The sequence below is a fragment of the Halichoerus grypus genome, chromosome 4, assembly GCF_964656455.1.
Source record: "Halichoerus grypus chromosome 4, mHalGry1.hap1.1, whole genome shotgun sequence".
In the NCBI taxonomy this organism is placed as follows: domain Eukaryota; kingdom Metazoa; phylum Chordata; class Mammalia; order Carnivora; family Phocidae; genus Halichoerus; species Halichoerus grypus.
In genome coordinates, this window is record NC_135715.1 from 137781839 (window position 1) to 137926017 (window position 144179).

At 41.9% G+C, this 144179-nt stretch overlaps 1 protein-coding gene across 1 annotated transcript; it reads right to left on the bottom strand.

Annotated features, from left to right (window-relative positions):
• Window positions 1–35149: 35149 nt before the first annotated feature.
• Window positions 35150–106363, bottom strand: LOC144381506 (uncharacterized). Its single transcript, XM_078069986.1, has 5 exons — window positions 106264–106363; window positions 95864–96019; window positions 90534–90675; window positions 45121–45181; window positions 35150–35935 (listed from the first exon to the last, which is right to left on the bottom strand). Exons 1-4 carry the CDS (start codon window positions 106333–106335, stop codon window positions 45147–45149), a joined length of 405 nt encoding a protein of 134 aa, XP_077926112.1. The 5' UTR covers window positions 106336–106363; the 3' UTR covers window positions 35150–35935; window positions 45121–45146.
• Between the last annotated feature and the right edge of the window lie 37816 nt (window positions 106364–144179).

Below are 144179 nucleotides of genomic sequence, written 5' to 3' on the forward strand. Positions count from 1 at the left end.
TACTTCACCTTTACAAAGAATCCGTTATAGTCCCAATTAATTTGTTATTCCTGTCACAACAGGTCCTGGATACTTCAAAACTGTCATTACTGTTTCTGCCTTTCTTTTGAGGGCTTGTGTTTATTTTTAACCCATTCAGAGGTATCTGCCTATTGTGAGCTAAGGATTTCTGTGTGTATGTGAGAGAGAGAGAGAGAAAAAGAGAGAGAATAGGATTCTCAGGACAACATAAGCTGATACAGATTCTGCACTAGAAATCTTTTTCTTATTGCCAAAGTGAGGTGTGCTTCTTTATACTAACTTTAAAGACTGCTCTCAGAGGATACGGAGACCCAGTCCTGGTGTGCTAGACCAGATGGACAACAAGGACATTTGAGATGTTCTAAATGTGATAGTTATTGACATCGAGGTATTTTTTTTCTGTGTAATATTGTCCTTTATTATTTATTTCTGAACATTTTGTATATGTGGATTCTAATGAGAAAGTCTGCAGTACGTGGAGAAGAGTAGCTGTTAGCTCTCCCAGGCAAAAATCAAGTCCTGTTCATTATTCCTTGAAGGAATGAATTCGCATTTGTAAGCAATTATTATTTTTGTAATCTGAAAATATAAAAAAATACAAAAATGGGGTTTCTCAATAAGCATGACAATGGTGTGCACAAGATAATTTACATCATACAAATTTCCATCTGTACTCAAGCCAAAAATGACAAAAAAAACTAAAAGTCAATTAAGACATAGGTGTGTGAGACAACCACTTACCTCTTAGCCTGCAGTTGCCCCAGGAAGTTGACGGTATACTCCCATCACTAAACTGTGATGATCAGAATCTGCTGTGATCACTCCATGGCACGGAGCGCACCTGAGGGTAAAGGCTGCTGCGAGGCTCACAAGCGGGCACTCAAGAATCAGACTGTCTTGGTCTAAGCCTCGTTCAATTCCTGGCTTTGATTTGAACTTAGCTATGTGTCCTTGAATAGGCTACTGAATCTCTCTAAATCTCAGAATTCTCTTCAAAAATGGGAATGAGAATATTTCTGAACTCCTGGGAGTTCAGTGAGAATTAAATAACATAATGTATTGGAAGCACTTGGCACAATTCTGGGCATATGAGAAATTCATAGTATGCGTTGGTACTAATGTAACTATTATTAGTAAGAACAGTGACTGGGGGGTCTAGTTGACCTGACTAGTTGACCTGACTGAGGTCTAGTTGACCTGACTGGAAAAGGTTTGAGGATGTCTTGGGACAGAACAAACCAATAACCTCTGCTCTAAAAGACAAGCAAAGAACTAGAGAGACCTCTTAGGATGGAAGTGAGAGCTAGGACATGGAGCAGCGTTGTGGACTTAGAACAGGGGGCAGAGGCACCTTCTCTGAGGTGGGAAGGTCACTGAGGAGAGGTCAACAGGGAGAGAAGCTGCCCACTCTGAGGACCTCCTTGCCCTGGCGATGGGCCAACTTTCGCTCCAGAGACCACTCAGCTTCAGATTTTCCAGTGGCTGGGCCATAAGGCAGATGTAATGTTGTCATTACCTCTGACTGAATCAGACAGGAAGGCAAGGAACTGACACGAGAGAACTTGTTCCAGGCAAGTCCATACGCACCTCAAGCTCAGCTGAAGAGAATTTATTAATGAGAATTTACTTATGGCTCCCTTCTCTGAAAGGATTTGAGATGATGTACTATAAGCTTTAAAAGAAAAAAAAAAAAAAGGACTGAAGCAAAGAGAGAATGGAAGTGGAAGAATCCAGAGTAAACTCTAACATTTGTGACAGCTGAGTGCACAACTGGCTTTGCGCTTCCTGGTAACCGAAGTAAAAAGTAAGGCCTTTTGCCTTTTAAGAAAGTATATAGCATAGCAATTCTTCCAGGAAGCCAAAGTACTTTGACATAAAATTCTGGAAGCTATGTCATGCATAAGGAAATCTAGAGGGGCTATTTTTTCATTGACATATGATAAGAAATGTGTCCTTTATAAAGTTTCTTTTAAAAATTTCCAGTGTTATCTCAGCCAAACTAAGGAGTTAAGAGAACTATTAATCCCAAGTTCAGAAAAGTAAAGGAGGGAATGTTCCTAGAAGCAGCTAGAGAAGTCTGGGAGGTAAGGAATAAGGAACTGATGAAGATAGACTCAGGGTATTGACAGAGTTGAGGAGAACTCGGGTTGTGGACCTCTTCCCACCTGGCCTATTGCTTTCAACAGCAACGGAACTAAGAAAAGTTGAAGAAAGACATAAAGGAGTCTCAAGTATAGTAGAATGTAAACTATTCAACAATACAGCAGGAAGGGTCAATTCATATTGGCAATTGGGAGAGCTCTACATGTGAACAGCAATCTAATTATATAATTTTTGTTGATGAAAACTAGCTAAAGAGTATCATAAGCTAGTAAGGAAAGAAATTGCTTCATGTTTTCCAAGAAGTTATATTTACATGTATTCAGATAATGGGGAGCGAGTTCGGTTTTATTTTATGGCACTGAGTACCACTGGATTTACTTCGTAAATATTGATCATACATATCAAGACCGCTCTAGCTTCTCTGTCTCCACACTTGGCTCTTGAGTTCAGGCTCCCAGAATCTCTGATAACATCTACAGCAATGGACGCCTGTCTTCAATCTGGTGGTTCAACTCTCTGGTGTCCTTGTTATCATCCTTCAGAAACACAAATCTGGTCATGTTGTTCCTAGAGTTAAGGTCCCGCACGGTTTGCCAACACCTCCAGCAGGAGCATTTCTGAGAAATTCAGAGAAAGCATTGCACAGTTTGGGATTTGGCTTCTTTCCCAAATAGGAGTTTCAGTTCTATCTTGCCATGGCTCCCTAACCTGCTCCTCTCGGCGCATGACTGGAAGGCCCTTCCTGCAAGGATCGCTGGGCAACTGGCATCCATTCCAGCTGAGTACTATCTCTTCTCTGATGGTCTTTGTGACCTGTGGTCTCTCCCATCTCTTTCCCAGCTCCTAGACAACAACTTTTTATGGCAGTCATTACTTTGAATTGTAATTATTTATAAATATGTCTGGCTTCCTCACTTAAATTCTTTGAGAAGAGAAAAAGGTCTGAGTGCCTGATAGTAGTGTAGCTTCTTAAAAATATTGGTTTAATTCATAAAGGAAGTAATATTGACCTAATGGTATTACAAACAAGCGTGAGATTGTGCATTTGAATTGAACATTTGGTTCACTGCAAAGAGAGAGGGTGTAAGTATCACATATTTCCAACATAGCTCTCCTAATCATGGGTGTCAGAGCTCATTAGCTGTATAGAGTCCTCGGGGAACTTGACATAACCAAGAGGACTTATTCTATAAGAATCAGGGAAAGTATTAGTAGTGCTTCTGTCTCTTCATTTCTTGGTATACTTCATATTTCAAAGAGATTACTTATAGCCATGTGACCTTGGGCAGATTTCTTAACTTCTGTGAGCATCAATTTCCTTTCCTGTAAAATGGGGATGACTAGAGTATCCTTCTCATAGCACTGTGAGAATTAAATTATATAACGTGCAAAGTTCTCAAAACAATGCTGGCACATAGTAAAGTACCATGGACTGAATTGTGTCCCCCAAAACTCCTGTGTTGAAGCCCTAATCCCCATTGTGACTGTATTTGGAGACGGGGCCTATAAGGAGTTAAAGTTAAATGAGGTCAAACTACACTTGATCTTAGCCAAAAGGTTGAGAAGTGATAGGTTAAATGAGGTCAGGGCAGGAGGGCCCTGATGTTGATGCCTTATAAGAAGAGACACAAGAGAGTTCTGAGTTCTCTCTCTCTCTCTCCCTCTGTCTCCTTCCCCCCCACCCCTCAAGGACACAATTAAGGCAGCCATCTATAAGCCAGGGAGATAGCTCTCACCAGAAACCAAATGGGCTGGCATGATCTTGGACTTTTCTAGCCTCCAGAACTATAAGCAATACATTTCTGTTGGTTAGCTTAATCAACCGATCGGTGGTATTTTGTTATCACAAACCTAAGCAGACTAAGACAGTGAGCACTTAGTAAATGTTGGCTACTATTGTTATTATCTTTATGATTTGATATTTTAGGTCTCCCACCAAAAGTTCTCAAGCTCTTCTAATGGGTGTTTTCTTTTGCTTGGCAAACTACCAAGGTGGGGAGGCACCCAACCTTTTTTACTGCTTTGGTTTCAAAGCAGAATTTAACAATGGACTTCAAACAGTAGAAATGAGCGGTGCTGTGCCCATTTCTTCAGGTTTCCAGCTTGAGACCATCAGGCAGGTGATGAAGGTTTTGTGTTTCCTGTGCAGAGCGGAATGTCCCAGCTGACAGCAGAATATCCTTTCAACTTTGAATAAAATGAGTGGAAGATATCTGAGAAATTTCTGATCTTTCTGCTTGAGTGAATACCTGTCATGCTTCTTACATCTACTGAAGCAATTAACACACACAAAGCTATATTTGCTAAGCCAGTGCTCCCCAATGGGGGTGTTAGCTTATACCAGTGAATAGCAAAGAGCTCTGAATTTTTCAGCAAGCTAGTTTCTCCCTGAGCTCCTGTCCAGACAGCCACGGAGCAGCGCCTGCATATGTGCTCGGGACCTCTCTTCTCCTTTGTGTGACTTCCTGCACTGTCCGGACTACCCGTCCACCTGTAGGCCCAACCACATCTCAGCCCTCTCCTACCGGCTTAGATTCTGTCCTCTCCACAGAGGCTCTGAATCACTCAGGGGCTCCCCACCCTTGCTGCACTTTCGTGTCCCCTGAGGAAGCTTCTAAAAAAAGGCCCAAGCCTAGGACCAACCCCAGAAGAATTATATCAGAATCTGGGATGGAACATGGGTAGTGATGGTTTGAATGTGCTGAGCCAATCTGAGACCCCCAGAGTAAGCAGCCCTAGTTGGTAAGCTCAGCACCACCCAAATCTTGTATTCCAGTTCTGCTCCATAACTTCACCTTGTCTCCCAGTTTGAATAACTGGTTCTTGGTCTTCTATCTCTCTGCCTAGTTTATTTGCCTGATGACCAGGTTTCTACCCAAAGTTCTCCTGTGGTGGCGCCCTGCCTCATTCTTCCTATCCATCCATCCATCCATCCATCCATCCATCGGCCCCTCTCTAGGACTAGAGGTGAGGCCCTGAACCCCATTCTTAATGAAAAGATCACTTCCAGCTCCCAAACACCCTGATGCTGGCTCAGGGCATGCCTGCTGGCAGAGCCCCAGCTGCCTGCTCTGAGATGCCTGCTCCCCTCCCAACTGGCCTAACAGCCAGCGTCCCTCTTTCTGGTTGGACCCTCCTTCGTCACCTGTCCACATGTCATCTGGACATCATGCTGGTTCTGGACCAGATGGGGGTCCTTACACCAGCTATGGGTTTTCACATCACTAACCTGGTTACATTCAAAGGATTGTCTTTTACTCTGAGGTCATGCCCTTTCTCACTTTTTGGTGTTATAATGCCCTTTATTTTAAGGAATAATGGTGATAGTAAATTAGATTGACAATAGCATCTTGGCAAAAATTGTTTTAAAAAGGGCAACCTTATAACTGCTCATGTTGCTTTGGTTTTTGTTTTTCTTTTAACTTATTTTAAGTTTACTTAAAATAAGTTACTTATTTTAACTTACTGAACCAAAAAATCCCCCAGACTTGGGAACCACTGAGTTAGATGATCTCAATTTCTCTCCACCTCCAAATGGTAGTTCAACCATGATGGACATGCCTGGTTCCTGGATCTTAGGACCTCTCTCTCCGAGTGGCCCATCCCACTGCCTACCAATCATCTCGGCCCTTTTCAGACACACCCTCTTCTCAAATCATGCCTGCCTGAATTGCTCGCAATCTCTCCTATCAGTTGTCTTGGATCAAGTTCTCGTTCCAGCAAACAACCCAAGAGAAAAATACTATTAGTGATACTTGGTAGGGCCAGAGGTTTTACAGCTAAGAGGCACTTGAGATCATCTAGCTCAGTGGCTCCCAAGTCTGGGGATTTCATGGTCCAATAAGTTAAAAAAACAACACCACCACACACACACACACCAGTAACTTTGGGGCACTTACGAGGTTGCCCATTTTTTATATTTTGCCAAGATGTAGTCACCATCTACTATCACCATCGTTTCTCAAAAGAAAGGGTATTATAACATCAAAAAGTCAGGGCACTCATAATTTCAGATTAAAGGCAATCCTTTGAAGGTAATCCATTTAGTGTTGTGAAAAACTACCGAGAGTGTCCTTTTTTTTTTCCTTAGGTCAATGCATACCGGTGAGAACTTAGTTACGGACTAGCAGTCATTCCCAGACAGGTGTTTAGGAATATTAATTAAGTTCAAATCCTACATTTTACTGGGGAAGAAACTGAGACATAGGGGGTTCCTCTACGCGCCCCCCACAGGTCACCCAGCAGCTCAGCAGCAGAAGCTGGGCTAAACCGCAGCTGCCCTGACTCCCAGACCAGGCCATTGGTCTCTCCACTGCCTCTTGACTGAATGGCCCTTATCTCTCCATGTTATCCTCCTTTTCTTTCGAGAGTGTACTTTTCCACTGGCCCTTTCTGTGCCGGTAAAGATGTTCCTCTGACACTTCTCATTCCCTGCTGCTTCAGCTAAAATGATGAACAGGGGGGCGCCTGGGTGGCTCAGTCGTTAAGCGTCTGCCTTCGGCTCAGGTCATGATCCCGGGATCCTGGGATCGAGCCCCGCATCGGGCTCCCTGCTCTGCAGAAAGCCTGCTTCTCCCTCTCCACTCTCCCTGCTTGTGTTCTCTCTCTCTCTGTCTCTCTCTCTGTCAAATAAATAAATAAAATCTTAAAAAAAAAATTACAAAATGATGAACAGGAATGAAAGGAAAATAATAACAGTTTTCATTTGTTAACTGACCACTAAGTGACGGGCGCCATGTTAGGCATTTTACAAATGTGAGTTATAATCTTTTAATAAGCCTGAAAGGCAAGTAATAGTGTCTTAATTTTTCAGGTGAGGAAACAGAGGCAGAGAGGTCCCTGGCCCCAAATTGTATGATAGGCAATGTCAGAGCCCTGATTTAAAACCAGGTCTACTTTATTCCAAAGCTTGCTTTTCTGTGCCATCTTTCCTCCCTTGGAAGCAAGCATGGGAAGCCTGAATCAATGACTCAGTTCTAGATTCTCAGTTTCTTGCTATCTTTAAAAATATCTATAGAATCACTGGCATACTTCTAGATCTTCAGTTTTTTTGGCTTTCTTTTCTTTTGTTAATATAGAGCACCCAATACCCATGCCCATAATTCTTGTCTCATCATCCCAAGTACATCCTGGACATCCAGCAGGGTACCGTTGATCATGTAAACCCAGCCCTCACCGTGCACTCAATAAATTAAAGATGTGGCTAAGGAAACTGAATCTGTGTTTGAACTTAATGATCTCGGTGATCTCTGAAGGTTCCCATGGACAGTCCCAGTACCCCTCTAATCTGCATATGTGTACACTGATTAGTACTTATTATCTGGCCTAGTCCAGCCAACACGGCCTAATCACTGCAAAATGAATGCTGGTACATGCTTTAATTCCCAGGTTATCTTATTATCTAGAGATATTTGTCCTTATTATTGTTATTCTGGGGAGTCTGTGTCAGAAAACAGGGACTAATTTGACAAGCCTGGGAAGAAAGATTGAAAACTGGGCTGGCATGAAAACCATTGAAATTCCTTGGTTCAAATTCGTACAGAAATAATTCTTTTGGATAGGGAGAGAGGCATAAAAAGAGGTCCATTTGGAATCCCAACTCCAGAGTAAACCAAAAGATGCATCTCTATGTTCTTGTGCTAATAGGCATTGGCATCTAATTTCCTGAAGGGAAAGGACTGGGTCTTATTTATCTTGGGTCTCAGCACACCTCGCATAGTGTTCAGCACCTGGTAGGTGCTCCACAAATATGAAAATTAACTGAGGTATTTCTGAAAAAAAGGTAACTAGCATAGGAAAGCAATTGAGAAATACTGCGCAGAAACCAGTCACATGGTATTTACTACTTCCTGAACACTCACGAAATCCAGAATCAAAGGAGTCTGGCTGGGAAAACCAACTTGACACGACCTCATGCAACTGTTTCTGTGGCTGCTGGGACAAATTCCCATCAGCTGGGTGGCTTAAAACAAGAGGAATTTCTCTCTCACAGTAGTCTGAAATCAAGGTGTTGATTTCCAGAGGCTCTCCGGGAGACTCATTCCTTGCCTTTTCCAGCAAGGCTGGACTTGACTTGTGGCTGCTCATTCCAGTTGAGCCTCCGTCTTCCCATGGCCTTGTCTTCTCCATGTTTTCTCTGCTCTGTTCACATGGATAATCCAGAATGATCTTATCTTGACCTCCTTAGCTTCATTTATAGCTGCACGGATCCTTTTTCCAAATAAGCTTACACTCAGAGTTTCCAGGACGCAATGTATCTTTCGGGGAGCTATCATTCAAACTGCTACCCCTCATGGGTGCCAAACTTTATAAGGATGAAGCTCGGGTTCAAACATTGACTGGGCTGTGTTTTACTGAGGTGTAGAGAAAAAGTACTGCAACAAGAGAGAAGAGAAGTGAGATGAAGAAGTACATATAAGGGGGATAATATTTCAAAAATGGTTAAGTTTGGGCTTCCTTCCTCCCTCACGTGGTAGTCTCACCCATGACTTCTCGAGTACAGGCTCCGGGAAATGCAGGGCATGACATCCTGTGAAGGAGGAGGACAGGCTAACAGAGGAGAAGTCCCATGCCTGGGATAGGAAGCAAATAGCCTTCATCTTTCAGGCCTTGAGGGCCTCCTAGGGGGAAGGAGGAGACGTGTATCTTCTGTCTCCCCCATTCTGGGCCCAAATCTTGGAGAGGAGAAGTGTGTTCGACAGGTCTAGGGAAGCCAAAAGCAGAGGCTTTCTCTACTTCTCATGTGAGGATGGGGAAGAAGATCACCTTACAGGATGCCTTCTCCACAACCAGGAGCTGTGGCAAGGCCAAGCAAGGAAAGCACCCGAGTTAGTCCTTCCTGGCTGCCAGATGTGTGGAAGAGCCTCACGCGATCTCTCCCACACCCCAAGAGGGCATGGGCCAAGACAAGGGTCCTGCCTAAGGGGCCCTCACTGTGGAGGCAGAGGAGCCTTGAAGTCCCAGTCTGTAGGGCAGCCTGCCGAGACTGGGAATAAATGGGGACAGCAGCCAGACTTCATGCATGCGCAGAACTTACAAGATGGACATGGACCCAACTCACCACACAGAGATGGAGCCACGCAAACAGACCACAAGTTCATCAGCCACAGAAGTCAGCATCTATGCCAGCAGGGCACCCAGGGACTTGAAGGACATGGGATAGCCATGTCTCAGGAACTAGAGGACAGGACAATGACCTGAGCCTGTCATTCCAAGACCCCTTCTTCCCCACCACCGGAGGTAAAGTCTTCTCCCCAGACACCCACAAAACTGTACCAGAGAAGCACAGGAAGAAGAGTAGAAAATTGGAAAAGGAACAATACCTAAACCATCTATGGAAATTGTTGCTTGGGATTGAATTTAACAGTTTGGACCTAGATGATCCCCACACCCGCTCTGTCCTGGTGATAAGGTTTGGAGTGCATAAAAAAGATTGCACTAGTCATAAAAAATGGGAAAGCTAAATTTTCTTTGCACCTTTGTGAGAACTGGTCGCCATGGGATCAAGTACAATCGTAAAGATGAGTTGAAATCTTGCCATTTGCAACGACGTGGATGGAACTGGAGGGTGTTATGCTGAGCGAAATAAGTCAATCAGAGAAAGACATGTATCATATGACCTCACTGATATGAGGAGTTCTTAATCTCAGGAAACAAACTGAGGGTTGCTGGAGTGGTGGGGGGGTGGGAGGGATGGGGTAGCTGGGTGATAGAAATTGGGGAGGGTATGTGCTGTGGTGAGCGCTGTGAATTGTGTAAGACTGTTGAATCACAGACCTGTACCTCTGAAACAAATAATACATTATATGTTAAAGAAAAAAGAAGAAGAAGAAGAAGAAGATAGCAGGAGGGGAAGAATGAAGGGGGGGAATCAGAGGGGGAGACAAACCATGAGAGACGATGGACTCTGAAAAACAAACTGGGGGTTCTGGAGGGGCGGGGGGTGGGAGGATGGGTTAGCCTGGTGATGGGTATTAAGGAGGGCACGTTCTGCATGGAGCACTGGGTGTTATACGCAAACAATGAATCGTGGAGCACTACATCAAGAACTAATGATGTAATGTATGGTGATTAACATAACATAATAAAAAAAGAGACAAGTTGAAATTACCTTAGATATTTGAAAAAATGATTTTGCAGCATGCAAACCAAACATCAGTAGTTTAAGATCATTAGTTTAGCCCCATCCTTGCCACTAGGGAGATGGAAAAATATAACCTTGCGGAGTTAGAAGAGCATCAATCCTCTTACCCCCAGAAGGTGTGTCCCCAAACCATCCTCTACTTCATTTCATTTCTATTTCATTCCATTCACTATCCAAGCTTACAGCAGACCTTCTTTACAGGAGACGCTGTCCTGGGATAGAGGATGAATAAATCAAGAGCTCTACCCAGAGCACGCAACTATTATTTACAGCTCTTCCCTAAATGCACTGTCCAAAGACTCGTTAAGCTTGTCACACCTCTGAAAAGCTGGTCATCACTCTCCTATTCATTAGATAATTGTTGTGTAATCAAATATTTAATGAAGCCCTCCGATCCTGTAGAGGTTCTGTCTGAACCCAACCTTTACACTTTTGATGATTTTCTTGACAATATTTTGTGGTCTATTTATTTACAGAGAAACCTGCCTTCATTTATAACAGACAGAATATTTAGGTCACTCCAAGCATTTTTATTTTTTCTGCTTTGTCTGATTACTAAAAAAAGGATCGCACGGAATAGGAAATAGCTAGATAGATAAATAATGCACTGAAACCTCTTAAAGGACAACCATTTTTAGAATGATTCAGGCTTCATAGTGTTACATTCTAAACAATAGGGGGTGAGGGCTCAATGCTATGCTCAATTATTATTTCTATATGAATTTCTCCATATTAGTGGGTGTTACACTGCGAAATCCACCCTTCTCATTCTGAATAATTACTACCTCCATGATGAACATATTATCAATGCTCCATTTTGATACAATTTAAATAATTCCCCCCCCCCCTTTTTTTTCCACACTGCCTCCAAGTCATGCTCAAACAAAGGGTGGACCAATCCTACAGCTGCTGCTTTCTCTGAGAAGGGAGAGAAAACTTTATTTACTATCGTTGAAGATGCTACAACAGCCCATCTAGCTTCTCCCCTGTCCTTTCTGTGTAGGAAACCCCAAGCCACCACTTTGAAAGCTTCCTTCCATAATGATGCCAATCCTTCCACACCTCCAGCCCGGAGGATGCACAAACACGCCACACGGAGTTTTGTGCGCGCGCAGTTATGCTCTATCATTATTAAATGTCCCTTGGTGGGCGGGAGGGGCTCTTCCTCCCCAACAGCCATTCATCAGCCCTCGCCGCGCCGCTCACACCTGACCTCAGAAGCAATAATGCCACATCAAGTAGGCCAACTACCCAGTTTAGCAGCCGAGCAGAGAGCACAAGCTGGCTCCAAGATTAAGTACGCTGCTGCGGGCTTGCATTCCCAGGAGCCGCTGGGGCTGATGCCGTATCGATTGAGAAACTTTGCGGGGAGGTATCAGAAACAAGAGCCGGGTCAAGGACCCGCGCTACCGGAGTAGGAATGCCCGGTGGGGCGCGGGGGGCGCCGCGGGGCGGCTCTCGGGATGTCCGGGCGCAGGTTGAATCAGGTTTCCGAGGAAGGCAAGAGTGAGACCCTGCAGTGGAAATGACATTTAAGCAAGTCCGCGTGGGAACAGAATGCGAGACAATGATGTAATTATCTATTCCCCAGCTTCCAACTGCCGCAAAGGCCTGTCATCTCCCGGTGTTTATATGTTCTCCGAGCCTTCCGCTTCTGGCTTTTAATGCTTGTTGGGGTCCACGATGTGTGAGCCCAGGATGCAAACATGGGCAGCGTTCTAGGGAAACAAAAAAATAAATATTGCCATATAAGCAAACCATTTTAATTTGAAAAAGAAAAAAGGGAACTTCCTGGCATATATTCCCTCATACCTTAAGAAACGCGTTTTATTTTACTTCTTACCAAGTGAGCACCAAATAAGAGAAAGAAACATACGTATCCCAAGCATATTTTAATATACAAATTGTATTTTTCGGCAAGGTAAGGCTTGTGAAAATGGTCCTTGGGGTTGGGAGAAGCCCTTGCACCATGGTGAGGAAAAATGCGGGATACCAACTGCAGGCAGTAAAGCTACAGACTCTGGCGGGGAAATGGTGTTGCTCCTGGTGCTGACTTGTCCTGTGCAAACACACACACATGCACACACACATGCATGCACCCTGGCACACATTCGATGTGACTATTCTAGCATTCTCCTATCACATGCATGATATGGATGGATGGGATGCTACTCTGTTCACACCCAGAGTCTATTCTCTGGGAAGAAGGTGGAGATTCTCTGTTTCTGCTAATGCTTCTCTGACCTCTTTTCTCACCCTTCCAAAGTCAGGGTCAACTACTGCCTGTTCTGAACTCTTTCTGTCCTTTATACACACTTCTCTTATCATACTTCACGGTGATTATGTGTTTGTGAATCTGTTTCCCCTTCTAGACTATGAGCTCCTCAAGAACAAATGTTTTATACTGTTAATTTTTGCTTTCCTATGGCTCAGTACAGTGCCCTGTACATAGCAGGTGCTCAATAAATCTGTTGCAAACTCAACAATCGAATTGCACATGGTAAATACAGTCATTTGTTCTTCCGATAACTAATCTGTCCTTCCCCTTACCAACAGGACCTCAGGTTTTTCAGGGTAGCAATGTGTCTAGCTAAAAAAAAAAAGATCTTCACTTCTTGTCAGACTGATAGTTTACAGTTGAGTCTATCTAGAAAGCTCTTATTTTTCTGATAAAGTGAGCATCTGACCTCGTGCCCTTCACCCTGGCTTTTTCTTCCAGCATGAACTAAAAATTTGGGACTGGGAGTGGGGTAGCCAGCCTCAATATTAACATCTAGATAAGGGTTTTGGATTATGTTAAGGCTTACCAGATATCAGCAAATTTTTAAAATTAAAAAAAAAATGACACAAGTGGGAGATTAAAACCAAGAGCCAAAAGCACTTTGCTTCTGCAGTGATTCTTGACACCTACTTTTAGTATGAAATGACAGTTCTCCACCAAATGGCTTGACAACACTGACTACATTCTGTAGTGATAGTTGCCAGTTGGATGACCAGCAACCTTTGCCCCCTCGGTTCTACGACCCTCATGTCTGTCTCACTGGACAGCAAAAGCCGTTTATTTTAGAGTCACTGAGCATCCTAGATCTCATTTCTGGCAATGACAAGAAGACAAAACTCAAAGGATCTTTGGGAGATAATCTTTCTGTCATTATTCCAATTTGATTCTCAGGTGCTGTGGCAGAGATTGCTAATGGACCCTCGATATCCATTCCTTTCCTTCTTAGTAGTAAAACCCCTCAAGCTTTAGCTAGGAACATGGCAGCCCAGCTAGAGACTATATTCCTTCATTCATGTCCTCCCTATGGCTGCTTTCGTGCTCCTACAGCGGGGTTGAGTAGTTGTCACAGAGACCATATGGCCCACAGAAGCCTAAAATATTTACTGTCTGGCCCTTTACAAAAAAAGTTTGCTGACCTCTGCTCTAGAGAATGGTGTAGCAACAACAAGGATGAAACCAGGGTCTGACTTCATGAAATGCAGCCACTTGACCTCCTGTGCTGCCTAGAAGCTTGGTGTGAAGTAGAGAGAAATAAACTTCTAGCTTGTTTAAAATACCGTTATTTGGTCTCTGTTAAAGCAGTTGAACCACAATCTTGGCTCCTACAATGACCATAAGCGACTTTTTTTTTTAAAATTTTTTTTATTGTTATGTTAATCCCCATACATTACATCATTAGTTTTAGATATAGTCTTCCATGATTCATTGTTTGTGCATAACACCCAGTGCTCCATGCAGAACATGCCCTCCTCAATACCCATCACCAGGCTAACCCATCCTCCCAACCCCCTCCCCTCTAGAACCCTCAGTTTGTTTTTCAGAGTCCATTGTCTCTCATGGTTCTTCTCCCCCTCCGATTTCCCCCCCTTCATTCTTCCCCTCCTGCTACATTCTTCTTCTTCTTTTTTTTCTTTCTTAACATATATTGCATTATTTGTTTCAGAGGTACAGATCTGAGATTCAACAGTCTTGCACAATTCACGGCGCATAAGCGACTTTTTAAGTATTGTTGAAGACAAGCTCCAGCTGAATGAGAAGAAAAGGCAAAACTGTTTCTTTCAAATATAGTGAACCCCTCACACCGCTGACATTTCCATGATTGTTTGATGGGTTATTTCCCCAAGACATGCAAAAGGGACCGCTGCACATTCTTTTCTTTTCTTTTTTTTTAGAGGGGGGGGAGGGGGGGGGCAGAGGGAGAGAGAATCTCAAGCCGACTCCACGCCCGCCAAACACAGAGCCCGACAGCGGGCTCGATCTCGCGACCCTGAGATCAGGACCTGAGCCCAAATCAAGAGTCAACACTTAACCGAGTGAGCCACCCAGGCGCCCCCCATTGCACATTCGCGAAGAGTGGAGAATGCGATGAAATGCTGCTGGTGGAAGATTATTTTAGCACTCTAGTGTAAAGAGAATTGAGGTTGAAGAGAGGTTGTCAGGGAGGCCTTCTTTCTTTCCAATCCCCCACACTCCGGCAGGAGGCTGTTGTGGGAACAAAGCTGACAGCAGCAAGGACAGTCAGAGTCACAGATAACAGTGCTTCGGTGCTTACCTTGTGCCAGGCACCATTTGAAGATCTTTACCTATGTTAACTCTTTTAATCTTCACATTTCCCATGTGCTAGGTGTGTTTGTTATCATTCTCATTTTACAGAGAAGGCAACCTTCTGAAGGCAGTGTTTGAACCCAGACCCACTCCAGAGTCTGTGTATGTAACCACTTTCTATGTCATTTCTAATCTTGACAGAGAGTAATAAGGGCCTGATTCAGGGCTCGTGTGTTGGCTAGAGAAGTGGAAAGGAAGGAGAATTGGAAATGCGAAGAACTCTGTGGAAAAAGACTCCCCAGACCAAGATGGTGGCGTCAGTGTGCGCAATGAAAGGCAATAGAGGATCTGGAAATAGTCACACTCTACGGGGTCTTAGAGGTCAGTCTAGTCTCACGGTTTCAGACCTGGCTAAGCATCAAAACCAACCAGAGACTTATTAAATACAGATTCCTAGGACCCTTTATAAGATGACCAAACCAGACCTACCCAATCAGTTCTCAAGGGCTAAGGCACTTTAACAGGGCCCTCCACACAATTCAATAGCTAGCCTGGCAAAACTTCAAAAGTCTGCCACTACCAAGCATTGAGTAATGTATAGGATTGTTGAATCAATGTACACCTGAATCTAATATAATATTGTTTGTTAATTATGCTTCAATTTAAAAAAAGGAAAAAAGTCTGAAACGACTAACTTTTGATGAAGATGTGTAACAACAGGTGCAGTGTAATTCGGGATAAATACTTTGGGGAGGGAAAGGCATATTACCCTATGTCTTAGTAACTACATTCTAGAGTATATAAGCAAGAGAAGCGCTTGCACATATGGTTAAGAAAAAAGGGCAAACAAGAATGCATAAAACAGCATTTTTTTGTGTTAGCAATAAAAATGGAAACAAATGTTCATCAACAGGGGAACAGATGAAGAAATTGTGGCATATTCATGCGGTAGGCCACCCTGCACACGAGCAAGCATCAGTAAACCATAGTGAGCCACATTCAGCATTGGTAAATCTCATCACATAGTGTACAGCGAAAAGAGCAAGTCACAGGAATATACCTATGACTTCACTGTTCAAAAATAAGCAAAACCAAACGATATGTTTAACAATATATCTACACATAGTAAAATTATAAAGAAAAGCAAAGAAATGATGAAGTTCAGGATATTGGTTACCTTTGGGGGGTATGCTATGTGTGAATAGTATATGGGAACTCTAAAGATATAATTTCTTTGAGTGGTGGGTATACATGCATTTGTTTTATTACTCTATAAACTGGGCATATTTATGACATATACTCGTTTGTATGTGTGATGGAATTAATAATTTTAAAAATGTAAGAAAACATGGCTAAAGATATACATAAAAGGATATTTACTTCAACATTTTTTTGGTAGCTAAATGGGAAATTTGAATTTTTATCAGTAGGGGACTGAGTAAATATATTATGATATATTCATATTATATTCTATAGCTATTAAAAGGAACAATTCCAATCACTATACATTGACCTGGAGGAATGTCCATATTATGTTAAGAGAAAAAATCAAGTTATAGAAAAACATATAGAAAAAGAAAATGTAATCTCATTTTAATAAACAATCACAACAGAACCACCCAATGAAACTATATATTTATGTATGTTTGTACAAGCATGAAAAATAAGTGTGGAAAGCTGCAGACTGGGGAAAGATACACAGTTTTCTCCTTTCTCTTTAGAATTGCAGTGAGTTTGTATCCAGGTATATTACCACCCAGAATGTGGGGCTACATTTCCCAGCCTCCTTTGTAATGAGTGTGACCATGTAATTTCAGCTAATAAGATGTAGACAAAACTGTATGCTTAAAGGGAGATGACTCGGGAGAGATTCCCCCACCTCTTTTTATTTCCTCTGCCTTTCCTCCTTCTTCTGCCTGCAATGTGTCTCTGTTGGCTGGAGCTCCAACAGCCATTTGGGATCATGAGGTGACTTTGAGCATGGCAGCCATGAGCTAGGATAGTGGGATGGAAAGACAGAAGCCAAGGTCCACTATACCAACCCTGGACATCCTACCTCTGGGACATGATTTAGCTGTGAGAGATATAGACTTCTATTTTGTTTAAGTTATTTTCCTCTGTATTTCAACTATACACAACACAAAGTGTAATCCTAAGTGATACCCATGCCAAATTTAATAGTGGATATCTCAGGGGAGTGAGATTGGAAGCATGTGTGATGGAAGAGGATGGATCGTTATCAAATTTCTTCTTTATATTTCATACTATTTGACATCTTAAAACAAGAACAAATGACCTGTATAGTTTAAATTAAAGACTATCTATGGGGGCTTGGGTGGCTCAGTTGGTTAAGCATCTGACTCTTGATTTCAGCTCAGGTCGTGATCTCAGTGTCATGAGATCGAGCCCTGCCACGGCTCCGCTCCATGATGGGCTGGGTGTGGAGGCTGCTTAAGATTCTCTCTCTCTCCCTCTCCCTCAGCTCCTTCCCCTTGCTCGCAGGGCATGAGCATGCTCACGCATGTGCACGCTCTCTCTCTCTCTCTCTCTCAAATAAAAAAACTAGAAAAAGACTCTCCAAACAAGTTTTAAAAAGAAGAAAAAAGAAAACTTTCCAAGTATACATGATGTATCAGATGTCAGGACTGGGAACCTGCTCTCCCATTTCATAAATGAGAAAACCGAGGCCTGGAGTTCATACAGTGAGTCAGCGGTGGGGCTAGAACTAGAGCCCAATCTTTGGACTCCCAGTCCAGTGCTCTTCCTTTCATAGCATAACAGAAAGTATTTTAAAATGTGAGACCCTGAGAAACCTGTAGTTCGGCAGAAACAAAGCAGCAATAGCCTGGTTTCCGCATGCGGTATCTAGGTGGTTAATTTAAAAAATGGTGACTAGACACAAGATGAGAAACAGGCTTGAATCCAGATGAATTAATGGTTTTGTTCTAGAGCCTTCTTAATGTAAGACTTGGCATTGTCTTAGTAGCTAAAACCTGCCTACTGATTTAGACATGTGACAAGCTTCCAAACATTAGAAACCTTTTATTTTCTGACTTGTCATGGAGAAAAAAGAACATCCCATCCAAGGCCTGAAATGAGCACTTCCTTCCCTCCTTACTAAAGGAATATTTAAAATTCTCAAGTGTGAAATTACACATAAAATTAGGTGATTAAACAGTATGACATAAATTGAACAGAATGTAATCTTAAGCACTTGCGAAAGGAAATATAGTCTTCCTTCATTTCCTAAAATGGCAGGCAGCTTAGGATCATGTTTTTGAACTGTGATTTCCTACACATTTCTGAAGTTGTGTTTTGTTCTCAGTAGATTTTAGCCTCCTAGAAAATGATTTGCATAATGCTTTTTTGCTCAACTGTGGAAACTTAAGTAAGCAAAAAGATAGGACTCTTTCAAGGTTAAAATATAGAAGTTAAGACAAAAATAATTTGAGTACACTCTGATTCAATGCCTTCATTACATGAATCCTCACTGCCTACCCTGCACAGCCCAGTGATTGGACTTGACCAATCCTTTATTCTACTTGCTCCTTTATTAACTCGGGCATCTCTCATCTGCACACCTCTTGCCCACTTCAAACAAAGTTGAGAAAGGTTTTATAGAAACTCTTTGGTGCTTTTTCAAACCATCAGCTCAAAACATGTAAAGAAATGATAGACTTATTTGCTAAACACTGACTTTTCCTAAGTTTCTTTCCCATGCACAAAAATGACAAGAGTTATATATACCTTATTAGAAGTATTTTTTAATTGTTACTTTGTTGAAACTGAGCCTCCCTCTTCTATTATCATGGAAAAAACCTCTCTCCATGATTTCTACAATTCTAGAAAATGGAACTGGCTAAATTTCATTGTCACCAATGCAAGATCAACATCATGTGTTCTATGGAATTCAGGAAAACAAGAAAACACACTGTGCTTATAGTTTTTCTCTAAAATGTATCTGACTTAATAAACGAAGAAGCTGGAACACAGAGATATAAGTGGTGGCAGCACTTCAACATTTCAGAGAACACATGTTGCTAATGGCCTTTCCACTCGTCTCCCTTCACTCACACACATACCTGTGGGACGAGCGCATATTGAACTTGAGTATCAAACACCAGAGCCAATTTATAGCAGGTGATAAGGAAACAGTCTTACCTCTAGAAGCAGTTCATTTTTCAGTGCCAAAGGCAAAGTATTTAGTAGGTATTTTATAGGTCATATATCCAATACACCACAGGACATCTGTAGTTGCTCATACTAAAAGTCCTTCGCCAGGGATGAGTTCACATTCCGTGTATGTGTGCGTGTGCGTGTGTAAATGTGTGTGCATTCATGCACACATAATGTGTTTGTGCGCAAAATGATGCCCAGTGGAGTATTCTTCAGGAATTCTATAGGCGATAGCTAGGCTGGTTGGCTCTGCATCCTTCTCTAGGAGACGCTCAGGCGAACAACACGTCAGTGCCTTGAGTGCTGAGTTGTAGGCCCGACCAGGAGTTGGCTACCTGACTATGTGATTCCAACTCATTCCCATCAACACTGGCCTTGTGTCTGTCGTCGATCATCCTGGGATGGCAACACTTCCTGCACACAGCTCTCTGGACTGTTTGGCAGTGAGAATAACTGGGAGCAAGCCCTCTGAAGACTTGTTAGCACCATGACATCGAGGGTGCCCTCATCAAGCACAGACTTAGCAAGGGCAAGTAAACTCCTCGTCCATTGCTTGACAAGATCACCATAAAACCAATTCAGAGTGATTTCTTAGGCAAGGAGGATGACTCATAAGAAAAGTTCTTGATTAAGTCTCTTTTTTTTTTTCTTTTAGGATTTTATGTATTTATTTGACAGAGAGAGAGAGCACAAGCAGGGGGAGTGGCGGGCAGAGGGGGACGGAGAAGCAGACTCCCCGCCAAGGAAGCCCAACGCGGGACTCGATCCCAGGACCCTGGGATCATGACCTGAGCTGAAGGCAGACGCTTAACCGACTGAGCCACCCAGCACCCCTCTTAATTAAGTCTCATTTGGGAAAATGAAACAGGCCCATCATTTTATAATGTCTCTAGGTGCCAACAACACGAAGAAAAAGGGCCCGTGGCTCTGGCAAGCCCTTTTGTTGCCATCCCAGTGTCCCTGGTCGGGCTGCCCCAGAGCCACGGTGGAATGCCTCACCCCTCTCCCCAGCCCACTTAGTGAATCACCGCATTGTAAAGGATTCCAACAGTTTTTACATGAATAAAATAAAAATTAAGTTTCCTGGGCGTATATGGTTTATCACAGTAAGTCTGTGTTAATATTTCCTAATCACAGTGACCTCAGCCCGCCAGAATGCACAGGCCCCTAATCCGCGCCGTAATGTTTCCTCATTAGCTACACAGCATAGCCACACCAAGTGGCAGCGACCAAGCACCGCCTCAGGCACCACTGGAATTAATTACTAGAAGAAACACTGCTGTTTTGAATTGTCATCTTGAATTTATCACTTGCCACTTAATGTAACTCATCTGACCTACTACCTCCATCGTGTCACCAGGGGCCTTGGCACGGGTTTCACCAGGGTAATAGCAGGGGGGTTCTGTATACATAATGTGGCTGAGACGCCAAACACACAGCTGCCGGAGGCCTGGTTAAAATCCTACCCTGGAGGCAAAGCATGCTAACAATGCCCCTAGCAAATTGCAGATTACCCATACGTCATGTTCTATCGGAAGCCCGGAGTGATTCCAAGGTAGGCCCGATACATCTAATATCTGCCGCTTGGAGAAGATAATCTTTCATTTCTTTGGATGTAATGGCCCTCCCCATTTGTTTCTCTCATGCTCTGCTTTTGACCATAATAATGAAACTGGCTATTCATGTATGGAAGGAAAAGTGGCTCTGGGGGGACCTGCGCTGCTAGGACTGGGGCCCTTCTCTTATAAATTCTGAAGAAATTGCTCATTAAATTACTCACACAAAGAAATGCAATTTCACCATAGGTTACGTTTCCCCAGGAAAAGGAACAGAAGCGTAACCCAAGTGGAAGTCTGTGCTGCACTGTTGCGGGCCTACCATTGACCCTGTACTTGCGAGAGGTACCCGGCGTAAGCTATTCAAAAATGCACATAGAATAAGGAGTTAATGATCTGTTTGGTTTCATTAGGCCTGAGAAATTGTTTCAGGATGAAAAATAAGCTTGTGTGCATGCTCTAAACAAAAGTCCTTTTGATCAGATTTTTCGTCTGTAAAAACCATATACTTGAAACCAACGTTTTTTGTTTTCTGCCCATTTTGGATTCACCTAAATGTCATTATTTCTATGTTAAAGTCAGTCTTTCAGTTCTGCTGCAGCTTTTATTTCAAAACATGACATACACATGTATGCAGGTGGATGTGTGCATGTGGATGTCTATAAATACTAGCCCCCGGAAGCTTATAGACATAATGACGTAATACCGTAATGTAAAACCAAAGCATGAAGATCCTACTGATGAAATAATACGTAAAATAGATTTACTTTGATAATGACAATTCCTAGCCTATTTCATAGACAAAGACATTTCCTTTGGTTATCACACTCTACACTCTGCATAGTAAACTTTGGGAGATGTATAATGCAATATAAACATTAATAGTTACACAATTGTGTTGTTTTAGAAAGACTATTTATAGAGAAAATACAAAATGCCTCCCTAAAGTATACTTAGACCTAAGCCACCATAATCTTCCTGCTCATACAGCAGGAAATCTAATACACCAGCTCAATAAACCTGTAGGAAACAAAGGTTTTATGTAGCATTAAGTGTCACAATATTAAAATGCCCACATTACTTTCAATTGCTCTTATAAGCTTCTTTTTAACAATCCAGAAACTTGAGCGCCATTATGAGAAGAATATTGTCCTACGTGGTAAAGGATAGGGAAGGAGAAACAAAACCCTGGCCCCTTCACCCGTGCTGCTCTCTGATGAATACCATTGGGGTTTTTACACAAGGGTCTCTCTCCCTCAAAGTCTCCTGTTTTACACCTCTTTGTGTTATTAGGATATGTTCTGTCAAAGGTGACATAACATTTAAAAGGGTGTCAGAAAGCCGCGACAGCAGGGCCAGCTCAACCACGTGACCTCTTCTGGAGTCGATTCCCTTTCCTGTAAATGTAACCATGTACACTATGAGCTATGGAGGCTGTAATTAGAGCCGGTAAAGCCCTTCCAAAATACTGAGTACTGCATTCTGCAAATGTTCATTACAAATGCTAATGTAACAACAACAAAGATCACCACCCCCAGAAGTATACGTCTCTCCCAAACAGGGACGGTTGCTTTGGTGTGTTCTGCAGAGCGTCTAGCACTCTGTAGCTGCTAATTAATACCTAATGACAATGATGAACCGCTGGTGATACTCAGCTAACTAATTGGGGTCTAATAGTATCTCAGAAAGTTTCAACTTAATGACCATTAAAATAGGATATCTTCTATTGCTATTGCACCTGCCAACTCCCCAAACTTTCTATAAATAGAAATTCATGAACTGAAGTTCTTTAATGAAATATTAATGGTACTACAAAAGTACTTTTTGAAGACTTAAGAAATACCCAGGGTCAATAAACCTACAGTGCCTTTTAAGCAAAAATTTCCCCCTTTTTGTTGCTTGGGCAAGCTCAGGCAAAGGACCCTGACGGTCCTGCATTGGGGTTACTGAATCCGAATCCACTGGGCAGTCATTTGCATTTGTGGGGGTGAGCTGAAGGCATTTTCAATAAATACGCAGCCTCTCAGGGTTATGGGAACTATTGGGCGATAGAGACTTCATGATATTCACACATAAGGAAGTGTAATACGTTAAAACACACTTATAAAGCACTGCGGTAGTTTGCATGCAGGTGATGGCAAAAATCCTTCCCCCTCTGTGCAGATGGTCTAAATACTGCAGCCTACAGGGAGCTCCATGGCCATGTCTTACGGAAAACCCTGCGAGCTAGATTACTTTTCCCCAACTGTCTGGAATATCCAACTTGTTACCTTTCAACAGTCCCACACCCATACGAACCCTTTTCGGGCAGGCCTCAATGCGGAAGTTCTGTGAAATCTTTTGCTGATCTTTAGATATTTTTAAATGACTTAAAATGAAATATTTTAAAATCCTGACTGTTAGCACTAAAAATGTACCAGTGCATTCTGGGAATCAATGGCATTTAGTGCTGTTGCCTTGTAAAAAACCAAATCCTAAATGGTTCATCCTAATGTTATTGGCAGATGTGGTTTTATACTTTTAAATTCCTTGGAGTTGCTGGAAAGGAAAAGAGAACATATAGATATGCCTATGCAGATGAAATGACATCATAAAATACCTGACTGTAAGGACTCTACGTGGCTGGATTACTTGTTATTGAAATAGGGACCCAGAGCAAAGGAGAAAGCGCATCATCTACAACTGAATGTTTTCAATTACTTTTTTATCGTGCTCGGTCAGTCTCACCACAACATACATATTGGGACGAAAGATTCTTTTACATTCTAAGTGAAAGAAATGCACATGCAGCATTTACTTGGCAAACAGAGACCCTGTTGCCTCTCACCACTCTGCTGAAATCTATCGCAGCACCGATACCATCACCAATATGTTATCTTTCTGTCAAATTACTCCCTTTCATCATCATATCCAATTTCATCACGATTAACTATATTAGCCCCAGAGTCCATGACCTGCACACTCCGAGGCAATACTTGGCACATTGGTATTGAACACCCAAGGTACACCATTTTATTTTCTGGACTGGAAATGCTATAATGGAAGATGGGCCGTTTTTGTTTCTTTTCTCATTTTTATTTATTTATTTATTTATTTATTTATTTATTTATTATTTTTTAAATAGGCTCCACACCCAGAGTGTAGTCCAAGGCGGGGCTTGCCCTCACGACTCTGAGACCAAGACCTGAGCTGAGATTAAGAGTTGGACTCTTAACCCACTGAGCCACCCAGGTGCCCCTTCTGTTTCTTTTTAAAAAAAATTCACAACAGTATTAAAATGCCCATATTATTATAGCTTAAGGACCAGAGACAAAGAAAATATGCCTCTAATGGAAACTAGGACCACAGTGCCAATAACCCTAATGTAATTCACTGCTCCAACCGGAACTTGCCAGGGCAGGAAGTAGGCATTGAAGGACACAAGCTCAGGACAGGCGCAGAGAAAAGCTGCTCCACTGAGCAAGGGCCGTTCGGCACGAGGATCCTTGGACACATATCCCTGGCCATGTAGCTTTGCCTTGCCATGGGTCTCCAAGGAAGAGCACAGACCCACCACCCCACCTCCCAACCTGCCCTTTGACTCACTCATATTATCCTATTTGGAGCTAGGAAGAGGGAAATTCCATACAAAATATTTTTCACCACCTGGAAAACAATCTACCCAAAAGCAAATTCCTAGGGCTCCTGACTGCGAGGCTGGGCTCATCGCAGCCATTGTCATGCAAGCACAGTTGTAAGTCATAATGTGGCCTTTAATGACGGAATGATGGACCTGCCAAACACTTGCTCCTGCCATCGACGGCCGGCATTTCCCTGCTGGAGTGCACGGAGATGCCCGTCTGGGAGTTATTAACAGAGCCTCGGCAATTCAGAACCGACTTTAACCTAATCCATATTTGTTGGAGAAAGTCCAACATCAGCTTGGGAAGAGCAGTCACGTGCTTCCGTGACACATTTCAAACAGCACACCCGGAGCATGCTTGGGCAGCTAAGCAATTCAAAAATGCAAATAGCTGAAGCACGCTCCTGACGAGATAAAAAGGACAAATCCCTTTTGGCAAAAGATGGGATGTCCTCTTAACGGCGCAGGAAAAGCACCAAAGTCAGAAAGGTACCGATTCCAGAGGCACCGGTTTGGGTTTGGTGAGGGGCCAGAGAGGTATCTCTTGTGGTCTATTCCAAGCAGGTTGGTGCAATCAATCTCAAGTCGAACCTTGGACTTCGGCTGTTGTCAGGCAGAGCTGTGTGTCTGGGATGCAGGAATACAGATGCTCTTAAACCAACGCTTGCTTGTTGACACGTGTATAAGCACAAACCTCTCCCTCGAAAAACACAACAAAGAGCTACGGGTTCCATTTTAACATCATCTCGGGTTTTTGTTCTGAAGGGGTATTTGCTATAAACACATCCCTGGAAGAAGCTTGATGGGTTATGTCCCTAAATGTGCGTCCTCAGGCTACTCACCGTATGGACACTTTTTCACACATTATATCAAAATGTCATGTAAGGGCTCTGGAAGTTATCTCCAAACGAGACACTGGTCTTTGTGGGTATAGTACCATCCCCCGCCCCCGCCCCCTCCCATACTTTTTCAATGATTTTAACATGCTGGAAAGACTGTTCATCAACCAAATTCCTTTGGTTGATAGGTATTATTAGTGGTGTCTATGCTTTATAAGGGAAATAAATTAAGGACTAAGAAGGGAAAAAAGCATTTCCTTGAGGCCACCACCCATTCCTATTGATGTGGATTTTGGTGAAACTGCAATGAAGCCCTTATTTTTAGATTATGTAAATCAAAGCCAAATGCAGATTCTTCCTTCAAACATTTAAATAGACTCACATGGCTGGGTCACTAGATAGTAGTTTTGTACCACTATTAAATTTTCTGCATTTGATAATTATGTTGTGGTTATGTGAAAGAATGCTCTTGTTCTTAATAGATACATGTTGAAGTATTTAGGGATAAAGGGTTACGATATTTGCAACTTTCTCTTAAATAACAATAATGACTATACACACCCTGAAAGAGGAAACAAATGTGGCAAAATGTACAGTCAGTGAACCTAGGTGAAGGACATATGTGTATTCCTTATACCATTTTGGCCACTTCTTGGTAGGTGTGAAATTTTTCAAAATAAAAAGTTGGAAATAAAATAAATTAGACTCACAGACACTACCTTGGAATTTTAAAAAAGAGAATCCACTGCTTGGAAACCTTTTCTTGTTTACTATTCTTTGCTTAATGATAACATTTTGTACCAGGGTAGAATGTCCTGGAAGGGGAAGAAGACAGAGAGGTAGAAAAACTGAAGGGCAATACTCTACTGAGGGATAGAAGAATGAGGTAGAAGAGACACAGAAAATGAAAGGAGTAAGATCGGAGGGAAGAGAATATTGAAAAAAGGAGAAAGAATACCTTAGTGCAGTTCTGAGCCAGAAGATCAGGAGCAGCCAAGGGCAATGGCCTGAGGCTGGGAAGAAGATGGCAGGGGTCTTTGGACAAAGATCTTACCTGCAGGGGAGAGAGAATGCAAAACTCTCATTCTTTCCCTGGAACAGAAGAGAATTGGACAGCCCAGCTGCTAATGGCACATGCCCTTCCTTCCCTGAGGAGTGGAACTCAGCCACAAGGCGCCTGGAGGCCAGCCTGAGCCTTGGGCCACAGGGCTGGACAAAGTGCTGCAAAACGTGTGCACCCCACACCCCGCCCTGGTGGGGAAACCCATCAGACCCTAGGACCCAAGGGGTAGGCCTGGGTGGGGGGTTGGTCTTTAGCATTTTGATATGTCTCTACCTTTGTGGTTTGGGGAATACTGTGAAAGCTTTGATTGTAATTATAAAAATTATAAAATAGCTAATCATTTGCCTTCATTGGAGTATGTATAGTTTTCAATTCATCCCCGTGAGCTACAGAGAGTGATGGTGGTGAAAGAGGTCACTGCAATTATTCAGCCTAGGTTAGGAGCTGAGATATGCACAGAAAAAGTGTCCATACGGTGAGTAGCCATCAGACCACGAAGAGGTACAGATATAAAAAGCAGGGGGAAGAGAAGGCAGGGACAGATAGGGAGCACACAGGCAAGGGGTCTGCTGTGTGGGAGTGATAATAGTACAGCTGTAGTCATCCCATTCTAATCACGGCTACACCCGCCTGGCTAGGCCACTCTAACAAGCCGCCCCCGTGAAGAGCAGCTTCAGGGAACTCCTTTGCCTCTGAATTCTGTGAGGGAACCCTCCACTGTTGGCTCAGCCTCAGAGCCCAGAAATTCCTATGGGCTGATCCCAACAAAGCCAAGGGAGCCAAGTCTTTTTTGGTCTTGAAATAAACTGAAGCAGGAAGAAGTTTAAAGAAGCTGCTTGCCTTTGTCTTGTTTGTCATATCCTCCCACAGTCACTAAGTAGTTTGTTCCCAGGGAAAGAAAGAACCTCAGAGTTTCTTTTTTTTAAAAAATATTTTATATATTTAATTGATAGAGAGGGAGAGAGGGTGCGCATGTGCACAAGTGGTGGGAGGGGCGGAGGGAGAGGGAGAAGCAGACCCCTGCTGAGCAGGGAGCCCAATGTGGAGCTCGATCCCAGGACCTTGGGATCATGACCTGAGCTGAAGGCAGACGCTAACCAACTGAGCCACCCAGGCGCCCCTCAAACAGAGTTTCAAAATTCACTGTCAAGGTCAACTAAGCAGTGTTGAGAAAAAGACCCCAGGAGTTCATAGACCCACAAGCAGAGAAACACTGGGTCTAAGTCACCTTCCTATAACTCACCCTGGTCCCTGCTCTGAGCATCATGATATCTTTCTGTCATCTTCTGGTTTTCTGCTCCCCTTGATATTCATTTTAATTTGATCTTCCTTATAGAAAAATATTAGGGGTTGGAGAGTAGGATTTGTTCTGGGCCCCTGCAATGTCCTGGAGATGGCCCCAGGCAGAGAGGCATGGGATTCTGAGCGAGTCTGCTCAGGGATCGGTCCCAGAGCTGTGTCATCTGTGGTTTTGTCCCGTGGAGTTCAGGACATTTGGCTTCTTTGATGCGGTGGTATTTGCACAGAGCCTTCAGTAGGACGGACACGGTGGAGTTTCCATGTGGGCTCTGAGGAAAATGCCAAATGACTAATATAAAAGCATAGTCTGAGAACTGACCAGAGCACATTAAAAGTTATATCCTAGGGAAATCATGTTTGTTCTTTTAAATATGGCAACTCTTCAGCCAAAAGCAGCAAATGAAGTGCCTGCTTCTTCACATGGTGGGAAGGGTTGCTCAGTTCACACTGTGAGGCAGATGTATATAGAATATTGCTGATTCAGGCTAAATTGCTACCTCATTAGGGTTATTTGGTATTTTATTTGAAACCTGAATTTCTCACAAAACCATAACAGAGGGGGAAATACAGTTGTCTGAAGTAAGGAGAGACGTCACTGCCATGACTTCACCACACACCAACGTTTCTGAGCTCAAACATCCTTCCCACTCCTCTCCCACACTTCACCCTGGTTTGGCTGCATTTCCCTTCATGGTCCTATGGAAGACTTATTCCTACAGACATCTCCTAGAGCCTGAGCCATGGGTGTTCATACTTTCAGACTGGTGGTATTGAAATAAAACCTACATCTAAGAGAGCAACATACCAGCAGACATCATAGTTCCCATCTATTTAATCATGGAACCTGGAAAGTGGAGACGTTGGATGGTTGGGAAAGATCTAGAATATGGAATTCTGTCTGACGGACCAAAGCAATCTGGATGATGCAGAAAGTTCTGCAAGGGGGTCAAAATGAGCACCAAAGATTGACTTTTGGGATGTGTCCATTGCTCATTTCCAGCCCTACAGAGCAACACCTTGGTATTTCTCCCCACAGGCATTACAGTGAGCCACATTTGAGAATTCAAGGGGTAATTTATCAGCCATGCTTTGGAACAAACCAGAGTGGGGTGGTAGTATCTGGGAAAGTCAGATATAGACCACAGAAGGGGTAATTTACTGTAATGTTTAAGATAATGCTGTTTTAGTGGCTTGTGTGCCCTCCAACTATAACAACAGGGTGACATAAAGTCAAAGAAGTGAGAAATCAATTTGTAAGGCATCATTCTGCTCCTGCTTCTTCAAGGACATGGGCCCAACTATCCACTTCTTGCAATAACCAATTCCCTCACTGTATTGAGGAGCTCGGATCCACAACTCCTCTAGGTGTGGTGTCTTCTCTTGGGGCTAAAGCCACACCGAAGGGCAGGGAGATGCCATTTCTTCTCTACAGCTCCTGAATCTCTCTTTTCCCTGTCCTCTCATGAGGAACTGATAGCAGCTTCTGCCCCCTGCTTCTCCCTGTAGTGACAACTAGTCCCCCGTAGCAGGCAAAATAGACCAGGTCGTGGCCTGAAACTTTAGCCACATCAGAAGCCCCTGGAGGACTTGTTAGCCCCCAGGTTGTCGGGCTCTGCCCCAGAGTTTCTAACTCAGTGGGTCTAGGGTGGGGCTGAGCATGCATTTCTCGAGTTCCCCAGCAGTGCTGATGCTGACGTGACTGTCTGGGGACTGCATGTTGAAACTGCTGGGGTAGGTTACGCTGTGGTAACAAATGGCCCCCGAATCTCAGGGGTATTTTCCACTCATGTCCCATGTCTGTCACAGGCCAGCTGCCACTCTGCTCTCTGTCACCATCCCTCCAGGACACAGTGTGATGGAACAGTCTCTGGCTAGAATGTTGCCAGTCCCATGGCAGAGGGCAAAGGACGTGGTGAACTCCTGGTTAGCTCTTAAAGCTTTGACTTATAGTTCGGTGGCTGAATTAAGTTACATGGCCAAATTTGATGTCGGTGACAAGTGAGGGGCAATTTTTGTGAATAATTACACATCCCCCAATATCAGTTATCTCCTTCTTCCATGGTCAATGAGCTCACGTTTTGACTGCACAAATGGTTGAATAAAGAGTGAATTTCTCAGATTATCCTACAGCTAGGTATTGGTCCATACCAATTAGAGTCAATGGGATATAAGCAGACAGTGGTAGAGTCGTTCCAGAAACCCTCTTAAAAGGATAGCACATATGTGTTCTTTCTGTGTGTATGTGTGTGTGTGTGTTTCATCCCTTTCTCCATCCTCTTGCCTACAGTGCATGTGCAAGCATTTTGGAGCATAAGGTCAATAGAGAAAATATTAGGTATGTGGACACCATACCAGCCCCAGACCACCTACCCACACTTCTAGATGAGAGAGGAATAAAATTCAATCTTGTTGAAACCACTGTTATCTTGGATTTTCTGTCACTTACATCTGAATGTAATCGCAACCAATGCACCTTCAGAAAGGCTTTCTTTTGGAGTCTGCTCATTCCTATCCATAGCTCCTTGTGTTCCACTCACCCATCAGCTCATTTCTAAGCTTCTGAGCGTCTTTCTTTCCTCCACACCCATTTTTCTCATTCTTAACCACGCAGTGAGAATGTCTACAGAAGGAGATCAACTATAGTTTCACTCCTTCTAGGAACATAGACTAAGACTATAGATGCATAGAGTCTGACGGGGAAAGTGATAATGAAAAGGAAGAGCTTGTCTGGCTAGATATTTCCTAAGGAACTTCCCTGATCAGCTTCATAACAGAGCAACACAGATGACAATGTTCCTCTTTCTTCCCAACCCTCCCCTGCAATTTGGGAACCTTTCTAGGTTTACGTGATTTGCATGCCACGCGTTGCCGCATCTAACCACTAGGAGAAGGGATGAGGCATAAATGTTTAAAGATCATTGTTAGGGGCCAGGTGGTCATGTTTCTCTCCTCTATCTTCATTTTTAACTCCCCATCCCCGTCCCTGTGCTCTGGCAGCCTGTTCCCACTCGGTCTGCTTTTGTCATCTGTATAGTCAATGTCTATTGTCCACATCTCCCCACAGCCAGAGGGGGCAGCTGGACAAGAGGAAAGGAGAGGTGTTAACAAAAGTCAAAAGGCTGAAAGGGAGGAAAGAGGCATCAAGTGGGAGATGACCAGCCTTGGAGCTGAAAACCGACTCAGGCATGTTCAAGGCCTCACTGGGACACAGTAATCTAGAATGTTCTATCAATGTACAGAAAGGTTACCACTTTAGTTACACAAACATGTGTTGTAAAATATAAATATATATACTTTTAAGAGGATTTCTCTTCTGATAGAGAACCATATGTTGGAGGCATTTCACATGCAGATTGCACTAGACATCATAAGTCATCTAATAAAACAGAACGTCCCAAGATGACAATGGCTATATTTCCAAAAATCAAACAAACAAAACCCAGTTTTCATTTAAAATAGGTTTGAGAGCACCACATACAACTTTCTCCTGGAAATCCATGATGTACGTTGGCACATTAAAGGCTCTAAGACTTTCTGGAGTAAAGAAGTCCATTTATTTCTTCATCTCCAAAAGTACTGAGCCATGAATCCTTTTTTTTTTTTTTTTTTGAGTATAATATCTATTAATATCTTATGAAATGTGTCCTTGGAACACAGTCTAAGAAACTGTTTCCAAAGAATAAAAACTTCATGTGCAACGTGCTGCATTATTTTTCATAAAAGGAGTTACTGCGACCTGCACTCTTGTGAATATTCATAGCCTATTGACATTTCAGTGGGACCACATGAGAATTAAACAGAACAAAGCAGTGCTCAAAATCACATGCCAGTGGCACAAAACTCACAAAATTTGGTTTATGCCATCCGCCCCAAATCCAAAACAGTACTGCGAGAGAATGCATTCAAAAGTAAAATGAATCGACTGAAAAAGAGAATGAACCATGGTTCATAGCTAATAATTAACAAGGGAACACCCATCTAAAAATGTCCACATGTGGAAGAGACCATGACGAGGAGGAATGATTTTGATCAAATTATGCAAAAGGAAAAACAGCGAGTTTGGAAGGATGTAATTCACCTTAAGTAGGACATTAGCCTAGGGCTTTAGTGGCTCAGCAACCTTCTCTGCCCAGAGGCAGCAGGAACTAGAAAGAGCTTGGGCTTTAGAGGCCACTTATCCTCATAAAGCCCTGCATTTATCGTTATTACAACATTTCCCACAGTGCATTGTAATCATTATTTTTTGGTGGTTTACCTTATTAAACTGTGTGATCCTTAAGGGCAAGTGTTATCTCTTACTGATCTCCCTATCCCCATTCTAGCCATCCCATAGTAGGCATACCGTAGGCATCCAGGAATGTTGGTTGAATGGGTACCTATGAGAATTCTGGATGCATTATTGTATGACCATACTCCGGGCTGAACCTCAGCGAGTTACTGGGATGGGGCGGGTTGACAGTTGCACAGACTATGTGCCCATGTGAATGTGGTAAAGGGAAGAAAGATGCAGCAGCCAAGGTTTCACTAGTTGAGTAATAATGGTTGTTTCTGGGAGGAGGATCTGGGTAGCTGGTTGTCACAAGTGGGTAGGAGACAGCCTTTTGTTCATTTGGATTTTATCGCATGCGAATGTATTTCCTATTCAAAAGTTAATAAATAATATTTTAAATGATCTGAGTGACCCCTGGGGCATGAGTTCTTGACCAGTAGTGATGAAAGATTCCACTTCTTAAATTTCCCCTCTGCTCGCTAAGCACCATCTAAGTATTGGAATAACAATATTTGTTGGTTGAATGGCTGACTGCTGGCATAGGTAAGAAGCAAATGCAATCCAGTCCCCCCACAGAAGACCTCAAGTCTGCTTCTCTGGCCTTGGCTCCCACCTGGCACAACCCTGCATTGATTGTAGAAACTCTTGCCATTCTCTGAGCACCTCCTACCTTGTTCTGCCTGCGTTTGCACAAAATCTGCCTGTAGAAACCCCCTGCACCCTGAGAGGGCCAGCTCAAATGCCTGGTCTTTTCATGAAGCCTCTCCTGAAACCCTCACCGACATCAGCATGAATCCCCCTTTTTCTCTACCTTACCATACATTGCACCTTATTTACTGTGCTTCATGAATGCGTAACTTAACCACAGAGCTGGCTCTCTGTGATCACCGCAGAGCAGCAGTCCCGAGCATACGCTCTGGACCTACAGAGTCGTGGCTGTGCGTGTGCGTGGGCTGTGAAGTCCCACCGCACAAGTTCAAATCCTGTTTCTGCAGTGGGACCTTCTGAGAGTTTTCCCACTGGTATAATGGTAATCTTAGTAGCCTTTGCAAAAGGGTTGTTGTGAGGATTAAAGGAGCTAGTCTAACTTTTTTTTTTTTTTTATGTGAGACCAGTTTATCTGGAAAATGAAGCAGATTGAGCAGGGTAGTAAATTTCACACTGCCGCATACCCAGGAAGTGCATGCTGAACTTCCAATTCCAGGCTCTCCTGAAGCAGGTCTGTTTCAGTGGGGCTGGGTGGGGCTGGGGAAGATGCATTTAACAAGTGTCCCACTCAACTTTGTATGATGGCTGTGTGGGACCTGAGTTTTAGAAATGTTGCACCCACTCAGTGGTTTCTAACTTCTGATCGACATGTTAGAACCACCTGGGAAGGTTTAAGAGAAAGCCCATATAAAGTCAGAGCCCCAACTCCAAGATCCTAATTTAAGTTTTCTTGGGTGGTCCTGGGATATCAGCATTTTTAAAGACCTACCATGCAGCTAGGGTTGAGAATATCTGCTCTGTCTAGTTTATTTAGATGTGTTGATTTAAGTTACCAAAATACAGTTGAAACGGACTCCCCTTGAAATAGAATATAAGGATGCTTGGGGGCTCAGCCGGCTAAGCATCTGCCTTCTGCTCAGGTCATGATCCCAGGGTCCTGGGATAGAGTCTCACGTCAGGCTCTCTGCTCATCAGGGAGCTTGCTTCTCCCTCTCCCTCTGCCTGCCGCTCCCCCTGCTTGTGCTCTCTCTCTCTAATAAATAAATAAAATCTTTAAAAAATTAAAAAAGAAATAGAATATATATAAAAATAAGGATTCTGAAAACTTGATTTTTATCTAAATGAATAAAATATCAGAAAAGATAAATGTAATTCAAGTACACAGTGATCAAATGATCATTCTTGTTGCATTAATTTGTCTTAAAAACTTACGAGACAAATGTCAATTGGTGAGCCTCACCAATCATCAGCATGCATCCATCAGGAAAGGCAAAGCAGTTGATTGGCAGTGACATTTGCAATGTACCTATTGTTTGGTGCATGCAGTTCTTAACGTGGAACATTTCTACAGTCCATGGTGTGTTAACTGCTATAAGAGTTCTAGGCATGTATTCTCATGTTTAACAATGAAAAAAGTATTTATGTTTTTAATTGAAAGGAGCAAACAAATAGATCCCACTAAAACATCAACCTTTGTATAAATTCGGCAAGTCAAATTTCTAAAGAATATCATTTTTAATTCTGTAGTCTTCCAAGAATTTCAGCCAAAACAGACTGAAGTAGAACATGAAATGAATCATCGGGATAAATGGGTGAAATTATTAAGGACAAACAGATTTTATTTTAAAGCCAATGTGACATATTCTGCTCTTTCAAAAAAACAGGACTCAAGGTAGATAGCAAGTAATTTGTATGAAGTGGACAATGTTATTCATGAAAGCAAGCCATTCTGGGTACCTAACCATAAATGTCTAATACCTAAGGAATAAGTCATCTATAGAGAGTTGTGAGAAAAGAAAAGTGGGAATGAAATTTTTCCCATCATGGGTTTCCTCTTGTGGGTTTCCCTAGAAATTTAGGTATTAAATAACATATGAGACTATCATCCATGAGATGGCAATTTGTCTCAAATCTGAGAAATTAAACACACACCCTTTCGTTCACCACATGCATGCAAGGAACTAGCCCCTGGATGGAGGATAGTAACAATTCACTACTTTGGAACCATGAATTGAATCATGCTAAACTTTAAAACCAAGCATTCTTTCTCAGAAAACTATTTTTGGATTCATTATGGGTATGCCCTGAAGTCAAACCTTGGGTGTTACACTGGTCATTTTGTCAAAAGCCCACGTGGTTATCTTCTGGATTTCTGCTGTGCTGTATTTGGAATATTCTTGGGACTTCGAAGACAGCAGAGCATCGTGGAAATACCACACTTGGGCAAGTAGGACTTCACCAAGCACTTTGATGTACAGTACCTGAGCTTCTCAACACCAAGACACCAGGTCCCCTTTTAACTCTAATCTCAATGCCATCCATCTTTAAATATCCAGTAATAACAAATTAAAAAGATGTTCCTTCTCTCTTCATACAAATCCCCTTGCCCCCATGCCAAGATAAAGAGAAGTGACTGTTGTGACTTTTGATGTTCAGATCACTAGAATTGATGACCTCTGGACGTCTCAAAGGAAAGACCCCGGTGGGTGTGCATGTGGCCTACAGCAACCACGACAGATTCCAACGGAGGCTGGCAAGCCTCAAAGGGCAAAGTGTAAACAAAAGTCTCTCATTAAACCTGAGTTTAGCATTAGTAAGATTGCCCAAAGATTACATTTAAAGATAACTGAAGTGTTACTATATTCCTTTGTGCAGCCCAGCCATGACCCTAATTAATGTGTCTAGGGTGGACATGTATTTCTTCAAGTAATGGGTGGTTTTGTTTGGACAATTAGACTGAGCTGACAAGGAAATTTTCCATCAAACTGAGTCATAAAAAGTACATTATTCGGCATTATTATGAGTTAAGCAGTATTTATTACCCGAACTTTACAATACTCTATTATCAATCATTACCTGCCATTAAGGTATGTTAACATGAGATCAAAGAGAGAAGCCAAACTAAAAAAACAGTGCGTGTCCACAAGTCGCTTTAGTGCTGTTTGTTTAAAGAGAGGCAAATGCCGTTGACCTTAGAGATGAACCATTTGCATTTAACCAGAAGATGCAAATCAGTGGTCCTGTGACCAGGCAGAAGTTATATATAAAGTCCATGCTTGTTATTCAATTGACAAGACAAAGCTGGTTTCCAGGGCATTTCTAAAAGGGAAAAATTTAGTCAAAGTAAAATGTGAGATACAAAAGTCCAGTTTTGATGGGTGCTAGTAAAGATTCATTGCTGTATCAATTCCCAGCAACAATGCCGCCTCGGAAGTCACTAAAAATGATATCAGCTGGATGGATCTAAAGAGGAGGCCAAATGTTTTTAGCAAAGTTGTAAAACCTTGGAAACCACCTCCTGAACAAACACTCTGAAAGCTCAGAAGTCTAAGATGAGCTTACAATGCTTTGACTTAAAAACATATTCTTGTCACCACTTTTCCCCTCTTACTCTGGAGCCAAGAGCACAAAAATGTTTCTGAAAGATAGCCCTTTGAAAATTACTTTCCTCCTTCTTCGATCCATTCTTTCGGAAACAAAGGTTGTTCATCAATGCCTGCTGGCTTCCTTCCCCACATCTTAGAGCTTGATGTTCAAGAGATGGCTGGTGTTCAACTTCGGCTCAAGGAAGAGCTCTTTAATATTTCTCCTAATGCAAATACAGGAAAAGGTCTTCTTGAGCATCAAACAGCCTTTCAGATCTCCATCTGCCTTTTCTAACTGATCGAAAATGGACAATCCACACCCGTGGCAAAGGAAGAGATGCAATACTCTTATTTTCTTTACATTTAACATTAGGCAATCCATCCTGCAGATTTAATGTGGAATTTCTCCTTATCGTTGAACATTAGCTGGGCAATTGTTTTCCAAATTATGTTACTTACAGGGATCTCAAAAGTGACTAACCAAGCCACTTAGAACCAACTACTAGCCATCAGCGAACAACGTTGAGCATCTCACTGCAGTGGGGGATCATGATAAGACAAAAAAACTTGGCCTCCACCTTATAACATGCAAGACTAGATACATAGGAGGAGGGCTGACACCATTGGCCAGGCTGTGGGAAGAGCAATGAGAGTGGAGGGAGGAATGGGCACCACAGGCTGGCAGGGTAAGCCACTGAGGATCTCTCTATTCAATACACAGGGGCACAGAACTGAGTTAGCCCCTGGGCAGTCAGATGCAAGTAGACTTCGGACAAGCGAACAGGGGCAAGGTGCAGCCATTCTCAGTGGCCAAAGGACTGAAGCAAAAATCTTTTATCTATATACGGGTGACACCTCCTTTTCTATCTGACAGCCAAGCTACAGGGGTACCTATGGCATAAGTAGACCCATCTGACAGGTGTAGAGTGGATCTGTGTGGACTCTGAGGAGGGATTTATAAGTTTGCAATGGATGTTGGAAGCAAACTGTGAAAGCCTTGAAGGCCAAGCTTAGCAGAAGGAAGTTGATCAGGTTAAGCTGTGCTTATCCTCTGCTGGTTTCTAAAGAGGGGCATGGCAGGAAGAAATGGAGCATTGGGAAAGATTCATTTGGTGGGAGAGTGGAGGGGACGCTGGAGTGTGGAGAAGCCAGAAGCCAAGAGTCTAGACCAGCCCTGACCATGTCAGCCATCTCAGCAGGGACATGGGGTAGGGGCCTCAGGCTGCTGTGAACGGCGATGTGCTGGAAACCTAGAAATAACAGAGCAGCAAGGGAGAGAAGCTTGGAGCCATTGTGGTGTGTGGCAAACATGGATACTGGGGTGCTGGGGTTGTGATAACTGATTATCCCCCAATTTTCATTTTCCCTTTCTTCCTTTACTGAGAGAACCCTGAATTTAGAGGCAGTGTCACAGAGTGGTTAAGATCACAAATTTCGGAACCAGCATGTGAGTGTTTGAATGTCACTCCCATCACTTACTTGATGCCCATGGGTAAGCTATTCCACCTCTCTGTGCCTCTGTTACCTTCCTGTGAAATGGGGATAATGCCAGTACTTATCTCATGGGGTAGTAAGTCATGTGTGTAAAGCTCTTAGAACAGTGCTTGGTTCCTGGAAGCACGGTGGGAACATCAGCTATTGTTACTAGCTGTGCACACAGCCCTAGCACTTCCAGCCACGGGTGGCCAGAGGGCTGCATCATGGCCATTGGGATGTGAGTGGAAGGCACGTGTACAACTTTCAGGGAACCCTTGTAGGGTTGGTGGGATGTGGACATGATGAGACCATGGGATGGAAGCTGTGTGTTAAGAAGCCAAAGTTGCCAACACAGTGAGCTGCCGTATCAGCCCGGGGCTGCTTATGCTTAGATTATTGCCTGAGAAAAACAAACCTGTATCTGATTTGAGTCACTATGATTTGGGGGTTGTGGTGATAGCAGCTGAGCTATATTCAAATGAGTCCTCATGGCTCTCATGGACCTGGAGGAAGCTTCTTGGGGGCCTCTGAGTTACTACACGGGCTGTCTCCCGGACTCATCTGCTAGAGGGGAAGGAAGAGTTTCCACCCGCCACAGCTCAGAAATGATCTGAGCTCCTGTCAGTCTGTCCACAACAATGAGACTTTTTGCTCCCCTTATCTGCAGACAGGGCTGGGCCGGCCCTGCTCCGTGGCACCCCGGCTGTGAGGCGGCAAACCTGACGTGTGTGTGCTGGCTCCGCCTCTCAGCATGTCCTCCGTGTTCATTTTAACTTAGTGCTTTCCCACATAAAAATGTTGGCGTTTGAGACTATCATGGTGACTCACCAAAGTTGTCCCCTATTCTCAGGAATGGCCGTGCCTGAATTGCTAAGAAAATGATGCCACCATAAAAAGGTGACAGGAGAGGTGACATTGAACGTGAGGTCGTGGTGCCGGGACATACCAGGGAATGGCCAGCTACTGGGTGGAGACATGGACCTGACTTTAGGAGAGAAATGGGGCCATGTGATTACAAATAAAATTTGGTCTTGGCTGGCAATTCATAGCTATGACCCTAATCCTGTGTATGAAACTTAGAGCTTTGCTTCAAGAGGAGCAATCCCGATGATTCTTTTCCCACAGCCAGAGTGCCCTGCCGGCTCCTCCCCAGCCACAGGTGCGTTCCTGAAGCTGAAGCAAATTCCCCATTCAGCCCATCCTTACTGTGGCTGCTTTTGGAAACTCTCTAATAAATGATTTGATCTGGTCTCTCCTGGCTCCAGAACCTTCACTGGCTCTATGTAGCCTTTTGAAAAAAAGTGGACACAACTTGGGTTGAAACTGAGAACTTCAAGGTCCTCTATGATCCGATGCCAACAGTTCTTACTAACTTTGGCTCACATTTCTTCCCTTACAAAATCTATAATTTGTTCAAGATACTTTTTCCTTTTTCCCGTCTCTTTACCATTCTTTACACGATTCCTTCCTTCTGGAATGACTTTCCCCCTAGTTGATTTTCATGTGGAATCTAATCCATTCTTCAGTAAACAGAATATTTCTCCTCATGAAAGAACCCTGGTCTCATTCAGATGATGTCTCATTTCCATCATTTAGACTTATTCTGTCTCAATTTCACATGCTACTTCAAATTAGGTGATATTTGTTAATGTCCTACACCTCCTACCATTTTGTTGCCATTAAGAGTCCTTTTCTGATTTCCTCATACTGCCTGACCAGTGCCTCAAACTCTGGTTGAAACAGGGGGGCTTCTTTTTTTTTTTTTTTTTTACATTAAAATTTTTTTATTGTTATGTTAATCCCCATACATTACATCATTAGTTTTAGATATAGTGTTCCATGATTCATTGTTTGTGCATAACACCCAGTGCTCCATGCAGAACGTGCCCTCCTCAATACCCATCACCAGGCTAACCCATCCCCCCACCCCCCTCCCCTCTAGAACCCTCAGTTTGTTTTTCAGAGTCCATCGTCTCTCATGGTTCTTCTCCCCCTCCGATTTCCCCCCCTTCATTCTTCCCCTCCTGCTACATTCTTCTTCTTCTTTTTTTCTTTCTTAACATGTGAATTGTGCAAGACTGTTGAATCTCAGATCTGTACCTCTGAAACAAATAATGCAATATATGTTAACAGGGGGGCTTCTAATGAGCGTATGAAACTACAGAAACAACTGGAGTTTTACTTTTAAATTATACATAAGACCCTGCAAGAAAGAAGCTCTTTTACTCCTTCAGGGAATTGTGAAACTGAATGATATAAGCCTCAAGCTGTCTAAGTGGAGAAAGGAAGTGTTGGGGATGAAGGAGAAAGCAATAAGGCTAATACTTGGAAAGAAGGAGAGGAAGGGAGAGAGGGCAAGCCAAGGACATCAGGCAGATAAGGGCAGTCACAAAGAGAGCACCAGCCTCAAGCTTCCCCAGATCTGGGACCTAGCAAGTCGCCCTTGGTTGTTCTTGCTTGTTTGAGGCAGTTTCTATTCCTTGTGAATAAAAGAGTCTTCACCATGTACATATGCCGAGAGGCTTCTTGTGTTTTGGAGCATAGAAGATAAAGTTACCTTAAATACATTCCCGCTGTGTTTCTGAAGATTGTGAGGCACAACATACGTTCTTCTAAAGCCCATCACTAATCTTGCTTCACTTAAGATGAGGGTATTTGGTAAACATATCAGGTTGCTTGAAAAGTGTTTATTTCTACCGTATCAATTATAGAAAAGGAACTAAAATTTCATAGAAATAACCCACAGACCAGTGAGGGCATCACACCACCTAGACTGCACCCTTACTCAACCCAACATTTTGCGGGGGTTTCTGAGCCTCTTGACTAATTCAAATGTAACATTTGTCATGGCCCTGTAAAGTACTCTAGTCTAGCTCTTCATGCCTCAGATACTAGGGAGTGGCTTCTAATAGATGGGCCCTCTGCCTCTTACTAAAAGAAAGTACTCATCCCCAGAACTCCTGCATATCATCACAGATAAACCAACTTCTGCTCTTCTGCTAAGGATTTCATCAGTGCTCTGCTGGCCAATTGGAATCCTTCCAATTCATAATCCTTCTGCTAAGGATTTCATCAGTGCTCTGCTTACCAGAGTGCAGATTCTCAAGGGCCGTTCATGCACTCTCCACACATATTAAAATGAAGTTGAGGAAGAGTTCCCACCACTTGGCACCATGACAGTAAAGTCTAGGAGTTATATCATTTTCAGAAGGTCAAGGGAAAACGCCTCTGGCTAATTCAAAAATAGAAACAACCATACATGCAACCACAAGTCAATTCTAAACACATATAGGTGCTTTTTTTTACAACATTATTTCAGAAGTCCTTTTTGTTGCCCAGAATTGAAACCGAGACATATTCATTGACCTTGTGCCAATATACAGCGGATGGCTCTGGCAGTCTTGTTGTGAGGTGCTCCTTCCCAGGAGGCTGTAACTTGCCAGTAGAAAGGAAAGCAAAATGTCTCCTGGGAAGAAATTGGTTCACACCTCTAGGAATCATAGCCAAAAGGATTCACACCATTAGAAGAGCCTGCGGTCTGAGAACTGCCATGTGATCTCCCTGAGCATTTTCTTAGGAAGATGGAAGAGTCATCAGGGTCTCTCCATCTGGTTTCATCCATTGCACCAAAACACTTGAAAGTCTTGCAAAAAATAAATAGTCTGAAAATCTAATCAAACTAGTCACCTAGTGGCCAGTAAGTGACCCCAGCTAGGCAGGTCCTGAAACTTAATGGTAAATTGAGATCCAGAGGTGGCTTCTGACCAAGTCACAGGAAAATCATTATCAAAGCCTATTCTTCTCCTTGTATTTCAGGGATTGTTAGGGTAATTTTTTTTTTTTTTTTTTGGAAAATTTAACCTCATTAAAGTTTACCAACAGTTGATTATTGATGGTACTCTTCAAACCTTTTCCTGATACTTCATATACAGCACGCCTCCCGAGATCCCCAAGATGCTATCATTCAGTTTTGAAGTATTCCATATCTAGAAATCAGGCAAGGAAAAGCTTGATGACGGATTTTAGATCTTGAATCACTTCAATGCATCAAATATCAAAGGAAAATAAAGAAATGTGAGATTAGACATTCCAAACTCACACCCCCTTGTTAGATAACTAGCTAAAAGTTACTTAACCTCTGAGTTCTAATTTCCTCATCTATACCATAGGAATTAAATATTTTACTCACAGAACCATAACAAGTATTTAGTAAGAAATAAAACACACCATACATGTGAACACAAATAGCCCAGTGCCTAGCAGCTGGTGAAGTTTTAGTAAATACAGTTGTCATGTGTCTGGTTTTAAACCAGACAGTCCGGTATTTGACTTTTCTTTCTGAGAAACAGATCGAGAAAGGACCAGACCTATAAATGTAAATGTGAGTAAGTGTTGTTATTACTACCGTGACCTGTCCTGTGCGTGAGTACTGGAGCTTCCTCTCTCCAGGACAGTTTGCCACAAGGAATGAGAAAGAGTGTGCCTCACTGAGACGAGTTTCAGGTCCTACAACTTTGAAGAGCTCAGCACGCACTTTGTCAAGTACCACTAGCCACAGCCGCTGTGGGCCAGTTGCACAGTGTGGACACTGTGATATTTCTCAATGTTCCCTTTAGCAAGTATGATTCCCGACAGTATGGGCCTCTGTCAGCTTCTGTTTTCCTCTCATCTCCTTGTTCTCCTCTTTAGCAAGGGATACTGGGCAGTTTTATAGTAAAGAACTGACTGCTTAAAAATTGAGAATGTTAAATTTTTAATTCAGTTCCCAAATTGCTTAAGATAAAGGCCAATATTTTTTCCATTAAGAAATTTATGTTACCAAAATTACCCAGACCAATTCTTATTAATTTATCAACGTCCTAGGTAGATGAGTACAGTAACTCCTGTGGCCGGCATTCGCTTGTTCTACCTGAAGACCCCTGCTCAGGAAAACCCAAATGGCCTCTTGTTGCCTGATCATTATCTTGGTACCCACTTGAGAAGAAGTCCAATCGTCTTTATTGGGCTGGGTGCTACTCACGCAGTCAGTATTATGCTTCACTTCCACCAAAGAGAGATGAGCATTGTTGAGCTTCTGTTATTGCCAGTTGGAAAAACTGTCCCACATTGTTGGCCCAGCCTAAAGCTGCTTTCTAGAATGTCAAATGTATGTTGCTTCCTACCCTAATTTGAACACAGACTTCAGTTTCTTTCCAAAGGCATTTCACCTGAGATAGTATTGGGCCCTTGATTATCCTTAAAATACTAGAGACACTAACTCCCCCCCCCCCACCAAGGAGAATGTGGCCTATAGAACAACACTATACCCCAACTGAAAAGTTTTTTTTTTTAAAAAGATTTCATTTATTTATTTCAGAGAGAGAGAGCACAAGCGAGCATAAGCATGAACAGGGGGAGGGGTAAAGGGAGAAACAGACACCCTGCTGAGCAGGGAGCCCGATGCGGGGCTCAATCCCAGGACCCCGGGATCATGACCTGAGCCGAAGGCAGACGCCTAACCGACTGAGCCACCCAGGTGCGCCTCAACTGAAAAGTTTTAAACACTTCCCAGAAATGGAGTTGAGATCTCCAAATGATATGGGGTTAAGCTCTTCCAGTTTGTACTGAACCTGATGATGGAAGGAGATCTCCTCTCTCAGGAAAAGCCTGTTCTCAGAGTCGTAGCCTATACATGTAGCACCCATGCCCACGACCACCTGCCTGTGCCCAAGCTTAGGAGAGTAAAGCTGAATGCAGTGCCCGGATTCTCCTGTAGCCCTGCACACTGGCAATGTCTGATGTCCCGGGATTTGACGGACTCACTTCTTTAGACTAATTTGGTTGAGCCGTTAATTGCACTGAATGCCTTGTGCATTCACGTCTTTAACTGGGATAAAGGAAGTTTCTAATAGGGCAAATATCGGAGGCATTTGAAACTTAGACAAACCATCCATAAACAGTTATCTTTCAAAAAGGACATTTTATGAAGAATTTGTTGTTCTGGAACATGGCATCATGTCATCCTTTGTTCCTCCAAAGAATTGCAGTTTTTTAGTCCGTTGGAACTGCTTTAACAATTACCACAGGCTGGGTGGCTGAAACCATAAACATTTATTTCTCACAGTTCGGGAGGCAGGGAGGTCCAACATGAAGGTGCCGGCAGATTCAGTCCCTGGTCAGGGCCCTCTTCCTGGTCTGTGGACAGCCGTCTTCTTGCTGTGTCCTCACATGACAGAGAAGGAACGCACTCTGGTCTCTCTTCCTCTTCTTATAACAACACTAACTCCATCACGGGGCCTCACCCTTATGACTCATCTAAACTTAATCACCTCCCCAAGGCCCCACCTCCAAGTACCATCACATGGGGCAGGGGGAGGGCTTCAACACAAGAATTTGGAGGGAACAGAAACATTCAGTCCGCAGCAGGTGGGGTGGAGAGGAAAGAAGCCTGGAATCTATATTTGGTGGTCCAATCTGTACTCTTATTTATTCTAATATAATTTGATTCATATTTTATGATGAAAGTAATATATGCTCATTACAGAAATGTTGAAATACAGAAAAATAGAAAAAATGGAAAATCTCCACTGAGTTATCAAAACTAAGCAGCCTTTTTGTTTATTTATTTTTTAACTTCAGGACTTCTCAGATCCTTTAATATGCAAATAAGTTTCATCAAGAATGCTTTTTCCACACATCACCTAGTCACCTGTTCACAGTCCCCAGAAACACAACTTGGAAGGTGCTGTCCTAGGGAGTGATCATAGTTCAGGATAGAATTTTACATTGTGCTAACAATTATTATGAAATTCTTTCCTGGGAATTATTTGTGGGTGAGGTACAGCTTGAGCAAAAGATGGAAAGTTATAGTTCATTGCCCTGAGTAAGAGCCTGGGGAGACCCAGAAATAAGACCAAGACAAGATTAGTTTGGGCCCGGGATGACAGACATCACTTGCTTCAGAACTTGGCCAGGCACACACTACCTTTGCGAGTAGATGTCACGTGGACACAGAATGGCACCGCCCACTGTATCCTGCCTTCCCTGGTTTATGGAGTCCTCGTCCTTCCTTTCCCTTCTAAAGCCCATTTAGGAAAACATTCTGTTAGACTCTGTGTACATTTGTTGGAAATTACATGTTAATGCTAACAGCCCCAAAGCTCAGTTTAGGATTTCCATTTCTACTCCCCTTTCCATATTGGATTTCTTGGGGGTGACTCTCTACTGTGTAATACTAAGTAGATCTCTTGTTTTTTTTTTTCTCGTTCCTAGCATATCAGAAAGTCTTACAGAATATAGCCTTATGGCCTATGTTTTACTGATTCTTGCCACCTACATCTTCTCTGACCTTCTTAACTTTCTAAGAGACTCCCCTAAGTAGGTATCTCTGCCTTAATTTTTGGGCCAGAAGTTCTGGTGACTTAGGTGTAAGGAGCAGACTCACAAGCTCCCATCTGTAAAGTCACTTCCGTGTGCCTGACACTATGCTAAGCACTTAATAGAGATTATCTCATTAATTTTCAACCAACAAACTAAAACAGACAAGATGTTTGCATCATCCCCTTTCTACAGGTGAGCAAGCCTAGGTCTGATAACGTTTCTAAAATTTCACAGTCATAAAGCAGGACTCAAATCCAGGGCTGTCTGACTCCCAAACCCATGCTGTTACCTACCATCCTTCTAATCATAGTCTAGGGCAATGGTCCCTGAAATACAGCAGCATCCCCTGAGACCTTGTTACAAATGCCCATTCTCTGGCCCCACTCCAGACCTACTGAATCAGAAACTCATGAGATGTGGTGTACACAAACACACACACACACACAATTATTCAGTCATTAAAAAAAGAAAGAAGAAAATCCTGCCATTTGTGACAACATGGATGGACCTCGAGGGCATTATGCTAAGTGAAATAAGTCAGACAGAGAAAGACAAATACCGTGTTTTCACTTACCTGCAGAATCTAAAAAAAAGCCAGAATCAGAAATAAAGAGTAGAATGGTGGTTGCCAGGAGCTGGGGAGTGGGAGAAATGAGAAGATATTGGTCAAAGGGTAAAAACCCCTAGCTCTAAAATAAATAATCTTGGGATCTAATGCACAGCATGGTGATTATGATTAACAGTATTGTATTATATACTTAAAAGTTGTTAAGAGAGTAAATCTTAAATGTTATCACCACACACACAAAGAAAAAGTCAAAATTATTTGAGGGGTTGGGGGGTGTTAACTAACTTATTGTGCTAATAATTTTGCAATATATACATGTAACTAATCATCACTTTGTACACCTTAAACTTACATATGTTACATGTCAATAATATTTCAGTAAAGCTGAAAAAAAAAGAAACTCAGGGTAAGCCCAGCAATCTGTATTTTAGCTAGCCCTCCCTGTGATTCTGATATATGCTAGTGTTTAAAAACCACTGTTCTGTTTGTGATCTTTAAAAAAAAAGATTTTATTTATTTATTTGAGAGAGAGAGAAAGAGAGAGCAAGAGCAGGGGGAGGAGGAGGGGCAGAGAGAGGGACAAGCAGACTCTCCACTGAGCAGGGAGCCTGATGTGGGGCTCGATCCCAGGACCCTGAGATCATGACCTGAGCCAGAGGCAGATGCTTAATGACTGAGACACCCAGGCATCCCTCTGTTTGTGATCTTATGTGTAGAAGCCTACTGGGATAGCCAAGGGCCTCAGTGCTTGAAACTACACTGTGTATAAATGCATCTTCCAAATAAGATCTTCTTTCATTGAGATGTAAGCTTTAGTACACTTATGTGTACAAGCCTATGGCAACAGCCCTGTGCTTAACTCATTAAAACTACAATGTGTATAAAAAAATAAGAATAAAAACCACTCTTCTGGAAACCAAACAGGAAGACTTGAGGTCAAAGGTGGGGGATAATTTTCTGGCCAAATCATTAACACTAGTGTGGGCCATCTCAAAAGGCTGGGCTCGGATCTCCCTGTTTGGTCCGATGGATGGGAGGGGGCCTGTATCTCTAGAAGGCCCTTCCATCTTCATCATTTCCCCTCTCAAGTACAGAGTATCACACCACCAAATCTTAGGGTACCAGTTAAAATTTAACCCGACAAAGAACCGGATATTATGACCCCATGAATAGGTGCTGGAAAAATAATTGGCAGGAGCAGGGAGCATGTCATCACTGATTTCTCGCCTCCCCCCCGCCGCCCCCTGCAGTGACGTGCCATATATTAGCAGGCATTTCACATGAGCTCTTCTGATTCCTCTGTCAGACAAATCCCACCTGTGAACACTGCTGTCTACACCACATAACACCACATAGATCAAGAGCGGGGAGAGGCCAAAGTCATGAACACCATAGCTTTCCATAAAAGTTAATTAACGACAGAGGCATATTGCTGGGAATGGCAACACGGCCGTTATTTATGGCTCAGGAAACCCCAAATGTAGGACTTGCCTTTTCCTTTCTCCCAGCCCCAGCTCTACCCATGAGTTTGCTCACCCCATTTTAGTCGCTTAGTGAATCATTTGCCAGGTTAGCACGAGAATGTAGCATGGAATGTATAAAAATGAGTACAGCAGCTGGACATCCAACACCCACCCCAAGAGAAACAGACCACCCAATGGAGGCTGCCCTGTTCTTTTCTATCCTTGCATCTCGACACTTTCTCACACTTCACATTTCTACTGCCGTTAACAGTTCCAACCCATCACCCTAGGAAAAGGATTTCTCCAAGGAACGCTTGTTGCTGAAAGGCTTCTAGAAACGCGCCTTTCCCCTTCCCGGCCATACGGCCACACACAGGCATGGGCTGACTTGTAGGAAAGAGCTCTACACCAACAGGTGGTTACCGCTTTCAGAGGCTGTGGAGCATAGTGGTGAAAAGTATCTGTCTGGCATCAAATTCTGGTAGGGTTCTTATCCCTGAAGTGGATCCAATAAGAATACTTGCCTTTGAAGGTTGTTGTGAGATTTAAACCCACATGACGTATGCAGGCAACACCTATTGCCCAGTAGGGGCTCAATAAACCTTCATGGTACCATGTCTTCTACCTCACTCTTCCTCCCTGAGAATTCCAGGTGCCCCCACAAGCCCAGACTAGCATTTTCCACATACCCTATACTATTGCTCAGACAGATTTTAGAAAGAGGTGACCTGGAAGTGATGCCAATTTTTACATGTGTGTCCAAGTGTGCATTTTTCTGAGCACAAGGTTAGTGCTTTCAGCTTATTCTCCGAGGCATTCGTGACCAATGCAGTGTCTCAGGAAGAGAAAGAAAACCATACTCCTGAAAAGCTCAGAAAGCAACAATGCACATTTGTGCTTGAGAAGACAGTTCCATGTGTTGGAAAGAGTACTGCATTGGGAGTCATCTTATTCAAATCTTAATCTCCCTTCTACCATACATGAACTACAGCAAATCTCTTAGTAAGAGCTCAGCTTCCATTTCTGTTTGAAATGGACATCATAATTACTCCTTTCCTTGCCTCATATAGTTGTGGGGAACGTAACAGGTAATGGACATGAAAGCATCTTTTAAAGCAGAAAACACCACCCCAATAAACACATGACAATTTAGGTTTTAGGTGCCTCATCGGGATCTTGATGGATAAACAACTTTACCAACTGGCCGGGGTAGCCCTGAAAACCAGGGGAAAATAACAATGGAGGGAGTCACATTGTTCTCTTTGTTCTGCTTATGTAAAACATTATAGTTATCCTTGGAGTAATTTATTAAAAAATAAGCAAGCAGAAATCCTTTGTAGGAAAGGGAAATCTGTAAATATTATTTGATTTCACCCAATCCTCTGGAATCCTTAGAGCTACACGGCGTCCCCCCGTGGTTTGCTTTAATTGCATGTCACTGCTAACTTCCTTGTAAAGAGACAGGCCTCTGCCATTTCTTCTAATTATCCAAATCGCCAGCCACTGTGTGTGGCCTTACCTAAGGCTTTTAACCAGAAGTCATGTCACTAAATCAAAGCAAGAGGGAAGTGTCCCTGTTGCAGTGACTCTAATAAATGCTACATGACATTCCTTTAAGACCATTTGGAAATATTCTCTTCAGGGTTACACCAATTCCAACATGATAACTCATCACGTTAAAAACAGTCAGGACCAGAAGCCCACGTGTAAGCCATACCTCTCTTGCCTCCTCTTGCTAGAGGAGCCACATTTCATCCAGCAAGGACATACATTTGGCAATCTCACTTCAGACCTAGCCCATCCTCCTGAGAAAGGACATTACATAGTTCAATACAATTATGTGCCTATTTCTAAAAGGTCCCCAAACCCAGAAGCTCTATGTGTCCATTGATATTGTCAGTGATAATAATAACAACAAAACAGCATTTATTGACGACTTCCAACGTGTAAATGTCATGTAAACCCGGTTCTGTGTATTTGCCTCATTTCATTAGCACAATCCTGTGTACAGCTACGGTTCCCAATCCACGGCTGCAGAAACTGAGGCCTCCAGGGGTTAAGTAACTCACATAAAGTATGGGAGAAGCCCTAGAGATGAATAGAGTGGGCATGGAACTGATGAGAAGACAGCTGCCCAGGAGTTGGAGAGAAATGGCTCTGAATTTTATCTGTGTGTACAGTTGGGTGATTCCTCTGATCTACTTCTTTAAAATTTTTATTTATTTTTTCAAAGATTTATTTATTTGAGAGAGAGTGAGCACAAGTGGGAGGGGCAGAGGGAGAGGGAGAGGGAATCCCAAGCAGACTCCTCACTGAGCGCAGAGCCCAACGCGGGGCTCGATCCCATGACACTGAGATCCTGACCTGAGCCGAAACCAAGAGTCAGTTGCTTAACCGACTGCACCACCCAGGCGCCCCCCGCCTCCCGAACTATTTCTGTTTAAAAATTGAGCTGAGAAGTTTAGGCAGCTAAAAACAGGAGTTTCTCCTATTTCCAACTTACAAATGTAAAAGTATAGAAAGCCTGGAAAAAATGTTTGTTATTCATGAGAAATATTGTTTTTTAAATGCATTTTACTATGTAGCTCTAGATATTAAAAATATATGTTGCACGTTCTTGATTTGTGTGCTGGTAAACATGGGTGTGTTTGGCTCATGAAAATTAAAAAGTATGTCCTTACGTGTACATGAGGTGTGTACTTATGGCCTAGACACTTTCCTATATGGATGTTATATGTTGATAAAAAGTTTCAAAACTGTATGTATGTGTATTTGTATGTTCACGTTCCATCACTATTTTTTATACTTTCCCATCAAGCTGTTAACTTACATCTTTTGATTCTCCCCCAGAATGATTTTCCTTTACAAGGAAAATCTGTTGAACAACACGTTGGCAAATCTTTGCTGGCACTAGAAAACTGGTTGCCTTATAACCATGCATCAAGCCTGGCCGTACCTGGAAGAAAGGGGGCTGGGGAGTGTGGTCATTAGCTGGACAGCTATACACTCTCCTAAACTTTGCAGGTTCTACTGCTAAAGAAAGAAGGAGAGAATGGATATTGGGAGACAAGTGAAACACGCATTCATTCATTCATCAACACTGGATGCCTACTTAATGCCAGGAACTGTGCTAGTCTTAGGAATAGACCAATAAAAACCATCCTCCAGTCCCTACGTCATGGGATTTACACTCTAGTGAGCAAATAAACTTGGAAACAAACTGTTAAAAAAGAAAACAACGCGGTTGTTCTACCAGCATTATGCACCAGGTACAACCCTCTGCCTAGGAGAACCAGGAAAGCTCAGAGAGGAGGCAGCCTCTCTGAGTGCACTGACACTGGGAAGATAGTAATAATCACACAATAATAATAGCATTTCCTTAGCAGTGATTTTGTGCCGGGCACTGCTCTGAATCCTTTACATATATTAACTTACCTAATCCCTCCATGATAGAATCCATTATTATTCTCACTTTACAGATGAGAAAACCAAGGCATTGTACCTGGTGGAATTGAGATTTGAATGCATGCAGTCTGACTCCAGAGCACGTACTGCCTTTTATAAGAAAGAAAGGGTCCCAACTTCATCACCTAAATCTCTCAATCCTCCTTGCCATGTATAAGAAGGGAAACATAGCAGAAGTGGGGAAAATTAAAGACTAGAGGGTCTCAGAAACCTACCCATGACTCAGCACAAAGGAACTCAAAATGCAAGGCAAGTGTCCTGACTTCTGGCTCTTTCTCTGAGAAGGGTGGTTCTCAGGGTACACCCTGGGGAAACACTGAAGGATCACAAGGATGTGGGAAATGCTCTCTAGAAGCAGGTTCTTCAAAATATATGCCATGTCTTTCTTTATTCAAAAGTAAGTTTTTTTTGGATTTACTAAAAATCAGACATCCTCTTTCCAAAACCAACATAATCGTTGCATAATTGCATGAGGGAAAGCAATTCTCCAATACAGTAGGGGTCCACAACCTAAAAGAAGTTTGGCCTTCATTGAAATCAATGATGCCTTTAGAAAAGCTCTTCTGCTTTGATGATCCCATTGGACAAAACAGAATTTGTTCATTTGCAAGTTATTTACTGTGGTTCTCTATTATTCTTAACAAATTGTCTTTTATTTAAAAGGTGCTGGTCTTAAAAGATGAGAAGAAAAACACAAGTGAAAGCATTCAATGAAAGCTTGGTAATGTTTCAGCATGTTTCAATGAATCTCTTTTTCTCCTGTTTTCTTCTGGTCATTTCCCACCCTTGATTAGTAATTTTACACCCTAATAGTAAAATATGAAATACTTTTTAATACTGCCATGGTGGTAAAAGTGTTTAGTTTTTATGATGTGTCTCCAGAGATAGATCTTTAGCAGTATATAGTGAGGTTAATTTGGCATAAAATAGCATAATACCTTTCTTATTTCTGTTCACTCATTTAGAAATTATGAGACGAATTCTAGCAAAAGGTTCACCCCACTGACTGGAAACGAGTGTTTTAAAATTAGGGTTCTCACTTTCTCTTTGGGGAGGTTAAACATTTTCTAACCAATTTTTTGAAAATCTCATAAACAGGAGTTATTTCCCATTTTTGTTTCCTCAGATTCCTAGGAGAAGGGGCCATTTTTAAAGGCCTTGCAGTTACCAGAGATGAGTCTCCCATCCAACGGCAGCCAGTCAGCCAGCCTCTTACCCCTTTCATCCCCTTCAGGCCCTCTCACTCCCTGAGTACTTGTGAAATGAGACCTGGAAACCCAACAGTCCTTTCCACTGTGCCACTTTGTGAAGATACTAATGATATTTCCTTTGGCTATATTGTTCAATTATACAAGGCAGAGAAATAAATTGAGTTAGCTATTTGGTAATACAGTGGTGAAGCCAGGAAAAAAAAAAAAAAAAAAAAGGAAAAGATGAGACAAAGAAAAAGACAGGAATTATCTTCCTTGGTCCCGGGCTACACTTAAAACAGAGCCCCTCCCCCGGCTCTGTACTCAGGGGCAAGGACACCCATCTGTGTGGGTGCATTTCCCTGCTAGGAAATCACAACGCCCTGTCTCCCAATGTGCGCTGGCATCAGACAGGGTAAAATGAAGGTTAATTTCATATATGCAATTATGTTCACTCTTCTGAATATCAGCACTTACAAAAGTCCAAATTGGGCTTGTACAATGAGCTACATTCTAACTTAATCCCACCGTCGCTTCTAATTTCAATCTCTAATGAATGCTTGGCAACTCTTGTGCTTCCTTTCATAAAAAGACAAAGTTCCTGCTTCTCACTTCATAAAAATGGCAAGAACAAGTTAACCTTTAGCTAATATGGATAAGAAAAGGTTAATATGAGTAGAATGAAAACACAGTTTCCCCACAATTTTAATTTTACAGTGAAATCCAAAGCTCTTTAGACTAGATAATTGTTAGCTTTTCTGGGTACTTACTGCATTACCCCACTTGGAAACCTATTAAGAATTAAAAGTAAACATGTCAAACAAGAACTGCTCCCTAATTAATACTAAGACATGTATGAAAACATTCTTGAATATTAGGCTAGTAGTATTGTATATTATACTGTCCTTGCTTATAAAAAGTTAAATGTTTCTTCAAATGAGAATGCAGACCAATAAAGATAGCTAAATATGCAAAATGTAGTGATCCATTTGACACACACAAACCTGTTCTGATAATGTTTCACTGCTTACCTGAATTTTAAAGATTAATTAATTCTAACTACCCTCCTGTGAGAGAACTGATAAACAAACAAGTTGATTAACAGAAAAGTTAAAAAATATATAACATCATGCAGAGGTACCACACTCGAGGTCAGAATTCACTCAGTTGTGACAAAGAGACTTTAATTCTCAGTCTGATTTCCAGCTGCACGATCCAAGCACCATGTCACAAGGAGACAGAAGAAGAATGTGATGCAATGCTTCACAAACCCCAAGAATTTGCTGCTGGTGTTTAAGAGCAGAAACTAACAGCAGCCATAAATACATAAAACCCAAATAAACATACTGATCTCTTCAACTCTGACCCAACCTTAACCCAAGTATTAATGATTTTCTCAGAATTAAACCAAAAGAGGTTTCCCGAGAAACAGAACCTACCTTTCTAGAACATCAAAAGGCATCAAAGTACAGAGAACTGTGCAGTGTGGGTAAGGTTGCGGGGACCTGTCCTGATGTGGTCCCTGTGCTATGATCTGGGTCCAGTCATGTAACCTGGGGATTGCAGAATCTCTGAGCATGACTTCCTGCCAGGACAATGTCACCATTCTTCACATACCTGTCACATTTGGAGGTACGGTATGGCTAGGTCTGATGAATTAAAGTACAGGAAAATAAGGAGGGTCTAGAACTTTATGGAGGATCATCTGCTGGGGAGGAGGTGCTACTTTGGGTTTGCACCAAGTTCAGGAGTTTAGTCCAATACAGACCACAGCCTCCCAACGACTCACAATTCAGTGACAGTGTGTTGCCACACGATACAAGGTAAAATGATACACCACCCACTTCCACATTTCAGCCTTAAGTAGAGGAAAATGGATTCATTTGTGCAGCTCGGACAGCAGCAAACACCCTGCTCCATGGGATAATTCCACGTAGATTAAACCTCTAGTCTTTTAGGCATGCCGTAACTGCTTGTCAAATGAAATTACTGTTCCTAGACACCGGACTGTATCCTTGTGGTCTGAAAAGCTAACGTGTATCTGAAAGTGCTTATCATGGTTACATGCTTACCACACCTACAAAGTCTGCAGCCTATTAATGGAAACATATGTAGAATGAAAGGGGACGGGTGGGTTGTAACTGGAAGAAAGAGTATCAAGACAGGTTTTAAAAGTCATAAAATGCAGGTCTCATTCTTCAAGTCATTAAAAGACCCATAGCAGTCTGCTGTTTAATACAATAAAATATAACAGTGAGGACTGTAACAGCTTAGCCATACCATAGTAGGTTAGAAAAATTAAATAACATGCTAGAGAAAGTGTACTGAAGAACACAAAGCCTAGAGTATGGCAGTAATTTCTGTGAGGAATAACCTCGGATGAACTTCAATGGTTTGCACATAAAAGGGGGAGCACCAGCTTAACCTCCAGGGAGGAGTGTGCAAAGTCCTACTTATAGATCCTTTTCTCTAAAATCTAGACTCAAAGCTCCAAAAGTGGACGAGAATCTTACCAGCCACTGGGGAATAGCAAGTCACTGGATTCCCCAGTCTTTATTCTCAGGCATTTGCCAACTTGTCAGGATTGAGAGTGAGCATTTTATATTAAAGGTGGAGTATATGATTCAGAAAAATTTTTTGGTTTTGAGAAATAATAGTTTCCGATGTTGCTACAATTCATTAGGACCTGATTTTAGGAGTTAGGAGGAGAGATGGACAAAAGAGCTACGAAGAATTTGTATTTTCATTCTGTCAATAATAATAATAATAATAATAATAATAATAATAATCCCCCAAATAACTCACTCCCAGATAGTCAATAAAATGTCTACTGCTAAGAATAGAAGTCTATTACTAAGTGTTCCATGATAAGAAAAAAACTAGCCTCTACATTACATTTTTTAAAATTGTGCCCCTTACTAGTTTTTATAATTGAAGTGTTGAAAATCCAATACACCCTTTCAAGAGCGAAATCCAAACAGCTTTCTGTCAGTAACAGCAACATACAGTAGTCTGGAACCTCCTTGAAGTTAATTGCAGCCCAGCTCACTAATGAAACTTTCCGTCTATTAAATCTTAACAGGCATAACTATAAAAATGGCGCCAAGCTTTCTCCTGCTCTGGAATGTCCCCGCTAGCACTTTGTGACTTTTACCCTTTATCTTTGTAATTACTATAATTATTGCAGAGTTGGAGTAGAATCAAGATCTAAGAATATAGTATTTTTTTGTCAAAGTCCAATTTTTTTTTCATATTCTCAGGGTGGGAATGTTGGAGATGGCCTCCAAGGGGGGCCAGTTATATTCATTTCACTGCACAACCCATGTTAGGGTCAAGATGGTTGGATTGTTACTGAGTTCCAGAGTACACATAGGAGATACCAATAGCTTCTAAAGAACTGTGATTTCTTAGTAAACTGATTTTATATTTTATTTTGGATGATTTATGTATTAACAGAAGTAGTTTTATAAATAATATACGGATGGAGGAGAAGATGTCAAAATCATTACTTTCTGTTTTGTAGCCTAATGGGAAAATGTTCCCCTCTTTTTTCCATATTACCCATCTGAAAATGGGCATTATTCATAATCAATATTTTGAAGTTTTGGTATGAAAGCCAAAGGAAATAAGAGTTCTTTTCTATATTACTTGTTCTCATGAAGAACAAAATCACTTTTATTTTATTGTCTCTAAACGGTCCCTATGTCCCTATCTATGGTGGAAGGAGGACATAACTCTCGCCACCAGTTATTTGCTTAATTTTGTATCAATTTTTTCTAATGTTAAAAAGAAGTGCTTTTGGGTAGCACTCTTAGGAAGTACAATCATTTCGTTACTGGTTCCAAGCCTTTGTCCTAAATAGCAGCAGCTATAGAGAGGAAACGTCCCGCTAGGAGACCGGTTTGAGGGCCAAATGAGGACGGACTGTATGCATAATGCATTGCAGTTATCTTCATAAATTCGTGCTTTGCTGCAGGATAAATGTATTTGAGTCTAATGCCCAGTGGGCATTTTATTCCATTTCTATTTTCTCTTCACTAGGCAAGCTGGAGCCAAAAAGACAGCATGTACATATATAGTTTTGGCTAAGAGAACTAGGACATCAAACATGTTAATTAACTTCGGAAAAGTAAGTTTTGATTAGTTTTATAATATCTGTCTGGCACCTCTGTGATAAAGTGGATTTTTTTGAATGACCCTGCAGACCAAATTTTCACTTAAACGATCATCAGTTCCTACTTTATGTGTTATATGGGCATCTCTTTACAACACTCAGCACAACATAGGTGTATCGACTAAAGCATGGTTTCTCTAAATGTGATCAGTACGTAGACCACCTGCATCGTAATGACCCAGGGAGCTTGCTAAAATGCAGATTCCTAGGCCAGCTTAACCAGACTGTCTCAAGGAGGAGGTGGAGAAGGAAATCTGTTTCCTTAGCTCTCTAGATCATTCCAATGCACTAAAACTTGTGCCTGGCTATGTCAAGGGAACGTCAGCATAATTTACTGCCCCCAATTGCTCCACTTAAAGCATCACCTTCATTGTCCACTAATATATTTACTTAGCCCCTACTGAGTGCAAGGCATTATCCTGGGGGATGAAGTGGTGGCATGTCTGCCCTCCAGGCACTCACAGTCCAGTTGGAGGGGATAAATCAAGGATAAATAGGAACACAGCGCAGAGCATACCAAGCCCAGATAACAATAATGCTAAGGGTGGTCACTTACTGAGCTCAAAATATGAGCAGGTCTATTTATATATTTTATCACTATTTCTCATAATCCTGGTTAGAAGATATAATTTGTCTTTTGTTACAAATTTAAAATTTCTAAGCTCAGGAAGTTCAAGGGGCTTTCTCAATGCCACTTGGCTTATAGATGAGAGAGGTAGATCTCAGACCAGACCCTGTGACCCAAGGCCCACAGTCTTCCAGCCCACCATGCTGGCTTAACTAAGTGGGGGCTCGAGTGCAGCAAAGCACTTAATCCTGTTCTCAGTGTGCTGAATATAGACTAGCAACGTCACAAGCAAAGCGGGGGAGGAGGGTCTCAATGAGTAAAGCACCTCATGCCCCAAGATGGATACAGGAGCTGTGATTTACTCATAATGCGGCCCCATTCATGATAGAGCAAAGGTATCATACCGAAGTTTTCTGTGTCTTCTTTCCAATATTCAAGACAAGTATTTTGTTTAAAAGTGAAGGTTCGTTGGGGTCAGGACTACAGTGATCTGAATTAGTTTTAAAAAAAAAAAACTATGAGCATTTCTTCCTAATTCTTTAACACAAATTTATTTATTTATTTATTTATTTATTTATTTATTTATTTATTTATTTATTCTTTAACACAAATTTAATTTAGGGCAGATGGAGGCCAATTGTAATTTGAATTATTAAAGAAGCATAATTCTTTTTCAAGGGTTGCATTATACTGAAAAAAAACTTTCTCTAGATTTTTAAAGACATGGTTTCTCAAAAGAAACAAAGTAAAGCAGACAATAAAAAAACAAAACCAAAAAACCGACATATCCAGAAATTTACCACATAGACTAGTAGCAGCTTAAATGGGTCAAAGGAAACTTAGACCATTATAACTTATATTGTTTTAGCTCTATTAAGGTCAACATAACCCAAATTAATTTTTCTATGTATTATTATCTTGAAAGTATTAAATAAAACTATTTTAAAATCTGGTTTTATTTATATTTTTTATTTTGACATAATTACAGATTCACATGGAGCTGTAAGAAATAACACAGAGAGATTCCATGTAAAAGGGTAACATTTTGCAAAACCTCAATACATCACAATCCAGATATTGACATTGACAGTCAAGATATAGAATATTTCTATCACCACACTGATTCTGAATGTTGCCTTTTTATCTTATCTCCCTCCCACCTACATCCTCTCCTTAATCGCTGGCAGCTAGCAGTCTGTTCTCCATTTCTCTAATTTTGTCATTTCAAGGATGTTACATAAATTGAATCATAGAGTATGTAACCATTGCGGATTGGCTTTTTTTTTTACTCTGTATAATTTCCCAGAGATTTGTCCAGATTATCCTGTATTAATATTTGTCCCTTTCCGTTGATGAGTAGTGTTCCATGGTATGAGTGTCCCATAGTTTGTTTAACCATTCACTCATTCAAGGACATCTGAGTTGTTTCCAATTTTTGGTTATTGCAAATAAAGTTGCTATAACGTTCATACACAAGTTCTTGTGTGGACATAACCTTTCATCTCTCTGGGGTAAATGTTCAGGAGTACAACTGCTGGATCACATGGTAATTTCCTGTTTGGTAGTTTAAGAAACTGCCAAGCTATTTGTCATAGAGGCTATGCCCTTTTTTGAGTCCCATCAGCATTGTATGAATGACCAGTTCCTCCTCATTCTCACCAGCATTTGGTGTCGTCAAATTTCTTATTTTAGCCATTCTGATAGGTGTGTAGTGATACCTTTTCATTTTTTCAACAAGGTCTTTCTCAGAGAAAGAAGTTTTTAATTTTGATGAAGTCCAATTTATTAATTTTTCCTTTTATGGACTATGCTTTTGGTGTTAAGTCAAAGAATTCTATTTGAGTTAATTTTTACATAAGGTAAAACTTAAGTCAAGATTCATTTTTGACCCGTGGATATCCAATTGCAATTGAAAATCAGGCTGTGCTTTCCCCATTGAGTGGCTTTTGCATCTTTGTCAAAAACCAATTGAGCATATTTATGTGGGCCTACTTCCAGGCTTTCCATTCTGTTCCATTTTCCATCCCTCTTCCAGTACCATACAGTATTCATTTCTGTAACTATATTACAGTTCTTGAATTTATTCTTTTTTAAAATATTCTTTTTCCAAGTTGATTTAGCTATCTTAGTTACTTTGCCTTTTCATATAAATTTCAGAATAATCATGTCTATAGTTACAAAAAATATTGCTGGAATTTTGATAGGAATTGCATTAAACCTGTATATTAATTTGGAAAAAATTGATAGCTTTACTGTGTTGAATCTTTCAATTGATATACAAGGTATATCACTCCATTTATCTATTCTTTGATTTCCTTCATCAGTATTATATAGTTTTCAGCATAAAAATCTTGAACTTAATTCCATTAGATTTATACTTGTTTCTCTTTTTTTGAGCCATTTTAAGGGTATTATATTTTAAATTTCAGTGTCTATGTGTTGTTAGAATACAGAAATACAATTTTTTTGTGTGTGCATTTATCTTGTATCCTGCCACCTTAGCTGAACTCATTTATTGCCTCTAGGAGGGTTTTTGGTTTTGTTTTTAGATTCCTTGGGATTTTCCACATAGACAATCATGTCATCAGCATATAGAGACAGTTTTATTTCTTCATTTCTGATATGTATTTTAGTTCTTTTCTTGCTTTATTGCCCTGGCTAGAACTTGCAGAGCTGTACTGAATAAGAGTGGCAAGAACAGACATCCTTACCTTGCACCCAGAGTTAGGGGGAAAGCTTTCAGGCTTGTGCCATTAAATATAATGTAAGGTGTAGTTATACACACACACACACGTGGAACTTCCCTGGTTGATAGAGAATATATATATATATATATATATATATATATTAAAATCATATATAGTTAATATATATAACATATATAATTAATGAGGGATATTGGTCTGCAGTTTTCTCTTCTATTGTCTTTGTCTAATTTTGATATCAGAGTACTACTAGCTTCATAAAATGAATTAGGAAGTATTCTTTCTTCCATTTGCTGAGGGAGATTGTGTAGAATGGGTGTTAACTCTAAACATTTTGTAGAGTTCTCTGGTAAAAACATCAGGGCCTGGAGATTTCATTTTGGGGAGTTTTAAAATTACAAACTCAAACTCCTTAATAAATATAGGCATATCCAAATTATCTATTTCATATTGGATAAGTTGTGATAGTTTGTGTTTTTTGAGGAATTAGTTCATTTTGTCTACGTTGTCAATTACATGCATGTAGAATTGTTCTTAGTGTTACCTTATTGTCCTTTGATATTTGCAAGGTCTGGAGTGATAGCCCCTGTCTCATTCCTGATGTTGGTAATTTGTGTCTTCTCTTTTTTTTAGCTTGTCAGTCTTGCTAGAGGTTTGTCAATCTTACTGATCATTTCAAAGAATCAGCTCTTTTCATTATTAATTTTTCTATTGGTTTTCTATTCTGATTTTCATTGATTTCCACTCTTATCTTTATTATTTCCTTCCTTCTGCTTGTTTAAAGCTTATTTTGCTCCTCTTTTCCTAAGTTCTTGAGGTGGAAGTTTAGTTTATTAATTTGAGGGTTTTCTGCTTTTCTCATATATGCATTTAATGCTATAAATTTTCCTGTGACCTTTCTGTTATTGCTTTCAAGTTTGATTCCACTGTAGTCAAGAAGTCCCTCTGTATGATATCAATTCTTTTAAATGTGTTAAGGTTTGTTTTGTAGCTCAGGATATTATCAATCTTGTTATATGTTCCAAGGTACTTGAAAAGAATGCATATTCTGTTGTCAGATAGAATGTTCTATAAATGTTGATTAGATCCTGTTGACTGATGATGTTCAGTTCTTCTACATCCCTGCTGATTTTCTTTCTAGTTGTTCTATCAATTGTTGAGAGTAGGGTGTTGACATCTCCAGCTATACTTGTGGATTTCTCTATTTATCTTTTTGGTTCTACCAGCTTTGCTTCACATATTTTTCAACTCTGCTGTTTGGTAAATAAGCATTCAGGACTGTTGTGTCTCCTTGGTAGGTCGTCCCTTCTATCATGTAATATACCTCTATGTCTCTGGTAACTGTCTTTGCTCTGATAATAATATAGTTACTCCTGCTTTCCTTGACTAAAGCTTGCATGATATATATATATATATTTCCTTTTACTTTCAACCTATTATATCTTATTTGAAGTACAATTTTTGTAGATAGCATATAGTTGGGTCATGTTTTTTAATCCATTTTGCCAATCTTTCAGCTGATATATTTAGACTATTTACATTTAATGTAATTATTGATCTGCTAAGGTTTAAGTCTGCCATTGTTGTTTTGTTTTGTTTTGTGCTTATTCTTACCTCCAGTTTTTGGTTAGTTGGTTGATCTTTTTTCTGCTTTTCTGTGGGTTACTCGAATATAGTTTTAAATTCCATTTTCATTTATCCATGGTGTTCTTGAGTACATCTTTTTGTATAGATATTTCAGTGGTTGCTCTAGGTATTACATTAAATATATAACTTATCACAGTCTACTGGTGTTGTGATTTCACCAGTTTGAGTGAAGTATACAAATCTTACTTCTCTTTACTTGCTCTTAACCTCTCCAGTTTATACTATAATTGTCTTAAATATTTGAAACATTTGGAATAACATTAGAAACTGGTATAATTTTTTGTTTCAACCATCAAACGTAATTAAGAAACTCAGAAGGAGAAGGAAATCCTGGTGTATTTACCCACATTTTTGCTTACTGTGTTTTCTTCCTTCCTGATGTTCCCAAGTTCCTTCTTTCATTGTCTCCTCTCTACTTATACAAATTCCCTCAGCCATTCTTTTAAGGTAGGTCTGCTGAAGACAAATTCTCTTAGTTTTCCTTCATCTGAGAATATCTTGATCCCTGCTTCATTCCTGAAGGATATTTTTACTGAGTATAGGATTCTGGATTGATAGTTTTCTTTCAGCACTTAAAAAAAATTGTGCCAGTTCTTTCTCCATGGTTTATGATGAGAAATAAAATGTCATTTGAATTGTGTTTCCCGCATAGGAAGGTACACTTTTTCTCTGGCTGCTTTAAGAACTTTATTTTTGTCTTTAATTTTCAGACATATAATTATGATACATCTTGACATGGATTTCATCAGCTTTAAATATTTTTATTTATTTATTTCAGAGAGAGAGAGAGCACAAGCAGGGGGAGCAGGAGAGGGAGAAGTGGGCTCCCTGCTCAGGACCCTGGGATCATGACCTGAGCCGAAGGCAGACCCTTAACTGACTGAACCACCCAGGTGGCCCTTCATCAGCTTTATTATGATTGGGATTCTTTTAGTTTCTTGAATTTGTAGGTTTATGTCTTTTGTCAAATTTGAGTTGTTGGTCATTATTTCTTTGAGCACTTTTGTAGCTCATCTTCTTCCTCCTCTCTCTCTGGAACTCCAATGACATGAATGTTAGATATTTGGCTATAGTCCCATAGCTCCCTGAGGTTCTGTTTATTTTATTTTTTTTCAATCTACTTCAATCTGTTGTTCAGATTGGGTCATTTTTATTCTATTTTCCAGTTCACTGGTTCTTTTCTTTGTCCCCTCTATTCTGCTGTTGAGGCCATCACTAAGCTTTTTATGTCCATATTGTATGTTTTAAATATTTCACTTAGTATTTCTTATCTTCTATTTCTTCATTTGTTTCCAGCGTGTTCACAATTGCTCATAGAAGGGTTTTTTGTTGTTTTTGTTTTTGTTTTTTTACCACGGCAATTTTAAAATCTTTGATAATTCAATATCTCTGTTATCTCAGTGTTGGCTCTTATAGTGTGTTGAATATTAACCCCTCCAAAAGATATATCCAGACACTAATCCCTGGAAACTGTGAATGTTACCTTATTTGGGAAAAGGTCTTTGCAAATGTAATTAAGGATCTTAAGTTATAGAAGTTATCCTGGATTATCTGACCAGTACTTAAATCTAATGATAGGTAGGTATCCTTATAAGAGAAATACAGAGGAGGCAGAGTTTAAATTATGCAGCTCTAAGCCAAGGAATACCTGGAGTCACCAGAAGCTAGAAGAGGCAAGGAACAGAATCTCTCCTAGAGCCTTGAAGGAAGCTCAGCCCTACTAATACCTTGATTTCAGATTTCTGGCCCCCAGAACTGAAAGAATAAATTTCTGTTGTTTTATGCAAAGCTTGGGGTAACTCACTACAGCAGTCCTAGAAAATGAATATGACATCTCTTGACTGTCTTTTTTTTATTCAGTTTAAGACCTTTCTGGTTCTTAGTATGAGGAGTGGTTTTCAATTCAAACTTGAACATTTATATATCAAGTTAGGAGACTCTGGGTCTTATTTAAATGTTCTATTTTAGCTGGCTTTTTCTGACATCACTATGGCAGGGGCTGCTTCACTACTGCCAGTAGAGGTAGAAATCTGGATTCCCCACGTGGCCTCCACTGACACCAGAGGGGCAAAGTGGTGGGGGGAATCTTCTAACCTGCTGGATGGGGATGGAAGTTCTGGCTCCCCATGTGGCCTCCATCAACACTATAGTGTGGCTGGCCTCATTACCCCTGGGTGACGGTGAAAATCCTGACTCTCCCCTAGGCTTCCTGATATTACCCCAGTGAGGAGTGGAGGGGTGTCTCATAACTGCTGGGGAAGTAGAAATCCTATGTCTCCACATGGTTTCTACTGACACTGGATGGGAGGGGACCTTAAGAAGGTTTGGCTCTCTACTTGGCTTTTTCTGGCACCACCCCAACAGGAAAGAGGGGGGCTCGGGTACCTTGTTACAGCCTCAGGTGGAAGCAAGTTATCCTCTCCACTTAACCTTTGCTGGCTTGGGTGGAAGTATGCTCAGTTTCCTCTTGGATGTTGAACTAGAGTAGAGTGGTTATCATCCAAACATTCTCTGTCTTGCCTGACTGCCTTTCCCCTAGTCATTTAGCTAGAGAGAGCAGGCTTTTGTTGGGGCTGGTTTTGTCTGTCCCTTGGCATTCCTGGGGTTGTGAATTCTCTCGATGGCCTCCCTTCTTTTTTTCACCTTCCAGAGTCTTGTATTTTATTTTTATGTAGTGTCCAGAATTTTTAGTTTTACTAAGCAGGAGGAATACGGGAAAACATATCTACGCCATATCAAAGTGAAAAGTCAAAGTCAACTTCCAGGTTGCTTCTTGGGTAACAGTTTGAGAATGGTGCCATTTGCTAAGACAGGGAACACTGAGGGAGAAGCAAATTTGAGGGAGGAGGAAAGACCATTGGTGAGATTTTTGTTATATCGAGTTTGAGTGACCTGTGGGATATCCAAATGGGAACCATTTGGAAGGTAGTCGGATGTACTTGTTTGAAACTTGGGAGACAGATCTGGTTCCTGTTGCTCTGGGATGGCTGAGATCTTCCAGGGAAACTGAAGAGTGAGAACCCAGGCCCATGAACAGAGCCTTGAAGAACATGAGCATTGAAGGACCAGTAGAGAAAAAGAAACTGGTGAAGGGAATGGCAAACAGGAGGCCTAAGGAAATAGGCAAAACCCAACTGGGTGCAAAAGCAAAGCTGGTGCAATGGTTTACTTATCTACATCTTGGGCCCCGGGGTTCCCTCCTGTCAAGGCTCCTTTGGACTTAGGGTGTTCCTGGTTTTGCCTGTCTCTTGCCCTTTGCTTCATCTCAAGCTTTCTCGGTAGAAAACATAGTCACCTGACGGGATAGATGATGCCAACCACATCTTGTAAAGTAGGCAAGGGAGGTTAGTATTTAAAACCAGCAAGGACTACTTTCTGTCAGAACCTCCTTGGTGAAAAGAGGGCTGAGATCCTCTGGGGAAGGAAGAAAGCTATTGCCACTTCCCATAAATTGGCAGGTCAGAGCTGCTCCAAAAGATAATTGAGCCAAATCAATGTGAGGGACCTAAGAGGTGACTTTTGCACAGGGAATTTAGTGACAACATAAAAAGGGGAGAGAAGAAGACAACAGAATAATTGTATAACATGAAAACAGTCAGATTCAAAATTTTCACACCAATTCTGGTTTTTGTTTTCCTTCTTACTGCTTAGATCATTAAATGACACGAGACGTACTCTTCCTCAATGAAATGATTCTGAATCCCAACAAAGACTATGGCTTACATTTTCATTTAACTTTCTCTCCAGGACCTTTTTCTCTCTGAGTTCTCAAGATTGGTTCTATGTAGGCACCACAGACCAGAAGACATTTAACAGTAGTAATAATGGCAGCTGACATTTATTAAGCACTTACTAGGGACCTTGCCTCTGCAAGACTCTTTACATAATTTATCTAATTTAGTCTGCCCAATAAGCCTATGCCATAGGCATTATCATACCTGTCATGAGAAGTCTAAGGCACAGAGAGATTAAGTAACTTACCTAACATCACACAGGCTCTAAGTAACCTTTTGTCAGCACCAACTGGGCCTCCATGTACATGAATCTCTGGCACCTTTTCCAACTGCAAGGAGGGGAACCAGTCTGGAAGGATGACAGCCAAGTGTCTCAGACACACATGGACAGTGACACATCCACCAAGCAGCCCCAAAGTTGCCCACTGGGCTGCCCCAATTTGCCAGGTGGAGGAGTTCACGGGATGTCAGGTTATTCTCCAGGTGAATGATAGCTCTCTGGAGCTGAAGTGAGCACCCCAAGTCCCCCTGCAGTGTGATGTGGCATGACAGGGAGCTGTGGCCATGTTCAGAACTGGCGTGTATGTGTGGGAGGGGATATGTTCACAGTTATTAAAAGAAGCCCACTGTTTAAATGAAGGGGTTTACAGTCAGTCCCACCTCCTCCTCCAACAATTGGGCTGGTTCCTAAGATACAACTTCAAACTCTTATCTGAGCTGATTAAACCATTCATCCCTTCCAGGGAGTGGAAGTGCAAAGGGGCAGACTGATGGCTTGTCAGAGCAAATCAAGGAAAATCTGTGCTGTAAGGTCATTTGCCTGGTTCTGAGAGCATTTTTATTAAATATTTTGCTTATATATTAATGCAATGAAAGTTGAACACCTGCCACGTGCCAGGCTTGTGAAGATTCAAAGATTAACAAGATTCAGTTCTTACCTTTGGAGGGGCCAACACACCAGAGATGAGTTATTAAATGCTGAGGAAGGAAAATGAATGAGCTGGGTACAGGGGGAGCATAGAGGGGCCACATCTAACCCAGACAATGAGGTCCCAGGGAGGAGTTCCCAGGGAAGGAAGATTCCTGACTCAAGGTTTAAGGTCTTTTTTTTTTTTCAAGGTTTAAGGTCTTAACCAATGGGTAGAGTTAGCATTTTTAGAAGGAAGGGGGGACAATCCAGGCAGAGGAAATAGCTGGAGCAAAGGTTTGGAGGAGAGAAACCATATGGGCTGTCTGCAAAGGACAGGCACTTCAGTGTGCAAAGGAAAAGGTAAAATAGTGGTAAGAGAAGAAGCCAAAGAAAGAGAAAGGGGTCCTGTGCCCCACTGAGGAGGCTGGATATCCTCAGTGAGGAAGTGGATCTGGTCGAGTCTGGCAAGTGGTGAGGTGAGCCTTGGATTTCAGACGGCTCAGTCTAACCCCTGGGTATGGAAGAGATTTCCAAATGAACACTAACCATGTGCAGAGCATGTTCCTAGGTTGGTAGCCTATTGTAAGAAGACCTATAAGAGTACCTAGGAAACTGCTGTACTCACTTTCCCTCCTCTTGAAGGGAAAGGTTACACTTCAGCAAGTTTCTCCCATTCAGATGAGGTCACCCCACCCTCCACACACGTGCATACTACAGGGGGAAGAAAGACAGGCAAATGGTTCTAAGATCTTCCTTGGTCAAATCATTAAACCCTGTTAGTTCAAACTTCTTCTTCCATTAAGATTGACATGAAGTTGGCAGAGGGGCAGGAGAAATTACAGTGCAAGCTATTCATTTGCACCTACCCGCCCTCAAGGAGCTCACAGGCTAGTAAAGAACTCAGACAAGGAAACAAGAAATATATTGGGCATGAGATTAAAAGGACTTTAAGCACAGAATGCATAGGAAGCACTTAAGAGAGGCACTTAAATCGAGCTAGAAAGGGGTAATGAAGGATTATTCCTTGTAGGAGTGAGGTTTGAACCAAGGCAGTAAGAGTTAGACCAAGAAAGGGGTGAAGGTAAGGGGGGAGAGTGTTGCGGGCAGAAGGAGCAGCAGAGACAAAGGCATGAAGGTGTGTGTGTGAGAGAGAGAGAGAGCGAGAGCGCAAGCAGGAGCTGGTAGGGCTCCAGTACTTATGTGGGGAATAAAATAACTCTGGAGAGGTAAGAAAGGCTCATGCTGTAAGTATCTTTATAAGTCTCATTAGTCAGATTAAGTTCAACTGCATATAATATAAAATCCCAAAATAATAGTGGCTTAATCAAGATAAAGGATAAATTCTCTTTCACCAAAAGATGAGGTGCTGTGTAGACCAACACTGATGTAAGGCTCCACAATTTTCAGCTTCATGAGGGACCCTGGCTGCATGGGAGTCTGGAAGATGATGACTTGCATTCTGGGTGGCTCTTTGTCCAGCAGCAGTCAAGGTTCCCCTGGGGAGGCGATGAGCAGTACCTCACATAAGCCATTCCAAACCACACTAACAAAGACAGACACAGCCCTGAATCTTGAGAGTCTGCTGAAGGACACTGAACGGGAATAGGATGATCCTACCTGGGTGTGGGCCCCTGTGCGGTCTCCATGAGGAGAGACCAGGTTTGCTGTGCTCACCTAATGGACCGCATTTTCAGCACAATGCCTGGATGGTAGCAAACACTTCATAATTGTGTTGTGAATGAATGAAAGGATGAATGAATGAATGGCAAGACTGGCAGCAAGAAGAATGAGAGTAACTGCAATAAGAGTTCGAACTCAAATAATAGCAGTAGGAGTGGAAAAGACAACACTGAGCCTGAGGACTGACATGGTGTCATTTGAGCATGAGAAAGGAGTTAAGGAGGAGTTTCAGATTTATGGTTTTGACTACTGGGAGGGTGGGACTATCATTCACCAAGATAGGGAATAAAAGAGGAAACTTACGGGGTAGAGGGTCAAAATGAGTTCAGTTCCGGCCATGGTAATGTTGAACTATCCATGGCATCCCAGGGGAGGTTTCCAGGGAGGTGGCACTGTTTCTCTGGACCCCAAGGGAGACCTCAGCTGCCTCTGCAGATCCGGAGTCACAGGCTTACAGGTGGCAGCTGAAGCCATCGATGTGTTTTTATACCAAAAAAATAGCACAAATAGGGGCAGGAGAGCTGGATGGAGGGTAGAGGGATAGGCCTGTAAGGAACTACAGCATTTAAGGCCTGGAGAAAGGAAGTGGAATTTTCAGAGGAAACCAAGACAGATTAATTCAGAGAGATTGGGGTGGGGTTGGGGGGGAGGTGCAGAGAATCAGGAGAGAGAAATGTCCAGGAAGCCAAAGGTGAATACAGATGTAGGAGCGAAAAAGTGGTGTCAAATATTCCAGCAAGGTCTGGTAAAACGAGAAAGGAAAATGCCATTGAAGTTGGCAATTGGTAACTCCTTCCAGATTAGTTTGAGTGAAGAGTAGGTGGGCAAAGCCTAGTGATGGCAAGAAAACAGGGAAATAGGAACAAAAGCTAGATGATTCTTTTCAGAAGGGTAGAAGAGGGAGGCAGGTAGTTATAAGGGAATATATATTATATAAATTTAACTGAAAGGATAAAATAGCTTAGCAATAAAACTCAAACTGTGTGGGAATCTCACTTAATTTTAGATTCAACTCATTCACGTTTATAAAGTACTAACTTTATGCTAAGAAATATGCTGGAACTTTCATGTACTTAATTTTTTATTATGTAAAGTTAGTACCCTTTATAATGGGTGAACAAAGTTGAAGAATATTCTCTTCCCTGTCAGGCAAGTAAAAGTCACCTGGAATTTTTTTTTTATAGCCTGAATTCAAAATAATATCATTTTCCAAAGACATTTATGCACTGAGGTCTTTCTTACTTTGCTTCTAATATAATTGTTCACTGGCTCAATACATTCAATAACATCTTGGTTGATTGGTATACTTTGGTTATTCCCATTTCACTACTTTTTTTTGTGGCTTTGCTAAATCCTTTGGGGAACATTTTCAAAATATGCTACACTACTTGACTCTGTGTCGAGGTATGGTTGTATCTCCCCGTCCAGGCATCCCATAAATAAGCCACTCTGCAAGAACAAGCAACTCTAGGAAAAAACATAGGTGACACATAGATCTGTCTGGACCCTTCTTGTCCTCGTTGGTTCACGTGAATGTACCATTTTGTTTTCAAGACTGGCTCGAAGAGAACAATAATTGCCCACGAACACCAGAGTCATCTTCGTTTACCCATCACGTAGGGCCATGCCGCCTGGCTGTGGGCGCTCAAATAAAAAAATAAAAATCCCAGCATTAATGTGACCTCTTCTATCCCTTTCACTCAGCGTCTCTCCTCTTTCTGAATACTGCCAGCCGTACCTTCTGTTCTCTTTCTCCCGTGCCCCGTCATCGCCATTCTTTGGGTCAGGCTCTGGCCATGTCTCCCCTGGATGACTACAACATCCCACCACCCTGGGTTCTAGTTATTTCTCAAGGTTTTTTTGTTTTTTTCCTGACGTTATCTTTGCAATTATTCAAAAGCAATGGCTACCCGTTCTGCAGTCAGCCAGGGGCCCTTCTCCAGGGGTCGCCAGGGGCATGCAGGCTCGCTCCCTCATTTGCACTTGTCAACCTCACAGAAACCCTCTGTGTTATTTCACTGAAACCAGAACATGAAACATAGCCTTCACGGGAAAATGTTTTTGTTTTTGTTTTCAGAATTGTCCAAAATGGGAATGGAACAACTTTTAGCCCAGCCAAGAGGACACGAACCACCTTTATCCCAACACTGCCTCGAATCCGTCCCTTCTCAAACGAAAGCCAGCCTTGTACGCTGTAGAGGCCACGAGTCCACCAACTCACTTGTCTTTTTAACTCCACAGAAAACTAATTTTTTCACTGGCTCCTACGCTGGTACCATTTTCTGCCCTCCCCAGAACAAATTCTAGGATTTGCTGGCCATGTAGTGAAGTGACACGAAAGAACATTTATAATACCTCCCACATGGTCAAATATGGTAATCCCCAGTGGTCAAGTAGAAATAAGACGTGTGGCTCCTGAACCTCCTTTCTATTAAAAACCTCCACTGAAATACTGAAGCAACCGCAGAGTCGACAGTAGATGCTACAAATGGATTCACTGCTTTAAAGGTCACTAAGTCTCTTTCTCTCCCATGCCTCCAAAACTCCCACTGAGACAGACGGGGGAAATCCAATGGATGTTTGGAGCCACTTGCCTTACAGTGGATGACAAGCGCATAGACCCTCCCCCCACATGAGAAACCTCTGTGAAAATTCCAGGGTTGCCGGTCTTTCTGATTTCTCCTCCTTCAAGTGAGAAGTTCACTTCTCCAGTGAAATGACTTGTTTTTACAAGTCTTCTTACAAGAAATGGCATTTTTCTTTTTCTTTCTTTTTTTTTTTTTTTAAAGATTTTATTTATTTGACAGAGAGAGAGCATGAGCAACAGAGGCAGAGGGAGAAGAAGACTCACCGCCAAGCAGGGAGCCCAATGCGGGACTCGATCCCAGGACCCCGGGATCACGACCTGAGCCGAAGGCAGACGCTTAACGACTGAGCCACCCAGGCGTCCCAGAAATGGCATTTTCAAGGTCATTTTTTTTTTCCCTGACCAAGAGGCTATTTATAGCAGAGATGGGGTTAGGATGGGACTTCCAGCAGAAAATAGTTAGAGGCCACATGGCTAATGACAGATGATTAGTAAAAGGTAGTGCTAGTTAGTGGAGAGGATATGGGCGGAGGGCAGCAAAGGACCCCTAAGTCCCTCCTCTGACACCTGTCTGCCGTGGGAGCCTAGCAGGCCGGCTAGATTCCCCTCTGCCTCCCGACAATAGTCACAATATGTCTTCTTCACATTTCTTAAGAATGGGGGATAAAAAAGAAAAGATAATGTTGTTTGTTAGTGTTCTCTTTAATAGAAAGTGATATATAAAATGAAGTGAGAGAAATCACCTTTATATATGCTTTCTGCCAGCTTTATAAATTTACTATAATCCTGGGTGGTTTCTGCTCTTCTCTTAGGAATCTTTCCGTGGGTCAGTAGAAAAATTACCGCCTTATCTCCTATAAAAATAAAGGATCAAAGGATCATGGGTACAAAAAGACTTTTGTACATCTCTCTGCCTCCCGATGGGACCCACCACTCCGACTGGCAGGAAGCTACTCTTCTTTTTCTGAAACTCTCCTATTTTTTATATGTTGAATCCAAACTCATCAAGGTGACTGATACCTTTTGTTATATACAGAACACTTGGCTACTCCTTTCTTTTCACAAGTGTGTGTACTACAGAGACTGATGTCTCCCCCTCCCTACTCCGAATCCCTCCCCCACACCCACTACCACCCTTCCACACAGATACAGAAGCCACGATATTCAGCAGTGCTGGCGAAAGTACTATATGTCCAGTGAATGGGACTCTCTGGTTAATTGAATCATCTGGTCAACTGAAATGAAACCTTTGTGTTTCAAACTATCCTCATTCCTTAACAAGTTCAGCACGGTGCACACACATTTGTTCTATGAGTCGGGATTTGCAGGGCCACAGGGTCATCTTTCCAAACGTCAGGTCTCACTGGGTGGTATTTTGGACACAAATAAAGAACATATAGGATATTGGATTCAATGTGCACTGGTCTGAAGAACATGCCCTAGAAGATGATATTTTCAAAATCAAAATTCTCTCTGGTTATCACTTTATCATTTGTCTTTTTTTTTTTTCCAGATAAAAGCAGGGAGAATAAATCCAGTTGTCTGAGGATTGCTATTGGTTGAACCTGAGGTGGGTTCTAGAATCTAGCTAATTTTACTCCCATAAAAATAAATCAAAACAATACAGTTTTAGCTAATGTCATAGAAAATCAATCCTCTCTCTCTCTCTCTCACACACATCTGATTTCAAGATTACTGAACCAAATTTTAGGATGTTAAAAGACATTAAAATAGAACATATTAGCCATTGTGATTAACTTTGTGTTTCCAGCTTCAAGCTTCCTGTGCTCTTTGGGTGTGATAATCACCTTTGTCTCTCTGTATTCTCCTTGGGACCAGTCCCCAGGACCCACAAACCTCAGTAAGACCCATGGCTGCAAACTTCAGTATTTAGATTCTGTGTCCTTAACAGGGAACCTTCTGCTCAGGCTCAAGAGCATGGGCTTGGAGTCAGTGTGGGGTGCAAATCCTGTACCCACTACTTACCAGCTTTGTGACTTTAGGCAAATTACTTGACATCTCTATGCTTATCAGTAAAATCGGTAAAATAGTACTACCAGCTAGGGCTATTGCAAGATCGAAATGAGATAATGTGGATAAAGTGCTCAATACAGAAAGCTCTACTTAAATTTAGCTTTTTTTTTTTTTTTTAGTGGAGTGTGGAGTCCCACGTGGGGCTTGAACTCACAACCCTGAGATCAAGACCTGAGCTGAGATCAAGAGTCGGATGCTTAACTGAGCCACCCAGGTGCCCCTAAATTCGGCTATTTTTAATGATATGCCAGTCACTTCTCCCAGGCCTCACATAGCACTATTTCCCAGAGGAGCTCTACGGACCAAATGCATTATAATTACCTGGAAAGGTTTCTGAAAAATGCAGATTCCTAGTCCCTACTCCCAGAGGCGTCTCATTCAGTATGTCAAGGTGGGGTTCAGAAAAGTGTATTTTTACTAAGTGTTTCTAATGTGACACACCCAGAAGTTTGAGAAGCACTGCCATATTGGTCCTAAGAAACATTTGATTGTTTGACGGGCTCTATTAGCTAGTAGGTGTTCTTGAAGTTGATTGTTCTATTCTGGCTGGGTCCAAGCCTTTCCCTCACTCTAGAAACCCAGGCCATTCATGCCCCAGGATCATAGACTCTGCTCATTTGTTGGCTACCCAACATTTGAATCTGCAACATTTAAATTCTACTTTAAATGTCTTGGTGGGAGCAGAGCACCCCCTTCTGCTCCAAAAACTAAAGCAGGAATGTCCCCCCCTTTCTCACCCTCCTCAAGCTCTAAGCTCTCCACACAAACACACGCCAAGGAAAGGATGCTACTCAGAACTAGCCAAACAGCCACTCATGGGGACAGAGACAGAAAGACAAAGGGATAGATGATTGGTGGCCCATCCAGGGATGGTGTGGCCAATAGCCCTGACAGTGTCAGGCAGGCCCAGTGATAAGGAGCATACCCACCCCTGCCCCTGCCATGTCTGAATAAACATGTCTTTGATGAGGTGGGGGAAAGTGGCTCTCTTAGCATTAAGATGTTCTACAATTCTGCTAAAAGGTAGAAAATCCTAAGAATATTTGATGAGGTTCAGCAAAGAGACAAAGACTCAGCCAGCATACTAACACACCAGAATGATGCTCTGTGTGGTCAAGCAATATTTGTAGGAGAAAGGTTTGCTATCTTGAAGCTGCTTCACTCTGAGGCTAGCACAGACAATGCCCCTGGTTTTGATCTCCTTCTACTTGCAGAACCTGAAAACAAGTCCCAGCTTCTGCTCTAGGTTTATCAAGGTAAATCCAGATAGAAACGAATGCCCAGACTTAATGATAGCAGGGAAAAGAAGCACAACGTGAGCCAGGCAGTGCCATGACAGACAGAGAGGACTGTAGGAACTAGGAGAGAGAGAAGGACCCAGGGGCATCTGAAGGTGTCCATTGGTGGATGGGAAGGATGCTCAAAATTACGAAGGGCTGCCCATCCCCAGCCCCAGTTCTCCCGGGGAACACTCAGCTAGAAGCAAGCTCCTGTCCCGTGCCTGTCACTCTTACATTCTTCTTGCTCAGGAGCAGGAGGGACTTCAGTGACGGGAGCCCTCCTGGCCTGCTCTCCTACCACACAAAATTTTTGTGGGACGGGCCCTCGTCACCCTTCAAAGGGAAGATCAACAGATTTGGGGGATAAATTCAATTCAAGAGGATGCAGCAGGAAGCTCTTGTGGCTGAGGAGTAAGTGAAACCAAAGCCCGTACTCTCAAAATACTAGAGTAGGTAGAGGGCTTGATAACCTTTATAGTGTCTTCCAGCAGAAGTTCTCTGTTCTGTGAATATGCTTTATAAACAAGCACAGCTTTTATCAACCATGGCTCTGCTACTCCTTAGGCAATCCCTTCACCAGTCTGAGTCTCAATTTTCTTTTACATGTACATTGGATGGAGCAGACACTATGAGTTGTGTACCTGGGACCATTCCCCACTTCTTCCTTTGTACATAAACCCTATTCTGTTCTGTGTCCTCCACCAGTCTCCATGCAGCCATGGACATCAGGGCACCCATGACTCCATCCCTAGCCCCAGGAATAGGCCGGGTTGTTCTAGAAGTACTCCCATTCCTCTTACTAAGGATGGGTTCAAGAAGTGCATGTGATGCAACTCTGGCCAGTGAGGCATGAAGGGAAGTCTGTAGGAAGTCTTTGGAAGAAAATTCTTGCTCCAAAGAAAGATCCATGGGGGAAGAAATGATCTTTCATCTTTCTCTGCAAATATCTGGGCTTTGCTGGGAGGCTTGGAACTACTGCTGCCATCTTCCCACCAGTCTGGGGTTGGAAGCAACACCAATGACAGCAGTTTGATAGAAATAACTGTCTTGATGACAATGAGTCTTGATGACAATGTTGAGTCACTGACTTAACCAACCCTGAAATCTGCCCACAGAGCTGAATTAAAGATGGCATTTATTTATTGTTAAAGACATTTTGGTGGAGTTTTCTGTTACTTGCAGCCTAATGCATCCAACTGAGAGAGGAGATAACAGTATCATTGCATATCTGTAAGGGCCAAGGGAAATAAAATACATAGAAATGCATTATAAAAAGTAGCATATAAAAGTAATACACTGTTATCACGAATGAGTGCTGAATTGCCTTCCATTTCTTCATGAATTCTGTCTCAAGATCCTTCAAACAAAATTCCCAAATTTATTTTTGGAAATAATCCAAAACAATTTCCAAATCTAATTAATATTATCTCAATGTAAATGAGGACGGGAAGATGAACAATGAAAAACTGACCTTGGATTTTCTGTGGCAGCTGCAGGATTTGGCAGGAGGATGGCTGGGCACTCCTGTTACCCTCCTTGATAGGGATTCCACCCTGGCCCTTCAACCCAAATGCCAAGCTAGTTTAGCCTTTCTTGAGCATTTCCTTTTACCACTTTCTTTGAACTTCTGTGTATCTTTTTCTCTCAGTGCTTCCTTAAACTCCATGTTGTAATCCCATTGATTGGAATGGCATTCAATAGCAAAGGCAGGCATAATCAATGTCAGAGCATAGTCTGAAATCAGCCCTGGACTCTTGCAGCTGCTTCACTTTCTAATTCACTTGGAACTTTATGGAGGGCTTTTCTCTCTCCCACCACAGAGCAAATAACAAAGCTGAGGAGACTGGGATAGGACTGCACTCTGCTCCTCTCTGGGTCCTGTTGAATTCTAAGTCTGTTTCCAACTGGGGATTTAGAGCAGGACAAGCCAGTAACTGAAATATCTTTCCTTCAGTTTTAAATGATTAGTAAAGAAGAATGTACCCCTGCGACCGAGCGGGTATATGGAGTTAAACTGCTCTTACCACCTGTTCCAGTATGTCTGGCTCCTGAAATCAGTTATGATTTCATTTCTAATCTCAGATACGGAGTTCAGCTTTAAGAAGGTCTTCACTTAGCAGGAGGGACAATTGGGATGAAAATTCCTGATTCCCAAGAAACACAGTGTTCGTGGAAAGCCTTTTTAGACCTCAGATTGAAAGTATGCAGAGATTTCTATGAAGAATGTCAAAGCGACCTCAAAGCTACCTAGCCTGGTCCCTGGAAAGATTCAAGAGCCAAATAGATCAAGAGACTTGCCAAATATCCCGTAGCTTGCCCAAGATTGCAGGCAGTAGTAGTGAAAGGAACCACAATGACAGCTATCTGTTTAGCTCATACTATGTGCCTTGCATTCATTATTTTAGACTTCAGAATCACCCTATATAGTAGATGCTATTTACCTCCATTTTAGAATTAAGAAAAGGAAAATTTAGATATACTAAATGTTGTCCAAGTTCTCCCAGCCAAGATAGAGAGATGGTTTTCGAACTTAGGACTGTGTAACTCTAAAGTCTATGCTCATAGCCACCAGACCAGGATGGTATTTATGATACGACACGAGATGCTAGTAGAGCTTATCGAATCTTACCACACCGAGACAACACATTCAGAAGGAAATGGAAATTCGAGTAAGACATTATATTCTAAACTTTTATAGCTCTGTGTGGTTACTGAATTGTAACCAACATTCATTCTATTATAGAGAAAAAAAATGAGCCTCATAATATGATCCAACCTACTTAATGTTTGTATATATTAAAATAGCATCCAGACAAGACGTAACTTGATCTCGTTTCAAAGCCCAACATCCTCTTTCCTTAAAGCTCTAAAAGATTCTTAGAAACAAGAGTTTCTTTTATTCTTTAAGTATTCAAACAAAACACCTTGACTTTATCCTTTCAGATCTCCCCTATTTATCAGGCTGACATTTTGAAATTTGGGTTTGCTATGAAAATAGCTTACCCAATGAAAGAGCATTGTGTGGGGCCAATGTCTTTTTTGAGCACGGTGACTCTTGGTTTCATTGCTCTGTTTTGCTGCAGAATTACCATTGCTATTTTTAAATCATCACTGCAGACTCGTCAGCTTTGAACCACTCCTGCTCTTGGCTGCACTGACTGGCTCCAGCTGCCTTTTCCGTCCCACTGATAAGCCACCCCACGTGTAATATTTTCATGGCTTCTCATCTATTTATAATTGCTTCTCAAAAACTGGAAAATTGTGTTTGTGCCCTACTTTTTTTCCCCCGATCTACATTACCCCTCTGACTGAAGTAATAACCTGTCATGTTTAAACAATTAGCGTAATGCAGAGGACACTCGGGCCTCCTACACACTGCTAATGGAACATCAAATGTGGCTTTAGGAAGTCAGACATAAATGTGTTTTACATGGGCCAGCACTGCATTCTGGCAAACCACCTTTGCATGCACATTACCGACACAGAACCATCACACTGAGCGCTTCTCAGGGGTGGCAGCCTCCCTCCATTGAAGTCGGCGACCCGGCGGGGAGGTTCCGTGACTCAAATGCATCTAGTACATTGGAACTGTCATTTCGTGCTCCATGTGACACCATGACAGTACAATGGCTATGTCTTCCAACCAATACTCATTTTCAGAGTATGGTTCCAAGACACATCCCTGGCTTCAGATAATGAAAGATTTGTTTTCATCCGCACATTTATTCACTCATTCATTTATTCATTCATTTGCAAACTTAATATTGATGAACAAAGTCTTTCCAAGCTATTATTCTGGAATATCCTCAATTCAAGAACTATGTTATCAAACATTCCTGAACTAAATTCTTAACTTCTGCCTTTAATAAAAATGTAAGTAAGGGATAACATTTCTGAGCCTTTATGAAGAGGTGGCATGATACAGTGGTTAAGGGCATGCGCTATGGAACCAGTGGGCATGGATTTGAATTTTGACTTTACGATTGAACTAGCTGTGTGATCTTAGGGAGATTACTCAACCCCTCTGCCCTCAGTTTCCTCACCCTTTCAGCGGGAGTAATTACATTATCTATTGCCGTGGAGTTATTATGCAGATTAAATGAGAAAATTCAGAGAAATCTCTTTAGGCTGAGAACATAAGTCCTTGCTGTTAGTCTTACACAGCAAGTCCTGGGCTAAGTCCATCACATCAATTATCTCAATTAAGTATATAAAGCAGGCATTCTCTTTACCCCAACTTAGAGAGGAGAAAACCAAGATTTCAAAAGGTTAAATAACTTGCCAAATGTTGTACCAGTATACTTAAGGGTGAAGCCAAGAGTCCAACCCAGGCATTCTGCTAACAGAGCCCCTGTGCTTAAAAACTCTGCTATACTGTCCTGACTTCTAGCTTTCTAACCAAGCTGGGTTGCATTGGGTCAGATTTGGTGTGATTGGGTCTGGCTGGGTTTGGCTTACGGAATTGCATAAAAGTAAGCGGCCCTTTGGAGAAGCTAATCAGAACCATGGCTCCCCCATGTATAATATTGTGTCTCGATTATCTTCATTAATTTATTTTTACTTTCCCAGGATTCTTGTTGGTGAGCATGGAATTTTTCTGCACTTTAAAGGAGGAATTTAGCAACCAGAAAAACTGACCTTACTGAATTCGTTGTTATTCATGAAACAGTTTTATTGAAACAGAACGGAATCACACCAAGGACTGAAAAATGCCCTTTTTGAGTCTTTTAAGTGCACATAGATATTGATTCAAAGACAAAAGCTTCCTGTAATTTCTAATGGAAATGGTATGGAAATAAATACTGAAAAATAACCTGGAGACAATGAAATGATGAACTGTTCTGTCATCCCCTTTGGGAAATGCGAACTTTTCCCTCTGTCTGTGTGTAGAACATACAGCCAGAGTAGAGCAGGGGCCATGATTTTATAGGCAGGCTTCACATCCTTTAGGGACTGTTGACTGTCACACTGGGTGGTTTTACACCCCATCAAATAGATTCTCCTTTTTCAGAAAATAAACATGAGCCTTATCACATATTGCTTGGCTAGCTATTTTAATTAGAGTAATGTGAGATATTAATTATGAATATCTCTCTTGGGTGGTAATAAAGTAACTCAAGGAAAAGTTAACAACAATAACAATTGTTGAAATGATAACTAATGTTTATTAAGTACCTTCTGTATGCCAAACATTTTATACATGTTATCTACTTTAATCCATCTATCAACTTCTAGGGAGTAAATCCATCTATCAACTTCTAGGGAGTAAATCCTGCTATTGTCTCTGTATTATAGATGAGGGAACTGAACTCAGGTACGGAGTGTTGAAGTACCTTGCCCAAGTGTGGCAGAATAGCTAACTTTTCACCAACATTTGTGCTTCCCCCTTCCATAGAATCACGTTGCCCAGGCAGGGACTACGTTTCCCAGCTTTCCTTGCATCCTGAAGCACCACGTGACTAGTCCTCACCAATAGAAAGCAGAGAAAGAGATGCGCATCCTGCCTGTCAATTACTGGCTGTACTTTTTCCACACTCCCTACTTACATGTTGATTGGTTGGATGTAAAAGACACTGAGGTTCCAGGAGATGCAAGAACCATAAGATGCAGGTGCCTCATCTCTAAATCACAGTATGGAGGATTGCTCACCAGAAACACCAGCATTGGATTGTTACATGGGTGAGAAATAAGCTTGCATTGTGTCAAGGCACTGATAATTGGGGGGGGGGGGGTTCTTTGAGATAGCAACTTGTGCTACCCTAAGTAATACACACGATTACCCTGGAGGAGCCAGAAAGCAAATGAAGGGATTCTGTCTCATCTCTATTCCTAACCAGTCCACCAAAGTGCCTCTCAGGAAAGGGGCAGTAAGCTCTTCATTCTGGTTCACTCATGGCAGAAATGCAAAGGAGGAGAAAGATAGTACTAGAAGACTAAGCCTAAAGAGCTCTTCTGAAAGGAGTCCAGGCACACTTGTGTCTCACTGCATTGTATTTCTCTTTGGTTACTTGGTATCAAAATCTATCTACATTATCTTGAAATGCTGCCCTCAGGAAGTTTGCATTTCTTTTCTCACTTTAAACTGAATGTTAGCTCTGCTTTCTGAGAACCCACCAAGAAGAGAGATGGATTTAAGAAAGAAGAAAATAATTCCTCTAGATACAATCCTGAGTGAATTAGGTAATTTTCAAGTCTCTGAAATTGAGAAGTGTGTCCCTAATGCAGCGGCACTCCAACCTTAAACAGCACACGCTTGACAACTACAGGTTTAAATGCTAACTGAACTCAAGCAAACTGGATTTCCAAGCTCCTTATCCCACGCCACCCCCACACTCTCCCTCAACCATCCCAGTTATCCAAGCCAAAGCATACCATTTTTATGGGCGAAATTTCCTGGATGGTTATGATTTTAAAATCTCTGGCCTCAGAGTGCTATAATTACCTCTTGATGATGTAATTAGTAACAAACTTTAACAGGGTATCATGGGACACCTAGAACCATTCCAAATGCATCCACCTCATTTTTTAAAGGGTTTTGAACCACTTCCCCAACCAACTACCCATACAACTGGGGCTCCCAGGGTGACAGAACTCACCCATTCCTGATGAACAGTGCACAGTAACCTGTGCAATAATGTTAGGTTGAAGAATATTATAAATGTTGTCAGTGGCCAGTAACTCACAAGCACTCTCATTACCTTTACCAGCAGTGGAGGCAGGTGTGCTGAAGTTGGCACCCTGGGACACATTAGACATGATGTAGGGAATTAGTCATTAGTCCCCATAAGGTGTGTTTTTCTCCCACTGTGGTGATGCGGAGGGTTTAACATGAGAGCCCCGGTGTGAGAGCTGAGCCATTCTCTGGCAGCTTAGACCCTGTCTAATGAGAGCTGGGCAGGCCAGCCCCGAGTTCCCATGAGATGGGGATTTTCCTTTCAACCCTGCCCCTCCCCTGCCACCCCCATCACAATGAGAATTGCCAAAAGAGAACTGAGCATAACCTTAAAGTGACATTGGAAAGGCCCATTACGACAGCTTAGTGTCCAACACACATATCTTCAGCCCAGGCTGTGACTGCTTGCTTTTCCAGGGTTTGAAGATTTCAAATGTGGAGGGAAAGAAACTGGTTAGCAGCATGATTCGGCATGCGTTAAAGGAGAGTTTTGTGGCATCAGATGTAACAATGCAGAGTAAGAGAGCAAAATTCTATAACCTGATAACATTTCATCTCGTCAGTGAGGAAGCAGCAGCTGAAATTTGGAAGTCCTCTGGGACTTTCTGGAAACTTCTAGAGTTAGTTTAACAAACCACTGGCCTTGAGACTTTCAGTGGAACCGGATACACAGATGAACACACAAAGTGCCTACTTTGTATCGCTGGGTAAGTTCTGACATTTAAAGTCATCAGAGACTTGGAAGGGGATGAGAGACTTGTTCCTAAGTAGCGCAACTATGCAGACATAACAACTGACTCACCCAGAGCAGGAAAAGCACCTCAGCAGAGAATGTGCGTGGGAATACAAGCTTGCCGTGATAGAGATCTCCATGAGAATAAAGAATGGATCTAATGCTGAATGCGAATTAAGTAGTCCCCAAAACAAAGACAAAGCTCAAAGTTTCCAGTGTTCTGCCTGAAACTGATTTGAGTGTAGCCTATCAATATTAGACTTGAACTGAGGGGCTCGGAAGAAATTCTTTGGATCTGGGTAGAGGAAATGGAGGCTTCTGCTACGGTCACTCAGGGCTGTCTTGAACATCAATATTGTCTTGAGGTGGAAAGTTTTAAGCCTGGGGTCATCTTTCATTAGCTATGTTATCTTAAGCTAGGCATTTATCTCCTCTGAGTCTCATCTGCAAAATAGAAATAATATTTTCCTGGTTTACTCTTTATATTTATGGAGATCAAATGAAGTAAAGTAGGAGATTCCATTTGAAAAGGACTGAAAGACCAGCTCATTCCTAAATCAAAGAGAGGAGAAGCCCATGCTCTGAAAGCTTCAAGCCCTACTCAAGGAAACCCTTGACTCTTGGCAGAATAACAGTTTAGTGTAAAGGCCAAAGATTTATGGATATGAGCCAGACTTATGCCCCAGGTGTTGTGTGGCAAACACCGCTCTGGGTGAGGAGATACTTAAATGTGTTATAGGGAAATAAATAGTACCTCTGGTATGCATGCCCTGTCCTTCTACAGCAAGGAGCACATTGAGAATGCTTCTTCAGAGAGTATGGCAGAGATGCCATAGAAGTCCATTGTCTTGGGGTGCCTGGGTGGCTCACTCCGTTGAGCGTCTGATTCTTGATTTCCGTTCAGGTCATGATCTCAGGGTTGTGAGATCGATCCCTGCATTGGGCTCTGCGCTCAGCATGGAGTCTGCTTGAGATCCTCTCTCCCTCTCCTTCTGCCCCTCCCTCCCTCTCTCAATAAATAAATGAATAAAATCTTCAAAAAAAAAAAAAAAAAGAAGTCCATTGTCTTGATTGGCACACCTACTTCCTTCCTGGTGAGTAAAACCTGGTGTCTCCATCAAACAAAAGTCATGTATCATCTCTGCCCCAGCAGGCAGGTGTGGATTAGAAATTCTCATTTCTCCCCTTTCACCACCCACCCCCTCTTGTTCACCATGTTAATTCCCTGAGACATATACCAGTTACAGTTCCTCAGTGGAGCCCTCCAGCACTGTGGCAGCAGCCTGTGAGGTCTCCCTGTTGCTGGGCCACCCCAGCCTGAGCGCTGTACCTGGCTTTCCCTCCCTAAAGCACCACATTAAGGAAAAATTTGTGATTTTCCATGATTTACTCAAACTCCCTTACCCACCTGTTAAGAGCATCCATGACCTGGCCCCATTTGCCTTTTGAAATTTTCTCTACTCAAAACCTGCACTTTCTTTAAGCTGAACACGTTTTCCAAACATATGACATACTTCCCCACCTCCCGGACTTTGCCTAGATTGCTTCTCTCTTTTTGAGGTAGAACATCCAAACCAAAGGCAAGATCTTAACATCTGCCCATATATTTGCACAGTTTCCTTGCTATATTGCCCTGCTGAAATATGTCTCTTACGTTAAGCATTTTGACATGCCCCTGGCTGAATTCACCCTTCTCCTACAGTTCTCTGGATTTGGCTCAGAACCATTGCATTTCCCTTGTAATATAATTTATTTGCTTGCTGTATTCTTTCTTCTAGACTGTAAACTCTTTGAGGTCAGGGAAACATGTCTTACCTTTATTTCCCCTGATTATCTAATTCAGTATTGTTTAGATGAATGAATGTGTTAATGATAAAATGAAGTCTTACCTTTCTTCCTTTGCCCATGCTGTTCTACACAAAGTACTCTGCCTTTGGCTTCAAAATAACAGCCATTCTTCAATGTCAAGCTCAAGGCTCATTCATTTCTCCATAAAGCCTTCCCAAAACTACCTCAGACCCCACCAACCCCTCTTTTGTATTTATAGCCTATATGCCAGAAAGCCAAACAGATTATCTCCTAAATGTTCACTATCTGTTTGAAGACACCGGTCTCCTCTAAAGCAGAAGGTCTTAAATCTAAGATCCATGGGTAGGATTAGGAAGACCATGAACCGTTTCAAATTGAATGCAAATTTTAACATAAATGTCTAGGAGCTCTATGATCCCCAAAAAGGTTAAAAGAACCACTGTTCTAATGGTCCAGGAGCTCCATGATCCCCCCAAAGATGACAAGAACCACCGTTCTAATGGGACTGTAGCTGCTTTCCTAGAACAGAGATGGAGTCTGTCTTGTACATCTTCCCTATTTCCCTCGGTGGCTAGCCAAGTGCTAGGAACAGAGAAGACCCTGCCCTTGAGTGGCCAGAAGTATCCCCTTGACAGGACCAATGTCTCTTGCCTCCCATTGTGCCTACCTAGCACAGCCTCCAGCCTGCGAGGTAGTGCGTAGAGCTTAGTAGTAGCATTGCTTGTAGGCAAGCAGATGATCGAAGGATAATTATGGTGAGTTACTGCCTACATCAGAAGGGTAGAAGAGCTTTGCCTTTCTCCGTGTGAAATTCCATGATGAGACGGGGCAGGTGGTGTCATTGCTGCCGCGAGGCAGGGAGCCCTGGGCAGTTCTGGGTAGTTAAAAAGTAAACCCGTAAGGAGCTGGTCTGGCTTGGTCCTGGGGGCTCGGTGCGGAATCCCCACCATTGTTCACTCTCCCCCCCCGCCCCCCCCCCCCCCCCCCCCCCCCGCCTGGCCTGGCCTGCCCTGGCCACCTTGGTCCCTCACAGCAGCCCAAGGTTTGGAGAGCGCCGGATCCCATGTGTGTTGAATTAATATAAAATAGCCTTTCTAAAGCATGGTGCTTTAGGGAGATAGTGTTAGCGAAGAAATGTCAGGATTTTCAACTGGGGTTGAGCGGCAGGACAAAATAAGGTCTGTTACCAGCTGTAATGATGACTTTGGCTGTTTAACAAGAATTGATTTAAGACAACAACAACAACAACAAGGGATGCAGGATTGGTGATTTTTGTTTTAACAAGCGGAATTCCTTTTGGTTTCTCCTTGATTTAAGTCATGGTTTGTGTTACAAACATAAAAAAAAAAAATTATAAGCAGCTAGTGTAGTCGTGGTTTCGATAAAACTCTCTTAAGTAATGATGATCCCACCTTATTTAGACAAGTCAGGGGTCAATATGGCCTTCTTTGCTCCTGGTTTTCATTAGTGGCGCTCTCCCTGTGGCACCGAACTTCCTACCGGCTCCTTGAATACACAGAGGAGTCATGCTTCAGTTCTGCATGTATTAAGAATGCCGCCATAGCAACTACTAGCATTAATGAACTATTTGCTTATGCAGTAATAATTAACTTCCATTACATTACTTTGTGTGATTACTTTCTTAATTGCCTGAATTATGCATCCATTTAATATTTAATAACCATTCTCAGAAATCAGACACTGGTAAAAAACAAATTGCTCACAGTTTCCTTGCAATAATTAAGCTCACAAGAATAAATGAAACCTTTTAAAAACGAATGCCTTGTGATTATATCCTTGCATATAGAACAAGATCCTAAATTAGTTATTTATTAAATCTAAATTTAAGTCCAAATAGTGCATTTTTCACTTGCGCCTTGGGAAATCAACCTGCACGGTACCTGATATCAACAACAGAATTAAGTGCCTTCTATTTTCTTTGGGAGTCACAAGCCGCATTAATATTTATTACCATGCAAAATTCAAAAGTCCTTAAAATATTGTGTGTTTATTATTTATTTCAACTTGGCATCTCTTTTACACGAGGTAAGTGAGATGTTTAGTTGGAGATTAAAGTGTTATGAAGTGAGATCAATAGCTCTCCATTCAGATGGGCTATTGTGAGAGTCCCCCATTCTTTTCTGTTTCCTACCCACTTCCCCCCCCCTTCCCCCGCACTCACACACACTCACGCACACTCACATACTCACACACAGACTCAGGTCCATGCATTCATCTCCTAGCCTCTCACAAAACAGTAAAAACACACATAGGCAATGTGTTTTTAACCAAGCAGAAGAAGATTCATGGCAATTTATCCTCATACATTTGCACTCCCAGCCAGGCAGTCTGATCTTGCCTTTTCAGGTTGGCAGCTAGAGCTCTCAGAACCCCGTGCCCTTCTGGCGGCACCCAAGCAGAGCCACATGCTGATTTGCAAAGTGATAATGCTATTATCCTATTGTACATCAGCCTCAGTTCCCACCGGCTTGCAAAGTTATCACTGTCTTAACAAATAAAACCTGCGACTGCTTTATCACAGATTTCTTGGTGAATAGATCCTATTGAATCTGGACAAGACAGCTTTTTTTTTTTTTTTATCTTCCCGGGACTGCATCTGCAAAATTGTTCTGCCATTCCACATTGATTATGGCAGCCAGGTACAGGCGTGTTTATCCGAACCGTAACCGTGTTAGTCTTAAGCTACAGGGACACTGGGATGTTATTTACCCACTGTTACCCTGTGCATACATAACACACACAAAATAATGTGTGGCCCATGGAGAAAGGGAGGGGGTGCTTAAAGCATTTTGTACCAAATGAGCTGGTCCAGAAAAATAGTGCAGTCTAAGAAATTAGGGACAGAGTGCCAAGCAAATAACCTAGACGAACCATTTTCCTACCAGGGAGGAGCATCTTTTTGCAAGGCACGGAAATAGCCATGGGGAAGGGGTAGCCTTGGGGGCAGGGGGCAGTATGTGGAGAACCACTGGAGTTTAGGGTGTCACAAGTCAACAATGGCTGTTCTCCTGAGTTTCTAAACTGAGCTAAATTGATGCCAATCTGGCTGACTGTTGTTACAGTGGGCAGTCATTAGGATTTGCTTTTTAAATGATCTCTCAGCCTATAAGGCTGAGAGCTGCTAGCAAGGCAAGGTTAGAGAGAAAATGATAGCAGTATGTTGATGCTTCACAGACCTCATGATAGTTTCCGTCTGTCATTATTTACGTCTGACTAGATGCGTCATGTCAGCTACCTAGAAGGCACTTTAATACGAAGCCCTTGTTCGCCATCGCTCTTGCGCAGCCTGGCTGGGGTACTATTATTTTTGCATCACTACACTTAGGTGAAGCTTGCTTCAATCTTTCAGTAATGACACACAAAAGAAATAAAAATGGTTGTGTCCGAGTTATTATACATGCTTGTATTCTAACAGGACTCGTCAGCATTGCTCAGAGAAAGAAAAACGTGAATTTAAATCAATGACCAGACATTTATTAAAAGGTCAGCCTAATTTTATTTGTTTCAGCTTCTTTGCCAATATTTTAGGTAAAACTATTTTTCTTTGGCTTTGGATTGGTGTTATTGTTATTGGGTGGGATCGCTGCGGGGGAGAGGCTATAAAAACTAGCATTTGATCAAATTTGCTCATGTTGCTTAATATCATCTTATACCAGTTTTATAAATTCTATAGTGCCACTGTAAATAAAGCCACATGAAAAGCTTTTGTTTTATATCTAGATTACTGGCACCATGAAGAACAAATTTTCAAGCAATGTGCATTTATCTGTAAAACTCTATACGGAGAGGCCTAATCACAGACCTCACAGTGATTTTTGAATCTAAGATGGCTATTTCATATATCAGAAAAAAATACTATTATGGCAAAAAGTAAATTAGGATATTTATGTTGCCTTTCCCCAATACTGTCTTAACAAATGAAACCACCACCACTCCATACCTGTCCCTGGTAGAGAAAAGAAATGTTAGCTGACAAGATTTCTAGAATGCTAGAATCTGTTGGCACCATTTTATATGGAAAACTGCAACATAGCTTTAGCAGGAAGTACATTTTAATAAGGCCAAAATATTCTGGGTGATTTTTCCCTTACGCTATGAAAAAATAATAAATATAACTAGATTTAAGTGTGAATGAAGCAATCTACAAGCACACTTAAAAACACGAAAGCATATACATATATGTAATACCTCAAGAAAAACACATAAACAGTTTGCAATTTTTCTTTACATGTATAATTTAGTACCAAGACTTGAAAAGGCACAATTTTAAAAATAAAATGACTCGCAAAGACTATGTCTGAGGATCATGTGTTTATAAAGTTTCCACCAAGATTCTACATCTAGACCCTAAACAGCATTGTCGTATCCAGAAGATGAGTTCTCACTCTACAATAAGTAATTTAGGTAGGAGAGAGAAAAATGCACTGACCCATCCTGCCTACTGAGTCCTAAGCATTTAACAGAATCTCAGGAAGGCAGTGTTAACTGAACAGGTTTCTCTCAAAAGCCTGGGGCATTCTGAAATAACTGGAGATGTACAGTACTTGAGCTCCTTATTGAGGTAGAAGAAGTGCTTGTATTTTTGAAGTCTGCACCAGCCGTGTAAGCATAGAAGTATGATGATAAAGATCTTTTTTCCGTTTTAAAGATCAGAGGCCAGCTTCATAAGATGATATTTTGAGGTTGACAAATTCATATTTGTGGAAATTTTTGTAAATTGCCAGTATAAAAATTGTCAGGACTAAATGAAATGTCCCGTATATACATGTGTATACATATATACATGTTTTTAGAATGCCACAGAACTTGCATTTTTAACCAATGTAACTGTCATAAACTACTAAGACAATTGTGGCAATCTGAAATGAAATCAATCACATTTTTCCAATCTCTTAAATTTTTAAAATAATTATGTTACAGCCCATATGTTAAATACTTTAAAAAAAATAGGTTCGCCTAAGGCGTTTTTCTTACCTCCTGCCAAGTTACATATGTGAGTTGTGTCAAAAAATGAACAGTAGGTGGCAGTCAAACCACTAAACTGCTTCAAGACTTCATTAACCAAACTGTTGTTAAGAGTAATAGGAAAGTAGTATATTTTTCCATTTTAAAGAATTCATTTTATAATTAATCTTGAAATGCATTTCTAAGGTCCCAAGCTGCTGAAATAGTGAGTTGATTGCATCCTTAAGTGAATGAGCCCAGATCAAAGTAATTTAATTCAAGAACCCTTTCTGCTCTGTCTCCAAGACTTTTTTTTTTTTCATTTCTCTGTTATTACTGTTTTAATGTGGGTCTTTATGCAGTTTTGTAGTCGTAGACGTGATCAGCACATTCTTGGTCCTGAGCCCAGGACTATATAAGTCATGCTTGTGTATCTTTGTGCAGATTTTAAATAACCTGAAGAAGCTTTTCCTTCCCCTGATCCTATGGACTGGGTGCGTATAATCCCTTTCTGTGCCTCAGAAAATAAACTTGTTTATATGGAGAAGGTTCCAGACAAGTAGCTGAAACACAGAAGGAAGATCCTTGAAAGCAGAGAATTGTAGACAACTGAAAATCTAAACAGTGTGAGTGAAAAGTAACTTTGCTTAAGAGGCTCTGTCATCTCCAGAAGAGGAAAAGCCTATGTGTTGGGATCACGACGGTGTCCCCACAGCTGACAATGGGGTGGCAGGCACACGGTCGATGCTCAATGAATATTTGCTGAATGGATCAATGAGTGACCAAAATGCAAGTCCTATTCATTTCTCAGAGCTCTATCCTAGAAGTTTTTGCTTTTGTCTTAGTTCTTCACAGTGACAGGGCTACTTCTCACTCCCCACCAGTGTCCCTCCCCCAAACATTACTGTTAATTAGTGTCACTGGGAGTTGATATGGCATCATGAAGACAACAGAGCAGAACAGGACTCGGGTCTAGTCCATTTGGAGTGTGGATGATGCCTCTCCTATGAGTTACTGGCGACAGTTGCTTCTAAAAATCTAAGCTCATAAGAGAAAAAGCAAACTATGTAAATAGCACTGGCCTAAAGCTGAGGCAACTTGATTAATTTCCTTACCTCCTTGTGCCTCAGTTTCCTTGCCTGAAAAGTGAGGATAGTGGTGCCTACCATGTATAGGGTTGTTGTAAGAGCGAAAGTAGTTGGTACACGTAAAAAGACTTACTCTTGTTGGGCACAGAGTGAGTCCTCAATAAATACCACTTATATTATTACATTTTATTCTTATATTTGTTATTAATACCATTATTATTTACCCCTGGCCCATGCTCATACATAACACTTTACCAGACAGCTTTTGTTCACCCGTATCTGTGCACTTCAATGAGAATTCCCACTATGGTAAATGCACATGGTAATGTAAGGAAAGGTTTACCCAACAGAACCTATAACAATGAAGTATGACATGAAAAGCAATATGTTTTAAGTTGACCAAAAGCTTGATTTTCTTTCTCTCTCTCTCCCTCTTTGTTTTTTTTTTGCACCCAGCTTTAGGTACAGCCAGGAAATAATGAACACTCCCCACCTCTCACACTCCCACTCTGCACTACCTCACATCCCCGTCCAACTGAGCTCTGAAAACATTCTCCAAACATTCAAAGCCCACCTCAAACCAAAGACTCAGAAATTCCCACTGATTTAGAATTTTTCCTCACATCTATACCCGAGTTCATTAAAATGACCACTTTAAGGACAATTAGGTTAAGAAGGAGACATGAAGAGGTGATTTCTTTTTAACCCTTGTTGAAACAGAGAGCTGCCTTTTGTCAAAACTAAATTCAGATCCCAAGAGGACTGAAGTTTCATTCAAACGTCAGAAAGGAGGCAACTCAAGCTGTGTTTACAATCTGGCAGTTTACTTCCCTTTTAATATAGATAGCAGTGGGCAAGTCCTATTGATCAGATTTTAAGGTAGCAGTAATACGTATTTTCTAATCTTGCTGGGAAACGTTTAGGAAAATAAAACCCTTGACTTCAACCTATCCATCCATTCCTTTCATTCTATAGCAAAATCCCTTCCGTATTTTAGTAAAGTAGAACTAGTCAAGTCTAAAAAAATAATGAGTAATTTGATAACTTTCTGAGAGATAGGTGTTCTTTTTTTCCAGAATCTTCTATTCTCTTAGGTGACTCTTTGAAAAAGGAGGTCAAAACACTGAGTTTGAACAATTTAAATAAGAGACATTGAGTAATTTAAAAATGAGATGTTCAGTACAAGACCCATTCATTTAAATTACATGAAAATCCAAGGTAGACTGTGTATAATTAGGAGCCATGTAAGTCCTCAGGCAATTTCAGTGGAGGTTAGGAGATTACTTTAATAGAATATGACAAGGTTCCTTTTGTTTTTCATAAAATATTGTATTCCCCCTTGAAATGTAACACACCTTTAATGAAATCACAGCCCCTTTATTATTAGCAAATACGTTTTATGTTCTGAGAGATCAACAATGTGAAAACAATTACTGCAAATTAGTGACAGATGAACCTCAAAAGACTCAGAGGTGAGTTAGTTCAAACATGTAAGCCGCATGTGAACCAGCCTATCTGAAGGTTCTGGTCAAAACCCTAACAGATAAGGTGGTCCGATGAGAGAGACAAGGGCCAATGCAATGCAGGGTTGCTCTGGGGAGAAAATACTGGGTGAGGAGAGAGGAAATCTGACTTTTACTCCTTCTGTTACTTACTTCCTGGATCATTCCAAAGAAATAAGTAGGAGTCTCTGGACATGCTTTTCTATTTGGTTTTCTCTCTTTTCTTTGTTGGGGATCATATATTTATAAAGAGAAATAGATATATTCTATGAAGAACTGGACTTTGAGGAAAAAAGAGAGTATTTTCACAGGTTATAATTGTAAAATAGAACTCATAGTTGGATTAATAATAACTAGTTTCTGCTAAACCAGAAATATACACTTTCATTTGGCCCTCAACTAGTGAAATTGTATGTTCCGGCCAAGTCCATAAGCCAAATTATGGCAGTAGCTGTGCGTATTATAGCCAATGCCACATGTATTTAACGTGATTTATTAATAGCTGGGAGAATTGAGGAAGGAGCAAACCAAAAATGTGCTTTATAAATAAGTCATGCCAAACTAATCTCCTTCCCTTGTGCTAGTATATGAATACTTAATGGTAAGTCAATACAGAATCCTTGCAAGGTGGATATCTTGATTTTGGACAAACAGAAATTAAATAGCTTATACTATCGTGGACTAGATAAGTAAGTGTAGGCTGGATGATGACATAATTGTTCCAGTCTTATTTGGCTTCCTTTTTTCAATAATAAAGTAGAAGTCACAAAAGGCATGCCTATCAAACCCCCAGAGAACAAAAAAAGATGGGAAGGGAGACTTGCTATGTAGGATGACACCATCAAGATTGAAAAAACTTAAGCTGGAAGATATACTAAAATAAATCAGATGAATTTTAACAGGGATGGAGTCCTTCATGTAGGTCCAAATACACTCACGTACAAACTGTACACACACATACATATATAAGAGAGAAGGGATATTGATTTTTAGTGGTTTGTACATAAACGGCCATGGTCTTCAGTTAACCAAAAGTTCAGAATGTACTAAAATGTGGCATGACTGCCAAAAATATAAATGTAATGACAGCTCACACATAGACTTATGTGTCTGGCACTGTTCCAAACTACTCACAAGCATTATTTCATTTATTCCTAGCATCATCAGTTTATAGATGGAAAAACAGAAGTAGACAAAAGGTAGGTAACTTACCTTGGGACAGCGTCAGGATAACGTTGCCAGCCTCTTCCCCTGGAGATTCTTTGAATCTCCCCTTATACATGGCTTTCAACTCCGGGAAAGTAACTTCCCATTGTTCTCTGGGCTGGAGTCTGGCTCTCAGTACCCTGTACATCTTAAGAGGGACAGGGACAAAATGCAATATAAACATAGAGAGGCAAAGCTGTAGGAAATAAAAGAGAGAAATTGCTGGAGGGGAGAAAACTTGGTGAAGTCATGATAGGTGTTATCACATGTCTAGACTAGAGATTGTCAAGGCAAGGTTACACCTGTCTATGTATTCCCATATGAGACAGAAGTCACAGGAAGGCAAATTTCAATCCAATATACATTCTTAGAGCACAAACGATCCAAACTAGGATATGTTGCCTTGTGAGATACGAGCATCTCATCTGTGAAATGATCACGAGAAAGCCAGATCAAGGAGTGGTGCCATGCGGTGGTGGGAAGTTGATCCAGTTGACTCCTAGGGTGCCTTCCAAGATACAGTGGTTTGGATAATCAGGGAAAGAGCTGAAGTAGAAACACCTGTGAACTGCTTTACTCCCCTCACCCAACACACATACACACACACACACACACACCCCCCACACACCCCACACACACACACACACCCCACACACACTTTCCTCTGTCTCCATCTACATCCTTATATGGCAACAATTACACTGGGTTTGCAGCTAATAGATTTCAACTCTAAAGATTAAAGATCTCTGCCCCTTTAGTTTCTCTTTCTGTGAATAATAAAGAAGAAAATAAAGAAGAAAGGAAGGGAGGGAGGGAGGAAGGGGGTAGAGGAGGGAGGAAGGAGAAAATGAAAAAATAGAGAAAAACATATTTAGTCATGCTTCTCTCTTCATACCTTTCTAGACTTTCGTGAAACCATCAGGAGATAATAGATTAGCAATAGTTTGGGGGGAGAGAATGATATATATTTAAAGCACTCTGTAAATTCAAAGCACTGAAGGATTATTTGTCTGCAGCAGTTTGGTTCAGTGTCCTGTGTAAATCCTAGGGCATAGGTTTGATCCGTACGAACTGGTTAATTGCATCCTGTCCTCTGACCACATGCTCTGTGCCTAAGTCAAATCTGGCACCTGGTGAATGACTCCTCTTGATCACATCAGGGACTCCATTCAAAGATGCCTCCACCACCAAGAGACAACTCAAAATGAAATTTTTTATCATGGTGCACAGTGGTATCATCTCAGTACATAAGGGGCCACACTTTCAGCATGGGATACCTTTTTGCAAGTGCGGAGTTTTTTTCACATTTAGACCAAAGACAGCTAAAATGGAAAATATATACCTACACACATAAGTATGCACGTGTGCAGTGTAGTGTATGTGTGTGGGTGTGATACAAAAATCTCAGAATATGGAACTGACAAAAAATAAATGGCCAAGTCAATGACCCAGTTTTTATGTATTCCCAACCAATGAAGCATATGAAGCCTTATTACTGGTCATCAGTATCTACCATCTACTCCCTTTTACTCACACCGACTTCAAAATGAAGCCACAGAAATCATAGGAGATTATACAATAAAACAACAAAAGAATCTTGTGAACAGTTTTATAAGGCAATTTTAAACTTTACAAATCAAATTCTACTGTTGGTGTGTCAAGAATGAAAATATAAGCAAGTCGATTATAAATGTAATACCCTCACGGAGTTGGATATTATGTTATATCCATAAGTAAGATAACTGATGTGGTGTAAATGTAAAAAGTGGAAATGAGGTGGGTTATTTTTCAATTTCCCTAGATTTACATTAAGGAAGTATAATTGAACCTTGAAATCATAATTATAATATAGAGGTTAAAAGGCATTCAACAGAACTAAAGCCCTTTGTGAAGGAATGGTTTTGGGGCAGGAAATATTACATATTGCACAAAAGAGCAAACTTAAGAGAAATAATGCATCAACTAGAGTTGGGGTAAAACTATCAAGAATAATGAAAATACAATGAAAGCATTTAGGTAAGTTGTCAGCATGAGTTCTCCATCTTGGAATTTCTCATGCTGCAGATTATTACAGCACTTTTTTTTCTTTTTTTTTTTTTTGAAGTAAGCTCTACACCCAACGTGGGGCTTGAACTCACAACCCTGAGATCGAAAGTCACGAGCTCTGTAGACTGAGCCAACCAGGCACCCCTATTATAGTACTCTTTAAAGTGATAGCTTGAATATCATTCTAGAAAATGTCTTGATCTGCTCTGCAATTACTTGGGAAGTTATGAATCTCTAAATAAAGTGCTAAATATCCTGGTTTACACCTGTAATGGAAAACTCTTACGGCCATGGGGAGATGGCTAGCAGTCCACCAAAAGTTGTTCTTCCCTCCTTCCTAGGCTTGTAGCTCAATTACATTTCTCAGCTTCCCTTGCAGCTAGATGTGGTCATGTGACCAATTTCTCACCAATACACTATAAGCAGAACTGATGGGAGCAATTTTCATTGCTTAAGAGGAAATTTCAGGCTCTGGACTTGCACTCATAACCCCTTTCTTCAGGCCCTAATGGCCAGAACTTGGAAAACCACTGGATGCTAATGGCAGGGCTGCCATCAGCTGAGTCCCTGATGGAGTTGACAGAGAAGCCTTAACCATCTGAACCACTCACCTTGGAACATTATGTGTGAGACAATAAACATCTTTGTTTTGCAAGCTACCTTGTTATTGTGTCTCGTTAGAGCTGCTTACCTATTATCTAATTAATACATGAGCTTTCAGAGTTATTTTCATGATCCTCTTGTACACAAAAGTGTTGGGCTTTAGGGATAGACTTAGATTTAAGTATTTTAATGAAACTTTCTGTACAAGAAACAATGTTTTGCTATAATATCTCTAAATGTTAGAGTCTTCCTTTTAGATTTTTGTTTCATTTTTGTTATTTTCATTTCACTTCATCATACAATGGTGAGCTTTTATAGGAGCTGAGTAAATTATCTGAGTTCAGAGAGTTTGAATGAGAACTTTCATCTCAGAAATGCTGGCATCAGTGTGAAAATAACATTACCAAATTTTCCTGAGGTATTTTTATATCCACATTGTTTAAACAGGTGACTAGGGAAAAAAAGATTGAAGCTTACTGAGCAGAAAAGAATTACCATAGCAGCCTTGGACTCTTGATAATGCTAGCCAGAGGGATCCTATGTGATCAGCCCCAGTAAGAACCTGGGGCAAGGAGTCTTTACGAAGCTTCCCTGGTAGATAACATTTCACATGTGGTGTTACAATTTGATTTTGGAGGGAGTACACGTAGCCTGTGTGACTCCACAGGCAGAGGATCCTTGGAAGCTTGTGCCTGGTTTCCTCTAGGCTTTGCCCCATGCACCTTTTCCCTGTGCTGATTTTGCTTTGTCCCTTTTCACTATAATCATGTGATGGGTCCTGTGAGTGTGTGTGAGCGCTCCTAGTGAGTTACCAAACCTAGAGGTGGTCTCGGGGACCCCCTACCCTCTTACCAAATAGGATTTGAAGTCAAAATGGCTAACAGAAAAGTAAGAGAAATGGGAATATCCTAACCCACTAGGAAAGCTGGGTACATGGCACAAAATTCTTGAGTATCAGAAAGCACTTATTAGACATAAACTTTTCCAAAAGAAATAAAATATTCAAAGATTGAGAGTACTACCACGAGTGACTGCAAAATAACACCACTAGATATTTATATAAGATCTCTGTTTTTCTAGTTCTTAACAGCTCTAGGAGGTTGGAAGACCATGTGTCATCATCATCATCTCCACCATCTTTCAGAGGAAGGGGCTGACATGCAAACTTCCCCAAGGCCATCAAGCTGGCTAGAATTAGTATAAAGACAAAAATTCTACTGATTTTTCTTGTTGTTTGAAAACCATTGAATTACATCATTTGGTCCCTTGTAGGAAAAATTGAAAATCAATGCAAAAAACTCAGTTTTTTAGTTTTCACAGATATTGGCAAATGACTCTAAGGTAGATTCGTACTACATCAGCTGGAATTGTGCATGGCGGCGGCATGCATCTGTGATTCTGCTCATTTACGCACATGCCTGTTGCTTCCTCTGCTACTCCCTTTGTCTTAGACGTCCCTCTGGATTCCCCACTACTCTCTTGCTAGCACTCTGGATGCTTCTATTTCTTCCATACACACTAAAACTAAACCTGAGATAGCTACAAGATCTGCCCTGATTCAGTTGTACCAGGCCACTAAAGGGCAAAAGAAGATTAGCCGTGACAAATCTATTTACACAGGTATAGACCCTCTTTACCAGTCATTCCCACCAAATGTCCTGGCTGATGTAGAGAACTTGGGAGCTGGAGCCATGCAGAGCTGGAAATCAAATCCTGAGTTCACCATTCTCTAGCTGGTGCAGTTAACCTTTCTACGCCTGAATATATTGGCAAAATGGTAATAACAGCACCCATGTTGAAAGTATTAAAAGAAATAGCGTCAAATCCACAGGAGTCACTGTTATAATTATGCAGTCCTACCAAAGTCATGATCTAGCTAAGCCTCCCCCAGACTTGGGGTACTTTTCCATTATAAGTGCTTCAGCTGTCTGTTTACTCACAAAGGAAAGGGAAAGTTTTAGCCTCTTAAGACAAGAGGTATGCAAAATGCTGAGAGCTCCAGGGCTGTAGCTGAGAAATATTTTAGGGTGAATTAAAGTTTTCCATCAGAGAGGAAGTGAGAAGGAAGAGAATGGTTCACAGAAGAGCAGAGGGACCAGGTGCTTCCAGTGAGTTCTGCGCTCATGCAGGCAACTGGCGCCAGCTGGGAAAGAGAGGCACGGAGGTTTAGGTAGGCAGGAAGAGACTGAAGAAGCATGATCTCATAATCATCTTTTCTATTTTGGATTCATATAAACAATGACAAAAGCTACAGATTCAAGTTGTAGCCTGAGGCTCAAGGAGAAGACACCAATTTTGTGCCACATGGGACATTTCTTTACATCATGTATCAAATGCCAACATTTCTACCTCTGAAATACAAGGGTGGGTAATAAGTGTTTAATTAATTATTTATACCATAGTAATAAAGTTTTAAAACTGAATACAGTGTTCTCCCCCTTACCTGCAGGGGAATATGTTCCAAGACCCACAGTGGATGCCTGAAACCATGGATAGTACCAACCCCTTTATAGACTCTTTTTCTAATACATACATAGTTATGATAAAATTTAATTCGCAAATTAGGCAGAGTGAGAAATTAACAACAATAACTAATAATATAGGACAATGGTAAAAAAAAAATACTATGATAAAAATCACGTGAATGTGGTCTCCCTCGCTCTCTCAAAATAATTTATTGGACTCACCCATCTTGTGTTGATGTGAGGTGATAAAATGTCTGTGTGATGAGAGGAAGTGAGGTGCATGACGCAGGCGCTGTGACGTAGTGTTAGGCTGCTGCTGATCTGACGATACGTCAGAAGGAGATCACCTGCTTCCAGACCACCGTTGACCGTGAGTAGCTGAAATCACGGAAAGCAAAACCATGAATAAGGGTACTACTGTATTCAAATATAAAAACTTGAGTGTTATTTGGTTCCCAGCAGAGTGTCTAAAAGCCTCCAGGAATATCATAGTGCCCTTTCTTCCCTATTCAGAAACACACTCTTTGCTTCATTATCCAATATCCTAGGTATTATCCCAGGGTCTTGTCCTCTTGGAAATATCTACCCTTAACTCAGCGTAGAGTCACCTGGCTTCTCTTGCCAACTCAAATGATTCACACGGCAGCCAGCAAGCAGCAGCTTTGAACCTCGCTGACCACCGGTGATAGTTTGGACAGTTGCAAAGCCATGACAGCAATTAGCCAGAATGTGGCTGTAGTGACAGTCTGAAGAGCTTGGTCCTTTTTGAAAGTGAGCTTTTGTCACCCATCTCATGGTTAGTGGACCGTCTCACCGCCTGTGAGTGGAGTCTGCTCTGTTGCATGTGTCTGTCCTACCAGCTCTCAATCTATATAGTATATAAAATGGTATGGAGTTTATTTAAAATGTAGTTTTCTGAACCCCTCTCCAACAAATTCTGATTCGATAAATGAAGATTGGGCTCAGGAATCTGCTTTTTAAACAAGCATACCAAAGGGTTCTGGTGCAGGTGATCCTGGGACGACATTTTAAAAACTGCATTCTCTCTCTTCCTTTCACCTGTAGCCCGATACACAATTTTTAATTCTACTATGAGAAATTCACAAGTTTCCATCCCGAGGGAAGAAATAAAATAAGTAAAAAGCCCTTAATACTATAATGCTTGCAAGGAATTTCTCTTCTCTTGACTTCTCGATACTGTTGGGGGCTTAGCTAAGGGGTCATACATAGGACATGGCCAGATGATGAACTCTACAGGGGAAAGTGTTCCCAAGTATAAAAGTTGGATGTATTCAGAAGCATTCTGGGAGAGTTGAAAAGTGCGATGTTGAAGGTGATCAGGTGTATCTTGTTACAATGATAAGTTTCATCTGTGCCTTACACACTTGGAAGGGATGTAAAGGACAGCAAGTCAAGCTCTTTCCCTAACTCCCAACTTCCTAGACTTAAAGTATCCTCAAGTCTGTGATGAAAGCTCATCTAGTAACTTCCAGTTCTAGGAGCATTTATTCCCCACTGTCTTCATTCTGTGCTAGACATCTGTACCTATATGCTTAATGCTCAATAAACATGCATATGCTCATGCTAAAATATGTGTGAGCATGATCATTTGTGTGCAATCCAATGAACCAGAAAAATAGGCATCTGTATGTATTCCATCTTTAACCAGCTAGCTTCCTAGTACCTCCAGTGGTTGCAGCCTCATCTTCAAGTGCTCCATGACAATTTCCTTCACTGATGGAGATCTAAGACTTATAGATAGCTACTTCTTATCCTGATAAGGTATACATACTCTGTATCATGCACTATGCTAGGTTCTGTATATTTAAAACAATGAGTAAGACATAATCTCTGTCCTTGAGAAGCTCACAGTCTAGTGAGCAAGACAAATACATATGATTACTGACAATAGAATTTGACAAGTGCTTGAATAACACCATGGTATAATGGAAGCACAAGGAGAAGAAGGTTCAATGGATGAGGGGAGGAGAGCTTGGGATCATAGGGATGCTTTAGAGATGAGGTAATATTTAAGTAGACTTTTGAAGCAGGGGCCGATGGTGTGATGGAGAAGAAGAAAGCATTGCAGGCAGAGCAGATAGCATGAGCAAAGACTCAGTGTTGTGAATAACTATTGTGTCTAGAGCGAAAGGAGGGTGGGGCAGTTGAGGGTGGCAGCAATTATGGCCAGGGAAATAGAACAAGATCAGATTGTGAAGGGTCCTGCTGGCGGGTTTGAATCGTCTTCCACTGGCAGTAAGTTGGGGGGGAAATTTTAATCCAGAAATACAACTTGTTGACACCATGTAGGAGGAATGGGAGAAGATGAAAACTGGAAGAGTAACGGAGGAAATTTGCAAATCTCTAGGTCAGGGAGGGTGAGAGCCTGACCTGAAGCTCAGACAGCAGTGATGAAGACCTAATGGCATGCATTTGAGAATATTGCACAGGTCAAATCCACAGTCCTTGCTAATGCATTGGATATAAGGAGAAAGAGCATGACCTTGGACAAGGGTAGATAGGATAACCCTATCAGGATGCCACATGCTGCATGTGCCATATAGATCAGGGAGTAGGCCTGATGAAAAACGTACGAGTTTGTACAGCTGTCACCCAGAAGTGTCCTATCCCCTACCAGTTTAGGATTGCCAGACAAAATACAGAATGTCCAGTTAAATGTAAATTTCAGAGAAGCAGCAAAAATAAATTCTAGTATAAGTATGCCCCAAATGTTGCACGGGACACACTTGTACTAAAAACAATGTTGTTTATCCGAACATAAAATTTAACTAATAATCCTGTTTATCCTTTTTGCCTTCCCCCCCCCAAGAGCTGGCAACCTTACACTTGTTTGAGTGACATTATAACAGCTCATCTCTCAGTGCACTAGACGGATAACTTGCCTACCCCCGAAAGGGTAAGAACTCAAATTTTTCCCAACATGGAGATCGTTTCCTATAATTTCTGTAACTTGTCTGTGCTCTGCCTTCCCTCTGCTGATTGATCATTCCGCCATCATCACTCTGCTCCCCAGTTCAGTGCCGTCTGCTCTCCTGCCCCCTATGGGGCTTGTTACTGAATGACTCTCATCTCCGGCTGCTCTAGCCCCCCGGGGCACTTACTTTGCTGTTGCCGCTGACTGGAATCTCTCACCATCAAATCTTCCTCCATGTCGCACATCTTTGCATTTCCTTCAGTCACACAGGGAAAGCCCTTCCCCACCATCTTATCTATTGTTTGATGAGGAAATAAGGTCTTTCCAGTAGGTATGTGGGCCTTTGTGATGCCATTTCCCCCCCAGCTTTATAACACCACCCAGGGAGTCAAATCAGTCTTCCAGAGAACTTCCAGTACATTCAAGTATAACCTCACTTGGAGAGGCCCTGTTGCTAAAGCTGGCCCTCACCCCAGACACGCCCATTCTGACTGAGCCACTCTACAACTGAGTCAATATTTATTGCCTTAACTATGGTTTCATTCTAGCTCCCACTGTCTTATTCACTTTAACGTGGGCCATCCCTAAAGTATCTCTTCTCTGGATTCTCTTTTAAATCAGTTTTAACATCCGTGCTCCCTCCTTGATTCATGAGTTGAGGAAAATCTTTAACATGTATATATTGTATAACAGTGGGAGAGTCCTAATTTAACCATTTTTGAGAATTATATTTTACACAGGGCCAAGAAATGATTCCTCTGCCGGTAAGAGCCACACACCTTGTTTCTGTTGTAGCTGCAACCACCATCTCAGAAGCCTTTCTTGGAATTTCTAGGCTGCAATGTATTTGCCCCATTGCTTTCATGTGACACTGGTTAATCTGAGGTTTTTGTACAGATGCGGAGAGTTAATAAAGAGTAGTTATTAACTGCTCTGGCAAGTTAATAACTTCTAAATTGGAGGGACATTATATGATAATCTGAACAAATTAATCATTTAAAAAGCAGGAGCACCTTCGTCCTTTTCCAATTTGCAAAAACCTGAGAAATGAAAACACTACGTTTAGGTAACGCGAGCAGGCACCGAGAACAGAACCACAGCGACAGGGTACCTGTCCCACTTCCCAAGCCTGTCATGAGAAACCCCGTCTGCCTCTCTCTCTTCTGGTTCAGTCATACAGCCAGTTAGTTGTCCACTCAGCTACTCTGTCTGTGTTTATTGAGGACCCATTCCATGGCCCTGAAATGCCAAGATGGATGGACAGAGCCCCACAGACGGACAAACTATTCCAACGAGGGTGGTGAGGACTACAGCATGGGACAGACAGACCAGAAAGGACAGGTCTCTTGCCTTTGCTTGCGGGTCACAAAGGCACTTATGTTAAGACCCGAGAGATGCAATGCAGCTAACCAGGTGAAGGAGTGGGAATTCGAGGTTCTCAGGGAATTGGACGTGCAAGGGCGACAGAGAGAGTGCACGGTGGACTCGGAGACTACAAGCCATCTGGAACACGGATGCAATAAATGATAGTGTGGACGACGGCAAGAGCCAGGTTGCTGTTTGCTCTATCAAACCGGGAGGAAAAAAATCCAACAATAACATCCAGCATTTCTTGGAGGCTTACTAGATACCAGGGATTATACTAAACATTTTACAAATATTGTTGCATTGAATCCTCACCAAATTTCTGAAGTTTTCCTCTCTGTGTTGTGTCTTAATTACAAAACTAATATATGTTTGTTGTAACACATTAAACAATCTCGAACACCTAACCCCTAGCAAAAGTGACATTTTGGCTTATATTCTTTCACATACGTTTCAGTGCTCACCCCAGCAAATATAAACATACAACATATAGGTATTTGTATGAAGATGGGTTTGTCCTCTTACACTCTTTTGGCAATGGCTTTTCTAAGGTAACAATATAGTGTTTTCTTTCCGTGCCAACAGCGCTCTTGCAAACATGGGGAAGGTTTCTCAAACCTGCTGGACTTCCGGCAAGAAGTGTGGCAAGCACCAACCCCACAAAGTGACATAGTCCAAGAAAGGCAAAGATTCTCTTTATGGCCAGGGAAAGCAGTGTTATGACAGGAAGCAGAGTGGCCATGGTGGGCAGACTAAGCCGATTTTATGGAAAAAGGCTGAAACCACAACAAGATTGTGTTGAGGCTTGAATGTGTTGAGCCCAACAGCAGATCCAAGAGAATGCTGCTATTAAGAGAGGCAAGCAGACTGAACTGGGAGAAGATAAGAAGAGAAAGGGCCAAGTGATCCAGTTCTAAGCTTCATATTTTGTTATATAATGAAGACAATAAAATCTCGAGGTTATTTTCAAAAACAAAACAATATACATGCACATCTTTCCAAGTCAATACACACAGATCTAAATCATTCTTTTAAGCATATACCTCACAGTTAACAGGAAGAATGTGCCAGAATTTATTCAACTATTACTCTACTAATAGACATTCAAGGGCTTTCCCCCTCTACAAACAATGCTGAAATAATGTGAATATATCTTTATATACTGATGTTTTCACTTTTGTAGGATAGATTCCCCCAAAGTGGGTATGTACATTGAAAATTTTAGAGATACTGTAACACTAAATTGTTAATGTTCTTTATAACCCATTCATTTTTATACCTCTGCATAGTTGCAGAAGATAAATTGTTTCTCCAGGCAACTCCTTGAGCTTTGTGCAGAATGATGAGGTCCTCAGGTCTCTTTTATGGTCAGCCTGAAGGCTTTAGACTAAATTTTACATACTTGGACAATGAGACCAAAAAATATATTGAATGATAAAACATCTCTTTATACCCACATCCCTTCATTTACTGCGGAGGGACTCCTTGCTCACTGCTGGGGTTGAGCAGGTGCTGGGCTGTCAGGCTGCCAGATTCTAAGTGGAGAAGTCATCAAATTATGAATGAATGCCTGTCATCATGGTCACATGACATGCTCCTTCTGACTGAGCCACTCTGCAATCGAGTCAAAATTTATTGCCATAACTATGACTTCATTTTTAGAAATATAAGAAGACATAGTCTTAGAACTATTTGCTACATAATATATGCTTTAAATATTTATTTGCATTATTTCTAACTAGGTTTGGAGGATATGGCAAAAACAGCACTTTAAGAAAACAAAGACAGAGGGGAAAAATCTTAAGTCCAAAGCTAAAGCATAAACCTTATTCTAAAACTGAGCAATTTGTTTTCCTTATTTTGACATAACAGCACTGGCCTTTAACTAGTGGATGTGGAAGAACCTAAAGGCTCTACTTTTCAAATATTTAGCAGCATCACTACGAGCATACTTGAAGTTCCCTTTGTCCTTAGTAACTCAGGCAGCATCATAAGCATGTGCGAAAGTACTCTTTGTTGGGGGGGGGGGGTTGTCATTCTGTTTGGCTTCCTCGCTCCTTTCAAAGCCCCTGGCACTCAGGTTTGGGGGCTCCCCTGCCCTTTATGAGTCTTGGTCGGAGAGAGACTACCTATCCCCCAAGGTGCCAGATACGTGCCTTTCCAGTCCCTGGCACTGGGGAACATCTGGCCTCACCCATCGCATGCACCACTGCTACACCTCACCGTGGAAGCTGGTGAGCCAAGAGGGAGGCATTTAAAAAAGGAGGAAAAAGAGGAGGAAGAAGGGGATGAGAAGGAGGAGGAGGGGGAGGAAGAGGAGGGGAGGAAGGTGAGGAGGAGGGGGGAAGGAGGAGGAAGAGGAAGAGGAGGAAGAGGAAGAGGAGGAAGAAGAAGAAGAAGAGGAACAAGAATGCGGCGGAATTTTCTAGAAGCCATTCTGGTGAAGGTAGATGCAATTTTCAGAGGCAACCTGGCAGTTCTGGTGGACTTTTAGCACCAAAATCAGGGATGTCCGCAGGGCCTAGTATAGTACCTGTGCCCTAAGTGAAAGCAGAAGGGTTCTCACTAGACCACTTCTGCTGTGTGATTTTGGTCACCGTCCCTGGCTATAGACAGAGCCTCCGTGCCTGGTTCACAAGCCCTCCTGGAGATTCTGTGTGCTACTGAATATCCTTTAATGAACTCCTTTTCTGCTTACATTAACCAGAACTGGATTCTGCTGTCTGCCACTAAGAAGTCCTTTAATGGCCCCTCAAAATTAATATGGTAAATCTTTGTGGTTTTAAAGTATTTAATAAGCTAAAGATTTAGATTCGTCATTTGAAAAATCATCAGAACTCCACATTATCTCCAATTTGACCCTGATATTACATTATCTTTTGGAGTAACTGAGTCACGAGTCCCCTTCTGGATTACTGCTATATTTCTCCATGTGCTCCTAGTGCTCCCCTCCCCACGCTCTCCTCCTTTCCCACTTCCCTCCATGTCTCACCAAAACCCACCCTCAGGAAAGCTGCGTGGGCCTGCTAGCATGGCTAGGTTTAAGTGACTTGCGAGAATATCCTGCACGTGGTAGGAAAAAGCATTTAAACAAAGGAATAAGTCTCTAACTGTGGGACTCCAAACATCAGCAAACAAGTAAAGAGATGTAAGTGGGGTTGGGGTCTGGAGGGATCTGGAGCACCAAGACCACCACTTCTTCCACATTAGCATAAGGCCATTTCTGGAGTAATAAATACTCTCCCATGAATCACCCGTATTCCAGTTAGACAAATCCGTACTTATCTTGCTAAAAAAGCAAATACGTCATTGTGGATGGCACTATCTGGCTTACAAATCTTGGCTGACTCTGTACCCTATCAGGACAGTCCGAGCCCCAACCCTTGGGCCTCATCATGGCCCCCACTTGTGCTCCTATGGAGGAACCCCTCATGTCTTCCCCCTCTATGCCCAGGCACACCCCCTTCCCACTTACTCAGCAGTGACGTTCTATTCATCTTTTCTACTCTGCACAGTCAATACTTCCTCTGGGAATTCTTCCCCAGTCCCTGGCCCGGCTCCTGACTCTGACCTCTACTCTCGGGGCTGTCCGATTGGGTCGTCATTACGTCTTCGGGTCAGGCTCTCCCAACACTGCTGTGTTCCCAGAGAGCAGGGGCTGTCTCAGTCAAGACTGTAGTTCTTTGGGACCCAGCAAATAGCCCTCAATAGACATTTCTGAAATGTATGCAGGCATAAGAGTTTCTCCAAAGTGACAGAGGGGAGGTCCAAGGATCCCAGTCCTACAGACTCACGCTTCGTTTTCAAACTTCCCCAGATAACACTTTTGGGTGAAGATCAGTTTGCCAAAGCCTTGTGTTAAGAGAGAAGCCCCCATGCAGCTCTCATATGACCGGTCCTGGCAAGGCAAAGCCATTTTTCTGGCTCAGTGTACTCAACAATGACAACCACATAAGGCTCGGCTTAGAGACAAGTCTGTCTGGGCTCACACCCCAGTTCTGCTGCTTAGGGGCTAGCTGTGTGATATCAGACAAGTTACTGAACCTTTCTGTGCCTCCATTTCCTCATCTGTAAAATGGGTATGATAACAGGACCTATTTCCTAGAGCTGTTGTGAGGACCAATTACATTATTATATAAAATGTTTAGAGCCATGTCTGACATATAATGCTTCCCTTAATGTTAGCTATTATGATCATTATTAAATCTGAAATCATTTAATGTCCTTGAACATTATTCAAATTTATATTATGCAAATTCCACTAATGTATGCTCAATGATGCCAACATTAATCATATCAGAATTTGCCCCATAAGCATATTTTGAGCATAGGCTAACGTGCCTGTGTGCAGAGGATTTCAACAGCCACTGTTTCTCAGACTAGCTGTGAGAATGTTTTTCAGTGAACTTTGCCCTGGCAGTTAACAAATGATAAGAAAGTTCATTCAGTAGGATTTTAAAGGCAGCTAGATTGCCCCAAGTTTAGACTACCTGAAGCTGGTATGGCAGGGCTCACCCTGGCAGCCAGGGCACCGAATCCATGACCCTGCTAGTTAATATGAAGCGGGGGTGCCTAAGAAAGAGGAGACACACATGAACAGAGAATGCGGAATGAAAGAGAGAGCAGTGCTCTGACATGCCGAAGAGTTCTCTCGGGAAAAACCTACGAGCCGGTCAAACATGAGTTGGAAGAAGAGTTGTTGGTCTGTTTTTCACGCATTCTATTTTCTGCCTATACAATTCCTTCTGCATTACTCAGTCATTATGACTCTTTAGGATTATTACCACAGCTTACTAACAAGCCAAGCTGACTCAAAAGCATCTCAGAGGAACTCATTTTTCTATCCTAACGAAAGTATCTTCCTGTTTATTTCCAAAGACCAAAATTTCAAAGACATATTTTTTCCATTTACCATGGCATTAAGCGGCCCTCAATTCAGGACCAAATGTGTTTCCAGCGGATCATAAGGTTGTTTTCCAGCACCCCCATTTGCCAAGCTCTCTACATTCATTTGGGGAAACTCTCTTTAAAACAGGCCCCATTTCCTTTTGCATTACTTTTATCTGGACCCAGTTTCAATCAGCCAACTTACTGCCCAAAAATATTCATTCAGTTCTAACTTCACTGTTAGAATAAAATCGAGCACGTTTTTACTCCAAACAATGTGTTAAAATAAAGTTAGCATGTAACTATCTTTGGCTCCACGATTATTTAAGAGAGTTTCAAGAGGGACAAGAAAATTAGAAAGGTAGTAATATTCCAGATTACATAGCTGTTGCTGGCTGAACTGTGTTCTCCTCAAAATTCACATGGGGAAGCCCTAACCCCCAGCACCTCAGAGTGTAACTACCTGGAGATAAGGCTTTTAAAGAGGTGATTAAGTTAAAATGAGGCCTCTGGGGGAGGGCCCTACTCCAACCTGTGTACTGTCTTTAGAAGGAGACATCAGGACCCACTGAGAGACACCAGGGGATATGCACACAGAGGGACAACCATGTGAGGAGACAGCAAGCCGGCAGCCATCTGCAAACCAAGGAGAGAGGTCTCAGAGGAAACTAAACCTTTCGGCACCTTGTACTTGGACTTCCAGCCTCCAGACCTGTGAGACAATAAATTTCTGTGGTTTAAGCCACCCAGTCTGTGGTATTTTGTTCTGGCAGCCCTAGCAGACTAACACTAAGAATTCAGGTATAGCAATTAATTCTCTATGACGTGACAAATCACATTCTTCAACTCTGTGACATATCAACAATATAACCATAAGGAATCATTGCCAAGTCCTCATCTTTGGTCCCCCATCCCTTGTCCCCTTCGCCTGGTGCCCTTGGTCTGCATGGGAGCAGGTTTCCAGCAGTCCTCCTGCAGGTGTTCTCAAATATCTGCCCGATGCCCCAGAATCACTGGAAGCCTTGGGAAAGCAGGCTCCACTCCCGGAGTTTCTAATCCAGTAGACCCGAGATGGGGCCCAAGAATTTGCATTTCTAACAAGTTGCAAGTGATATTGAAGCTTTGAGAACGACTGCACTGGCCATCTCCCCACCTCAGCTGTACCTGCAGTCAAATCAGTGCCATATATCTGGAGGGCCCTGCATGGACCTGGCAGGCTAAGCTTAGAACTTAATTTATGCTAATGTAAAGAAATATATTACCCCTTCCAGGGTATTTGATTTTATATGGTCATCTAGAGAGAGTATTAATGATGGCTGGAAATATCCTGCTCTAAGTCATAAGCAGCCTGGATTGTTTAGGGCAGGCTAATTGCTATCACAAGGAACCCCAAACCTCGGGGGCTTAACATAGTAAGAGTTTATGTTTCACTCACAGTCCAGTGCAGGTTGGGCTGTGGGATGGTTACTGTGCTCCATGCAGTCATGCAGAGACCCAGGTTCCCCATCCTCACCAGCCTTAGAGTCCTTCACTGATCCTCTATCTTGGCAGCAGATGAGGAAAGAGAGGAGGGTTTGTGGGAGATTCTTAGAGGCCAGGCTTTTCACCCACTTTCCACATTCCCATCATTTCCATTCATCTTCTATTTGCCAGAATTCAGTCCCATGATCGCTGAACTCTAAGGGAGACTGGGGAATATAGTCTAGCTGAGAGGAAAAGAAAGAGGTTGATGAACCACTGGCCCATCTCTGCCACATGAAACTACCATGAGTCCTGAAATCATGAAACCATGGCACTTTCAAAAGGCCAACCATGCTGATTTGGGTCATCTGGCAGTACTGGAGGAGAGCTGTGCCATCGGGCTGATCGTCCTAGCTCCCTTGTGCCTGGCCGTGAAAATAAAGTATGTGGGTATCCCTACCGTCTCAGGTAAATAAAATGATACTCAAGCTGAGTAGATCAAAATGGCCAATGTTCATGTGTCCAAACCAGTTAATCTGGAAGCAAGCATTTGTGGGAGAAGAAGATGGGGCAGAGGAGGAGATACCTTTTGCCAAGAACAGAGCTACGTAGTATACATAAATTGTACCGCTTCATCTTGATGACCCCATAGAGTATGTTCTATTATTTTGATTTTACAAATGAACAAAACAAGGCTATGGGGAGGTAGGGACTAACCCAGTAAGGCTCAGTGGGGTCAGGATTTGAGCCCAGGACTACGTGACTACAAAGTCCAGTCTGTTTTGCCTCTTTACCACACTGCTTTAACTTCGGCAATACAAGTTGATTAACTTTTAATTAATTAACTTTAATCAACTAAATTTATTACAGATTATTATTTGTCCCCAGAAACCTATCAACTGCCCCCTGAACTCCTAAGGCACTAACTTTGGAAAGAGAGTGTCCCACTTTCATTAGCTGGGTCCTTCACACCTTGGACTCTCTGAGCCTCAGTGACCACATCCAGAAACTGGGAATCAGGTCAGTGCCTTGTGAGGGCACCCGAGGCATGTCAGAGCACCTGGGGCCTTCCCACTTCTCTGCACGTGCCAGTTTCTGCCTGGTATTTTCATTTGATGTCAGCAGGAGGTGGCAGCATGGACAAGGGGAAGGGCTGGGCTAGGAGAGCTGTTAGTGTCCTTGGACCGTTCTGAGCCTAATGACGAACACTTCATGCACCTGTGGGCACTGAGGAACTGTGGGGGGCAGGGAAGTGATGATAAAAATGAAAGCAAATGTAACACGCGGACAAAGTTGTATTGCTTCTTCTCCGGGAGCGTAAGATACATCCCAAGTTTTGTCCTAGCTTATCCAGTTCTGCTTGATAACTGGTACTGGCCAGGATTACACTGAGGACAAGGCCTGACCTAGGATAATAGCTGCTTGGTCCTTAGCTTCCTTATCATGGACTCCTGCAGCGCACACCCAGGGCCCAACTGGCCCATCCTGCCCCCTTACCCAGCCTTCCCTGCAGCGCTGCTCAGGAACTTGCCGCCACCCGCTTCCCCAGGCTTACACCCTCCCTCACACTATGCCTCAAGGCCCAAGAGGCAGCCAGGAGCTATCCCTCTCCACTGGCCAGGGTCCACAGAACCTGCACCTTCTCACGGTACTTCACAATCCTGTCCATTGCGCTGGAGAGGAGCGAGCAAGCTCCCACAGAGGCAGCATGCTAAAGAAAAGAAGGGAAGGTTTTGTGTCACAGAGTACTGTCACTTCCCAAATGGCTGACTCCAAGTCAGTCACTTCCTCTCCCTTGACCTCCATGTCCTCATCTGTCGAATGAAAGTGAAAATACCAACCTCAATGGGGTTCTCATGAGGGTGAAGCAACTTAGCCCCATGCCTCGCACACAGTGAGTACTCATCAAGCGATAGGCCCCTTTGCCCTCCTCCTCCATGCCTGCTTGCAAAATTCTTGAGGGCAAAATGTCCCTAATTCACCCTTGTGCCACCAGCGCTCCGTGCAGACTGGGTGTCCAATGAGCATAGAAAAAAGAATGAATGTACTCAGAGCACAGAGTCATTTACTGAACATGAATGAACAGATTAACTGCTCTGTGTTTTCTTGAATGTTTCTCGCTTCTCTTGTCTTTCTTCTCAAAAGATGATTAAGAGGACATGGTCTCTCAAGTTCTTTTTTTTTTTTTTTTTAAGATTTTATTTATTTGCAACAGAGAGAATGAGAGACAGAGAGCATGAGAGGGAGGAGGGTCAGAGGGAGAAGAAGACTCCCTGCTGAGCAGGGAGCCCGATGTGGGACTCGATCCCGGGACTCCAGGATCATAGCCTGAGCCGAAGGCAGTCACTTAACCAACTGAGCCACCCAGGAGCCCTCTCAAGTTCTTCAGAGAGAAAAATTAAACCAGTCAGATTGCTCACTAATTTTCCAAGGCTCATCCAAGCTTGGGCTGGCCCTCAGGGAGACATTATGGTGGACCCGAGGGAGGCAAGGGCAGCTGCCGCTCAGCCGGCCACTCCTGTCTGTATTCTGTATTCTGTGATGCAGGCGCTGGCTATGGGCTGCTCTGGAGAGGGGGCTGACCTCTTGCTCCCAAAGTGGCTGTGTGGATGCTGGTGGCAGTTGCCACAAAGAACGGCTGGAGTGGGACTCTCCAACCCAGCAAGGCTAGACACTTTGGATTTCTGTGGGCAGTCCCAGTGTTGGGGCCTCCCTCTCTGCCTAAGGAGACTCATGCCTGTGGCTAATGGGTCTGGAATTTTGGCTCAGAATATAAGGTTCCCACAACCTGTTTCCTAGAGCATGAAGTAGGACCAAATATGGTTTAATCCCTTCTGGATTTCCTGGGAAGATTCAAACCAGGGAGCCATTGGAGATGCTCAGGAGGCCCTGCAGAGCTCACTCCAAGCAGCTACAAGGTTTGGATGGAGCTGTGGAGGCTCTGAGAGAGAGAGAGAGAGAGAGAGAGAGAGAGAGATTGAGAACATGAGGAAAGTTCTAGAACTCACACCATGAGCTGCCAGAGCTAGAGACGTCTGGGATTGTAGTAATCATGAGATTTATAAGTAAAATGTACCGAATACCCAAAAAATATGGGCAAGGCTTTGCCTGTATTATCTCTTTCGAGTTTCCCAACTACCTTATGAAGCAGACCCAACCATTTCAGAAACCAAGGCACAGAGAGACATTCATTTGTCCAAAGTCGCCCAGCTGGCAATCGTCAGAGTTTGAACTATTACTTTGTACTGCCTTTCATATTATTTTACTTGACACTGCCTTTTTATTCTAGTTCAAGACTTCTCATATCTTAGAGTGCACTAGAATCACCTTGAGCCCTTGTAAGGACACAGATCTCTGGGCCCATCCCTAGAGATTCCGATTCCTTAAGCCCAGAGGGGGGCCCACCGCTTTGCAGATGAGGCTAATGTTGCTGGTCTGGGGACCCCGCTATGAAAAGCAAGGTCAAGAACAAACTTGCACCTGCCAGATCTCAACCACAACAGCCCAGGAGATAGAAAATCAAGAAGATTAAGCCTTCCCAAGAAAATCAAAGGAATTTGTATTGATGTCAACCTTCTGTTCCACGGAGCAGGAACTATCTTCTTTACTAGAGGGGCCACTACTCAATTTTTCTCAAGACTTTTGTCCACATCACCCAAACTTTTACCTGACCATGTTAAAAAATAGGAAAACAGTTTAATATGGAATTCAAATAACTCTGGAATCCCATTTTAGTTTCTTGCCTCCCTGTTTGATTGGTTGGGGTGATTTTAGCATCCTTTTTACCCAAGGTCAGAATGGACATGGATGCCACAGGTGTGCTAGAGGGTATAACAGAAAAGCATTCCTGAAAGTTCAGAGAACTAGATCTAACTGCCACCTCCAGCTGGGTGACCCTGGACAAGTCATTTCACCTTGCTGGGTGACATTGTATGGGCTGTCAGTTCCCCTCTTGCTCTAGCTTCCTCCTTCCAATCTAAAGCCATGGTGGCCATGGGCTAATCTTGGTCGCTGGGACCTGGAGACTGACATGGGCTGGGGCCTACTGACAATGGACACTGAGCTCACTCCATGTCTCCCAGCCAGTTCTGGGATCCCAGCTTAGTCCCCCACCTCCAGGATTCGAACTCTTGCTTTTTCTTCTGAATGCTGGCATGGCTTCCCCTCCAGGTCAGCACTCCAGGCGGCCTGTTGCCAAGAGGCTCCAGGTCCTGGCCCCAGCTCCCTGGGTGCCAGAATCTTCCCTGAGAAATCTCCAGATTCCTGGGGAAAGGATGGAAGGAGTCTTGTCAATAGTGAAACTCAAGCTAGGACCCAAAGCTCTGTTTCCTCTCCTGCCCCCTTTCCATTACTTCCTGTGACCCCTAAGAAGGACCGCTAGGCCATGGCCTGCTTTAGTAGAATATGTTTTAGTTGAGCAGTTTTCCAGTAGTGAGACTGGGGTTGTCACAGCTTGGCTGGTTTTCCTTCACCAAGAAGGAAATGAGTAAGTGCAACAGGATGAGCAAGTACATCATAGTAACAATGATATTTTAGCTAATCTTCCTGTGATTATAACCCCTGTTTTAATTAACTAGCCAATAGCCAAGTGACTTGAACTAGGTAGGGGCGCCTGGGTGGCTCAGTTGGTTGAGCATCTGACTCTTGGTTTCAGCTCAGGTCTTGATCTCATGGGTCATGGGATCAAGCCTTGTATGGGGCTCCCTGCTCAGCAGGGAGTCTGAGTTTCTCACTCCCTCTGCCCTTTCTCCCACTTGCACATGCTCGCTCTCTCTCTCTCAAATAAATAAATCTTAATATATGAACTAGAGATATTTCCTGGGATTTAAACATGACCCTGCCCTCACAATCCACACCTCTAGGGCAATGCAGTAGGTAAACGACCCAGTTATAAGGTTCTTTCAGCGCTTCCAGGGTGAGGGGTCTTTGGGTAACTACACTCACCTAATCGTCAACACTTTTCTCTACACAGAGCCCAGTGAGCTTGTTTCTCCTATGACCGGGAAAGCTGCATGAATGGTGACATTCAATGGAACTCTTTTCTATTTTAATTTGAGGGAGATGAGCCAGAAGAAAGAGATTATAGGTGCCATCTAAGAATAAGACTGGGAGAGGGAGGAGAGTCACAGCTGAGTGTGGAGAAGTGGAAGGGGATCCGAGTCCCAGGAGCAGGGCTGGAGAGCAGCGCCACTGTCCCTGCCATAGCCAGGAGCTCCTGCCACCTGCCAGGCCCACCTCTCTCTGGTCTACAGCCAGGTACACACCTGTCCACATCCAGCACAATTCATAAAACCAGGGCAGAGGGCAAAATTTGTGTCTAGGATTAGTGTTTACAAGCCTGCCCTTGGGTCATGTAGAGCAAGTCATTTGGAAAGCCCTTGGGTCCCTTGGGTCTGGTGTGCCCACGTGGCCTACTACTATTTCCTCTGCACTTGCTGGTTGCCTTGCCTCCCGACCCAGCTTTCTACTTCTGATCCCGCTGGCCATTTGTGTATTGTGTCTGTATTGAGTTCTTAAAATCTGCACTCACTCGACTTACTTGGAGTTAGAGTACTTATTACAGAGACCCTTGAGAGACAAGGCCCAGATATCTGGTAGTTACCACCCCAGCCCATCCATACCCACACCTCTACATGACACATGCAGATTCTCATTGTTGGCCTCTCACATTACATTGTCACCCAAAACCTTTCATGCCAGAGAGAGACAGAGAGAGAGAGAGAGACAGAGACAGAGAGATGGGGGGGAGAGAAAGCCACCTATGCAGGAAACATTCAGTACCTTGTCCTCTTACCTCCCCCACCCTAACCCCTCCCATGATGGCTCTATCTAAAAAAGATTTATATTTCAAATGATAAAATACGCATTTAAAATTCCCCAGCCTTCTGCCAGTCCACCTCTGACCCTACCTTCTGCTACCACTTGAGTAAACTCCAACAAGTAAATAGGAGTGATATTATTCTTAAAATTTCATTTTTGAGAAAAAGAAATACACATTCATGGAAGACAAACAAAAGTCCACCAGTAGGAGCTCCCTTACTCATTTAACATGAATTAACAGTGAAGACACAATTACAACAGCATAAACCAAACCAGGCAGTAAGTGGGCAATTCCCCTTCTGTTCCAATATGCCCCAATTAACACAAACTGAGGAAGGAATAAATTCAAGCAGGAACAGCTTATCAACATACAATTAGCACTCAATAATTTATCCCTGTAATGCCAGATCAAATAAAAACATTGTGTCATAAATCACTTACTCAAGTAAACCACCAACCCCTGTGCTGAAATGATCTTTTGGTTGATTTGCTTCCTAGTCACCACCCTTCTGCTACAAAAGGGATTTTTTTCCTTTCTCAGATCCAAGACAGCGAGACAGCTGCAGTGGCATTTGCTACTCTCCAGAGTTCAAGGTGATCCTAAGCCACAAACAGAATTATAGCAAGGGCCAGCTCAGACCTCAGACCTATCTCTGGCTAGGCCAGCCACCAAATAACTGTAAATAAATTGGTGCCTGGCCTTTAACATTTCTAAGGAAGGGAATTCCTCATTCTTCCTTTCTTAGGTATTTTTAGATCTCTCAATTTTTACAGGTAGAAGAGTTTTCATGAATCTTCCATACAACACCTAAAAAACAAATAATCCAATTTAAAAATGGGCAGAACACATGAACAGACATTTCTCCAAAGAAGACATCCAGGTGGCCAACAGGTATATGAAAAGATGCCCAACATCACTCATCATCAGGGAAATGCAAATCAAAACCACAATGAGATGTCACCTCACCAGTCAGAATGGCTATTATCAAAAAGACAAGAAATAACAAGTGTTGGCAAGGATGTGGAAAAAAGGAAACCCAGTGAAAATTGGTGCAGCCACTGTGGAAAACAGTGCGGAGGTTCCTCAAAAAATAAAAATAGAACTATCCCACAATCCAGTAATTGCACTACTGGTTATTTACCCCCAAAATACAAAAACACTAATTCAAAGGGATACATGCACCCCTATGTTTATTGCAGCATTATCTGCACTAGCCAAATTATGGAAGCAGCCCAAGTATCCATTGATGGATGAATGGATAAAGGAGAAGTGGTGTATATATATATATATATACACACACACACACATATACACACAATGGTATATTACTTGACCATAAAAAAGAATGACATCTTGTCATTTGCAATGATATGGATGGAGCTAGAGAGTATTATGCTAAGCGCAGTAAGTCAGAGAAAGACAAATACTATGTGATTTCACTCATATGTGGAATTTAAGAAACCACACAAATGAGCAAAGGGGAAAAAAGAGAGAGAGAGACAAACCAAGCAACAGACTCTTAACTATAGAGACAAACTGCTGGTTACCAGAGGGGAGATGGGTGGGGGGGATGGGTGAAATAGGTGATGGGGATTAAGGAGGGCACTTGTGATGAGCACCGGGTGTTGTATAGAAGTGTTGAATCACTATATTGTACACCTGAAACTAATATAACACTGTATGTTAACTATACTGGAATTAAAATTAAAAACTTAATAAAAAGGTTTAAAAAAAGAATCTTCCATCCAGTGCTTTTATTTTCATTTAAATCAATTTATACTTGTTCTATGAAAATTAAAAACAGCCTGTCATCATCTTCTCTGTAAGGCCTATAAATCTAAAGGCAGTCATTAAGTCCTTGAATGTTTCCCATTCATTCTTTCACTGCCAAATCTTAGTTCTTTAAACTTTTTGTGGTATGCGTCGCCTCTTTGAAATCAGATGTGTTCTCCATCCTCCTCCTGCCAACTCTGTTTCCCAGACTCTCTTGCAACTGATTTAGCTAAAGAGAACCCTGGTAGAAGACTAGAACGTAGGAGATGGGAAGAACCCAGGGTATTATTCCATCTCTGTCCTGGCAAGTGCAGTTAAGTCTCACTATTCATGAATTCCAAATTTGCAAATTTGCCTACTTACTAAAATTTATTTGTAATCCCCAAATCAATATTTGCGCACTTCCATGGTCATTTGCAGACATGCACAGAACAGTGAAAAATTTGAATTGCCTGACATGTGTCTCCAGCTGAGGTCAGACAAGGCAACACTCCGCCTCATTTCAATTCTTATGCTATAAGTAAAGGTCCTTTTGACAGTACTGTGTCCTATTTTTCTCATGTATGTGCTTTTTGTCTGTGATGTCACTGTTTAAAATGGCCCCCACACATACTGCTGAAGTGCTGTCTTGTGTTCCTGAGCACAAGAGGGCTGTGGTGTATCTTAGGGAGAAAATACACGTTAGATAAGCTTCATTCAGTGCTGTTGGCCATGAGTTCAGTGTTAATGAAGCAATGATATATTTTAGGTAAGGTGCTTTAAACAGAAACACATAAAACAAGGTTATAGATTGATGGATTGAGGAAAATGCTGTGACCAGAGGCTCCCAGGAACCTAACCCTATATTTTCTCTAGGAGCAATGGTTCAGTATTTGTTAATTCAGTGTTTGTGGTGACTTTATAGAACACAACTACCACAGATAACAAGAACATACTGTATTTCCCAGTGATGTCCATGTCTCCCCTGGGAGTCCAGCTTCCCACCAGATAGTCCATACCTCCTTGCTCCCATCTTCCACTGGGAAGTCTCCACCATGATTCTCACAAAATCACCTCAGCTCCTGAGTCCTGGTAACACCACCTCCTTCCTGTGCCCCCTCCCATCTTAGAAATGATAGTAGCTTCTGCTATCGCTAAACTCTGGGGTACTGCACCATTCTTTGACTTGTCAGATCTTCCATCTCTCATGTAGCGAATTCTCTGTATTAAATGTCCTCTGTTTAAAGTATTAGAAGGGTTCCTATATCCTGGTTGAATCCTGACTGATATATCTTCCCTTATTAATCTTGTTTTCTAACTTCTTTATCTCTTTGTGGTAGGCAGAATAATGGCTCCCCAAAGATATTCACATCCTAATCTCCAGAACTTTTGAATATGTTACCTTACATGACAAAAAAGTCTTTGTGGATGTGATTAAGTTAAGGATTTTGAGATGATTTATCCAGGTGAGACCAATGTCATCACAAGGATTCTTGTAAGTGAAAGAGAAAAGCAGCAGAGTCAGAGGACGAATTTGAGAACAGAAGCAGAGATCAGAGTGATGGAGACATGGGTCTAAGAAATGGAAGCAGCCTCCAGGAGATGGAAAAAATGAAGAACAAATCCCCCCACCCATGCACCAGAGCCTCTAGAAGGAACACAACCTTGCTGACACCTGATTTGAGCTTAGTGAACCTCATTTTGGACTTCTGACCTCCAGAACTGTAAGATAAAATAAATTTGTGTTGTTTTAAGCCACCTAGTTTGTTGTAATTTGTTACAGCAGCAACTGGAAACATATTCTTTTTGTGGCTACTAGCTGTGCATACCTTTCAAGCTGAAGGGCACCAAGTTGGTTCCAAAATGTGTTTAAGCTCTGATGTAGTCTCCGTGCCTGGAAATAGCCAGGGAACTCATAGTAGGCGGCAACCACTGACAGCTGAATGCATTTAATTTCCTGAAATCAGAAAACTAAGATCTATTTACACCTCTCTGGGTTTTTTCTGCTTTTTCATTATAGAAAATTCCTAAAATTATATAAAACTGGAGAGAGTAATATCATAAGCCTCCATATACCTATTATCCAGCTTCAACAATTGCCAACTCATGGCCAATTTTGATTTGTATGCATCTTTATAATTCCCCCTTCCCTGTATTATTTTGAAGCAAATTCCATGTGTATCCTTTCTTCACAGACACTTCAATACATATCTGTGAAAGATAAAGACTCTTTTAAAACACGACCACAAAATTATTACTGAACCAAAACAAAATTAATTTTATATAATTAATTATAGTCAGTGTTGAATTATCTCTGTCTTGTGATTTTGTTTGCATCAGGATCCAATAGGATTCTACACTGCAATTATTTGACATTTCTTAAGTCCCTTTTGACCTACAGGCTCCCCTCTATTACTTCTTTCCTGTTCTTATAATTTATACATGTCAAAATCCACATTATATATTATGTGTCAAAACCCACAGTTTAGGTTTTGTGGACTTCATTCCATGATGTTGTTTAACATTTTTCTCTGTTCTCTGTAATTTGGTAGTTAGTTCTAGTGGATTTATTAGACTTGGGTTCAATTTTTTTAACCAAGAGTATGTTGGAGATAGTGTGGCATATTTTAACATTCTAGCTGGTTCACTCTCTTTTTGTAATGTTAGCCGTCATTGATGTGTACAGCCTAAATCCATTAATTTATTAGGGATTACAGAAAGGTGACATTCTAATTCTATCTTTCCTTCCTTTATTATCTGGAATCCTTTATAAAGAGGAATTTTCTCTAATCAATTATTTGATTACTGTGCAATACAGCTACTATAAGAAAGGCAGAATAAAAGAATTATTTATCCACTATACGTGTTGGCTCTGTGGCATCTTCCAAAGGTGGCCAATGATGTTTCTTGTTTAAATTATTATTAAAATCTCATGTATTTAAGCACATTTTATGTGCTTTAATCCATTAGAGTTATTACTCTTACTGATGTTCAAATTGACCCATATTTAGCCAATGGGAAATTCTTCAACTTGGCACCTAAATCTCTTTGACACAACACCATTGATCTCTGATAGCTTTCTTGCTTCAGGACATGGCAAGATATTCTAGAATCATCTTGTACATTTCCTGCCCCAGCCTAGAATCACCCATTTCTCCAAAAAGCCCTGATTCTTTAAATTGGGAAATAAGGGAGGAGCAAGATGGCGGAGGAGTAGGAGACCTAAATTTCATCTGGCCCCAGGAATTCAGCTAGATAGTTATCAAACCATTTTGAACACCTACGAACTCAACAGGAGATCGAAGAAGAGAATAGCAGCAACTTTCTGAACAGAAAAGCGACCACTCTCGGGAAGGTAGGACGTGCGGAGAAGTGAATCCAAGTTACCTTGGGAATATTCGGGAAGATAGACCACAGGGGGAGGGACCCTTCATCAGCCGACACCAGCAAGTGATAGAGCAGCAGAGCACAAAATTGGAACTTTTAGAAGTCTGCTCTGCTGAGGGACGTTGCTCTAGTGGTTAAGTGGGGGGTGAAACCCTCACTGGGACAGTATGGTCTCAGGACCCTCGGGGTCACAGAAAGACCGGGGGGTGCCTGAGTGTGGCAGAGCTCCCAGGTATTGGAGCAGGGAAGCCAGCTGCAGAGATGGAGCCAAGGAGTGGGCTTTCAGCCTGGGGTTGCCATAAACCATGATCCGTGGCACGGCTGGGCCACTGCTCTTCTAGCAGGGACCCAACAAGCGACGGATCTGGGGAGACTCCCCTTCCTCCCCTGGGAGGAGCAGTGTGGGAGCACACCTCAGGAATCTGCTGGGTTTGGAGACTCCAAATGGGGTCCTGTGCCAGAGACAGAAATGCTCAGTCACAGGCCAGGTGAGCATGGAGTGCGGCCAGAGACCAGGGAGACAGGAGTGATTGACTGCTTTTCTCTGGGTGTGCACTGAGGAGTGGGGCCCCGAGTTCTCGGCTCCTCCTGGTCAGAGATTGGGAGGCCGCCATTTTCACTCATCCTCCAAAGCTATAAGGAAAGCTTGCAGGGAACAAAAGCAAACCCAAGCAGATTACTTAGCCCGGACCCGGCAAGAGCGGGGCAATTCCGCCTCCGGGAAAGACATTTGGGAACCATGGCAACAGGCCCCTTCCCCAGAAGATCAGCAAGAACAGCCAGCCAAGACCAAGTTTACCAATCAATAAGAACGGCAGAACTCCAGCGCTAGGGGAATACAGCAGATAGAACTCATGGCTTTTTTCCCATGATTCTTTAGTCTTTCAAAGTTAATTTTTTAAATTTTCTTTATTTTTTTTCTTTTTCTATTTCTTTTTTTTTTAATTTTTCTTTTTTCCTTTTTCAACCAACATCTTATCAATTCCTTTTTAAAAGTCTTTTTTAATTTGCATTTTTACAGTCATATTCTATCCCTTCATTGTATTTAACCTTATTTTTGTATATATATGTTTTTCTTTCTTTAAGATTTTGGGATACAGTTTCTTCTAACAGACCAAAATATACCCTAAATCTAGTGTATGGCTTTGTTCTAGTCTCCCACCTGATCACATTCTCTCCTTTTTTTTTTTAATTTTTCTTCTTGCTTTTTTCAACCAACTTCTTATCAATTCCTGTTTTAAAATCTTTTTTAATTTTCATCTTTACAGTCATATTCCATCCCTTCATATTTACCCATATATATATATATAGATAGATAGATAGATAGATAGATAGATAAGTTTTTCTTTCTTTAAAATTTTGGGAGGCAGTTTATTCTAACAGACCAAAATACAGCCAAAATTTAGTGTGTGGCTCTGTTCTATTCACCAGCCTGATCATATTCTTTTTTTTTCTTTCTTTTCCCTTTGGTTTCAGGTCTCTTCTGATTTGTTTAGTGTATATTTCTCTGGGGTCATTGTTACCCTTTTAGCATTTTGTTCTCTCATTCATCTATTCTCCTCTGGACAAAATGACAAGACAGAAAAACTCACCTCAAAAAAAAGAACAAGAGGCAGTACTGACTGCCAGGGACATAATCGATATGGACATTAGTAAAATGTCAGAACTAGAGTTCAGAATGACGATTATAAAGATACTAGCAGGGCTTGAAAAAGGCATGGAAGATACTAGAGAATCCTTTTCTGGAGAAATAAAAGAACTAAAATCTAACCAAGTCGAAATCAAAAAGGTTATTAATGAGGTGCGATAAAAAATGGAGGCTCTAACTGCTAGGATAAATGAGGCCAAAGAGAGAATTGGTGATAACCAAATGATGGAGAATAAAGAAGCTGAGAAAAAGAGATAAACAACTACTGAATCACGAGGGCAGAATTCGAGAGATAAGTGATACCATAAGACAAAACAATATCAGAATAATTTGGATCCCAGAAGAAGAAGAAAGAGAGGGGCAGAAGGTATATTGGAGCAAATTATAGCAGAGAACTTCCCTAATTTGGGGAAGGAAACAGACATCAAAATCCAGGAGGCACACAGAACCCCCCTCAAAATCAATAAAAATAGGTCAACACCTCAACATCTAATAGTAAAACTTACAGGTCTCAGAGACAAAGAGAAAATCCTGAAAACAGCTCAGGATAAGAGGTCTGTAACCTACAACAGTAGAAATATTAGATTGGCAGCAGACCTATCCACAGAGACCTGGCAGGCCAGAAAGGACTGGCATGATATATTCAGGGCACTAAATGAGAAAAACATGCAGCCAAGAATACTATATCCAGCTAGGCTGTCATTGAAAATAGAAGGAGACATAAAAAGCTTCCAGGACAAACAAAAACTAAAAGAATTTGCAAACACCAAACCAGCCCTACAAGAAATATTGAAAGCGTCCTGTAAGCAAAGAGAGAGCCTAAAAGTAACATAGAGCAGAAAGGAACACAGACAATATACAGTAACAGTCTCCTTACAGACAATACAATGGCACTAAATTCATATCTTTAAATAGTTATCCTGAATGTAAATGGCTAAATGACCCAATCAAAGGACACAGGATATCAGATTGGATAAAAAAACAAGACCCTTCGATATGCTGTCTGCAAGAGACTCATTTTAGACACAAAGACACTTCCAGATTGAAAGTGAGGGGCATGCTAATGGACACCAAAAGAAAGCAGGGGTGGCAATCCTTATATCACACAAATTAGATTTTAAACCAAAGACTGTAATAAGAGACTGTGTAGACTGATAACAACTTCAACATATGTAAATCAAAGTTGGATTAATTTAATTATTCATGAAAGTCCATGTGCCATTCACCTTTATTCAGGCAGAATGAAAAGGAATATATTTGATAGAAAATAAAACATAAAGTTGGCAATAAAAAATAAAATAAATAAATAAATTGGGAAATGATATTTAGAAATGGCAATCTGGGCACAGAAGATGTTAACTGTTAATGGATTGGTTGTTTTTAGTCCTTTTGGGTGGGTAGGAAATACATTATTAAAGATAAGATACCTCATGAGTTTTTTAAAATGCTAATTCCAATTGCAATTCAAGACCACAGAGTTTTTTGTTTTGTTTTGTTTTGTTTTGTTTTTTAAGACCACAGAGTTTTTAATGTAATCTCATGAATCTTACTCCTGTATCTCTTTTTCCATTTTGAAAAACATACACAGTGACATCAACATAATTATTTGTTTTATCACATACTGCTCTAGAAGAATCTCAGAAAACAATACCAACACCTCTACCTACATATTATAAGTAAAAATAGTTTAAGAGGCTTTTTTCCTTTTTGTTTGTTTGCTTGCTTGCTTGTTTTGTTGCATTCCTTTTTGTTCTCAGGATATAATCCACTGGGGCTAGATAGATGTTTTATGTGTGCCTACTTACCATTTACTCTATATAAACTATCTTTAATTTCTTTTCATGTTACAATAAATAAAATCAGCCAGCAGATCAAATTTATCTTTTATCTGTGACAATGATGCTATTGGCTCTTATAAATTTCCCCCTACTTATTTTCAAGTTGGTGTCTATGCCAGAAAATAGAAACCACTTCATTTCAAATGGGAGGGGAGGTGGCGATGTGATACAGAAAATTGATTACAAACATATTGGAAGGGCTAGAGGTGCAAATAAGGAAAGGCACAAGGTTTCACAAAGATAAGTAACTGTAAGAAAATGCCGGGGCTGAAGAAGGGAGAGGGAAAAGCTAAGTTGCTCAGAGCCATGAATCACACCGGCCAGAAATGCTGCTGCTGGGGAGAAACCATGAGCCGGTTTTCCCATCGACATTGCTGCCTAACACAGAACCCTCCTACCTTCCAATCTCACCGGAGGGCTTCTGATTGGTAGAACCCAACAGAACCCAGCTGACAAGGGGGTCTGAGTAATGTAGGAAGTAGGTTTCTAGTCCTAGAAATATGAGGGAATAGAAAGTCTGGGAGGAGCTGAGTACCAACTGACAACACGTGGCTCATCTACTCAGTGTCCAACATTTAGGGAATGTTTTTCAGTAGAAACGGTGGATTCATCTTCTCCCCTGTTCCTTCTGAAAATCAACAGTTCAGGACCAAGATTAAGGGCATCATCTGTGATAAAAGCATAGAGAAAAGCTTACATGAAATAATTTAAAACCATGGCACTGGCCTTGTTAGTATAAACCATAGTCATCCACACTTCTCTGCTCCAGGCCATAAAGATAAGGAAAACAAGGGTCATATATTTGGAAACAGATATCTAGGCTCAGAGAAACCGAGTGACTTGCTTTTAAATTTTATTCTTTTCAGTTCTCTGATTAGGAATAATTTGCCAATTAAGTAGGACAGCAGCCAAAGTAAAAAGAGACATATACTGAAATCTGTTAGCATCAACTGTTAGAGTCATTCTTCTCCCCATGACATATTGTTGCTATATATAGTTTAGATATGAGTAATGAGAAAGTGATTGTGAGCCAATATTTAGGGAAATGCTAGGCCTACCACGACCACAACTCTGATGGAATGTCTTGGTGATGGATTTAGTCTTACACTTTTGTACTTTCTCAATTTATTTTTCTCTGGGATGCTTTTCTATTTAGGGTATTAAATGAGTTACATTTGATGTACAGAGAAGGACACTTATTAATTATGAAATCTTAGGCAAGTTATTTAACCTTTCCAAGATTTCTTATCTATGAAATGGGGATAATAATAGCATCTACCTCACATAGTTATTTATGACGGTTACATGAAACGATATGCATAAAGAACTCGGAATTGTGCCTGATACACAATAAGTCCTCAGGAAAGTGGGCTGTTTGTATTCTTGCTAGAGAAATAGCTAAGAAATAAAAGGTCATTTAAAAATAATCTCATTTGAGCATTTCTTCTTGACAATCAAAGCTGATACTAGATCCAGGAGAAGTTAATGCTGCCAAGAAAGGAATCAGAAGAAATCTTATATAAAGAAAGGGTTAATGGCATCCATGGATAATGTGGAGGTCTTCATTCTCTGGAGTCCAAGAACTTCTACTCCTCTGAGACTAATGGGGATGATAATCATAAATTTAAGCAACTTTAAATGGCAAAAATGACCTAGGGAACAGTTGTGGAGACCTGGTCCTCGAAATCTTGATACTTCACAGGAGCAGATGATCTGCTTGGAGATGGAAAATAGAACTGTTGGAAAATAGGGAGATGTGTGAACATGCCCAGCATGGGTCAAAGGAGAGAGAGCCAAAAGAAGAGAATCTCTCTCTTACTGAGTTGGAGAAACCCTTGTTCTCCTCCTTCAGCAGCAGAGTGTCCTGATTTGCTCTCTGGTTGAAGATGAAGGTCTGGCTCCACATAAAGAAATGTACAAATGTTCACATTCCCTAAGGAGAAATGTAAACTCACAGTGGACCACATAGCTAAAGGTGATAATATCTCACTACAAAATATTACTCTTTGATGAAAACCTTAGTGCTTTTTTGTGATTCAAGATAGTTATAAGAATTGGAGACGTATATTGAGACTGTGGTCTTTCTACTCTAGCCACAAACAGATATATATGTATATATACACAGAATTATCATGAATGTCACTACTCCAGTGCACACTAACACAAACTGCATCATGGCAGCTCATATTGGCAAGTGATACCAGTTAACATCAGTTAACATGATTTTCTGAAATGAAAAATTCTTGGTAAATTTCCAAACAAAAGGGACAATCTTCCCTTAATTAAATAGTAGTTGTATTCCTAGAAGTTTCAGTGACCATTAAAACTGAGCCAAACTACTTTCTGCTTTTATGTTAAATTGAATTAGGTTTGAAGTTCAGATATTATAAATAGATCTTATGAGACATTCAAAATTCATGTGGATCATGGCACAAATCTTCAATGTCTAGCATCCCTGGCCCCTGATCATAAATGCCAGTAGTGTTCTTCAATCATGTTTCAGTCAAAATTGGCCCCTGCCACATCTTCAATATGCCTCCCCACCTAGAGGCAGTACAACCACTGTTAAGGTGCAGTGCTTTCTAGATCCATGTCTTCGAAGGGGAGATGGCAATTGTCCAGGTGAATAAAACACTATTGCCAGGAAATATCCTCATAGCACAAAACATGAGCATATGCGTTCACTATGGTGGCCAAATCGGTCTTCCCCTGGGGTAACAAGTATTGTAGACTCTGCCAAAAAGACACTAAATGACCCCAGAACACCCACACCTGAAGAGATAGACACACATCTGTCCTTTGGCCGCATCTGAATTCCCACAGCAAGGCTATCCTAGGCAGCATGTCACAAACCCATAGCAGGATTCCACCCTACTCACTAGCAGACCTGGACGTCCCTATTCACAGAGAAGCCCTACAGATAATGTACTGGCAACAATGCTTGCTTTTCTGTGGGAAATGCTGCCTTAAAATACCTCAGACAGGACAGTCCTTATAATTCAGGTGGAATTCTATTCACCTTGTGTGTGTAGGGTATCTGGTAGAAAGGCAGCCACTTCGGAAGGCCCACTAGGTTGAATGGAATAGGTGTTTATTATAGGGCTCAAAGAAGGGTCTTTCTAGCTACACCAAGTGCAGAAACTCTAATGATACTGATCCTCCCTGAACCTGACTTTGGATCCTGGAAAGCCCTGGAGACCTCCACGGCAGGAGGTTCTCAACCACAACTCCCCTCTCTTAGTTGCTACCAATGAGTCGCTTCCCTCTGTGTCACTAAGATCAAATTCCCAGGGAGGAGTGTTATTGATCTGGCTATCCTTTTGATTCAGGCTGCAACTTATGGGCCATCAACTGACTTAGAGATGGGCCCTTTCTTCTCAGGTCAGTGTTCACACCGTGGAGAGAGTGAAAAGCAGGGACATATGGCCCACTGCTCACTTGGCAGAGTCTGTGGGCAGGGGTCGATTATCTGAGAAAGTAGAATGGCAAGAAGGCATTCAGAAATGTGTCTGGTATGCCTGAAGACGAAAGGAGCTTTCCAAAAAGGGACAAGACAAATGCTTCTTGGGTTGTCTGAGGGAAGAGAAAGACAGAATGAAGAGGCAGTGCTGTGTGATGACATATTGATGAACCACAATGACTTCACTCAAATCCCACAAGCTGGTGGCCTAGAACCACTGGACAAAGATGTATCTGTCCCAGAAAATAGGGAATCTAGGTTCTTGTACCTCATGACATCGTAGGCAAGTAATTTCAGTGTGATCAGAGATAAATAATTTACATTTTATGAACCTTAGTTGCCTCCTCTTTTTAATGGATAAAAATTCTCCATACCTTTTTCACAAAGATGGTAGATTAAGTGGGCCCGTTGTGGCTCTTAGATCCATGATTCTATGACAATAATGAGATTGAGATCACATGAATAATATGAGATTGAGCTGCTCTGAGAAGTCAGAACAGAAGGTGCTAGAGATATTTGGGAGGATCATAAATAGGCATCAAGAGCCAGCACCCCCCACACACACACCCTTTGGAAATTTCGGATATATTTGTGTATTTCTGAGTTGTGGTTCTCAGACCAGGATCAATTTTGTCCCCCAGGGGACGTTGGCAATATCTGGAGACAGTGGTGTCACGACTGGGCAGGGGACAAAGGGGTGGTTACTGGCTTCTGGTGGGCATAATCCAGCCATGCTGCTAAACAGCCTACTGTACACAGGAAAGCCCCCATAACAAAGAACTATCTGGTCCAAAATGTCACTAGTTCAAGGTTGAGAAACCCTTTTCCGGAGTGAGGTTCCATAGCAAGCATTCATCACATTCCCAAAGGGTCCACAACCTAAAGAGGTTGAGGAACTGCAGCTCTATACTTTGGCAAAAGGCGACAGAGAATTCTGCTTGGCACCCTCCCTGCACATGTGGCTCTTCCACATGCACCAGGGTAAGCCCCCCCCCCCGTCCCATTTCCTCTCTACACACACCCCTAGCTCTACTACTGCAGTCACTCATTTTGCAGAAAGAAGAATCCCTGTCCAAATGCCAACTCACCTTTGAACGAACCATCTCTCTAGTGACCCGCCTTTCAATTCCCTGGGCCAATAAGAAGTCCTTGGCATTTCACCCTCTGACAACCTCACAACCACAATACATATCATCACACACAGAGAAAGCTGCAAAGTCCTTCTCAAGTACAGATGGCTACTCGGTGACTCTTGCTAAGTCAGTGAGAATTTCCCTGTTGCCAATAATCGACTGTCTTTTTGCCCAGCCTGCTGTAGACTGTTCCTCCATCTCTATCCCCCTCTCGCACTCTATATACAGACAAATCAGACTTTCTAAAACGAATGACAAGGCAACAGACATCTTCTCCCCAGTAAGCCAAAGGGACCTCTGACTAAGGCTAATACGTGAATTGGGACACATTAGGGTCTACCTGTTAGCACCACCATAGCTTGGCTCTCTGAACTAAGAGACTTGAAGTCCTCTTCATGAGATGCACTTGGGTCTCTGTATGGAAGGGAACCCTCCATGTGGATTAAAACACCAGCACAAAGTACAAATACACACATCACATTAAGCTACTGCAATAAAACATAGCATAACATCACCCAACCCCCACTGCTACGTGCTGCTGTTAAATATTTAATTAAGAAGTCTATGAAGCAAACTTATAATGCAATAAAGAGAGGAGAAAGAAAAACAAAATGCAGGTGTAGAACAGAGCCCAACCTGGTAGTAAGTACCATTTTCATTTGCTTTTACCCAGGGGCATTTGTAGGAGAGACGGTTTTGCCAAATATTTATCTTTTTCTTCATTTTCTTGAAGCATGTCTTTTCCAGAAAGAAAAGACACTTAACAAGTATTAAAAACATGTGTTTAAACCATTTAGAAAGTTTAATCTTCTTTAAAAATGGTTTCCGGAGATGAGGTCTTCTCCAAGTTTCTGGAGTCGAATTTTCCCCTGATCGTATGGCAGGTCTGACCTGAGTGACCCCACGTGGGCCTCGGTGGATCCCGTGGGATTTTCCGCCCCCCGCCCCACCTGAGAAGACCCACCACCCACTGGTACCTACTGTCATGGCAAAGCAAAGGCCAGTGAAAGACCCGGTGGGCTTGTCTGACACGAAGGGTTCGGCGTTCCAGGGGCTCGCTGCCTGTCATTGTGAGGGTCATAGAGCAGACGTCTGCAAGCAGGCCAGGGAGTTTGGGAATACTGTCGTCCTGGGCGGCTCCGGCCCATAAACATTCAAAGTCCGTATCAAGTTCATACCTCTGGCAGTAGTAACAAACAACACAAAACATAGGAAAAGATGCTGGACGCCACTCGGGGAGGTTAACGAAAAATGAATGAAAGTAAACAAACGCCTCATGCGCCGTAAAGCAGTTCCATGCCGGGCCCATCCTTCCAGCAGGAAGGGCCTGAATGAAAGGGAGGGGCCGGCTCCCCCCAGCCCCGGGGCTGCTGGGCTTTGATAGCACCTGCCAGGTCCACAGAGGCAGAGAGCGCACAGTGGCTGAGGTTGCTGCCTTTGACTCACCTGAGTTGCTTTTCTGGAGCTGATAAACTCAGCTCAACCTGACCTTGAAGCTGGTAGCATCTGTGGGTGAGGGGTTAAGGGTGAATTGTTCTTGAACAATTTCCATAGGGTACAATATCGGAAGAAAAGAAAAACAGAGTTGTGCTCTTTCCACGGTGTCCTCCAGCTTTTTTATTCAGAAGGGAAAACAACCAGTGGACTTCGCACTAAATAAAGCATACTGCGTTTCCTTCAAAGGGATGGATTTTTGAGCATTAGATGGGGCAGTGGTCAACTCTTCAGTAACTGCCTGTCTCTCAGAAGGGCTGTCTTCATGATCTATGCAGGGGAGAAACTGGACTTTTCCATGTACCATCCCGGCCTTGAAGAGCATGCTGAACAGCAAGGCACTCTTGAGGACAGGAAGACCTATTTCCAGGGCAACAACATCAGTGTCCTCCCAAGATCCCCCTAAACATTTTCTTCCAGAAACAACAAGGAGTCTTGCAGGAGGAAAGCAGTTTTTTCTGAATATAATGTGACTAGATTTAGAGATTCTTCTTGATAAACAGATCTACAGAAGGTATTAAAAAAAAATTCCTTCGAAGGAGAGATTCAAGTCTTTGATCACGATTTTGCACACACCTGCATAGATATTGCTGAACTAGAAACAGCAATTACACTTTTTGCTCCTGTCGAGGTTGGGCAAAGATTTGAATCCTGAACTTATTTTAACATGACCAGTATATGTTCACTTTAGTCTGCTGTTAACAATGACCTGGATAGGGGCACCTGGGTGGCTCAGTCGGTTAAGTGTCTGCCTTCGGCTCAGGTCATGATCTTGGGGTCCTGGGATGGAGTCCCGCATCCGGCTCCCTGCTCAGCGGAGAGCCTGTTTCTCCCTCTCCCTCTGCCCCACCCCCACTTGTGCTTGCTCTCTCTCAAATAAATAAAATCTTTAAAAAAAAAAAAACCAAAACCACAAAACAATGACCTGGATAGATTCAGATTTAGCATATGAATATACAGGTTATAAATGTCACTGCACATTATGAAAATGGCTTTAGTGACCAGGAGGAAAAATGACATCCAGGTAGCAATAAATGAGGGGATTAGTTCAGTCATGGGGTATTTGGAGTCAGGCTTGAGCTGGCTCAGCAATCCTACCTCCAGCAATTACACCAATGTCAGGCTTTCATCATTTTGCATTTTTGCACCTGAAGTGTATAAAAGCAGCTCAGTTCCAAATGACGTACAATTTTACACTCTAAGTCTCATTTGCTCCCAGGGATCCAAAACTAAACCAGCAAAGGTCCTCAGCTGCAAGAAGGAAAAAGCAAAGCAGGTCCTTAATGGCATATGGTGGCAAATTCATTACTTTAAAAAAAATTTGGACGCAGATTTCGTACACAATTTGAAAGTACTTCAGTACTGTGTATTTATGTAAAGTAAAACCATCAGAAATCAAATCACCAACAGTCAGAGGACACCAGACTTTTTTAAAGGAGGAGGCAAAGCGATATGAAGACTAAAGAAGTTTAAGAACCATGAAAATCAATCCTTATGGAGGAGAAAAAGGGGAACATGTAAGCAGTGTAAAAATAGAAGGCGATAACTATCACTTGAGTAGTAAAAAATACATATTTTAAGTTCAACAAAAATCTGATTGTACTTTTGAAGTAGCAGGAGCAGGGAAGGGGGACCAAGGAGAAACCAAAGCTCAGGATTGCTCAGTGAGAGGAACAAAGAATAATAGAACCAAGAAACATGCCAGATTTTTCTTTAAAATGGACAAGGGACTAGAAGAGTTTCTATGTGGCCACAGACCAAGAAATGCTGGATTTTCTCATCTACAAAGTCAAAGACTGGGATAGAGCTCAGGAGAAGAACCAAAGACCAAAATGCAAAAAATACATGGGTAGAGTAAACACAAATTTACCAAATTCTAGCAATTCTTGGAGCTTTATGAAAAAATACAAAAATAAACTCATTTTTCTAAGAATAATTGTGCACTTGTGTATTACGTGTATATACACATATTCTCTAAGTAAATTTTTTAATTTTAAGTTGTTAAAATGGGAGTTTATTGAAGAAAAACAAAGTTGTTCTACATACACTCCTACTGGTTGTGGCTGGCCTCCACAATGCTGCTTAGGTGCTATGATTAGATCTATGGGGCAAAACCAATATTCTTAACTAAATGTGTGAGCTTATAAAAAAGAATGAAGGAATAAATAACACCTCATTGATCAATATTGGTTCTTCACCCTGCAAAAATATATTAAAGTTCACTTCCCCTTAGCTACAAAGCAAGACACCACCTTGAGGAAAATAGAATATAGAGTTTCGAACTTGACATAATTTACATTTAGTGGGTAAAAAAAAAGAAAGAAAGAAAGAAAGAAAGAAAAGAGGGGGAATTATATTAAAGCTTCCCCACACCATGTTCCTTTTTGGGAGACCAACAGACATGTGAACCAGATGCCTTTTTTAAAAAAAACTCTAAAACTTTTCTATCAACATAAAAACGATCTTGTCTCCCGCCCTTAAACCTGCTATCCTAATTCAGTCATTTGCTCACACTTTCTTGCCTTGGCCTACAACCAAGCTTCAAGCTGAATCTGGGTTTTTGTCCATACCACCAATCCAGAACCAAATGGGAGTGGAAAGAGCTAGAGTTTAGCAGATGACGGGCCATCTGGAATAGATCTCTGAGTAAAGTTCCAAGCCTCAGTACTGAGGTCCAATCACCAGAACAGACTTGGAACGAAGACAAAGAAACCACCTGGCAAATGTCGGTGGGATCCAGAGAAAAAAACCGAGGTGGTGGAATTCACCAGGAAACGATGCAGAATGTTGATGCATTTCCTCCAGGAGTTTGCTCCTACTGCACTGTGTAGCCAAGAGCAGTGGGTCTTGTGGGTTAGACAACTGCCCTAAAATGGACTTGGTGCAGGAAGAAACTCTGAGAAGGGGCACAGGGAGAAGGCAGCCTGGGACCCACAGCCTTCTGCTAAACGGTACCTCTTACAGCGCCTACCTTCCTCAAAACTGAGATTCGAGAGGTGATCAAAACATCAGCAATGATCAACAACATGACCATGTCATGAAGCCACGCTGGGAATGAGCAGAGTTCCCATGATGAAGGAGTTGGGGGTGTAGGATGGAGAGGAGACATGCACTGAGGGCTCTGTGTCATCATGAGCAAATCTTCATTCTTGGCTTTCTCAACAGGCTGTGAAGGAGTTTCAAAACACTGATGGTCAAGGTAGTTTCTTAGGCTCTATTTTAGGATTCCTTTAACTGTCATTTAAAAGCTGAGGGGTAGAAAGTCTCTCCTTTTTCTCATGGAGTCCATGAAGTTATGAGTCTCTTCTCTCTTTTGTGGCTTGCCTATCTTCTTTCATAGACCATGCCAAGTCCAACTTCTTTACCTAAGAGTGTGCTTCCCTCCTTTTCTGCTCCTCAGATCTTTTTAAGATATCTAGATAAAGGGGCGCCTGGGTGGCTCAGTTGGTTAAGCGCCCACTCTTGGTTTCGGTTCAGGTCATAATCTTATGGGTGGTGGGATAGAGCCCCGCCGTGGCTCCACACGCAGCAGGGTGTCTGCTTGAAGGTTCTCGCCCTCTGCCCTTCCCCCTCTCACACATGTGCACGCGCTCTCTCACTCACCCAAATAAATAAACCCCTAAAAAAAAAAATGCCTAAATAGATACAGATCCCTCCTTACCCTGCCATTCCTTCAACATATCCAGTACTAAAGTGATCATGTAATCTATGCCATTGGCATTGGGTGGGCAGTTCTGGCATTCAGATGGGGTCTACGTAGTTCAGTCTTGCTTGAGACCCTGTAGAAAACCCTGAGACTTAGAATGAAATGATAATGTGGGTTACACAGGTATATCCATTTGTCAGAATGATCCTGTTAAGACATTTTGATGTATGTAAATTTTATCTCAAAAAACTTAAAAATTATTGAGTAGAGGATCAGGGATGATGTGACGGTAGACATGAAGCAAGAAGGGCAGAATAATAATAGTGGTTGAAGCTGAGTAATTGGCACGTGAGAGTTCATTTTACTATTCTGTTTACATTGTGTATGTTTAAAATTTTACATGATACAAAATTAAAATGATGGTTCTTCCCTCTGTACCATGCCACAGCCATGTACATACATATGTTCATATATATGAGTGTATACACACACACTCACATCCATATTCCATCGGAGTGGAGGCATTTGTTTTAGAGCCATCTGGTCCTGATTTGATCACATGTGGTTGGTTTACTATCATCCAGGGAGGAAGAGAGGGCTTTGACGTCTGTCAGCCTATCCAACACTTTGCACGGGCTTGAGCATTTGGGTATGAAATCATCTTTACCTTTTTCTGATCTCCAGAATGGGAGCTGGACCACTGGAATATGTCTCCTCTGCACTGAGATTTTCAATAGCCCACTTTATATAATCCTCTCGATCCCTCGCCACCATCCAAAACATTCGTCTGCACTCTATTACTCGGGATGAAAATGGAATCTGCAATGTGATATCTCAGGGAATGGCTGGGTATGTGACTAAATACTTTCCCCTAAAACTCACTTCAACTGACAGTCCTCTTAGGGACACTGTTCTTCTCATTCTCGTCTGGTAGTTTATTTCCTTGTCACAGGTACGTTCTTAAATTACCAAAATGCTGTATAATATACGGTTTCTCACCAACTCTCTAGCAGGTTTATTTCACCACTCGACATGGGTTACTTCCCGTCCTGTTTTATTTTTCTCACTTTTTCTGCCTCTTTCTTAATATAATCTCTTAAATTCTCTGGAATAAGTTTTGTAGCAAACATATTTAGTCCATTTCCATGCACAGAGATTTATTCCCTTAAATAGGAAAGGCCACATCCCAGATCTCTTTAAAACGCGTCAGCTTATAAACAGACATTTTAGTGTAAGATAAAATATTTAATGATTTGGAGTAATGAGGGATAGCCTAGTCTGAATTATGGAATATTTAAAAAGAAATATCCTATAAAATAAAAACCACTGCACCCAGTAAAGGCTTACAAATTATTGGAAGTAGGAATGCTTACAGACTTATTCTGATGAATAGACAATAATGTCTTTTAATTAGCATACTAATAACTTTTTGCGTAAATTTTTGCTTCAAAAATACTGGAAACAGCATGCCTTCCTAATGAGGTTGTTCTGTAAGCCTGCTTCCATTATTTATGTTTCATATATCCTTTCTTGTTCTTTAAGTGTAAGATCAACCGGGAAGACCTCTGCCTCCATCTTCATAAATTTGGAGAATCCAGAGTCCAAATTCATAAAGTCCAACTATCATATAATAAAGTGATGTTTTCGAGTAATCATAATCTGAGACTTTAATGTGGTCTGTAGCTATTCCTATTGTTTTTTATATCCACAGATCTCATCATTACCTCAGGTGACTTCATTGCAAAATGTAGAAAAGAAAATTTTGGAGTCCACTAAAATGAGGCACACAGCAAATGATAGGAAATGTCTACTGAACAGCACTGATTTGAGGCCTGGCATCTTGGAGGCAGTTGGGATGGACACCCCTTGGTCGGCTGGGTTTGTGCGGCCAGGCTGCCCACCGCCCTCAGTCCGACTAGCCCTCACCTCAGGTGCCGGGAGCCAGTCACGTTCCACTTTCCTTCCTGTCCACGTGACTCCCTGCGAGCTGACAGCTCTCATACTGGGTAATCCTAGGCCCGGCCATCTTGTTTCTGGCACTTTCCCTTCAGCCAGAAGTGCTTCGACCTTTGTCTCAAGCTGTACATTGGGCCTTCTGTCAAAGTGTTTTAAAGCGCCTTTATCACTGGAACCCAGGGTGGCTCTGAGTCCTTGGACCCAGCTGTGGGGTTTGAGCCCAAGCAGAAGAAGGACCTTAACTAGGCTGATGGCTGTATCACCCCACACAAATAAAATGGTACTTAAAGTGAAGTGTAATGTCCTTGATGCACTAAAACTTGGGCATGCTTCCACATTTGGCTAAAGTGAAGAGTAATGGTTAGACCACAAATTTGCTGCTGCAATTCAGTCCTGAGCACATATGTAGGTATTTCATTAGTAAAAATGTGTCAGAAGTTCGGGTTAAAATGAACTTGATATTTGAGATCAAGAGAAGAGAAGGGAAACACCCAGAAATCCCCAGAGCCCTCTCTTTTCTCATCTAAGCTCCTCTTCATTAGCTACAAGTGGATTTTCCAGATTGTGGATTTTCAGAGACAAATTCCTCTTGTGTTTCCCTCTGTTACCCAGCTCAAACTAATTTGGATATGCCTGAGCAAAATACAATTAGGTAGAGGAATCTGCGGAAGGGAAGGGAAGGGAAGGGAAGGGAAGGGAAGGGAAGGGAAGGGAAGGGAAGGGAAGGGAAGGGAAGGGAAGGGAAGGGAAGGGAAGGGAAGGGAAGGGAAGGAAAAAGGGAAGGGAAGGGAAGGGAAGGAAAAAGGGAAGGAAAGGAAGAAAAACGCTATAGCCCAAGAGTATCATTAAAGTTAGTTTGCATATTTATCTCTGGAATCTCTAAGTCAGTTTCCTAGGTAAATATCCAAGGCTGTTTCTGAAGACATTCCTAGAATTTCATATATATATATATATATATATATATATATATATATATATATATATACACCTGTGCTTTTGTATCTTTGTGGATTTGAAAACTCTCCCAAGGTTCCTGGCTGCCTGAGCATGGGCACTTCAGGGAATGGGGTTATATTTATGCTCCAATATCCAGAGTGGGTATTCCGGGTACAGGGACTGTACTTGAATCAAAGGGCTCAGCAAATTTGCCTTCTAATCTGAACCCAATGAAAAGAAATCCAAGAAGAGCTACAAATGGGACACTTGGGGGAGCAGAAAAGGAAGGAAACATGTTTCTAGCACCTACCAGCAACCACACATGGAGCTAAGCATTTCACATACATGATTGTAATAAATCCAACTTGCCCTCTCCAATCCTGCCATCCGCCATTAAACAGAGTGAAAACCAGGGCTCACTCATGTGAAACAGTGAGTAAGTGATGGAGCCTGGAGTCACACTCCAGCCGGCACTGTGGAGTCATGCAGATTTGCTTGTCTGGGCGACCCCATGAACACTAGGTTTCTAGTAATAGATTAATGGCAGACTGCAAGGACATTTCAGATAGTGTGCCACCAAACATTTCTTGGAAGATGTTTCCTGCTCCACTTTTTTAGTTTCTTGATCAAAGGTAAACTCACCTAATTTCCATATGCTTGTATATGATACCTATGAGAAGGATACTAAATTTCTAGGTGACTAAATCAGGGTTACAGAAAATACTCACAGGCTGGAGTAATGACCTGAATGAAATAAGATGTTACTTTGGGGAGGGAAATGTAAGGGCTATGTATAGGTTCAAAAAACCAGTTGTACACATACAGAAGAGGTGATATATATATACAATGGAATATTATTCAGACATTAAAAAAAGAATGAGATCTTGTCATTTGTGGCGACACGGACAGGGTATTGTGCTAAGTGAGATTAAGTCAGACAGAGAAAGACAAATACCATATAATTTCACGTATATGTGGAATCTAAAAAACAAAACAAATGAACAAACAAACAACAGTAAAAATAGAAAGACTCATATATAGAGAGAACAAACTGGTGTTTGCTGAAGGGGAGGGGGTGGGGGGATGGACAAAAGAGGTGAAGAGAATTAAAAGGTACAAACTTCCAGTTACAAAGTAAGTAAGTCCTGTGACTGAAAAATACAGCATAGGGGATATAGTCAATAGTATTGCAACAACTTTGTATAGTGGTAACTACATTTATGGTGGTAAGCGTTTTATAATGTATAAAATTGTCAAATCACTGTGTTGTACACCTGAAACTAATATGTCAGCTACACTTCAACTAAAAATTTATTTTTTATTTTATTTTATTTTATTTATTTTTTTTTTTAAAGATTTTATTTATTTATTTAATTGACAGAGAGAGACAGCAAGAGAGGGAACACAAGCAGGGGGAATGGGAGAGGGAGAAGCAGGCTTCCCGCCGAGCAGGGAGCCCGATGCGGGGCTCGATCCCAGGACCCCGGGATCATGACCTGAGCCGAAGGCAGTCGCTTAACCAACTGAGCCACCCAGGCGCCCCTACACTTCAACTAAAAATTTAAAAACTCAAATTCAAAAGTTTTTAAAAACCAATTGTACAATAATACACGAGAGACGAAGTTTAAAAACAACCACTACAGAAAAAGTTTTAGTCCACAATGGAGTCAGAACAAGTTCATAGGGTCATGAGGGTATACACCTATGATTCTAAGCTGTATTAAAAGATGTACAAGATCTCCAATAAGGGTGATGATATCCTCATTGCAATGTGCATTGATCAGATTAGAGCCTTAAAAAACATTGCATTCATTCAGTAAATATTTACTGAATGCCGTCTAGGTACAGATACTGGGCTGGGCCTCAGGGATCTGACGGGGAACAAAACAGACACTGTCCCTGTCATCATGAAGCTTAATAGTCCAGCAAATGCAGGCAGAGTGAAGTACACTTAGAGAATAAAACAGAACTTAAAATGATGTCTCAGAGAACATAAAAAGAATGGAGAATTTTTAGCCTTGAGAAAAGTCTTCTCGTGAAGAGCTTTTGGAAGGTTGATGGGAAAAACCATGTTTTATGGTAGATTTTAAAATATTCCAAATACGTTCTTGCCCTCTCTGTGAAAGGATTATACATCCCTGGTCCACCACTGTTAGGCTTGGCCGTGAACTTGTGATGGTCCTCCTCCCCTCCCCAGGCCCCAAAGCAGTCCCGTGACTTGCTCTGGCCAATGAAATGCAGGCAGAAGTAGCTAGGTAGAGAAAAGTTCGCTAACCAAATTAAAGCTGGCTGTTCCTCCTTGTTTGAGTGGGAAGATGATCCACTGAGTGGATTGGTTTCAAGCAGTAACAGAATATTCAGTTTATAACCCAAAGAAAGAGCTCCTTTTACCAAACGTGTTACTTTGGCCAAAACCAGCAGTGAGGTTAAGTTTACTAATAAGTCCAATAGAAGTGTTCAAGGCTGCATTCTAATCGTTACTATTTCTCAAAATTAGGTGGCCCACCTATCATTAACACATATTAGTGTTGCCAATTTCACTCTAATTGTGGGCTTGATTCCACTTGTTCAGATCAATTTTATTGATATATAAAGACACCAACAATGTATCACATGCAGTTTCAGTTAAAAGTTTAGTGATGGGGCCGGAAATGAAAAATTGATGCTTGGCTTTATTACTAATGCTGTTTACTCTGGCACAGTAATCTGCTTCTACTTAAGTGTCCAGTATTAGGAAATGAGTTATCATTGGTGACCTCGAAGTGAAATTATAAAGCTGTCAGATAACTTGGTGAATGACTTGTATGTGAAAAAGGAGGAGGATGATGTGCTTCCTTTCCTTCATTCTGCTCAATACTTGGGCTTTTAGTATGCACTAAAGCCCCTTCGGAAACTCATCATATATTTCTTGCAATTAAGAACTTCTGCTTCTAAAAGAGACTATAGAGTGAACTTCAGTTAGGCTTTGCTTTCTGAGAGCATGCTCTGCTAGCCACCCCCTTTCATTTACTCCTCATTCTTGCAGACAATTTAAATTAGGAATCATTTTATGACCACCTGAGCAAGTTGTCTTTCTTCTTAGGAGAAGATACTGCCCCAGAAGTCCCTGCTGGGTTGGAGAGGTGTCTCAACTCCAGATCTCTCTACCTGCCATGATGACAAGGGGTAAGGTGTCCCTTTTTCACATTATCACTGGCTAAGACTGAGCGTAAGCGGCAGACACCTCAGGCTTATTTTGAAAGCCTTCACAAAGGATACTAGGATACTAGAAAACATGGTCTCCTATTTTATAGCCCGGTTGGAGAGATGAAAGGAACATAAAAGATGTTTAAAAAGAAAGTGAAAGACAAAAGATTCTGATAATAGTTCAGGACAAAAGAGTTGATCAGCCACTCTTTTCAAATAACTTACATCAAAAATAATTGCATTCATGTTCAGAAGAGGACGTGCTTATAGTAAAACAGGGTAGTAATGGAGAGTTACTTGATAAAGATGGATCTTGAAAGGGGATTTGAGAGGACAGGAGAGGGTTCATTCCGGGGAGATAGAACATGAGTGAGAGGCAAGGGGCGCAGGCAGGACCAGGCATCCACTATTCTGGCTGTGGCATCTAGCGTGGCGCCTCACCCACAGCAGGACCTGCAAAATGCTGGCTCAGAAAGGGAGCACGTGGGGCGCCTGCGTGGCTCAGTCAGTTAAGTGTCTGCCTTCAGGTCAGGTCATGATCCCGGAGTCCTGGGATCGAGCCCCGCATCGGGCTCCCTGCTCAGCAGGGAGTCTGCTTCTCCCTCTTCCTCCCCCTGCTTGCTCTCTCTCTCAAATAAATAAAATCTTAAAAAAAAAAGCCGGGGGGACACTCTTAGAAATGACACCAAAATGACTGCACTTGGCTCTAATTGTGAAAACTTTCATACCTAGGCTATGGAGTTTGGGCTTTATCTTTTGAAAAGGGGGGATGTGTACTGTCCCAGGGTCCAGGCAGGCAGCCTGTGTGGAGGTGTTTTCTCAGCCCAAACTTATCAGTCTTCACACCTATCTGCCTTCCAAGGCTGCCATCCGCTGAAGCTACCTTACCTCCCCCAGACATCTCTGAGCATTTATTATCCGTAGAAATCATCAGGCAATTAACTAGGCATGATCTTTTATATGTCCTTGTGATGGTTAATTTTGTCAACCTGACTGGGCCACAACATGCCCAGATATTGGTCAAACACATTTTGGGGTGTTTCTGTTAGAGCGTTTTGGGATGAGATTAACATTTGAATAGGTAGACTGAATAAAACAAATTGCCCTCCTTAACTTGTGTAAGCCTCTTCCCAAACAGTTAAAGGCCTGAATAGAACAAAAAGGCTGACCCTCCCCCAGTAATAGAGAATTCTTCCAGCCTGATAGCATTCTAACTGGAATATTGCCTCTTTCCTGCCTTGGACTTGAACTGAAACATCAGCTCTTCCTGAGTCTTGAGCCTGCTAGCCTTTGTATCGAACTATACCATCAGCTCTTCTGGGTCTCCAGCTTGCCAGCTCATCCTACAGATTGTGGGACTTGTCATACTCCATAATCACACGAGCCAATTCCTTATAATAATCTCTTAGTCATATATATAGATATAGATATAGATATAGATATAGATATAGATATGAATATATCTCAATCTCATATATATATATATGTCGGTTCTGTTTCTCTGGAGAACTCTAATATAGTCCTATTCTCTTGTCTTAAAACTGTTACTAAAACTCTTTTATGTTATTTAGCCTTTCTGCATGCTTTCATCCTGCCTTTCCCACCCGGTTGTAAACTTGCTGAGGTCTGAGACTGGTAGTCTTCACCAACTGTAGCCCTGTTCGGGAGTGAATGGAGGCATGGGCGTGGAGGGCTGCAGGTCTAGCACATACGGTTGTGCGGATTATGCCCTGCACAAGCTCTCAACCGAGAGGGCAAGTGAGGCAAAAATCCAGCCAAGGTCCAGCTATCAAGAGTTCTCCTGGAATAGGGCTGTGCCCACCTGGAGGAAGAGACCCTGTTCCTATTTCTCTGGCACTGAATGGGCTGGCGGAGACCCCGGGCAGCAGTGTTTCCTGGAAGACCCAAGCACGGGCTATGTGAGCGTCCCAGAATCATGGAGATTGTCCACTCTGCCCAACATTCCACAGGACTCACCTAACTCTACCTTACAATGGCCAGGGCTAAGTCTCAGAAATTGGCATAAAATTTTCATGAAATGCCCTAAACAAAAGTGTTCCTTCAGTTGACGTGGGATGAGGACTATATACCTTATACTAATGATCAAGTTCCCACCATTTCAATACAGATGGTCCCCAGCTTAGGACGTTTCGACTTCACTTTCTGACTTTACGATGGTACAAAAGCAATACACAGCAGTAGAAACTGTACTTCGAAGTTTGAATCTTTTATCTTTTCTGGGGCTAGCAATATGGGGTTCAGTACTCTCTGTGGATGCGGCACGGTGGCGACCACAGCTCCCAGTCAGCCACACCATCACCGGGGGGAAACGACCAACACATTTGCAACCGCTCTGTACCCATATGACCATTCGGTTTTTCACTCTCAGTTCAGTATTCAATTACATGAGATATTCAACACCTTATTATAAAATAGGCTTTGTGTTTGATTATATTGCCCAACTGTAGACTGATGTCAGTGTGCTGAGCAGGTTTAAGATAGGCTAAGCTAAACTGTGATGTTTGGTAAGTTACATGTATTAGACATACTTTTAACTTACAATGTTTTCAATTTACAGTGGGTGTTATCAGGATGTAATCCCACCATAAGACCTATATTTAATTTATGAATTTACTTTTTTTTTTTTTTAAAGATTTTATTTATTTATTTGAGAGAGAGAGAATGAGAGAGAGCACATGAGAGGGGGGAGGGTCAGAGGGAGAAGCAGACTCCCTGCCGAGCAGGGAGCCCGATGCGGGACTCGATCCAGGGACTCCAGGATCATGACCTGAGCCGAAGGCAGTTGCTTAACCAACTGAGCCACCCAGGCGCCCCTAATTTATGAATTTATTATCTGTATTGAACTTATTGAGTAGCTCACAGAATCACCCAAAAGACTAGAAAATCACACTCAGAAAACAGGTAGGAAAGATGTGTGTCCGGTAAGAGCCAGGACAAGAAGCAAAATGACACACTGAACCAGCCCAGCAAGGGCATCCCGGCCATAGCCGTTGAACCCTGGGTGCCTCCCCGTCCCCAGCCATTACCAGCACATTCCCTAAACTGGTTTCTCCACCACTCCTGCTTCTTTGTACCACTACCCCTGGATACCGGTTGTGTACAAGAAACTACTTAGTGTGTATAGAATAGAAAATCGCGGTCGTTTATTTCAACTTCATCTAAACTCTTCAGTGGGAGGTTCTGTGTTAAATATAAATGCTCTCAGCTCCCTAACCTCAGGCAAGAACCCACCACATACAGCATTTCATGGAGACTGAGCACCTCACAGAACTCAGATGAAAAGCATTAAATCGGGCTGAGTTCATACACAGGGAACAAGTGAATTCTCAAACAGGAAAACAGTTTTCAGCCAGTCTCCTTAATTCTGACAGGTCCTACGTTGCTAGAATCTGCATTAATAACAAATACAAAGCAATCATGAACACATATTTAGCAAACTGCTTCAAAAATACTCAAAAGTTTTCTCTGTTCTACCCTTCACAGGCATCCTGATGATGAAGCTAGCAAGCACTTTTTAACAGAAGGAAAGAGCCCAGACTGTCTCGTTGGTTTCACTTTTGAACTTGTACAAAAGCCCATAGTACTTTTTGAAGTCTGAAATATATATAAAACACCAAGGGTATTTTCTGTCTTGAAGTCTATTGTCACAAATGTAGAAGACATTGTTAAGGCTCCTGCCCACTTTGTAGATTCCTAGCCACTAAACAGGAAGCCTCCATAAAGAATTGTTGACTGAATATGTAAATGAATAATAGTATCTCAACAATGATGTGTGGATAAAACAAGATAATATTAGTGAAAATATTTGGAATTCTTAAGAAAATGTGCTAAGTAAATTGAAGGCAAGAGTATTAAAGAGTACTTTTTAAACAAAATGATGGATAGTAAAGAATACCATGAATCTTACAAATAACATTTCGTTTTTGTTTTAAAGGAGTCATATCAATATAGACCTTGTTCTTATTTTCTAAAATCAGGAGAATGACTTCTGTTGTCTCAAGCCCTTTGCTTATCCTGGGGCAGTGGGTGAGAGCCTGGTTCTTACACTCCATGTTTTCATTATACCCCTGAGGTGAACCATTAAAAAGTGTTAAAATCCTTATTAATAAAACCAACCCTAGATGGAAGTGTTCCTCAAGGACGTTTCTTTTTCTTCTTTTTCTCCTTCTGCTCCTTTTCCTCCTACTCCTCTCCTCCTCCTTCTCCTCCACCCCGCCTTTTTTAAGAGAGGGACAGAGTGGGGAGGGGCAGAGGGAGAGGGAGTGAATCTTAAGCAAGGTTCACATCCAACACGGAGCCTGACTGAGCCACCCGGGTGCCCCCCTCAGGGACCTTTCATCTCTGCTCTCTTTGATCCTGGTGTCCAGATCTCTTGCTATTTGTGACCTTTCCCATCAGGCCTCACTCTCAGTAAATCTCCAGAGCCTTTAAGGGCTAACAATTGCTGTTTTGACCATCTCTGTGGGTTTTGATTTTCATTCTGAAAAGCCTTCAATATAGAGAAGAGATCATTTGGAGCTAAAGGCAGCTGACATCACACCACCTATGCTACATTTTCCTAGGGTGCTACTAATAGATATTACAAGGTTACCTTTCTGTCTAAACGAGTACCAGCATGAAGGAGACTTGAAAATCAATTCAACCAGAACAGTGTCTCAAAGTGCCACCCTCCCATGGGAAGAGGGATCCTAGAGATTCCTAGAGGAAAACCCCCAGGTTCTGATAGACTAGAACCTTCTGGGCAATTTTAAGGTAATGACCCCTCTGCCCTGAGAAGTCCTATGTACTTGTTTGTTTACTGTAATTGGTCTATACTACTCAGAGTGTTGTCATTTGCCCATGTGTTATAGGTCAATGACAGGTAAGAACAGAAATAGAGAGCAAGCATTGAAAAAATTTTAAAGCAATTTGACAGAGCTGCTGAATATAATAATAACAAATTGCCTTTTGCATTGTTTGTCTTTTATTTTTCTACTGATTTTTATTGTATTTTATAAAAGTATGGATCTACAGAATATTGGAATTTTTTTAATGGTCCTTCACCACAGATTGATAAGCACTGATCTAAAAAAAAAAAACTAGAAATGAAAATGAATTACTTGCAGTGATACTCAAGAGTGCTATATTAGATAATTTCTGATGATTTTTAAGTAGAGATTTGCTTTAAAGAAATAGTAATAAATGGGTATATGTGTTTGTATGAAATGTATTGTCATCACTTATATACTCATTACCTAGCAATACTAGAAGTATGAAACACACTCCAGCCCAACAAATACACTACAGAGAGGTGAATTCTTTTCCAACTCTAAGGAAGATCTAAGAAGATGATAATAGTAATGGATGCCATTTGGACTCTGCCATTAAAATAACAGAAACATCTGCCTTTTCGAGCTAGAAGTTGAGAATATTATTGTTTATCTGGCACTGAATGTTTCTTCATAATGGCTCCGGGGAAGCTGTGCTCATCCCCTATGGCCTCTGGCTGGCACTGGAAGGCCATCTCGGCTTACAGTAAAGCATAAGAGGACATGTCAGGTCTTGGCCCTGCTGTCTTCCCTTCCCCACACCTGTTACCAAGCTATTTTGTTGGCAGGAGAAAGGTGGGGTGGTCCGAGTAGAGGGCAAATAAAGTTACTGTCATCACTGTGGCTGAATAAGAAGTAGGAAAAGCTGGGCAGCATTTCCTAAAGAATGTCTCAGTCCTCTCTTGTGATCACCTGCATTGAAGGGTTATGTCCTATGATTTGCAAACTTTCTCTGTCTCTCTCTCTCTTTTCTTTCCGATTTTCCATTTCCTGTTAAGCTAAGAGCAGTCCTCATCACCTCTTGGTACAACTAGAGAAATCAAACCTATCCCATGCAATACAACCAAGAGTCACAAGCTTAGGAAGAGCAGGTACAAAATCAGATGACTTCATGGGTATTTCTGGCATCTGGATACATTTTTATTGATCTCTGTTCAAAAGAGAAATGGTTCACTGATCCACTCCTACACTGGCACAAAAAATTTCATCCCAGAAATGAGCTCAATTTTTTCCTTGGACTGGGCCATAGTTAATAATTCTAGTAGAAATTCTATCAGATGATGTTAGATTTTTAGAGTAATTCAAGGTAATTCCTTGAATGAGTTGATGGTGTGACTGAGGAAGGGAACAGAGGTGTGAGCTACTGCAAATATGTTTCCTCATCAGTCTACCTTAATACACAAAATTCCACCATTAAAATATTCCCTTTTGCCTTAGTCAGCTCAGGCCACCATAATAAAATACCAGAAATGGGGTAGCTTGAACAACAGAACTTATTTCTCACACTTCTGGAGACTGGGAAGTCTAAGATCAAGGTGCCGACAAGGTAGGTTTCATTCTGAGGCTTCTTCTCATGGCTAGCTGGTGGTAGGACTCTCCTTGTGTGCTCACATGCACAGGGTATGTCTGCAGTGGGTGCCGGGGAATTCTCTGGGGTCTCTCATAAGGGCACTAATCCCATGATAGGGGGCCCCACACTCTCATGACCTCATCTAATCCTAATTATCTTCCAAAAGCTTCAGATACCATCATATTGGGAGTTAGAACTTCAAGACAGGAATTTGGCGGGGGGGTCTCCAACATTCAGTCCATAACACCTTTGAATTATGAAAATATATCCACAATATCTTTTAAAATAAAACATTTGATTGATTTGATTACCTAATTCTTATAAAGTTGAAGGGGCTTTTTTATTTGTTTTTCAACTATTATCACAGCATATGGGGCAAGGAATGGAGAAATAATATGCAACGGCAAAAAAGCATTAAATACCTAAGCTTGGAAGAAAAGGCAAAAAAGAAAAACAAAAAAATTGTGATTTAAAGGGCTCCTGGTGGTTCAGGTGGCCGGGCGTCTGCCTTTGGCTCAGGTCATGATCTCAGGGTCCTGGGATCGAGCCCCACGTTGGGTTCTCTGCTTCGGGGAAGGACCCGTGTTGATGTGGAGGCAGAATTTGTAGAATTATTTCCCGAGGAGGCGTGGTCAGAATGAGAAGGGGGGCAAGGTGGGGCATCACCCCGTGACAGAAACAGCAGTGCAACAAAACTGCTCTCCGCTGTCTGCTGTACTCGTTAAGTGGCCTTTATTGTTTTGGCTGAGAAAGGCCAATTAATCACCCAAAGTGTTATCTGACAGTAATTAACAATCAGCAGCAACAAAATATCCGTAAGAGCTCAGAACAACAAAAGGTTTTGTTTGGTTGGTTTTTGTCTGTTTTCTCTTTCCAAACACCATTGAAAAAGGAGTCATTGGCATTTCCTTTTATTGCTTCATTCGTGACTTTTGGCCCCGAGGAAGGGGTGAGAAAAATAGAAGGGTAGGGCCACCGCTGGCCTAAGCAGACCCACAGGTAATGAATACAGCCCCCCTCCCCTGGCGGGATCATATCTTAACAAGGCGCTCCAGTGTTTCCGGACAAATCCTGGTGAGAAAGGACAGAAGAAAGGTAGGCAGCGTGGGCCATCCCTCTGCCTGAACGGGGTCTAATAAATCCCAGAATTGGTGAAGGGGGAAAAGGAGGATTCCTAAACTGAGGTCCCATTCTGGGTGACAGGAATATGTAACACCTGTCCTTGAGATTTCCC

What these genes read in the sequence shown, in the direction of transcription:
- LOC144381506 (XM_078069986.1), bottom strand. Translation starts at nt 106,335, where the DNA reads ATGGGGAACCTGGGTCTCTGCATGACTGCATGGAGCACAGTAACCATC. An exon ending in AGCCCAACCTGCACTGGACT is followed by an intron (nt 96,020 to 106,263) that starts GTGAGTGAAACA and finishes CCGTGATTTCAG; the next exon opens with CTACTCACGGTCAACGGTGG. An exon ending in CTCACATCAACACAAGATGG is followed by an intron (nt 90,676 to 95,863) that starts GTGAGTCCAATA and finishes GTCCCTCTTAAG; the next exon opens with ATGTACAGGGTACTGAGAGC.